General features: G+C 41.2%; 4 protein-coding genes across 15 annotated transcripts; 2 read left to right on the top strand and 2 right to left on the bottom strand.

Annotated features, from left to right (window-relative positions):
* Positions 1–347: 347 nt before the first annotated feature.
* duoxa (dual oxidase maturation factor) lies at positions 348–3,460 on the bottom strand. Its single transcript, XM_085281109.1, has 9 exons — positions 3,424–3,460; positions 2,852–2,981; positions 2,267–2,445; positions 1,998–2,055; positions 1,773–1,907; positions 1,404–1,608; positions 1,085–1,299; positions 802–992; positions 348–529 (listed from the first exon to the last, which is right to left on the bottom strand). Exons 3-9 carry the CDS (start codon positions 2,411–2,413, stop codon positions 518–520), a joined length of 963 nt encoding a protein of 320 aa, XP_085137235.1. The 5' UTR covers positions 2,414–2,445; positions 2,852–2,981; positions 3,424–3,460; the 3' UTR covers positions 348–517.
* On the top strand, positions 3,446–19,373 carry duox (dual oxidase). Its single transcript, XM_085281108.1, has 33 exons — positions 3,446–3,568; positions 3,658–3,741; positions 3,825–3,989; positions 4,700–4,887; positions 5,029–5,224; positions 7,278–7,444; positions 7,795–7,858; positions 8,229–8,325; positions 8,541–8,631; positions 9,743–9,845; positions 9,922–10,094; positions 10,176–10,351; positions 10,475–10,593; positions 10,687–10,824; positions 10,910–11,023; positions 11,362–11,564; positions 11,789–11,974; positions 12,212–12,437; positions 13,617–13,710; positions 13,796–13,971; positions 14,051–14,120; positions 14,255–14,296; positions 15,301–15,479; positions 15,577–15,807; positions 15,897–15,996; positions 16,077–16,126; positions 16,217–16,344; positions 16,428–16,581; positions 16,733–16,965; positions 17,047–17,205; positions 17,281–17,436; positions 18,749–18,877; positions 18,962–19,373. Exons 1-33 carry the CDS (start codon positions 3,502–3,504, stop codon positions 19,082–19,084), a joined length of 4,581 nt encoding a protein of 1,526 aa, XP_085137234.1. The 5' UTR covers positions 3,446–3,501; the 3' UTR covers positions 19,085–19,373.
* An 8,323-nt stretch (positions 19,374–27,696) lies between these two features.
* On the top strand, positions 27,697–104,296 carry tjp1b (tight junction protein 1b). 12 transcript variants are annotated; one of them, XM_085282445.1, is made up of 30 exons: positions 27,697–28,243; positions 28,775–28,886; positions 50,132–50,273; positions 79,660–79,716; positions 80,199–80,323; positions 80,444–80,546; positions 80,766–81,081; positions 81,435–81,541; positions 81,919–82,087; positions 82,196–82,340; positions 87,617–87,747; positions 88,304–88,409; positions 89,127–89,277; positions 89,884–89,992; positions 90,077–90,296; positions 90,445–90,629; positions 90,711–90,806; positions 90,888–90,970; positions 91,069–91,279; positions 91,392–91,492; positions 91,572–91,922; positions 92,257–92,487; positions 93,523–94,389; positions 94,837–94,928; positions 95,226–95,441; positions 95,550–95,686; positions 96,427–96,898; positions 97,082–97,299; positions 98,588–98,692; positions 102,458–104,296. In XM_085282445.1, exons 1-30 carry the CDS (start codon positions 27,805–27,807, stop codon positions 102,550–102,552), a joined length of 5,892 nt encoding a protein of 1,963 aa, XP_085138571.1. In that variant the 5' UTR covers positions 27,697–27,804; the 3' UTR covers positions 102,553–104,296. The 12 variants fall into 12 exon arrangements, with proteins under 12 accessions (XP_085138571.1, XP_085138572.1, XP_085138569.1 ...); XM_085282446.1 differs by having other exon boundaries at positions 98,588–98,671; XM_085282443.1 differs by having other exon boundaries at positions 27,698–28,243; positions 98,588–98,731.
* On the bottom strand, positions 104,290–114,884 carry slc27a2 (solute carrier family 27 member 2). Its single transcript, XM_085282466.1, has 10 exons — positions 114,354–114,884; positions 112,220–112,429; positions 110,250–110,408; positions 110,010–110,134; positions 109,726–109,920; positions 108,861–108,951; positions 108,555–108,753; positions 108,196–108,293; positions 107,980–108,110; positions 104,290–106,583 (listed from the first exon to the last, which is right to left on the bottom strand). The coding sequence occupies exons 1-10, from the start codon at positions 114,829–114,831 to the stop codon at positions 106,407–106,409; spliced, it is 1,863 nt and encodes a 620-aa protein (XP_085138592.1). The 5' UTR covers positions 114,832–114,884; the 3' UTR covers positions 104,290–106,406.
* Positions 114,885–119,805: the final 4,921 nt, after the last annotated feature.

Consider the following 119,805-nt stretch of genomic DNA (forward strand, 5'->3'; position numbering starts at 1 on the left):
AGTAGGCTTAATTTTATTAACCTCTTAAGCCCCAAGCCTAACTGATCCCCTGCCTTTTGCCCCCGTATCAGGGGGCGTTGGGGCTTAAGAGGTTAATAATGTCTTTGACCAAGTTTCTGATCAGTTTAATGTAAATAAAACCAAATGTGCATTTCATTTAAAAAAGCGGATTCTTAAAGTGTATACTCTGTGTACAATCAATATGTATCTGTGTTGTCTCATGTTTCATTACCAAACAAGCAAAACAACGAGAGCTCTACCATCCACACCCATCACACTATATTCACATTGTATGGATCCCATACGAAGTTATGTTTATTTACAGCTACTACAACATGAGAGTGACCTTTACAAATGTGACTATTTACAGTGGACTCAATTTTAAGACATTATTATTTACAGGCTCACACAGATAACTAACACATGTGAAAGTCGAGACTTTAACTGTAACACATTCAACAAAAATTATTTTCAAGTATGAACAAAGAAATCTCCCTGAGAGGGAATCTGCACAGCTTCATAAATGTTCCTGTAACACAGAAAGAAAACGATCAAAGTTAGCTGAACGACGTCTTTATCATGGATATAAAGGTGACTATGGCGGCCGTATAAACTAACTATGGGAATGCCTTATTAATACACTGTTCGGTCTTGTCCCACAGTAGAATTTACTTATATTAAAGATAAGAACTGTTGCTGCTTTAAACAAATGATTGAGATATTAACAGGCAGCAGAAAGATAATTTGTTGATTACTAATATTCTCAAAAACTGTACGAACCACCCTCATGAATGTACTTACTTCTGTAACTTTTAAATTCACTGGTGAAATTGTCACTCCATCGAGGAAAAATGAATTCAGGTAGCCCTCACTGTATGAATCATCCTCGTCTTCACAGCCGTCGACACCGACACTGAAAGCCTCTTTCATCTTCTCAGGGACCAAAAAGTCAAGCAGCACCACAAGAAGCCCAATGAGGGTGCACAGGATGCCTGAAAATCACCTGAGTTAGTAACAGTCGGGCTTGGAATGATAAATTCAAGTGCAAAACATGCAAAATCTATGTGCAAATTCACGTGTTTACCTGTAGCCAGGGCCAGCCAAAACGAATGGCTGTATTCTGTTTCAAAGGAGTCAGTTCCTATGTAGAAAACACACTGAGGCACATTCATGATGGTGGTGAAGGAGATCATGGAGAAGAAGATGAATGCAGCAGTGGCAACCACCATGTACCCAGCGTACCGGATTACTGGCATGGAGAAAAGGATGTTGGCGAGCATCCAGCAGCAAAATGCTGTCCTGTGGAGCAATTATTGCACAGGGATTGGAATTTCTACATCGCCTGAAAATTAGAGCGCACGGTATTATTTGACAAAATCAAGATATGAGTTATTAACAATCACCAGAGTGTTGCAGACGCGTATCGTCCAGAGTATCTGTACTGAAAGATGAGACCGCACGGGCTGCTCGGGGTGAATTTTTCAGCGATATACAGAATGGGGTTGGGTAAACCTTTCTCCAGAGCTTCTTCATATTCTTCAATAGTGTCATGCCAGGTGAACATCTCATTGTAGTCAATGGTCTCATTAAACTGTACGACAGGATTCCCTGAGTGAGATCAAACAGATGTAAATACTACTAAGCAACACAGATAAAAAAGGAACTTTTCTGACGTGTATATGCAGAAGATGTTGTTGTAGCACCGACTCCTTTCACAATAAAAACTGCAGGAATATTTGACGAGACGTCACAGGTTGCTTACTGTCACTCACCTTTCAGCGTAACGTTAATGCCATACAGTCCGACATGCAAGCCAATCTCCGCGTTAACCACCGCGTTGCTGAAAGACTTATAGGTGGCTTTCGTGGTCATTCTGGCCTCGGCCCAGTCGTTAGTGAAGTTGAGTGCTGCAGGGAAAAAATTAACTTGAAAGTCTAGAAAACAAAGGTGGCAGGAAGAATAAAATCTTTGAAAAACAATACGAATGCAAAACTCACCCACTATCACGGCACCAATGAACAAGCTGGTAACTATTCTAAATGTCCAGAAGAGCCGCTGAGAGGAAGAGACAGACAAATTATTTCAGGTGACTAAAATGGAAAAAAAAGGTGAGGAAACTGAAATGACAGCATTACAACTGCTATTATTTTTGCACTTTTCAGCAACCACTGTTGGAGGCGCAGAAAGAGAGAGAACAATAGTGAGGTTTCGTCACTCATTTGCAGTGAGTAATAGTTTTTCTTTTTTTGGACTTGGTTGCACTCACCGACTTCCCTCGTATCCCGGGTAGAATGAGAAGAAGACTGACCGCTAACACAAGGAAGACCAGAATAATGGTGAGCAAGCGGCTGCTGAAGATAAACGGAGTCCTTTGTACAGTGTAGAATGGGTAAATGTCATCGTAGAAAGTCATCTTAGCTTCTGCTCTTACAGACACAACTGAGACTAGACAGCATAACAGAGAAGACAGTGTTAGTGACAGAGTTCTCAGTTTCCCCACCCAGATGCAGAGATAGACACTCTTGTTACTCACAGCTGATAAGGTGCTTTACATTACTACGACTATGTAACATGGCATGATTAAACATAAACATGGCCGCCTTATTAACTCCTCTGGCACTGTGTGCCTTCGCTGCAAAGAAATAAATGCATGTGTTTAACAGACAAACACATGCAATCCTATACATCCATTCAGCCACCTCTGCCACTGTAATGTAAATCATTGCTCTTCTCTTTTCTCCATCCTGATTTTAGTGTGTTCAGTCACACCTTAAATAATCATGATAATAATAATGACAAAAACTCAATGAACCTATTGTATAGAAATATCTTAGAGATAGAGATATCTTACCTTAAAGTTAAGTCAGTGATCACTGAAGGAGAAGGAAGTTAAGTGTGAAGGTTGAAGAAGCATAGGCTTCTTTTATACCAGCAGGGCCCCCCCTCGTTTCACCAGGGAGGAGGATGCATTAACTGGAATACTGTGGAAAAGAGGTGTGATCCAGGAATGATGGCCATTCCCATTTGGGAAATAGGTCACATTGAGTTTGTGATAAGCTGTGCAGAACATTTAAACTTTAGTATTGCACCATCCCTCCGCAGCACCTGTGCTACTGAACTATTCTGCGCAACACTTCAACCTCTGCAGTAGGTGAGAATCAACTACTTCCTCATCTTCAGTCAAATACTAAGAGATAAAAGGCACATGATATTTTCTTTGGACTAGAGTTAAATAGACATAAAATACACGTTAAATGGTACTGTCGCGATGAAGCGGTGCAGTTTAGGTTTTTGTCAAGTTTTGCTGTTTGTTTGAAAAACTAGAGCGCAGTCGAGTTAAACTTGTAGGAATTTTCTTCTTTCTGTTAAAGCAGCCTTGTTTAATTACATGTTAATGAGGATATAAAAGGAAATACAAGTTACCTTCACTCCGTCTTCACTTCTCAGTACTCAACTACTCCTCTTGGCCGAATCCTGCGCTGAGGAGCACCTCTCGCATCAATGGATTTGCGTAAATGGGTTTGGAGTGTGTGTGCTGCGTTTGGCTTGGTGCTCACTGTTAGTGAACGTAAGTAGAAAGGAAAGACCGTGTTTTCAGACTCTTTTAACTTTATTAATGTAAAATAAATTCCAATTTGCTCGACATGTACCGAACAGGTTCGCACTGTGAGATAACCTGGGAGGTTCCTCGCTTTGACGGCTGGTACAACAGTCTGGGATATCCCCGACGCGGAGCTGTCGGTAAGTCGAGGAGTTGCTCAAGTGTGCAGCCGCGGTGAACTCTGCAAACTCTACATCACCGCGCTGTGCTTGTGCTCGCGCAGGTACTCATCTGATGCGCCTCGTGCCCGCGCATTACTCGGACGGAGTCTACCATCCTGTCCAGGAGCCGCTGCTTCCAAACCCCCGCAGACTGAGTAGGCTGCTGGCGGAGGGGCCCTCGGGTCTCCCCTCCACACGCAACCAGACCGTGCTCTCGCTTTTCTTTGGTAAATATAAAGCTATATAAATAATGTAGAATAAAATGGTTCGCTGAGCAAAAGAAGGATACAAAGCACAGATATTACTGACACTGAAACATGGCACGCCTAGAATCCTGACTGGAAATTTACTTGTGCACCTTCAAGGGGGAAACTTTTTAAAAACGTAATTTAGGGCAAATACAGCAAACCTTTCACACATTATGAAGGTCGGATTTGATTGGTGTTTCAGTGTGTGTAGTTTTACGTCTTGTTGACTCTGAAATTAATGTTAATTTAGATCATCCTTCAAAATAAGAGTTCGGAGGCGTTACCAAGATGTCTGCTGAGATAGTGGTGTGCGATACTTCAATTTCGGGTTGGGAAATTGATAACAATTAAATGCATGGCTAGTGTCGCCTATACCAATAACAATACCGATACTTTTAACCGATAAAGGCAACTTATCTAGGGGAGAGGAGTGTGACATGATTCACCGGATGAATCATCATAAATCATCATAAATGTGCACATTCTGGACACATTTTAATGACCACTGAATCACTGTGAACTTTCCACAGTACTTAGTTAACACAACAAAAAACGCTTTCAGCTTTTCCCTTATTGGACACGTTTAATAAGTTTTACTGTCATCTGAGCGCCTGGTTCACTCTGACAACTGCTAATATATGTAGTACAGTATAAAGCAGGTAAAAGGAAGTTATTTTCCATTTTTTCAGGTTATCATGTTACATTTGAAATTTTTGACTCAAGAACTCCTGGTTGCCCACCTGAGTTCATGCACATCCCAGTCCCAAAAGGTGACCCTGTCTTTGACCCGACCGCCTCCGGGAAAGTCCTCCTGCTCTTCCAAAGAGGACCGTGGGACAAAGAGTCAGGACAAAGTCCCAGTAACCCTCGCATACAGGTACCAATTCTTTCTTGACCATTGTGTTAAGATAGAATTGTGTTGCGTCTAAGGTCTTCAGCGTAAATGTGTCTCTGTGCAAACAGCTGTATGGGCAGTTTTTTCCTGATTTATATGTGACATGCACACTATACAATACAGGTGAACTTGGTGACCGCCTGGATAGATGGTAGCTCCATTTATGGCCCCTCCACTTCCTGGTCCGACTCCCGGAGAAGCTTCTCTGGAGGCCTCCTCACTTCAGGCTCTGAGTGGAACATGCCCAAGAAAGGAGGACGCCAGATGTGGAGCGCTGCTGATCCCTCTACAAGAGAAGCTGTAGCAGAAGGCCTTTATGGTGAAAAAACAAAGTTTTGATAGTGTCAAACACTAATTTCCCATTCGACAAGATCACTAAATATAAATAATATAAAAAAGGAACAAAATTAACCCTCATATGTAATTATAATACTTACATGTAGGAGGACATATAGCATGTAGGGAATAGCTTTTTTAAAACATAATTATTTTCTATAAATGGAGTCTGGGAAGCCCACACAAATAGTATTATTTTACATTTTTTAAATCTTAATTTTGTTTGCAAGAGATGACATTTAGTGTGCCAAAACTTAACAATGCAGTTGCCTATTATCTGAATATTTTCTTCTCCTTAAAAAAAAGTAAGAGGAAGTCATTATATATCGAGACTGATACTGAGGTTTTTCCACATACACTATATGGAAAATATTGGGCCACACCTCTTAAATTCAGGTGTTTTTATTCAATTCAATTCAGTTTTATTTATATAGTGCCATATCACAACAGCAGTCATCTCATGGTGCTTTATATTGTGAGGTAAAGACCCTAGAATGATAGAGAGAAAATCCCAATACTCAAATGACCCACTTTAAAAACGCACTTGGTGACAGTGGGAAGGAAAAACTCCCTTTTAACAGGAAGAAACCACCAGCAGAAACAGGCTCAGGGAAGGGTAGTGATCTGCCACAGCCAGTTGGGGTTAGAGCAGGGATGGGCAATCTCAGTCCACGAGTGCCGGTGTCCCTGCAGGTTTTAGATGTGTCCTCGAACCAACACAGCTGATTTAAATGGCTAAATTAGCTCCTCAACATGTCCTGAAGTTCTCCAGAGGCCTGGTAACGAACTAATCATGTGATTCAGGTGTGTTGACCCAGGGTGAGATCTAAAACCTGCAGGGACACTGGCCCTCGTGGACTGAGATTGCCCACCCCTGCGTTAGAGGGAGACAGGATGACACTGTTATCACCACAGGTGTATAAAATCAAGCACCAGTCATGGAGTCAGCCTTTGTAGACAGTTGTGTAAGATTGGGTCGTTCTGAAGAGCTCACTGGATTTGAGTGTGATACTATAGCAGGATGTCACCATTGCAACAAATTAGGTTGTGAAATTTCTTCCCTGTAGATCTAAGTTCAAGCATTTAGGAACCATAGCAACACAAAACAGCAGACCATGTAAAGTTACAGAGTTGCCAAGTGAGGCAGATAGTGTGGAAAAGTTGCCAACACTCTGCTGGCTCAATAACTGCAGAAGTCTAAACCTTCTCTGCATGAACATCAGCACAAGAATGGTGAGCTGGGAACTTCATGTCATTGGTTTCCATGGCCGAGCAGCCCCTCTAAGTTAAAACTGCAGGTGCCTCAGTACATTTGTCCACACAGTGTATATGTTTTTGTTTTGTAAGCATCACTAAATCATTGTGATTGCACATTATATAAGTCCAAATCACATAACTCTCTTTGTACGCCATGTGGTAATATCACTAAATATTACCACATTGTGTTTTTGTTTTGTAAGCATCACTAAATCATTGTGATTGCACATTATATAAGTCCAAATCACATAACTCTCTTTGTACACCATGTGGTAATATCCACCCAATCAAGAAAACAAACACCCAAAAAATGTATGCAAATACTTCTTCACCCTCAGTCTGTGTTACAGTCTGCCAGGGTGAGTCAAGGGAGGCCCAGACTGACGTGGGTTATGACTCTGTAGTTGTTTTGTAAATGGCCTGTCACGGCAACCACAGTAAATCCCTTTCTTTATAGCAGAGAAGATGGCATGCAGGTGTCATGAAACCAGTGTTTTTGTTGGCTGTCTGGGGAGGATCTTCTCCTTTTGTTGTCACGTCCTTAAAAACAAGTAGCTAAATTATTGTTCTATTAGCGGTCAGAGATCTTGAAAAATCAACACAAAATGAAATGGACACTTGGCTAAAGATGCATGAAATATTAATGATCGTTCGGTTGATTTTTATTTTATAATATTAACTGTAAAGGCAATTTCTGTATATTGTGTTGTGATAATAATGCAAAATGAAATGATGGCAGAGGAGAATTTGCTAGATTTTCTATCTTCTTTTCTGCCCAGAGTTGGGAAATGCCTGGGCTAACGAGAACGTGTTCACAGCAGCAGAGGGGATCATCTGGTTTCGGTACCACAATCATATCGCCTCCAAACTCCACAACAATCACCCAGAGTGGTCAGACGAGGAGCTGTTTCAAAACGCCAGGAAGACCGTTGTGGCCACATTCCAGGTAGATGGAAAAGTCTCCACGTAATCCTCTCGCTGCACAGATGCTGATTTAATTTGCACTCTTGAGAGAAGAAGGTTGCATCAATGCTAGGTGGTCGTTAAAGGCAAATGCATCATCCCTCACTCATTTGATTAGCACTTCTGCTCCCTGCGCAAGCTGTCATGAACCGCAGTGACCATGTCTTGATGTTTTTAGTTGTTTTTAGAACAATAGATCATTCACCCGCAATTAATTATTTTTAAAATGTAAGCTACTGGATTCATCATCACATCAATCTACTGCGTTATGCCTGGTTCATACACAGTTTAAATATAAAAAACTGATGTTTTTCCTGCCTTGTTTCCACACAGAATATAGCTCTCTATGAATGGCTGCCTGCGTACCTTAATGGCAAAAAGCTTCCTCCCTACCCAGGTAAGAATCAGCCAGAGTGCATGTGCATGTAGAAGCAGGGAAGAACAGGTCATGCACCGGTGACCACAAGCCGTGGTGAGGTGAGCCATCGGTGGTGGAGTTTGACAAAAAGTGTGTGCCGTCAGCAAAGCATTAACCCGAGTCTTCTTCTTGTGCTGAATAAGCAGCCACGGCTGAAGAAAGTTAGAAGATAATGGTCAGATGATCCCATCACCTCAGTCGCTTTTTCACTGTTTCTTCTATTCACTGCGTTTGTTGGCTCACTGCGGTAGAAGTTTGCATGCTTGAGGAGTAATTCTCACTCTGTTGTTGTTGCTGTCACTCTTTTTTTCACTTTGTTTTTATTATGTTCTGACTTACATGTATGCAGGTTACCAGAAGTTTGTTGATCCAGGGATCTCACCTGAGTTTCAGGCTGCTGCCATACGGTTTGGTATCACTATGGCTCCACCTGGTGTTTACATGAGGTAATGATTCTTTATTTCCTGGGACCACTGGGAACAGGGGGAATGGGGAACACACCTCTGAAGTTTAAAGAAACATACCACTGCTTCCCATATTTCCTTTGGAGAGAAATAATAAAAGCTCAGTATCCTGCTGTTAATATTGTTAGACAGCATGTAAAACCCTACATCTAGATGCTGTGAGAATAACTGTGCGTTGTCGCTTTGTTTTCCTACAGAAACAGAACCTGCCATTTTCGGGAAATTATCAACATCGATGGGAGCACATCGCCAGCAATGCGCCTTTGTAACAGCTTTTGGAAACGTCAGGTATGTTTTGTTTAGACTGCTGCATTTTATTAAGTTTGCTATAGTGCACCACACGCTTCACCACCAGCTTTCATTTTGATGTTCTTATTTGTATAAAAGATTTTTAGTGAGAGCAGGATCAAAGTAGTTGTTTATTTCTTTTTAGTGGAAACACAGAAAGAGACAAATCCCAAGGATGACTGAAAAGATATTTAATCAGTTCAGTTTTATGTAAATGCTGCCAGTTCACTGTAAGAGTTTTATCAAGGTGATTTGAAAAGATAAATAGTGTACAGTATTAGTGATAGAACCCCAGTAATCAAACAGCGTGAGGAAGCACTTGGTGACAGTGTGGAAGAAGAACTCCATTTTGGCTTTTGCCATTGTAACCTGAATGTGACGTGTGTCCCTCTATCTTAATAAAGTGATTTACACTGCTGGCACCAAGTATAACATCTACAATATCTGAATCTAGGGCTTGTATCAAGAATCTTAGACCTAGAGCTTTCCAGTTTAGAATTATCACAGATTTACTCAGATTCACGCTCACTGATCTACTAGGATTGGGAAGGAGACTGGCAGCAGCAAACTCTGCAGGAGTAAATTCAGACCTCCAACCCACACAACACACAGGACCAAAGATTTATGAAACAGAAAATTTGCTTTATCTAAATGTCTTGTTCAGTTCCATTTGGCTTTTTGTTAAAGTAGGAATACTTTCAAGTAAAATAAACAACTCAAATATACCACAAAAATAATTTAGACAACCGAAATGAATGTGAAAACCAGAAAGAAATGAAATAGTTCAACACCCCAAACAAAAAGGAAAAGAAAGGAAAATGTGTTATCAATTAACTATTTATTGGATGTCAACCTTCAGTTTCTTATGATGTCAGTTTAATCAGTTATCAGTTTATCTTGGTCCAAGAACAAAAACCAACCCGAGCCTCTGAGTTTCACCATGACTGGTTAAAGGGTGATGGAAAGAGGGGAGAGAAAAGAAGAGCATAGAGAGGCATTTTTTTCTGTGTACAGTATTGTGCATGTGACAGAATTTAAAGCATGAACTACTATACTATGCACTTCCCATTCCTAGATTTTAAAATGTTTCTATCATTCATTTTTTCCCCAGGAAGTTAATATGAAGAAAAGCCAGGATGTAGATGACCTCCTCATGGGAATGGCCTCCCAGATTGCAGAGAGAGAAGATAATATTGTTGTGGAGGACTTGAGAGGTTTTTAATCTTTCTTAATCACTACCCAATAAACAAATAAATATGCAGCGCTCTGATTTTATTTATACTTTGATAGATTTTATGTACGGACCGTTGAGGTTCACCCGGACAGATCTGGTGGCTATGACCATCCAGCGAGGAAGAGACTTTGGTCTACGGAGTTACACTGAGATTAGAAAGGCTCTGGATTTGCCTCCTGTAAACAAATTTGAGGATATTAATCCTGAGCTCAACCACACCAACCCACAGGTACAAATCTGAAAACCAAACACACAGTAAAGAAAGTTGGGCATTAATTCTGGGAATTAAACGAATGTGTTGTTGCAACAGTTGCTCCGCGACATTGCAGAACTGTATGATGGAGACATCTCAAAGCTGGAGCTCTTCCCTGGAGGACTGCTGGAAACTCTTGATGGGCCGGGTCCTGTTTTCTCCGCTATTGTGCTGGATCAGTTTGAGCGTATAAGAAATGGAGACCGCTTTTGGTTTGAGAACAAGCAGAATGGGTAATTTCAGTTTCCTCATACAGTAGAAAGAGAATATTTTATCCTTTACATTTACAAACTTCTGAACAGAAAACTCACTGCATTTGAGTTAGTCGTCTCAGTGTTTTTTTCTTGGGGTTCCAGTTTGTTTACGGATAAAGAGATCCAAGCGATCCGCAGTGTGACGTATCGTGACGTCCTTATTGCGGTGACAAGTGCAGAGGCCTCACATATACAGAATAACGTGTTCTTCTGGAAGGATGGTACAAATAAATTAAGTCTATGATCAAAAAGTTTCAGTTTTATATATAAATATGTCCTTTAAAAATAAAAAAAGCTCTCTTTGTTGTCATTAGGTGACCCCTGCCCTCAACCCACACAGCTAAATGCATCAATGCTCCATTCTTGCACTAATGCCACAAAACTTGATTACTTTGATGGGAGCAGGGCTGGCTTTGGGATATTTGTTATTGTCATGTTCCTCTTCCCTGTTGGTAAGTATCGTCACGGTCTCGCTGTCTTCTTGCCTGGCAAAAACTCTGATTTGAATGTGAAGCATTTGATTGTTTTCCTTTACAGTGAGTTTTCTGGTGGCCTCTACGGTGGCGTATCTAAGAAAGTATCGCTACAGGAAGTTCCAAAGAAGAAGGAAAGCTGGTGACAGAACAGATGAGCCGGCTGTGGGACTCAGTGGTATGAAATCAAAATAAGATTTAAAAGGAAAAGCTTCAAACGTTATTTATTTGCTGTGTCCATTGTTGGGTTAGATCAATGTCAGTTTATGTCATCAGCTATGATTTATGTCTCATTAAAAAATGAGCCAGTTGTGTGAATATAACTGTAAAAATATGTCATCTAATAATACTAATGAATCTAAGGATATAGTTGACCTTAAACCTACTAGAAACAAGAAAAGCTGGAGATGGTTAAAGAAGTTTTTAGTTTTTCTCTGCTCATGTTCTTTTAGACTCCTCCATATTTTATCCAGAAAGCTATCACAACCTTCATCTCATTCTGCTTATGTTCTCTAGCATACGAGTGGCAGGGTCATAAAAAACAGTTGCAGCCCGTCAGCGTGGAGATCGATGAGAAGCGGAGGCTGCAGGTCTGTGACAGATCTGGAACTGCTCACCGCTGCATCAATCTGCGCAATCAGGACTACCTAGATGTCGTTCTCTCCAACGACTGTCAGCAGAAGGCTCTGCTGCTCAAAGTGCCAAAAGAGTATGACCTGGTGAGTACTGGGATAAGATGGTTTTAACCTATGGATACAGTTGTAATCAGATTACCAAAAACCCAGAAATGCCTCTGCAGCATCTGGTGCAGGCACCAACGTTCTCGCTGACAAAGTGATGCCCCCCCTTTTTTTCCACCTCATCTGGTCCTAGATGCATGCATGCATCACTAAAACCCATTGCTTTTATCACCCTCTTCCTTTTTAAATAATGTTTTACACAGGTGCTGTTTTTTGATGAAGAGAGCAAACGTATGGAATTTGTCAGGCAACTGCGCCCAGAGGTGACAGACGTCAGGCCGGAGGTTAGAGTCAGAGAGATGAGGGAGAAGGGACTGCTGAAGGAGGCTTTGACCAGACAGCAGAGGGCTCAGATTGTTGAAACTTTCATTCGCCACGCTTTCTCCAAGGTACAGTCACCTTCTGGATGTTTATGTCATTCTGTCTCCTGTCACCTGTGGCGGCAGCTTTGTGCTTGGCCGCAAAATGTCGTCAATCCTAGTTGAAGGTCAAATTAGACAGACCACAAACCAACAGAACTAATTGTTGGTCTTGATTGTGATCTCACCTGCCATGACATTATGCTGCTGACGTTTGTGATATTAGTAATGACACTATGGTGACATGTAATAACACTTCCCTCACAGGTCTTGGAAATAGAGAAGTGTGACGCCGGAGACATGAGTGGCATATCCCACAAGAAAGCCAGGGAGGTTCTCCAGTGTGAGCTGACGGCGTTGGAGTTTGCTGATGCACTTGGCCTCAAATCCGATTCCTTATTTGTGGACTCCATGTTTACACTAGCTGATAAAGATGGCAATGGATACCTCTCCTTTCAAGAGTTTCTGGATGTTATTGTTATCTTTATGAAAGGTAAAACTAGTGACTTCAAAGTATGCTCTGCCTTTTAGCCACGGCTCTAAAAGTGCATCTGCAATTTAAATTCTTTCAATAGTAATTAAAAAACAAACAAACTCCAAAACAACAAACAAGAATGGGTTTCCAGAATTTAAAAAAATGCTGGAACAGTATTTAAAGCATCATGAAAAACAGTCCAACTTCAAGTAAAAATGAAGAACATCAGTCACACACATGAAAGCAGTTACACTGTAGGTACACTGCTCCAAAAAATAAAGCAGCACATCTCATTTAGGAATGATAGGATGCCACATTGCATAATGATCAACATACAGAGGGCTGAATTCAAGAGATCCTGGGGGATCTCCTTCCAGATTGACCAAGGCATCACTGAGCTCCTGGACAGTTTGAGGTGCAAACTGGTGTCCCAGAAGTGTTCTACTGGATTTAGCTCAGCCAGTTAATGTGTGCACAGGCCAGCAGAGGTGGACCTGCCACTTCTGGTATTCTATGCTAACTGACAATCGGGCTCCACTGCCAGGAAGTGAACACGGGAGCCTGTGAGGATGTTGGGCCCTCAGACCACCCTCATAAAGTCTATATGTGATTGTTTGGACAGGGATGTTCACACCACTGGCCTGCTGGTTGTCATTTTCTTGCTCTGGCAGCGCTCATCCAGCTCCTTTTTGCACAAAGGAGCAGATACTGATCCCGCTGATGGGTTAAGAAACTTCTACGGCCCTGTCCAGCTTTCTGCCCGTTTCCTGGAATCTCCTTCATTGTCTTGAGACTGTGCTGGGTGAAGTAGTAAACTTTCTAGTAATGGCACATATGTCGTCCTGGAGGAGCTGAACTACCTGTGCAACCTCTGTAGGGTTCAGGTATCGCCTTGTGCTACCAGTAGTTACACTGACTATAGCCAAATGCAAAGGTTGTGAATAAAAAGTCCGAAAACAACCACCTAAATCATTCCTGTTTTGGGGGTTGTTTCATTGCTGCCTCTCTGGTGCACCTGTTAACTCCAAAGAAACTGAAACTGATTAACAAGCCCCTCTGCTACTTAACTGACCAGATCAATATCCCAGAAGTTTAACTGACCTGATGCTGTACTTTGAAAAGACTTCCTTTAAATTTTTTTGTTTTGCTTGATAGACATTTAAATTCTGATGTCTGATGATATGTGTATGTGTTCAGGGTCTCCAGAGGAAAAGTCCAAACTCATGTTTTCTATGAACGACATTGGCGAAACTGGTTTCTTATCAAAAGAAGAATTTGCCAGGATGCTCAGGTTTGGTCTTTCCCTTTTTTTACGAGTGCACCACATTTATTCTGTGTGTTTTATTTGTCATTTTCAACCTTTTGATGAATTGCAGGTCTTTCATAGAAATCTCCAACGGTGCTCTTTCAAAGAGTCAGGCAGAGGACGGCATCAAGGCCATGATGCAGGCCGCGGGCTTTGATGACAAGGAGAAAATCTCGTGGGAGGACTTTCATTTTCTGCTGCGGGATCACGAGAAGGAGCTGCAGTTTGCTCAGCTCAATGTCAAAGGTTGGAGAAAGTTTTGTTTAAGAGCATCCTCATTTTTCTGACCTTGTCTGATGCAGTTGTGTGTCTGGCATGTGCACAGGGATGGAGAAACAGGGGAAGAAGAAGCTGAGTCGAGACCAGAGAGTGTCCTTCATTTGTCCGGCAAACAGGTGAGAAAACTGGATGCCATAACTCATTCACATCAAAAATGTTTGCAATACTTAAGACAAAAATCCAGGATTATTTCTTTCTTTTATCCAGCTTGTATTTCTATGATGTTCAATATTGTTTTGCTTTTTTTCAGCAGTCACAAGACAGACGGACCAGAGATACGCAAACGGAAAAGGTATGGTTTCTTTAAGTTCTTTAAAGAATGAAAATTATGAATACCGAGAAAGACAAAAGTCTACCACAGCTTTAAATAAAACCATACTTGGTGTGTGAAGTGTATTTACAAGACAACCTAAATGCAAAACCAAAGGTGAGCCTTAATTAGGCTGATGAAGTTCAACAATCAAAGTAAACAAGTAGAAAACAAACTAAAGGAAAATGGGGCAAAACTTAAAAAAAGGCGTAAGCCTAAGTTGCAGAAGATGCTGTGAGTGACAAAGACAAGGCCCAATCACATTGAAGGACTGATGGACACACAGAATAAGTACACACAGACAAAGACGGGAAGTGAAAACAAAAGAAGGCACACAAGAAAAGTAGTCTTCAAAGTAAGACGTGAAAAATTTTAAAGAGAGACATCGGCTGCTTGTCACTATGCTAACAAGTCTCCTGGCTTCCTTCACTTGGATCCTTTCCTTGCATTTCAACTCCACTCAGCAAGCATGTGAAAGAAAGAAAGAAAGAAAGAAAGAAAGAAAGAAAGAAAGAAAGAAAGAAAGAAAGAAAGAAAGAAAGAAAGAAAGAAAGAAAGAAAGAAAGAAAGAAAGTGAGGAAGGGACAGCCCGAGCTGCCAGTTGAATCCTTGCTTGTGTAGTGTTAGTCTTATACATCACTGAGGTGTGCCCTGCTGCACACCTGAATCACCTTTCAAATCCACAAGTAAACACAATGCCTGACAATGTAACTGTGTGTTGGTTGTAAAAATATAAAAACAAATTGGTGCTTTTTATGATGCCGCAACACTTTGAAGTTAGATTAACCCACCTACTTAAGTGTGCTAGATTAATGACACACATTCTAGGTGGGGCAGCAGTTAGCAGTGTTGCCTCACAGCAGGAAACGTTCCACCAGCTGGGTGGGACCTTTTTCTGTGGTGTTTGCATGTTTTCTGTTTTCTTTTTGCATCTGTTTTAACACTTAGATTGGGAAACAAAATGTAACAGGTTCAACTGTTTTCAGGTTAAACGTCCATACTCCAAATGTCTATGTGAAGCCAAAGCGCGAGAAGTACATAAAGAACCCGGTCCAGCAGAAAATCCAGCAGTTCAAACGTTTCGTTGAGAATTATCGGCGTCACATTGTGTGCTTCATCATCGTGTACGGCATCACAGCTGGTGTTGCACTTGAAAGATGTTACTGTGAGTGGAAATCTTCCTTGTGTGTCCCCACTGCATCACAGCCCCGTAGCATGTTCATTTCCCCCCCATCTAATCTGAATACAATTACTGTGCGCAGACTATGGCTTGCAGTCTGTATCTACAGGTGTCCCCGAGACATCCATGGTGGGTATCATCGTGTCCCGTGGTTCAGCCGCTGCCATCTCCTTTCTGTTTCCTTACATGCTTCTCACCGTGTGTCGCAACCTCATCACGCTCTGCCGAGAGACCTTCCTGAATCGATACATCCCCTTTGACGCTGCCATTGACTTTCATCGCTTTATGGCCACGAGTGCCATCATCCTCTCAAGTCGGTATTTATGGGAAGGATGGTCACGATTTGATGTTTGGTGATATAAATATTCATGTGGTGCTCACTGTTTTCTGTTTTCATTACAGTTGTTCACAGTTTGGGCCACGTGGTCAACATCTACGTCTTCTCCGTCAGCGACCTTAACATCCTATCTTGTCTCTTCCCAAAAGTCGTATCAAACAACGGGTAAGACTTCAAACGAAACCTTAGATGTTGCAGATTTTGGAATTTTATCCCAGTTTATGTTTGGCGTGTTTTCCTTTTAGGTCTGAACTTCCTCCCAAGTGGTACTGGTGGTTCTTTCAAACTGTTCCAGGTATGCTATGAAATAGTTGATTACAGACATGCTGCAGTATTACTTTTTTAATAATTAATTTGCTTGCTCTGCATTTTTCTTTTCTTATAGGAATGACTGGGGTCTTGCTTCTCTTTGCGTTCGCATTCATGTACGTTTTTGCCTCACACTATTTCCGTCGCATCAGTTTTCGTGCATTTTGGATCACCCATTACCTCTATGTTGCCGTGTACATTCTTGTAAGTACTATTTGGGTTTAAAGCGCACAACTGAGGCAGTTTTGAACAGCGGTGTGATACCAGCTTTGGTTTTGTCCTGACAGACAGTTATTCATGGCAGTTTCGCTCTGCTTCAAGAGCCTCGTTTCCACATCTACCTCATCCCACCTGGCCTGCTCTTCCTCCTGGACAAACTAATCAGCCTCAGTAGGAAGAAGGTGGAGATCCCGGTTATCAGAGCTGAGCTGCTGCCATCAGGTGACCCTTTCGGGAGATTAAACATGGCTTTTCTCTATTAAATGGCTCATTGTTCTGTCTCGACCTGATTTCAATCTCTGCTAATGAAAATGTTGCATTGTCTTCACTGAAATCATGCAATGTGTTTGTGCATGACTTATCCTACCTGCAGGTGTGACACATCTGGAATTCAAGCGGCCACAGGGCTTTGTTTACCGTTCGGGCCAGTGGGTTCGCATAGCATGTCTGATGTTGGGCACGGATGAGTACCACCCATTCACTCTCACATCAGCTCCTCACGAAGAGACGTTGAGCCTGCACATCCGAGCTGTGGGGCCGTGGACCAGCCAGCTCAGAGAGCTCTACACCGAGGAAAACCTGCTGGAGCTTGGAGCTTTTCCAAAGGTAGGTTGTTTTTGCATGTGGTTTCATCTGAATCTCAGTTATTTTCATGGCACTGGTATTCATCTTTCACTTCACCCTAAGCTGTACTTGGATGGACCTTTTGGCGAGGGCCATCAGGAGTGGATTGACTTTGAGGTGTCTGTTCTGGTGGGAGGAGGGATTGGAGTCACCCCGTTCACTTCAATTCTCAAAGACCTGGTGTTCAAGTCCTCTGTCAAGTCCAAGGTTTTGTGCAAAAAAGTGAGTCCTGAATGAAACAACCAGAAACACATTTTATCTTGAAATTCTCCTCCTAACAGTCCTGTACTTTTTCAGGTTTACTTCATCTGGGTGACACGGACACAGCGTCAGTTTGAGTGGGTGTCAGACATCATCAGGGAGGTGGAAGAAATGGACACTCAGGATCTGGTGTCGGTCCACACTTATATCACTCAGGTGGCTGAAAAGTTCGACCTCCGCACGACCATGCTGGTAAGATCTGCAGTCACCATTTCAAAGTATCACATGAAATAGAGAGTGTAGTGAAATGTATTTAAACCTTTATCAAACAATTAAATCAATATTTGTATTAAAGGGATTGTTTAGGACAGTGGTGTTCAAATCCAGGCCTCGAGGGCCGGTGTCCTGCAGGTTTTAGATGTGTCCTTGATCCATCGCAGCTGATTTAAATGGCTAAATGACCTCCTCAACATGTCTTGAAGTTCTCCAGAGGCCTGTTAATGAACTAATCATTTGATTCAGGTGTGTTGACCCAGGGTGAGATCTAAAACCTGCAGGACACCGGCCCTCGAGGCCTGGAGTTGGCCAAACCTGGTTTAGGATACCAAATGCCTTGATGAGAGTTAGATGACAAGATTCATGTCACTCGCCTTCTAACAAGGAAGCTAACCTGTGCAAAACATCTGTAAAGCTGGCTATTAAACACATTACATCTTATTTGTCTAATTTTGATAAAACCTTTACTGATTTCTTAGCAGAATCGCTTTCATGGGCACGATTAGAATTTGCTTTGTTCCTATTGAACAGTCAGAGCAAGTGCTCCTTTGAAACCACTTTTTACAGGTCGAACAAATAGAATAGAGCACATGACTGAGTTTCACGGGCTGTTTTCCCTGGTTTCCAGACTTTTAGCTGAAGTTTTGAGTCATCCATTAATTAGAAAGCTCCTCCATTTAGCATGTCAAAAAGTGTCCTTAGGCAATATACCGGTGCCCTCGGATGCATCTCTTAGAGTGTGAAAAATGATATTATGCATAGAGTATAGATCTGTTTGAATCCCACTCGTAGTACAAAAGTATGCAAATTTATTGTAATTACCCATGTAATTACCCATGTGAGGAAAAGTTAATAAGTGGGCTAACATTAAACAACCAGAGACTTGGTGTTTTAATGGTCACGGGTCACAAAACTAGAGAACCAAAGAAAACAAGATTAACAGCCAAACAGAAACATAAAGGGAGTAGTATCCCTGAACCTGGTGTGTGTTTCTGTAAACATGTAAGACTGACATCTTGCTTAGTTTTCAGAGTTTGGTGAGTGTCTTAAACAGCAGGATACTACAGGACCGCTGCAATCAGTGTAGAAAACAAAAACAACAAGCTACAATGAACCTGTAATTGAAAGCTCCACTAGAATGAGACACAGGAAGGCTGCTGAGACTGAATCCCAGCTGCCCTGAAATGCAGTCTAACGACACTTTTGAAGCAAATGAAGTGATAACTCTTGTCAGGATTCACATGAGTACTGTACTCACTAATGAATTTCCCCATCTTTGTGTGTGCAGTACGTGTGTGAGCGCCATTTTCAAAAAGTGTGGAACCGCAGCCTCTTCACCGGCCTCAGGTCCGTCACCCACTTTGGCCGCCCGCCCTTCGTCTCCTTTTTTAGCTCCCTGCAGGAGGTTCATCCAGAGGTCAGGCCTTCATCCGTCCTTATTTACCCGACGGAGGACATGAGTGGATTATTCTAACGTCTGAATTTGTATCATTTTCTTTAGGTGGGTAAAATTGGAGTGTTCAGCTGTGGTCCTCCAGGACTGACCAAAAATGTGGAGAAAGCTTGCCAGCAGATGAACAAGAGGGATCAGGCCCATTTCATACATCACTATGAAAACTTCTAACTTATTTACAGAAAGAACAAAACTAGCCATGTTTATGTGTTAAGAATAGAGAGTGGTAGAGCCATTTTGGTAGACTCTAGTTTTTATTTTAATTACTTGAATTACTTGAAGGATACAACCTGATACATTTTAATCCAATCATAAACATCATTGTAGAATCAATAAGGGTATATCTTGTGAGAAATAATGTACCTATAATTTGTCAAATCATTTTTATTCATTGTGAATCTTGTGAGTGTTTTTATCTGAAGTGTACGGCCGGTTTATATTGTTGATTTCTTGCTTTATTGTATCTGTATAACTTTGAGAAATAAACAAACATTTTACATTAAAAATCTGGAGGGTTTTGTGCTGCTTTTGGCTCCTTCTGCAAGCTTTTGGACTAAACATTCATTTCAATAACCAAAACTCCTAAAATGGATTTGCTGGTTGAGCGGTAAGCCAAACAAGCCTCACTGCACTAAACAGTGGATTGCATTTATTTATTGCTTATAAAACACACTTAAGATCAGATGGGTGGATGCACGGGTATCATAAAGTTCTAGTTTAACTTTAAGCACGAGATACAAGCTGACGTGACCACAGAAACACTTAAATGCATTTTGCACTGGTAAATGTTTTACTTGGCTGGCACAGGTGGTAGGAAAACACAGAGGATTTACTGTAACTGTGTGTGTTGTTTAGCTAAACCTCTCTGCTGGTGCATAACAGTCAAGAATATTTCACCAAGGCTCTGAAGCATGACTGGGTCTAATGATTGCTGTTCTTCACCTTGCACACAGTTTCACAAATTGAAACTATTGTCCAGCTTGATGCATCTGATCTGACAGACACTGAGAAGCTTCACTGGAGCAGCTGAGGTGAAAGGCCTTAAGAGTTTCTGAGCAGCACTAATGAGGAAGACATGGTCTTTGAAGTAATATGGATTTTGTGCCTCTGGGTCAATTTTATTTCAAAGCAGTTCATAACAACAGTTGTCCTGAGGTGCTTTTTGTTTTAAGGTAAAGACTGTAATTTTAGGGGGACAACCCCAACTGTCAGACCATTTACCATTTGGCAGAGCTGAGAAGGAAGAACTCATTTTTTAAATGTTTATTTATAACATTTAGAAAGAACTCCTTTTTAACAGGAGAAAACTTCCAGGAGAAGCAGGCTCAGGGTTATTCAAATACACCAGTTGGTGGGTTAGTCTCAAGAAAGAAAAGGAGAGCAGAGAGACAAAAGTTAGTGACACACAAAAGTGGCACATAACCACACAGGGAGTCAAGAGAGGGCATCAGAGAGAAAATGCTCAGTGCATTGTTGGGAAATTAGTGCAACAGCCTGAGACTACTGCAGCACGCCTAAGGCAAGGTTCAGGGTCACTGGATCCTGGAACTGTAAGGTTTAACAAAAAAAAAGAAAATTTAAACTCTAATCCTTAAAATAGAGATAGTGTTCGTGTCCTGAGCCCAGAGTGGAAGCTGATTGCATAGTAGAGTCAACTAAAAAATCATCCTCCCAGTCTCTAAGAAGCACAAGTAAGCCACAGTGAAGGTAATCTAAGAGCAAAGATTAGGATTATATGGCCCTTCACAGGCCTGACAAGGATTTCATAAACATCTTTACGGAGACTGTGGATGACTACAACACTGTAGGTCAACTGATTTCAAAAGGTTCAGAGTTTTATTGTGACACTTACTAATCTTATGTTGCCATATTTAGAGTACTGTGTGGAAGTCTGGGGTAATACATACGAAACTTTACTTCAACTCTCACGTAAACTTTAGGGAAAAAAAGCAATCGGGATCATGTATCAAGCCAGAATTTAGAAACCACACTAACATTTTGTTTTCAAAGTCAAAAACCTTGAAGTTCATGAAACTCATGAAATAAATTAAAAATGAAATTAAAGAAAGAAGAAAAGAAAATTAAATTTAATGCTGATATAATTGACCATTTTATATGTGAGTATATTGGTTTATTTCATTTTATATGTCCGAAATAGTTGTCATCATCATTCTCATCGTCTCGTCTCTGACATCTGCTCTCTGTCCTATAACACTTAAAAAGACTAAAATTAGCAAATGAATAGAATCTAAACTAAAACTAAACATTTTCAAACCCTGAAACCTGCACTGGAGACTAATGGAAATGAAACTGAGATTGAAACTAAACGTCAAAATAAAATAAAATAAAAGTTCACACTGATTTGAAAATGCAAAAGCTACAATAACTCGGTCACTGGCTTCCTTGGGAGATAAAAGGTTATCTAAAGAAATCATTTGGAAGTTTATTGCGCCAATCAGGAGACAAGGAAGCAAAGTTACATTGCTGGGAAACTGTTTGCAAGACGCAGTATATAAATTCTTACTTGGAAACACCTGTAGAGACTATATGAGAAGCAAGAGGTGAACATTTCCTTGTTTTTATAATGTGTAAAGATCACATGAGTCATTACTCATTGTCACAAAGAGCGTCTCACGCTATTAGAATTATTCTGTAGAACAAAGGTGACACAGGAGGTCATTCTGCTGTTTACTCCTTCATATCAGCACCTATCAGCATCTTTAATGCAGTGGCTCAATTTTCCTACTGCTGACTATAATGTAATTTATTTGAGTTACTCTGATACGTTTCCCTGTTCTCTGAAATACTTACAGTAATAAATACAGTAAGCATGGTTACAACTGTTGTACTCTAAGACCGCTGGCTTACAGTACAACTTCCACAAACGTCCCAAGGATGTGCCATACCCTTAATTTATCATCATGCCTTTGTCACCTACATTCACTCATTTTAAAATTTCAAAATTTAGTGTTACGGCGGGGTGCGCCGGAGTGTTTAGATTTCAGGACCCAGATGCAGAGAGAGAGGTGTTACAGGAGACGTGACGGGGCTTTAACAAAAGGCGAGCTTTATTTAGCTGGTTGCAGGCAAAACGTGAAACTAAGAAAGCAAAGAAGACTGAACACTGTGCAACTAAAGACTATGAAACTCAGTGAAAAAACTATGAAGAAACCATGAACACTGAGTAACTATGAACACAGTGAAAACAAAACCCATGACTGAGAGATAACAGACGACTTGAACGTGAACACAGGAAGCCTGAGGACATAAATACACACATGAGGTGATCAGGGGAAGTGGAGACACAAGAGGACATGGCTGACTAGAATTAAACATAATGACAGCACAGGGGAGATTTAATCTAACCACATGAACACAGAACACACACAACCTTTTTCAAAATAAAACAGGAAACATAACGAGACACAGACATGACTGGAACTTGACAAACAAAGAAAACTTGGACATGAAACATGACAGATAAACACACGTAGACTTAACATGACAGGCTGATACGGAAGACTTAACACAGGGATGAGACAAATGGGGAGCTTGATAAATCATGAACTAGAACTGTAACCTAGGCATGACAGAATGTAAGTAGGTAAACTGAAATGAAACTAAACTCAAACGAATAACAAAAACATCAACAACCTCATAAAACTGGGTCACACGACCCAGGACCATGACATTTAGGACTGGGGAGAGTATCAAAATGACATGTCTCAGCAGCAATGTAACTTTTAAAACCTTTCAAACATATACTTCTCCCAGTATAGTCAGTATTCGTTCGGTTCAACACACCAACACAAACAAAGCGCCTGCACTAATATAGTGTACTTAGATTTGTTACATTACAACTGGAAAATATGTTTTCGGTGGCCAAAATTTTGATAACTAGTCGTTACAAAAATTTGCATTATGATTTTGTCCTCTTTTCCTCAGAAATTCTCAATTGTTTTATTTTGCTTATCTTTAAGTGCATTTTCTCTGTCTGGTGCGATAATGTCAAACAGAGGTTGAGTCATGCAGTAAGTAGGGTTTTTTGGCTTGACTTTATGATAAAGATTCAGGAACAAAATATATAACAAATGAATACATGTCAGTGTGGGTCAGTACTGAGAGAGTTGATAAAGGCACAACTATAATCCAGAATTAGATAAAAAAAAATTTCATTGTTAAATGTGTAATGGGAGCGCAAACAGAGAGCTGCGATTAAAGATTAAGTATGCAGCCTTACCCTCAGGTTACGATCTCAGGCAGTAGAACATAATGTCACTGATAACGGATAAGCCTTTCATTTGTAAATATGTAATAACAATGGGATGGCACAGTTGACACTGCTAGTTATTGCAAATGCTTTAAAATGTATTTCTTTAAAAGAAAGACTCAGATCTGCAGAATTGGAACTGGAACTGATCCGACCTGCATGGCACATTCACATTTACAAATGTATTTAAACTTTAAAACAGTGCCACTCTGGTAAATTCATTAAATTTGAAAGCAGAACTAATAGCTGGTCTTACTTTTTTCTTCATTATCAGTTAATAATTAACTGCTGCCTTACTTACACTATGCAAAAAAAACCATTTGGTTCGAAAAGATATTTTTAAAGAACAAACCTCAGTTGTTCTCTTTGTGCGTGACGTCGATCGGTAAAACCCCACTATGATCAGGTTGCTTCATTTCATTTCAAGTTTTTATTTTATTATGTGTATTAATGTTTGGTAATGCATTTGGTCTGATGCTGAGGTTTCTTGAGCTGTCTTACCAATGTGAGGATATAAAGTAGCCTTGAGTGTAAAAGCAAGAATTTAAGGGTGGACTTAAAAAATGTAAATAAAAAGATCATATTCTGGATTAAAAAAAATTCTGAGCTTTAAAAGTCTGGCAAAAACTCTGGAATTGAGGTTTAAAATTTATGACAAAGCAGTCAGTAAGCATGCGTTTGCCTATAAGTCTTTCCTGCATGTCCTTTATTGATAAACATGCAAGTCTAAATAACTGCAAAACCCTTTTTTACCGGTTTATTTATTATTAGTATTATTGCAGATGTGGTGAAGTTGTGGTTGTGGAAAAACTGAGATCCTGCTGCTCTACAATGGTCCTATTTTCTTTTTGCTAAAACAGCTGTGGTCTCGGTCACCTTGACATAGAAAATGCTGCTGTCAGAGAAACAAGCGAGACGAGCCATCTTTTAGAAAATAGGATCCAGGGCTGAAAGTACACTTAATGTCTTGAAGAGGTGTCATTTTATGTCTGAGGGAACATGCTCACCACTCTTTGAGTGTGTTTTTCTTCTATTTATGCATTGTGCAGGAATTATTTGAATACAGCAAGCACTCAGTAAAAAACCAAAGTTGTTGAACATGGTCTGTGACCTTTGATGCACTGATGCAGATGTGTACACAGCCGTCTGACACCTTTCATCAATTCCGGACATACAGTCATGCTTTTAGAAACAATAATAAACAGTTGTTAGGCAAGGAGATAAGGAGCTTTGTGAATATAGGCGCAGAAAGACTTTGTCTACATGTGCATTGTCACGTTTACTGGAAGGAGTGGACTCAGTAAACTCGGAAAGGTGAAAGTTCAGTGTGTCTATGTGCAGTCATCACCAGTTCTGCTATATACAGTGTACAAGGGGAAATGGGGCTCCAGGGATACAGGGGAAAAGGCATCAAAACATCGGACACTCCTCAACTCATTTCTCTCTCAGGCAGGCTCAGCACACCCCAGGGCAGTAATCAAGGGAAGATGTGTACGGAGGGAAACACACACGAATTCAATTCAAGGCAAAACACAAACAGAAGCAGCCAGCACTTCACTAACTAGATTGTTCAACAATCCAGCAAAGAATGACAGCCAGCAACTATCTGGATTGTGGCTGCTGATGAGATAATTGGAGATAGGTGGGGGATTTCCATAGGTGTGTAGAGTCTAGAGCGGGAACCCAGAATGAGTCCCACCCAGTAGCATAGACAACAACATAGAAAGAGAAAGAGAAGTGGAGAAGAGAGAAGCAATAGAAGCAATAGAAACTGAAGCAGAGAGATAGAGAGAAAATAAAACCTGATCAGCCGGAAAGGACTGAGGGACCACGACATATATAGTTTGTTTGTGTATGACAAAAATAAAGTGACAACAAATGAGACAGGAATGACTTTATCCACCACAGGAATCCTCTTAAGAGACACAATAAATCAGTCAAATCAAAGTGATTCAGTATGCAATAAATGCACCTGACACTGAACTTTGACCTGCATCAAAATACAGGTCATGTTTAAACTCAGCAGCTACTCTGTGAACCAGACCCATTCAGCTACTCATTAACTCAAATATCAGCTCAACCAGATGACCCACTATAGCTCACACTGAGCATCAAAATAGGGATTGCAAAAACGTTGTCTAGTCTAATGAGCATCAATAAATGCCGCCGCCTCTACCTGAGTGTTGTCCATGTCTTTATGACCGCAGTGTATCCATCTTCTGATGGATGCTTCCAGCAGGATAACAAGCCACATGACAAAGCTCAAAGCGGTTTCTTAAACACTGTACTGAAATGACCTCCACTGTCAACAGCTCTCAGTCCAACATTTGGGATTTGGTTCAACAAGAAATTCACGTCATGGATATGCAGCCGACAAATCTGCAGCAACTGTGTGATGCTATCATTTCAATATGGAGCAAAATCTCAGAAGAATGCTTTCAGCAGCTTGTTGAATCTATGTTATGAAGAATTCAGGCAGTTCTGGAGGCAAATGAGTATTCAACCTGGTAATAGCAAGGAGTACCTAATATAGAATGACAGCACGGTGTGGTTCTCTGGCTTAGCTGTAGGTTTAGGGTGCTGCAAAGAATGGTAAACCTGGCTTGCATCTGCTACTTAACCTCTCTCCCATTATAGTAGATGTAGGGCCGGAGCAGAGTGCTCTATAAGTGCAAAGCACAGTAGGTGGCTGTGCAGTTAGACAGAGGAAGAGAAAGACTCAGCGTTCCACAGACAGGCGACACCGTGGAGCAAACATGTCCTCCTTTGCTTAATACAAGGGAAAAACTGCATGTACAACTGGCCTTATGCCTCTCTGTTGTTACTGATGACAACTACAGTAGCTGAGTGAGTGTGAATGATTTGTAAAACTCAGAACACAAAACTACCACACCACTGCAGGAGGTCCCAGTCAAATCATATCAAGTGGGTAAATAACAAAAATAAATCTTTCACTACATTTCCTTCAATCGAGGCAGTTGTTTAAATGAACTGTTTAAAGTACAGTTTAAATGAACATTTGTGTCTGAAATGTGGGTGTGTTAGCATGTATTTTTGCTTTCCTGCTGGAAAAACTTGAAATATTTCTTGGTTAATTTTAGCCCTTTAAAGACAAATAATAAACAAATTATAATGCACATATTTTTAAAAAAAATAAGAATATAAAAATTATATCAGCAAATCATAATTTACACTAACTACAGTGCTGTCTTCCCTGGTGCAATCTGAGGCCATGACCAAGTCCCATCTAGTGATGATGAGACATGTTAAAGTGCTATGCACATACTCACAGAATACTCTTTTTTTCTAACTTCCAGTAGAGATACAGTTTAACAGAGCAGCCATTCAGTTACACTGTAATTATTTTATGAGCTTTTTCGATAAGAATAAAGAAAAAACAAAGCTTTTACCAAATGGTCCTTTTTTTTAATCACTAAGGCTTAAATTTTTTTTAAAAGTTTCTAAGTTCTCTTGGTGTCTGTTCAGATATAAGTCATGCCTGCTTAGGCTAATGACAACGGTAACTGACGTAAAAGTGATTATTTAGCCTGCAGCAATTCTCAACATAGAAGAAAAACTCATTTTCTATTCCACCCCGACGCGAGTAACGATCTGAGCCTGACCACTGTAAAAATGATCTCTGCCACAGCCCCTGTTTTGTATCATCTTTTATAACGAGCTGTTTCTGTATTCATACTTCTCAAATTCGGTGATGTATTACTTTTGGCTCAGTTTTTGGTCCTGGTGAATATTTAATGAAAGCCTATTATGGCCACATGTGCAGGAGTCACTGATCAAATAGCACCATCTTCTGGTAAAGGCGTTTATTTTTTTCCACAGCACTTTGATAAAATCCACTTCAAGGTCATATTGGTTTGTGCTGCATTAGTCTTTTCTTTTTAATAGATTTTCATTGAAATACATTAAGCTCCCCTTGAAACACCCTTTTTCCTCCTCATGTGTTAATGCTTCTCCTTAAGCAGGAGTAACGCTGGATTTAATGGGTCAGTGCCCGTGACGAAATGTTCTAATCTTGTTTTAATCAGGTGTCACATTCTCACAGCAATATCCAGGAAGGTGAGTTGTTACGAGAGTTGCTGAGCTGCGGATTGCTGAGTTCCTCCCATCTTACTCAGCCTAACAGTATGTCTCATTCACTTTACACAGTTTTCCTCGATGGGTAGAGGATTTGACTCTCGCACTCCTTGTTTTGTAAGTCCCTGGTGATTTCGAGGCCAGTCAGCACAACCCAAAATAGCTGTGGAGCCTTCTGACATGGTTGTTCTAAATTATCTTCTGGGCTGTAACAGAACAGAAAAACTAGTTAGACACATTTTTAATTAAATGGGCCATACGGATATGAAATGAAGACTTTAGTGAATGTTTGATCTTCCAACAAGACAGGAAAATAATGCAAAATATGTTGAGGGTGTCTAAGCGCTGGTGAGCAATGTGCATTGGTGTACTTAAGAGTCTGTTAATCTTCTTAGTGTCGCTAAGTACCCGGCTAGAAATCAGCTACTGTCCAGATTGTCTCTTCCTGGCCCAGATAAACGACTCAGACAACAACAAAGGGAGGCTTGAAGAAATATGTGGCAAGGTCTCTTCACTGGCATGAAATATGCACCTCCCCTCCTTTGGGAACTATTTTGACAGAGCTGTGGAAGAAGTTTTGGTGGATTTCCTCAACTCGAAGATGTTTGGCAGTGGCACCAAGAGGTGGTTCGTGAAGAGGCAAAGAAGACAGCAGCAGCAGAGGTCTGGCAGGAAGCCATGTGCCAGGAAGAAGCAGAGATGGGCAGCTAAGATTCTCCAGCAGCACAGAGAAAAGATCCTGAGCGAGCTGGATGTCAACAGTGTACTTCCTTACCTGGTGTATGACAAGGTTTTTTCACTGGGAGAGTACAAGGAAATACTGGGACAGGATTCGGACAAGAAGCGGACCGAGATATTCCTGGACCACCTGTCCTCGAAGGGGCCTGCTGCATTCAGCTCATTCTGCTCTGTTTTGGAGGAAGTTTGTCCTCACCTGCTAACCTGTTTTCTGTTGGATGGAGAAGGTAAAAACATTAATAAGCCTCTAATTACACCATTAAGCAGTAAAGCACAAAAACAAGAGGTCATAGAGGGTCTTTCTAATAAAAATGTTTCAGCTCATTAATCTGTGGCAGCTTTGCACTTACATGTTCAAAAGTTTTAATTATGTACACATATAAAAAGTACAATACAAAGGAAATTAAACTACTTTGCAGTAATCCAGCACAACAGACTAATAGCAAGCAAAAATAGCTTCTTAAATCTGGGTGGCCGAGGGGATTACTGAGCCGCCAGCGTTCCTAACTAGCCTCTGACAACATATGGCCTCAACGTGGGTGCAAATGCAGGGCCTTGTCTGTGCCGCACTACTCCAGGTTAATGTGTTTTTACATAAAACACACTCTCACAAAGAGAAGTGAGTGTCTTCCTTACATGTGGCAATTTCCCACAATTACCAGCTCATGAATTCTTCTGCTTGTTCACCCGGTCAGAGAGAAAGAGGTGTAAATCAGCCAAGTTGTAAAAAGGGCTAAAATATTAATCTGCTCCTACAGATGGTGTCTCAGGACAGGGCGAGAAAGGGGGCATCACTGCGCCCCCAAACACTCCAGGAGAGCAACCTCTGTGCTCGCCTCCCATGTACACCGACCCCATATTTGACTCCAGGTGAGAACTGCTTTACATACCCTATCAATGATGTCATGTTGAGTTTTATTTCTGCTGAATCACATGATGCTCTACGAGAAGATAAAATCATCCTTCCATGTTTTAAACATTCAGATCGATGACAAATTAACAGCTGTGACTAAAAGAGTGACGAAACAATGCAAAATGCAGAAGATCGTTTTCAGTTGTGATACAAAGTTAATATCCGCTCATTATGGGCATGAATGTTTGAATAGTTTTAGCCTTTTAAAGATTTCTTTTTCCACGGCTGGGATGATTTTAGAGCACCCATCTTTCATGTGATTAAAAAATAACTTTGAATTTAGTTTGGATTTTCTTGAATTCAAAGAGGGTCAATGTCATACATAAAGGCTCAAATATTTACATACACCCTTGCCAAAATATGGTAAGTGTCCTCTAGCAAGTTGGAACTTTACTAGACCCATGGTAGCCACCAACGAGGCATAATTATTGTTGGATATTTGACAACTCATCTGGGCAGAATTGGTCAAGTTCATTTGAATTGGTTGGTTTATCCACACGTTCCACAAATTTTCAGTAGACTTGAGGTCGGGGTTTTGGTAAGGGTGACAGTTTGGTCTTCTTTCAGTCCTTGGTAAAGGTCTAAATAACTTGTACTTACATAAATGATTTTTAACTGATGATCTTTGAATCTGCAGTGGTTTAGAAATGACTACAAGAGACCTTAAACAGTTCAGAGAAATCATTAAAAGCCCCAAATTAACATGAAATTAATGTCCATGATGAGTGAATGTAAACTTGTGAACTGCATGAGGTGTAATAGAATTTTATTCTAATACTTATTTAAAAAAATCAAAAAGACCAAATGAGTTAATATTGTTAGGAATAATCTAAGCAATGCAGCACTGAAACAGTCCCAGCACCGCTAAAAATAAAACTGCAGAAAAGAGGCGCATAAAATGACCTCTGGTGAGTTTGTTGATTTTTTTTTGTATGTAAGAGAGCGAGCCTGGTAGACAAAGTCCTGCGAGGGTGTTTTTTGTCACAGAGTGTGTCAGCCCTTCTGAATGCGTCGTGACTGAGTGACGGTGTCTTTCTGGATGTGTGTGTGTGTGTGTGGACCTCTGGAGACCTCCATTGGCCCAGCTTGCACGGTGGCGGGGGTTGGGCAGAAAATATTTCATAGTGTGAGTGTCGTGTGTGTGTGTATGAGAGGTAGCATGGATGGGTGGTTGGGGGGCGTTTGTGATGCTTCAAGTGAAGGGACAGGCAAGCTGATATGCTCCCTGGGCCGTTCCTTTTTAATGTATGACAGCTAAGTCAGCATGGGGACAGCCATCCTAGTGGTTTGGCCCTGGGCACTAACACACACGCATAGACACACACATACACACACAGACAGGCTGACAGAAACAAACCAACACACTAAACAGCATAACAGCACAGAGAATGGTCACAGAGCCTCCACAGGAGATGCAGTACGCTAACAAGCCAATGTAAGTCCTCTTAAAATTTCATTTCAGGATTGATGCTTTGTTTGTGCGTTCACCTGTTCGTGTTCAGCCGTATACACGAAGACGCTCCTTGGAAACTGACGTCTCTGACATGCATCTGCAGGTTTTGTGAATGGCTTGTTTTCAGTGCACTTGTCTTTGTTAATGCGAATGTCACTACATCTGGCGAATCAAGCGTCGGGCAGTGTTGTCTGCATGTATATCAGGATAAAAAAGCGTAATCTTTTGTTTGTTCACTTCTAGAAGAAGTAGGACAGAAACTGCCTCAAGTGATGGATGCTTGGCTTCAAAAATTGTGCGCCAGCATGTGTCCCAGTGTGACAGCGTGAAGCACGACTGCTTGCCTGCCTTGTTATAAATGTGAAGGCAACCTGGGAATGTCTTCCTCTTGTTTGAACTATGTGAAGTCATGTGAGTTTTTTCCCCCCTTTTATTCTCTGAACACTTTCTCTGATCCACAGCAGAGGAGCAGATTGATTGTCAGCTGTGTGGGTTCAAAGAGGCACTGTGTTTATTAGTTTGGCTTTTTGTTGCCTCTGGTCAGTATCCTGCTGACTGAGAGTGAACACGCAGCATTTAATCACATCTCCAGGCTTCTGCCTTAAAGGGCACTGAGAACCTGTGTGTACCCACAGGGAAGGTATTCCCTGCACCTTCCCTGTGTGTACCCACAGGGAAGGTGCAGGGAATGATGGGAAGCTTGCTGAATCCAGTTTAAAGGCCGCTGGTTGCCAGATTGTTTACAATATGCAGCTATTCTTGGTTTTAAAATCAACACTCAAGACCTCTTGAGCACTCATCTGTGAATGTGCAAAGGTTTCTTAGCCTGTACTGAAGTGAAAATTCAAAGGCATGTAAGCCATGATTGCACAGATATATTTAATGAGTAACTGGCTATTTTTCAAAACCTGCATATGTTCCGTTCCCCTATGGAAAATGAGGTGATTACCCAGGATGCGTTGGCTGTGTGTTTGGCTCTGAGGCCTTATATCTATACGTGAGCCAGCAGCCATGATGTAAGGCACCATGCTTTCATCCATAAGTGGAGAAAATGAGATGCTGGCGGGTTGAAGAGGAGGTGGAGGAGGAGAGGAGAGATTAGCTGGAGCTATGAGGTTATGCTTCTCCGTGCTGATGACTCACCTCACGGTACACAGAGAGAAAGCACTGCGACAGCGCTGAGGTGTGACTGTGTGTGTGTGTGTGCGTGCGTGTGCGAGTGCTTCATTACTCTTGGTCTTCTTGGTGCAGTGCATTCATGTGAAGAGGACTTTCTCTGTGAACTCCTCTTTGTTTGGTGCACGAGTAATAAATCACAGTGTTACAGCGGTTGTGGTTCTCGGGGCTTTCGTCCAGGTTTGGCTCCTCTGGGAGCAGCTTCCGAGTCCTACAAACCAGCTTTGATTCTGCTGTGCAGAAAGAAGTGGACAAGCAAATGGAAGGACACAAGAAAGAAGGGCAGCCCTGTGTGTCCTATTTACTTGCTTGGAAAAAAAAGAAAAGAAAGAAAGACGAGGACTTTAGTGTGTTAATTGTGCACACGTGTACCTGTGTGTGTCTGTGTGAGCACGCTGGTTTTGGCGTGCGTGAGCGTGTGAGTGCGCGGCGCACAATAAGAGATGTCAGCAGTGGGTTCTCATGTGAGAAGGGTAATGATGGGGATGGCTCCTCAGTGGAGATGCAGAGGAGGGGGATGCCAGTGTGCAATCAAAGTGCTGCAGTGGAGTGTGCATGGAAATGCAGTGGGCTTCAGACTGCAGCACAGCCACTGACCCACTGTTGTGTTAGTGCTTCCCCACTGACACACTACCACTGGTTTCCATACACACTCCCTGCAGTGTGTATGTGTGCATGTGAAAACAAAAGACAGAGGGAGATAGAGAGAAGCTTCGGTAATGTCTCTGTGTGTGTCCTCAGCAGTTTTCCTATCATTTAATGGCTGCCGTGTCTTACATGACTGATAATGATGATGTGCAGAGTCTGATTAATCAGGGGACTTATCTGAGTGGCATCCTAGTCAATGGGAGGTGACACGGTGCTTTGCTGGTAGGTTTGCTGGAGTGCAACTCTGCACTGATGATTCCATTATCGATGTATTAGCTGACTGTTGACAGGGTTCAAGATGCTACGAACAGGAAGCAAAGAGGCTTTTTTTACATAAGAAACTGAATTATCTAACAAAGTCTACAGGAAGGTACCTCTAATGATCTATCCATAGGTTTTTTTTCTGCATATCCAAGGCTCAGGGTCACATCTGGCCTGAAGTCTATCCCAAGGTGTCATAGGGGAAGAGGTGGGTTACACCTTGGATAATTTAACTATCTATCACAGCCATTCATATCTACATTGACACCAATCACCAATTAAACTAATGTCTTTGGACGTTAGTTTAATTGGTTCACAGGCTCACAAACTCCACACAGAAAGGCCCTGCCAGCTGCACTAACCACCACACCACCGTGCCGCCCTGACACTAATAGAAGATCATTAAATTCTACTTTGTGCTGTTTTCTAATTACACACAATTTAGCCGATGTACTTTCAAAACAAACCAAAATCCTACACCGTTACTCTCACCTCATATCCTCACTGTCATGAGTTAAAAATGAAAGCTACGCTAACATTACTACACATTAGATCATTTTATGTCTATCTTAATGTCATTACTGGGCAATTCTGTGCATCTTTAAGAAATTTTACTTAGTGATTTCTACACAAATGAATGAAGTAAATGAGATCTATGATATGCATCCAAAGATTAATCAAACTGAAATATACTGACTTTGAAAATACTGGAATTTAAAAATATCTGAAATATGAGACCAATGGATGAAAACCTAGTGTTTATATAGTTATAGCAATATGTATTAATTGATATCTTACTTTATAGTCTGTCTGCTCCAGAAACCTGTGTAGGAGCCAAGCTCGTTTCAAGGCTTTGCAGGTGCATTTAATGTCTATGCATATAAATCACTATATGTTTTATTTTGCTTTTAAACTGAATCATATTTACTTTATGCACACTGAAGCCTTTTCATCAGCAGGTACTGGATGAATGAACTTATGGACATATGAGCACTGGGTGAATTTAGGTTCCTTTAAAGCCCCGAAGGCTTTTCTGCTTCCAGTCACCCAGAAGTAACTAGCTGGCAACCACCAAAAGGGCTGTTTTACATTTCAGAATACGCCTGATGTTCATTCTCAGCATATCAGCTCTAGTTATTTCTAAAACATCATATCCTATATGAACATTTACTCTAGAAGCTCACTGTACCGTTACACACGCAGTGTCACCCTGCGTTTGCCAATGAGAGTTTAACACTGTCAGTTGGGTAGATTAGGATACTTTCGCGGATAGAACACACGACATCACGGGTGCAAACATTTTTAGCAGCGTCGGCCACAGAGGGATTTGCTCCCCTGACACTGGCAGCTTTAGTGTCATGCTCTGTCTGTTTAGCTGTATGGTGGAAATCATTTGGATGACGAAACCGTTGCCAAACTTGATTTTTCATTTTGATTTTTTAAAATATAAATGAAATCATTAGCTAATGCCTTCAGCTCACAACAGTTAAATGATCAATTCAGCTGCTCGCAGCAGACGTATGTAGTATAAAACCTCCCCAGTTTCCATTTATCTTTTGTTTATGTCTGAGCTGGTGAGGGTGAGAGGTGCAGTTCAGAAACTCAGGTGTCCTCTAAGACTTCAAAGTCTAGACTAATCGACTTACTCTGAAGCTTACAACGGCACCTCTGTGTCAGTCTATTGACTGGGAAGCAACCCACGCCAGCGTCTGTTTGCTGCTAATGACAGGTGGTGTGGGCACTGAGGCAGAGCTACTACGACCACACTTCACTCCAATTCAGCAATCACAAACATAATCAAAAAGGCAGAAAAAAGCATTAAAATGTTGCTTTTACATTGGATAACTGATATTAGATATTTTTTGTTATAAATGCTACCTCATGAACTGCAATCAAAGGTTTAGTTCATATACCATATTTGCCTTTTTAGTTATTGGGGCTTAAAAATAAAACAATTTAAAAGAAAATGGTTCTTATGCACTCTCGTAAAACAGAAACTAGACGAGACATAAATCTCTTTGAATAGCTGATGGTTGGTTGTGATGTGAATATGTATAAGGCAGTTAAAAAATAATGTGGTTGTAAGAGGTATGAGCTCACAGAATTCATAACCCAGTGATAGAAGAATAAGGGAGCGTAATAATTCCCTGGAAAGAAGTTCAATAAAATAAATACGAGGGTGTCTCCAGTGAAAAAGTCCAATAAAATTACATCATACTGTGTTTGATACTCTGGTGAATATTCATTGTTCACATGCTTTATGTGCGGATGGGGTTAAGCAGACACACAGAACTGATGAATTTGTTGTAATCTTCAGACTTTCTCATTCATATAACTCTGCACTGGTTGTTATGAGCAACTGTGACAGCTACAAATCATTTTACTGAGCATTCAAACTGTATGAGGTTTAAAAGACAAGTCTAAACTGTGAACACATTCCACTTATATTCACCCTGGGTTAGGGTTAGCTCATACTGTCATTGCATGTCTTTCAAAGTGCAGCCTCTCTCTGCTCAGTTAGCCTGCATGCATTGCCCTCTGGGTGCTCAATTTCTTCTTTCTACATCCCAGACAATGAAAACTGGACAGGAGACTCACAATTAAGTATGATTCTCATTGGTGTCTCTGTGGTATTTGCAAGCCTTGTGGAAAACTCTCAAGGTAAAATTACTCACCAGCCGTGTCCTGTTACTGTCTACTAATCTATGTCATACATAAATATGAAAACAAAGCCAAAAAATGCACAGTAACATAAGTAATCCGTTACTTTCTGTTATCCTTTGGAAGTTAAGAGTAATCACCAAGGACCATCAAAATCTCCAAGTTACTGGTTACATTCACTGGACATTCAGAACTGAGTGAGAACTTTCTTTTTCTTTTCTTTTTCTAAACTCAAAATTATATGCTAATCGGCATAAAATGATATTAAAACATACATTATGACCCTCATTACCAGATAAAATATAAGGACTTTTTTTTATATGATCACCAAGCTATATACTGTTTAAGTCTAAGCACATACAGGCTTATGGGTTGAAAATACTTGGGGTCAGTCAGACCTAAAGCATGATAAAAATATGGCATTTCTGTCTGAGTGCGCTCACTGGTCTTTTTTCCCCTGCGAGGGGTGGCTGAGGCTCAGGAGGTAGACCAGATTGTCCAATAAGTGGAGGACTGCTGATTTTTCCCGTCCTCATGCAGAAAACTCCTCGGGTGGGACACAGAGCCCCAAGTTGCATCACCATTGGTGTGTGACAGTGCGGCCATATAGACAATCTGCTGCATTAATCGGCCTCAGTTTTTTCATCTCTTTAGTATAATAGAAGCTTATCTGTATGTCACATGTTTCCCATATGTCATAATTTATTCAGTAAGATGGGGATTATACTTGGTTGTGGAATCGGACACTGGCAGCTGCAGAAAACGTGGATCAGTAGTCATTCCTGTCATACTTTTTTTTGTACAACTGCCTGAAGGGTCCAATCTGGACCCTTATAGATCGATAAACACCTGTTTACACCTGTTTATTTGCATATATACAGTGGGGCAAAAAAGTATTTAGTCAGCCACCGATTGTGCAAGTTCCCCCACCTAAAATGATGACAGAGGTCAGTAATTTGCACCAGAGGTACACTTCAACTGTGAGAGACAGAATGTGAAAAAAAAATCCATGAATCCACATGGTAGGATTTGTAAAGAATTTATTCGTAAATTAGGGTGGAAAATAAGTATTTGGTCAATAACAAAAATACAACTCAATACTTTGTAACATAACCTTTGTTGGCAATAACAGAGGTCAAACGTTTACTATAGGTCTTTACCAGGTTTGCACACACAGTAGCTGGTATTTTGGCCCATTCCTCCATGCAGATCTTCTCGAGAGCAGTGATGTTTTGGGGCTGTCGCCGAGCAACACGGACTTTCAACTCCCGCCACAGATTTTCTATGGGGTTGAGGTCTGGAGACTGGCTAGGCCACTCCAGGACTTTCAAATGCTTCTTACGGAGCCACTCCTTTGTTGCCCGGGCGGTGTGTTTTGGATCATTGTCATGTTGGAAGACCCAGCCTCGTTTCATCTTCAAAGTTCTCACTGATGGAAGGAGGTTTTGGCTCAAAATCTCACGATACATGGCCCCATTCATTCTGTCCTTAACACGGATCAGTCGTCCTGTCCCCTTGGCAGAAAAACAGCCCCATAGCATGATGTTTCCACCCCCATGCTTCACAGTAGGTATGGTGTTCTTGGGATGCAACTCAGTATTCTTCTTCCTCCAAACACGACGAGTTGAGTTTATACCAAAAAGTTCTACTTTGGTTTCATCTGACCACATGACATTCTCCCAATCCTCTGCTGTATCATCCATGTGCTCTCTGGCAAACTTCAGACGGGCCTGGACATGCACTGGCTTCAGCAGCGGAACACGTCTGGCACTGCGGGATTTGATTCCCTGCCGTTGTAGTGTGTTACTGATGGTGACCTTTGTTACTTTGGTCCCAGCTCTCTGCAGGTCATTCACCAGGTCCCCCCGTGTGGTTCTGGGATCTTTGCTCACCGTTCTCATGATCATTTTGACCCCACGGGATGAGATCTTGCGTGGAGCCCCAGATCGAGGGAGATTATCAGTGGTCTTGTATGTCTTCCATTTTCTGATGATTGCTCCCACAGTTGATTTTTTTCACACCAAGCTGCTTGCCTATTGTAGATTCACTCTTCCCAGTCTGGTGCAGGTCTACAATACTTTTCCTGGTGTCCTTCGAAAGCTCTTTGGTCTTGGCCATGGCGGAGTTTGGAGTCTGACTGTTTGAGGCTGTGGACAGGTGTCTTTTATACAGATGATGAGTTCAAACAGGTGCCATTCATACAGGTAACGAGTGGGGGACAGAAAAGCTTCTTACAGAAGACGTTACAGGTCTGTGAGAGCCAGAGATTTTCCTTGTTTGAGGTGACCAAATACTTATTTTCCACCCTAATTTACGAATAAATTCTTTACAAATCCTACCATGTGAATTCATGGATTTTTTTTTCACATTCTGTCTCTCACAGTTGAAGTGTACCTCTGGTGCAAATTACTGACCTCTGTCATCATTTTAAGTGGGGGAACTTGCACAATCGGTGGCTGACTAAATACTTTTTTGCCCCACTGTATATATAGGGGTGCAACAATACTCGATATCGATATTGAACCGTTCGATACAGTGCTTTCGGTTCGGTACGCATATGTATCGAACAATACAAAATGTTTAATTTATTTTATCAACTTTACTTCTAACGATGCAGTCTGTATTGAGCGCTCAGTGGATCTGTGTTCGACTACTCCACCTAGGCTGCACTTTTGAGTGCAGATCCACTGAGTGCAGCGCAAGCTAGCAAGACAGAAGCTAAGCTCGTTGCAACATGGCAACTGCCTCAACGCTACCCGAAACTGAACCTCCCCCACCCTCATTCAGATCTGGCGTTTGGAACTATCTTGGTTTTCATGTGAAGCATGACCCTGAAGGTAAGCGCGTCATGGACAAAAGTAAAACAGTATGTCGGATGTGCCACGCAATGCTCAATTGGCGGGAACTAGTGCGTTAGCTTGTTAGCTTCTTAACATGTTGACGTCGTCCAGCCCCATGCACGGGGCGATCCGCGGTAACTCGTTAACGGAGATTTGCCGCATTATGGCGTTAACGTCATTTTAACGAGATTAACGCTGACAGCACTAGTGGGAACACAACGAATATGACTGCACATTTACGCCGACATCATCCTAGTGCAAAGACAAGTGGAAGCAGACAAAAACAACAAGCACGCATGCTACAAACCTTACCCGAGTCATTTAGACAGCCGTTAGCACATGATTCTCCTTATGGGGACCTGATATGTTTAATATGCTGCTGAGAATATAGCCCAGAAGAAGCGGATAGTATAGCTTTTATTTTGGAAAGAGCCATTTCTCTGTAATAAACTCGATCTGTAATTTCTCTGTGATTTCTCGATCAGATAGATTTTTTTAAATTATTTTGTTGTTTCAGCAACATTAAATTAAAAAACTGCACTTTTGAGTTAAAATATATATTTCTAATTTTAATAAATGACAAATTAAAAAGGCATGAACATTTTTTTGTATCGAAAAAATATCGAACCGTGACACCAAAGTATATGTATATTTATTCATATATATATATATATATATATATATATATATATACACATATTAAAGGTGCAATGATACACAAAATTCACGCTTTGGTTCGATACTTTGGTGTCACGGTTTGATAATTTTTCGATACAAAAAAATGTTCATGCCTCTTTAATATATCTAGTAAATATATATATGAGGCTACAGCAGCACAAATATATATATATATATATATATATATATATATATATACACATATATATATACACACATATATATATATATATATATATATATATATATATATATATATATATACATATATATATATATACACACATATATATATATATATATATATATATATATATATATATATATATATATATATATATATATATATATATATAAAAATGCAATAAAACTGGTGGAGACATGCCTACTTATCCAGCACACCAGGACCCTTTTGAAAAAACAAAACAAAACGGAATTTAGGCATCATTCATCTATCAGGAGAGGCAGGGTGTTCAGGGAGCTCTGAATTCCTAGTTACGCCCCTGCAAGTCATTACCGCTTCCCGGAAGTATTACCTAACAAAGGTAGTCGACTTTAAAAAAAAAAGAACCAACCTTTAAAAAGTAATTAAAGGCAAACTTTCGACTTCCTAAATGGATGCTACAAGCGAGCATCTCTAAATGAATCGGTCCCTTGACCCCCCCCTCCTCCTCCCCTCCCTCCTCCCCTCCCTCCCAGTCGCTCCCCTCTGACTACACTGTACACACACTCTCTCCCCTACCTCACACACACGGACGCCTGGACGCTGCAGCGTTTTTAAGAGAGTGTTTCCAACCCTGGGCAGGAAGGAGGAGGCAGGAGGAAGGAGATAATGTCCAAATCCTGACCGTAGTCATTAAAAAGAATACTAAAAAAAAAATACTTAAAAAATCACAGTTCGGATGGATCGGCGGTGTGTTTGCCAGAGCTAAAAAACAAAGAAAAAAAAAAACACGGTCAGAGTGTCATTGCAGACATGGGTCGCAGCGGTACGGCACCTTTCTCTCAGCTCCTCGGGGAGTGTTTTCACTGTCAGTCCTTCAGCGCTGGAAATGGCGTTGTGATGCTGAGCACGGAAGACGCAGCGGAGGCGGATGCCAGGGACTAAAGAAATATATGATCACCTGTGCTTTTCTTTGGGTTGGATTTTTAGTAGCGGTGGACAGTACCATGGTGAATTACCAGAAATACATTACTGTTATGCAGCTGGCTCTGGGGGTGACCGCCTCCAACAAAGAACATTGTCTTCCACCCAGGAAGCGTATGTGGTGAGTATCACTCGCGGTGCGGATGATGGTGATGATGGTGATGATGATGATGTGATGCAGGTTGAGGAGAGAAGGAAAAGGGGGGACTGCGATGAGCCGAGCCGTCGCCTCCCACATCTCGTCAAACGGATGAGCGGGTTATACGGAGCCAAAATGCGCCCGGCTCACTCTCCGAAATGACATAATATTCCTGTCAGCCACTGCAGCCGGTCTGCACCATGTTGCAATCGTTACAAACCCACTGTGGTCGATACACGGTGGGGCAAAGCAACTACTCCGCATGCTGGGAGTTTGCGTGCGTGCGTGTCAGTGCACCCGTGCGCGTTTGGAGACAAGTGGCTCTTTTAGCCTTGTCCTTCCCATGCATTAGTTTGTAAAGTTGAATGCGTAGGATGATGTCATAGCTCCATCGTGGGTTTTTTTCTTTTTACCCCCCTCATCCTAACTTCATGTGCTTTAATGTACTGTATGGCCTCCACTGCACAGCTGTTGTCACTGGAAATGTCATCATCAAGCTAATCATGTGGTAAACATCACCCCCTCCTCCCCGACCTCACTCCTGTTCCCAATGCTGTGTTGTAACTAGTTAATAAAATGTAAAGCATGAAACATGTTTCGCGCCTGTTTTTTTTTTAATGTCCTGTCCTGCAGCCAGGCCTCTGTACATCTCTCATTAAACATTTTTATCTCCATAATCTGCTCTCAGCATGTCTTTGTGTCTTGTCTACCCACCTATTCAGTGTCCCCATTACTCTGTGTGCCTGAACGCTACAGTATATTTCAGTGACCACCTCTCTTTCTTTCGCGTCCTCATGCGGCCTTGTTCATTTATTTACTCCAAAGGCAGCCTTCCTTTCATTCCCCTTTTTCCCTGACTGTAAGTAAGATTGCTCGTGGAGGCGGCTCCAACGTGTGTGAGACAGTATCCCTAATTACAGCCGGATTACCATCTTGTTTGAAAGCAAAGATGGTTAATTAGGAGTCAATAGACTCAATGGCACTCTGATACGGTCTAACGCAAATTCAAAATGTATCGCACAGTGTGGCACAGGCTAGTGTGGCTCCAGTGTGTGTGAGAGAGGCTTAACTGTTATCATCACCTGTTTTGAGCCAACCTAAACCATTTCCGTGACTGAGAGAAGAACAAAACACAGCCAGAATTTAACAGCACCTAAGTTAAATTACTTTATGTTATGATAACAGTAAGTTAGCAGTCATTGTTTGTTTGTTTTTTTTTACTAATAAGATGTCCCTACACTCTTTTGTTGTGCCTTAATTCAAATATTTACTGCAGACACCATCCTTTATAAACAATAAAGAAGAGTCAAAGTGCTGCTGTAGCCTCAGCAGGGGTCAGGAGCTTATCACATGGAGCTTTTTATCTCTGGGTTTCTTTCAGCTAATCATATTCCTTAGTCATCGTCTTATTAGCCTAATTGCCCCCCATAGGAGAAGATAGGGGACTTATTTCACTGAGACTGAGGATTCATTTCATGTTTCTCCTCTTATTGTTGTTTTCATATCTACGCCTCTGTATTTAGGGAGGTTTTGGAAGAAGCTGCTTATTGTCTCCTCTAAAGCAGTGCACTGACAAAAGAGGCTAAAGTGATTGTGTAACTCTCAAAGTGATATCTGACTTTGTTAAAGCGAATACTTTTCCTTACAGATAAATCCCAGAAATTGAAAGATGAAGTGAAGTTTCTGCAGAGACAACCAGTGTTTGGTTTCTAAACTTTCTTCCACTGTTTGTCACTGAGTGCACCACAACAATCACTTTAACACTCATGCTTTTGGTTACACTTCACAAATTTTTTGAATCATGTTAAAGAGGTTTAAAATCTATCATGGGTTTTTTTTTCTTTTTGTGTGGTCTTTTAAATTTGCTTGAAATTGATGTTCTTTTACTAATGTCTGTATTTTGTCCGTGTCACATTACAGTGCAGCGCTATTCAAATTTCATCCAACATGAACTGATCTTTGACAAAAAGTGTTTTGGTCACTGTAGCAAGTCTTAAACATATTCTAGGTTTTATTTGTGCTGTGGTGTTCACTAATCTGCCAAATCATATGAAAACAAAATCATACAAATCATATGGAAAGAAAAAGGTTTGCAAGGAGGTGGGAATATATATATGTCAAGAGATTAAAAAAAAACTCTTCAAAGTGCATTTTCACATGAATGTATAATAACTTTAGGGAAAAATCAGTCAAAGCACTGTAGTGATGAGACATCAGCAGCTACAGTTAATATTATATTATAATTTTATCACGTAAAAAGCATGGTGCCATTTAAAAAGACACACATTTAATCCAATTCAGTTTTATTTATATAGCACGAAATCACAACAACAGTTGCCTCGAGGTATTTTATATTGTAAGGCAAAGACGTCAAAATAATACAGAGAAAACCCCAGCAATCAGATGACCCCCATTAACACTTAGCACTTGGCGACAGAGGGAAGGAAAAACTCCCTTTTTATCAGGAAGAAACCTCAGGCATAACCAGGCTCAGGGAGGGACAGCAATCTGTGGTTGGGCGTGATGGGAGGGACAGAGGACAAAAGACACATCAGATCAAAATCCCTGTATAGGAATTTCTTTTATTTATGCATTATTCAGATTATTTTATTGTATAATGCCTTGGTGCCACTGGATTTTAACATGTCTCACACTCATGCAGTTAGACAGAGGGTGGGGGTCTGGTAAGGAAGTTGGGGGAAGCAGACAACTCCACAGGAAGAATCTTTTGTCTCTTCGATGACTCTGGGAGGTAGCAAGGGAGTGTGAGCCTTAGGGTGTGAAACAGCTGTGTACTGCCTTTTGTTTTTGAAGAAGGTATTTAAGTGAGAGCCACTTAAGAGACTCTGCTGACAGTCTGTCCCACGATCATGCAGGCTCTCCACCAAGCTTGGTTTTCTGTTCTTTGTTTGTGATTAAAGAATGTTAGCTACCGCTCACCGCTTGTCTGCAGGCTTTATTTAATGGAAAACTTCCACAACATCCCCAAGCATCAACCTTATCTCTTTTATTGTGTTTAACATGACCTGGCAGCACAGCGGTGCAGTGGTTAGCACTGCTGCTCCACACCAAGAAGGTCCAGGGTTTGACTCCACCAGCTGTCTGCAGTCTCTCTGCACAGAGCTCCCATGTTCTTCCACAACACTCTGGCTTCCTCCCACTGTCCAATGACTGTTAGGTTAGGTTAACTGGTGATTCTAAATTGTGTAAAAGCAAGCGTGAATGGTTGTGCAATTCTGTGTATTAGCCCTGCACCAGATTGGCGACTTCTTGCCCGATGGCAGCTGGAAAACCCTTCAATTTCATAAGTAGTAATACTAGTTGTTCAACACATGCATTAATAGCAGTGATACTACTGAACTGCATTCCTCGTGGCCCAAGATGTCATTTGTCATTCATATAAGAGTAAATAGTTTTTCCACTACTTTCTCCTACTTCATAAGGTTTATAGTACAAAACCAAAGGGGAAAAATACACAAGGAGTGTGTACAGATCCTTTTCTATGTCACCTTAAGCGCCTGGTCAAACCAGCGTGCTGCAGTGTCCTCATTTGATTGGTCTGGATTAGAAACATAGCCTATAGTGAGTTTGTCAAGTAAATATGTACACACAGAGAAATGACTGTAGACTGAATTGCCTTACTGTCTTGGGAATTTTAAACCCTAACAATGCAAGTGAAAAAACATTATTGTTGAAATTAATATAAATATTTTTATTGCAATTTGTAGGCTTAAACAAAACATAGCACTGTTATGTGGAGAACTGGCTCTCAGCTTCTCTCTGCGAGGGAGAAAGTTGTCCTGATGTTTTAATCTTTTAACAGTTTCGTCCGACCAAACTGCAAGAAAACTGTTTGGTTAAAGCTGAAGATATAATGTGTGGACTCACTGCTTTTCTCTTAGATAAATCTGTAAATGTTGTTGAAGTTGAACAAATTTCTGTGAGATATTTATGATTAGTTTTTACATCTTACAAGAAACAATTCATTTAAATGTGAATACGCATAGTGGAAATGAAGAGTAATTAGTTAATTCCTTAAATAAAACAATTGTGCCGCCAGCTCTGTATGTCTCCCTGCTACGGATTTGAAAAGTTCTTCCATTCACAAATGTAATTTTTGTGCAGATGTACGACAGGATGTGACACCAGTTTAAATGGAGGGGGGGGGGGGAAAGGCATTTGCATTTGTATGAAGAAGCAGCTCGCTGTATCGTTCAAGTATCCTGCTTCCAGCTCTTTTCATAATTGCAGCGTTAATTCTGTCCCATTTCTGGTCAAATGGTCAGAACTGCTTTCTGTTCTGCTGCTGATCTCACAGCATGTGGCAGTGAGATTACACACCGCCCTGCCTGAACACTTACACCATCCGCCGACCAGCGACCGTGTGTTCCGTGTAAGAGGAGGCACGGCTTTGCTTGCCTTTAATAAAGACTGAATAGCGGCAGCATCTATCTAAATTAGGATTAGACTTTGCAAACAGATGTTCCTCTTGCCTGGAGTCTTTAAAAAAATGTACTTGCACACAGCCAAAGATTAGCATTAACCTGACTTAATGAACTTTACACTCTGTTGCAAGCCTGTAGGGATAATACAACAAGTCTACTGTGTTTATGTAATGCTTCATCTTATTTATACCTGTGCCTTTTCTCCAAATAACACACCAAAAGCAGGAAGATACTGGGATAAAAGTGATGAGAGATGCCTAATTTAACAGACTCTTTATTTGGATTGGCCAACTATAAGTATTTCTCTTGAAGTGTGTGTCTCTTTATGTGCATTGGTGTGTGTGGCAGACAATGGCCAGGATTGCTCTCCCTGTTAAGTGTTATATTAGCGCTGGCCAAGATGGGAGGAATGGAGCGAAACATTGCCTATTGACCTGCTGATTAAGCACTAGCCATTATTGCTTGAACTAATCGTACCTGATGGCTCCTCCAGGCAGACTGAGAGAAAGAGAGATTGGGAACCAGGCACGGCAGAAAGTCCTGCAACTGATTAATGTGTGTATTTGTGTGTGCGCGTGCGTGCGTATGTGTGTGTTCTCCGTCCTTTCTTCGTAATAGCATCAGGCATCTGCTTGACCTTATCTGTGCACTACATTATTATACTCCATTGTGGTCATCGGGCCATCTGGGGTCTTGGCATTGATCTTATTCTATTATCTTCTGAAGTGGATTTTCTTTGTTGTAAGAAACTACAAATGGGGCAAGACTCCAATACTCCCATTATACCAGGGCCAAGATGACCCACACTGTTTTGTTAACTTGCCATGCATCAAGCGCTTGAACTGTTTGTTAAACAAAGCAGCAAAGAAATGATTATGAATACCTTTTAGGCTCTTAATGGTTAAAAAAAATCCTGCATTCGCAGCATCTATGCAGCTATTTGACATCAGCAGAAAATACATGAAAGTAATAAAAGCTGACAAAATGTCCTTTCAGTAACATATGTAGTCTCTCGGAACATTTGCCCCTTTGCTTTCTTGCTGCCCATTAGCTGAGAACATTGATAGCACTTTCATGTCTCTTCTCTTAATATGCAGCCTGCAGCAGCTGCTGCAAAGATTACCTTAGCTGGGTTTTTCCTGGCTTGCAATGGGTCTTTGGGGGGTTTCTGCTTACATAAAAATGATCGGTCCACTTAATTCTGTATAACTACAATAAAAGTAATGAGTCTGTTTTACCTTACCTGATAGAAGTCTGAGCATGTTCCCTTTAAGAAAGGAAGCATACAACACTTGAGAAAATAGTACCAAATTACCAAAAAACCCAATTAAAATTGCTTTCTGTTTATTATACAGTGATTTTTCTTTAACTCTGGCTAAAACTATAGCCAATTTATCAAGACTATTTTAACTACCTATTAAGCCTACAGCGGGAAAATGTGTTGCAATATACTGTAAAAAACACTGATCTCTATCCATCGGAGTGACTTGAGCTGCAGGCGTGAAATAATTATTAATACCAATACTATTGTGTTCAACAGAAGGATGGGTGTGGCCCACAGAAACCCTAGCATTCTGCTAATGCACGCTGATAAAGGATTTCCGACAGGGTGTACTCGCTTGATGGGACCAGTTTTGAAATGTTAGCCACAACAGATGTCAGGAAAATTGTCATTTTCAATCACAAAATAAATATGAATATTAAACAGCTGCTGTTGGATGCGTGATGTCAAAACTGTGGTGCTGTGATTTAGGCCTACAATCTCTTGAATGATTTAAAATGTTATTGTTTTGACCCCCCTCTGTTACATAGATAAAGACTTTATTTAATCCCACACTGGGGAAATTCACTTGTTACAGCAGCACAAGGGTCAAAAAGAAAAAGTGAATTAGAGATATATTAGAAAAATAAAAATAAAAAAAATAAATAAGAAAATACAGTGTACAAAAAACCCTGATAAAAATATAGATCCAATTAAATACAGCAGCAATTTGTACTGTGTATAAGTGGTTGCTATATATTGTAAAATATACTAGAAGACATCTCTTATTTTTGTATGTATAGAAACAGCAGTGGGAATGATAGTATATACATGTATTTTTTAATACATCACTCCAGGAATTTACAGCAAGTTATAATAACGTCAAGAACAGCTTTCTTTTCTTTTCTGGTACATATGAAACAGACAAGATATAGCATCTTAATTAGTGATGCTAGGTTTAGGATGCTTAATACTTTTCTCTCTGCTTGCAGTAAGCAAGGCCAAGCTACACTTCTCCTAGCTGTTTCATATTAAAGAGGGCCAACTATGATATTTTTATTTGTAAACTCTAACTACAGTAGAGTAGATAAAGTAGATTATTTGTCTTGTACTGGGTCTTGATGGATTCCCCTCAGTTCATCCGCAGTCTAATACAATATATTTTGCGCTCTCTTTCTACTTTAACCCAACTTTCTTCTGACTAACAGTACCTCATAAATGCAACGTTTGAACAGTAGGTGGGAGGGGCTTCTGAGTGTCTTATTAAGGCTTTCTGTGCTCCTTGACATCATGAAAATCCAAAACTAGAAAAAAATACTTACCATCTGTAGTACATTCACATCCACAACATAACAGCATATGATAGGGAAAAAAGGGAAAGAAATACATGAACAGATATGAACTGACTGAATTAATCTTCATATTTTTCAAGGAAGCAAAATAACATTGGGCCATAGGGCCTTACAGCAAGAAGGTCCTGTGTTTGAGTCCATCATCTGGCTGTGCCTCTGTGGACTTGTATTTTTCTTTGGATTATTGGGTTCCTCTCATAGTCCAAAGACTTACATTGAAGTTAGGCTAATTGGTCTCTGGGCAGGGTATACGCTGCCTCTTGGCCTATGGCAGCTGGGATAAGTACCAGCTTCCCTGCACAACCCTGAATTGGATAAAGTGGATAGATGATGGGAAAATAACATTATAATGGCACACAACTGGTTAAATTATTTAAGTATGGGGTTTTAAGTAACACTGGCTACCAGCTAACCTGTCCGATTTCTCCACAAGTGAATGGTTTATGTCTTTAATAGTGAGGTTCACATTAGGTAGTAGCCTTTCTCTTAAGGAGAAAAGATGAAAAGATCGGACAATATTTCCCACATGTCAAACTATTCCTGTAAAGTTTCAAATCTGTGACTATGTGTCTTTAAATTATAAAGAGTTCTTTTGACCTTCAATCACTTTGGCAATATTTCTGGGCTGCCAAACGCCATCCATCCATCCATGTAGTTTAAACTGTGCCCATAAATGTCACAAGTGAAAGGGAGAGGCTATTATTAAATCTCACAGTGTTATACATTGTCTCAGCTCACAAGTGAAACATTACACCTGCATATTTGTTAGAGAATAAGAAATAATTCACTGCACATTATATCTGAGTCGGCACAGTTGCTGGCACTATTTTACTCCTTGCCTTTGTGGCTTGAAGTGTTTTGGCTGAAATCCATTTCAGAATCAACATCCAAGAAATGAGGCTCTGAATGCGCAAGGCTGCACCAGGGCTGTGATACAATCCAAGCAGCTTTTCTCATTAGTCATGTTTGCTGTATTGTTTATGAGAACAACCTGAGGTCGGCAGTAATTGACCGCACGTACTCGTACTGTTGAATGGTTCACAGTAGCGTTTCCAGTAAGCCCCTTAGTATGCTTCAGGCAATAATTGAATGAATGCAGGTAGAAAGTGGTTGGTGATGTTCTCTTCCCTCCCATTTTTGTCCGCGCCTCTCTCCCGTAACGTCTCTGCTGAGCCTCCAAACCTCGGGAGCTCCTCAGGCTTGCTGTTGAGCTCGCTAATGGATATCTGTTTTCTCTGAGCTGCACTGTATAGAGGGGATTTTACCTCATTGAATATTGTGTTATCTAAATCCTCATTAGGAGTGACTCAGAGAAGAGAAGAGGCAGTAACAATAGCGCCAATTTGAGCTACACTATGCTTCATGAGCTTTTTATATTCATGAGAAACTTTTTCTACACTGAATTAATTCAGTACGGACAAAATTATGTAGCAACATCCACTGCTGATTTTTAAAAAGTTCTAAAGAGTAAACCAGTCATGTATGGATTGCCCTAGTATATCGTTTTGACTTTTTTAACATTTTCATTGTATTTTAAACAGAAGAGCGAAACAACGCATGTGACAATAATGATCACAGCACCTTTGAAACTGCGTTGATATAGAAATACATTACTGAAAGGCATAAATATACAAATTTGAGAAATTTAAAACACATTTAAAACATTTTTTTGTCGTTAAGAAACATCAGTCATATTTTTGAACTCTTGCTAAAAAATATATATGAAGTCACAAATTAATGTTTGAACTGGTTTATGAACGCTTAATAACCTATTTACTAATCATTTATAGATGAGATTTGTAGAGGATTAACTTTACAGTTAACAATAGGAAAATGTAATAAATACAGCTAGGTTACTGACGGTTAAAACTCCAGTTGCTGCATGATTTGGCAAACTGACATCGCAAAGCAACCTCTATTACACTTCGATCTGGTGACTATGGAGGCCATTTGATTTCAGTGAACTCACTGTCACGAGTAACCAGGTATTTCCAGGCTGTAGTGTTTAAACAAAGCTCATTTGGTAATGAGGGAACCAAAATGTGCCAAGAAAATATCCCCCACACCATTACACCACCGCCAGCAGCCTGAACCACTGATACAAGGTGGGATGAATCCATGCTTTCATGTTATTTATGTCAAAATCTTCCCCTGCCATCTGAATGTCACAGAGAAAATCAAGACTCATCTGACCAGGCAACAGTTTTTCCAGCCTTCCATTGTCCGCTTTTCCTGTTCTTGGCCTGACAGAAGTGGCATCTGGTGTGGTATTCTGCTGCTTTAACCTATCTGCTTCAAGGTTTGACATGTTGGGAATTCAGAGATGCTCTTCTGCATACCTTGGTTGTAACAAGTGGTTATTTGAGTTAATAGTGGCTTCCTGTGAGTTTAAAGCTCCCCTCTGAACCCTTTGACAACAAGACATTTTCACCCTGAGAACTTCCGCTCACTGGATATTTAAACATTAGTAATTTGTTACAAACCACTAATCAATAATCTTTATTTTTTTAAGGCTTGTATGTATAATGTATAAGCACAACTATTGTGCCCTATTAGAAAGTTCAGCTAAAGTAACATACAGTAAGGCTTAAAGGAGGTAGATGTGACTGCTTTATTCACCCCCCATTGGGGCTGATTAATTTTTTGGTGATTATAGTGATTTACACAGCAATTAAGAAACAAAAGGAAGGAGAGGCAGAGGGTTTTAATGTGGTCAGCAGGGCTCCAGCGACGCTGCTTAAGTATGTCATTTGCGATGGGTACAACATTTCATGAGAGTATTGGTGACAGGTCAGCCCAGTGTGTCTCCTCCCCACATCTCACCACAACCCAGCTGTAGTTTGGCTGCCATGGCCTGCGGAGCAGCACTGGCCTTCTGTGTTCGAAGCTGCGGTGCTTCCCTACAGTGCCTCTGTAAAATTAAATCCAATTATATATTTCTTTAAATGCCATTTTATCCTGTAGGGGGGCTGTGGCATTTTGAAAGGCAGAAACATCACTAAAGCCTGCTTCCTCGTCTTCTTTAGTCTCACTCGTGGCACTTTCTCCTGCTGTATTAAAAATATGCATGAGCTTATTTGCCCTGATGTGGTGTTGTTGTTTTCCTCCCTACTCCTCCTGCTCCCTCTCTGCTCACCTCAGGATACACCCCAGTCCTACCGCGGGCTCCGGCACAGCAGCCTCCTCCGTGAGCACCAGTCAGGGCAAGCCATCACTCCGCCGCATCAAGGGCCGCATTCATAGGAGCAAGAGCTTGGACAGCATTGACCTCCTTGATTCTAATGTAAGTAAATGCACTGGATGCCAAAGTGATGATTTTTTTTATCATAAATACACATTTCCAAGAAGCCAGAAAAAACAGAAACACAGAAAAATTGCAATTCCAATAACGTGCCAACTAAAGAAAGAAGTTATTTAAATCTCTAAACATTTGCCCCTGTAAGGCAGGCCAATCAGGACCTGTTTGTCCCTGGTAAAGACACACGACCTGTAAAATTCACATCAGTTCTGCGGTTCTCCAACATTCCCACATACAAAGCTTGACAATAACATAAATAAATAGTTACATTAGATCATTTCAAAGCAGCAAGAAGAAAGGTAATAATAGAAAAAGAGAAATCCTTCAGCTGAGATTTGTATTCCATGAATATCAAATAGCTGATTTATAACCGGATTACAGGAGCTTTACAATGCAACCCTTTAATTAAAGTTGAATATTTCTTATATTCTTGGGTGCTGATGAGAGTTAGATTAGCGGAAACTACACTGTGCACTGACAGATGACTATAATATTCTTGAAATTGTTCCGTGATGGGATGAGTAAGCAGTGTATTTGTCATCATACCATTATTCCAGGGTTTCTACAGTTATCTTGAAAGACTGCTGAAATTGAAAAGCTGAACAGTTTCTCAGTATTCGTGTCATCATCCATGTACAGATGGAGTGGAGGCAGCTTGAGATTCAAGTTTGGCTTCAAAAGAAAAAGTACTGCATCATATTAGATTGTATAGTAGTAGCTGTCAGTATTATCAAGATATTAAATAAATGGTATAACACTGTTGAGGAAAAACGCTATTTTTTATAGCTTATTAAAGCGTACTCATAAATATGAAAATATCACTGCAAGCTAGTTAGACTGCAAAGAGAGGTGAAACAAATGCCTGACATTTATTTAATCCTCAGCATAACTGACGTGTAAAAATGCTGCGATTCTGTGGGGTAATTTCATACTTGAGGTGTATTAGTGGTTATATAACGAGATAAAACATGTTGATGTTTGCCGGACACAGTCAGGCTCCATGTCGTTCCGTTTCCAGTCTTTATGCTTAACTAAGCCGACCGACCTGCATAAAAGACACATTTTCTCACAGTGACATTTAAAATCTGCTCTAAAGTTTAAAATAAAGTTCAGGATGCTGATGAATATTTGAGGTTTATATGATCCAAAATATATAAAAACGGTTAGATTATGTTTTAGGATCAAGCCACACACAGAGACACACATACACAAAACACTCTTTTTATATTCAGAGCGCAGGTGTCTCAATTGTTGAATCCACCAAACTGTTCCTAAATGCTCAAAGTAAAACCTGTCACATTTTTCCTTTCAAATCCGTAAAGTCGCTTTAAGTTATCATGACGTGCTCTTTGCAAAGCGCTTTCTGATACATGAGGCATAACAAGGAGGAGAGCGGCTCTAATGTGCGCAAATCAAAGCAAACACAGTTGTAACGCACGCATTCACAGACACAGCAGTAGACTGCTGGAGGGCCTCAGCCTCAGGGGAGCAGTATCGCGTTGACAGCTCGGCGATGACCTGACTAGGAATTCTGCACAATTGTTCCATCTCATTAAAGGAAAACCTCTCAGCAGGTTTAATTATTAATACAAGGATTGGTAGAAAAAAATAATACCAGCCCTTGAGAACATGAGTTTTTATTGCCTCTGGGGTATATATGTAGTTTCTTTTGAAGTGCTGTAATTTATTTTAAACAAGTTATAATCACATAAAATGCTTTTAAATACTATTAAGTGTATTTTGAGAGCTTATTTTTAGCTTCAGTAAGCAAATAGCAGCATATAGCACAGTTCGGGTTCATGGATTTGTTATCAGTTTTGCAGGTATTTGTGATAAACCACATACTGGGAGCTGTTTGACTTGAGGATGGCGTTATATGAAAGAGGATCCCCGGTGTTGCTGCAATCCATCTGAACTGAATTTCACAGCAATCAATCCTGTAATTGCTGAAGTATTTTGCCCAAAACCATAAATCACGACCTCATGGTGGCATGAGAGTAAAAGTCGGAGCATTATGAGAAAAAAAAAAAGGATTTATCCTTATTTATCCCCTGGTGATCATGGGATATCTGCATTAAATTTGCCTTTGTATAAATCCATAAAGTAGTAGCAAAGATACTTTTATTTCAATAAAAGGAGAAACTGTTGGCCTGAAGTCACTATTGTAGGATTCAGCATAAGCGCAATCCATCCAATACTTGAAATGCTTCAGTGTAAGTGGCGGATCAATTGAGTGACAGGCTGATATTTTTTTTTTTATCCCTAAAGCCATTTAATTAACGTGGCTAAAAGCAGCGAAAACCCTCCTGCACAGTGAGTTTAGCGGCGCATATCAGTCATTGTCTGCACTGACAAAAAAAAGGAAAGAATTGTCATGATTGACTAAACAAAAGACCTACATTTGAAAAGTAATTACAAAATCAACATTCAGTTCCCATCCAGCAAACCTGGCGGTGATATGGTGGAGGCTTTTAGGCTGTAATTGACAGATTAGTGGTGGCCTTGATTTTGAGCCATGCATAACCAACCTAAGCTTTCATTGGAATAAAAAAAGCAGTGTGGCGTTTCTGCATTCTCGTTTCCTATCACGCTCTGTAAGTCATACACCGTGCTGTCATTTGTCTTTATGACCTACCGCTCAGAGAGGATACTTGAAACAGCCTGAGTGGCCACTACCTCACCAGAGACTGAGAGCTCAGCTAAGGGATCCTGGGCCTTTCCAGGGTATATTTCTTTAGCATGGGCTGCGTGTGCAATAGAGGAAAACTTGCTGACTTGCCCAAACTCAAATGCAGCTGATGGAAGTAACGGTCCGCCTTACAGTGAGTGATGACACCGCAGGATGCTGAGCTGAGGAACAGTTTCCATTACATCCCGCTGGCATGTCACACCAGACACAACACTGCCACTGAGCCTCTGGATGATGTGCATTCATTTTATACAATCCCACCCCCCAAAAATTAAAAAATAATGTAAAAACTTTTGCCTGTTTGGCTGATTCAACACATGGGTAAAGATATTAATCAACTGAGTGTATGAATTCAGGTCCATAACTATCATTGCCCATCAGTGTGGAGCTAAATAATCAATAGTAGTTAAGACTTTGTTTATATTGATTGCTTCTTTTGATTGCTTTTCTCTCTTGATAGTCAGGGGAGGACTTTGGCGCGTGGCCCACTCCCGCTGTCATTTGTATTGGCAAACAGTGCACTTGTTCACAGAAAGCTTGAATCAGATTTTAGTGCCAAGGCTGCAGAAAGCACAACAGAGATGGAGAAGGGGGGTTAACTACAGTCTTTTTATGCACCCAGTGCCTTTGTGTATGGCAGGAGTTATTTTTCCATGTTCACGAGTGACACTAACTTTGCAAAGCAGTGTTGCACACAGTGGAGCACAAAATCCCATTTTCGTTATCATTTACACTTCTAATATCTTTGACTCCGGTGCTCTAAAAAAATACATTGCTTGATGTATTTTGTTCCTGAATGTGTGGCTCTTTGCGTGCGCTATGTTACATCAAACGTCTTTTACAGACGAGCAGAAAAAGGCCGTGTAGCCTTGGTGCAACTGGGCTTGCTGTTTTCGTGTGTGCGTTGATTTTGGGAGAAGATGTGTTTTTAATGCAGTGTTTTTCCTGCTCTCTCAGCTGTTTTGGAAAATGTTAAAGGAATGTTTGCTGCAAAGGCTATAACCAGGTGAGCTGCAGAGAGAAGCTATAACTGCATCAGCAGGGAGGAGATGCAGCTAAGCCATGATAAAGAGCACAATTAAATTAATTACTCCTTAACTGATCAGGATCAGTCACTACCTGTGCCCGAGGTTTGCACCGGTCAAAGCCTAATCTCTTATTAGTTCTGCTTGCCTTATTCCACTCTCAAAATCCCATCCTTGGCTGCAATCTGCCATGGACACAGGCACTCCCCCCCCCCCCCACCCCCCCAACTACCACCTAAAAAGCCCCAGCGTAAGCATTTATTCACTGCTCAGTCTTAGGAAAGTGCTGCAGATGCATTTACAGAGAGAGCAACTGCAGCTGAATTAACCAATCTGCATATTCAGGGCCTGTTACCAGGAGATTGTTCCCATGCGATGAAGGAATGGAAGAGCGGGAGCGGAGGGCCGCACCTGAGCGGGACGCACAACAAGAGCTGTGGAAAGGAGGGATGAACAGTGCATAGGGGGTGGGTGCAGGAGATTTATCACGACTAACACAATGGAAGGAGGAGCAGGGATGAGTAAGGGGGGTCATGGGGGAAGAACTGGGATTGGAGCAACTGATTCCTCTACATGAGGCAGGTCTGTTATGTAAGAACAGTCAAATGGATGATTTTTATGTCCTGTTGGTGATAAGCACTTGAGGGGTGGTTGGAGGTGATTCAGGGGGCTTATATGTGACACTGAGCTTGAGCGGACCATGTGTGATGCTGCTGATGTGTGTGATCCCAAATGCTGTGCGGTGGGAATGGCAGATGTTGAGGACGTGTCTTGGGGGTGTGACCCGAGAACAAGGACTATCTATGTGTCCTCGGTTAGGACATCTGGTGGGGTCAGTTAAGGCTCTATGATGACACTGCACGGTGCTTTGTAGCATTTGCTAATTCACAAAAAATTGTGCATTTTGACCCCTAATTAACTAGTTATTGCATGTTTATGTAACGCTTCTGTTTCTGTCAGCATTTGCGATTTCCTCTTGTCCAGAGTCCTTGCTTGTCAGTGGACAATTTGAGGAAAATAAATTGTGCCTCTGAATTGTTGTACTCTAGTCCCTCATCTACAACAAATCATCTCAAAAGAGAAGACTCAAACTCACATAAATTCCAACAACTCTATTGACTTTTCCACTTGATTTATGATAGGGGGTGCGAGACCTGGGCAGCGGGTCCTGTGTGCAGCTGAGGTTTACTGAAAATGTTGCACTACACCAACATCTCACACACATGCACATTTCCTGTTGTAAAAATACAGCCCCAATCTATTACCGCCACAATAAAAGACCCTCATTACGATGTTGGCTGATTTTCAAGGAGGACTCAAAGTTCATGTTGAGGACCTGAGGGTATGGTCAAGTGAAGGACGCCCAGCAGGATGATGTAATGTTGGTATGAATCAAAATGGTGGCCATGGTGGGCAAGTCAGGCATGAAGAATGGAAGAGTGAGGAGGCTGCGCCAAGACAACTTAATCAATCACGAGGGTTGTGGATGCGCCGTAGATTACAATGTCCGCTGATTGATTATCATGACATGAGCGCATGCTGGTTTTCTGGAAGCAAATACATTTTACAGGCAGCAAAAATATATGTTGCATTTCCCAGCAAACACCTCAGAGGAAAATGTGATACTAATCATATCCACAGATGAGTCATTGCATTGCTTATTGAAAAGGGTTCAGAATGATTTATTATGATAAGTAAATAATTATTGAAAAGGATGACAGTTTTTTCAACATCTGATGGTTTTATTTAGTCCAAATACACCGAGTCTCTCTCCTGAGAGAAACAGAGGTTTTAAACTTTTAAGAAACTAGTTCCAGCAACGGTGTGATTATTTTCTAAAATGAAATGGACATCAGTAAGTGATTATCACAAATAGCTGCTGTTTTATTGTCTAAATAATAACCTTCCATTGTGATAATGCTATATTGTGAGCTTTTCCCTTTACTCATTAGGTGTTTACATCAAGCAACATACTCGGTGATAGTATCAGATCATACAAATTCAGGTGAATGACGATCCAGTCCAGATGGACATTATTGACATTTAATTCTGTCTTTGAAGGAAGTCGATATGTTGATGTCAGGCAACAAGGACAACATCAGCCAATAACAACGCCAATATATCAGTGCACCCCTAGCTTCAAGTACTGTAAGGTTTAACATGTCACATCATGTTAAATGTAAGGTTTTACTTTACTGATTTATATTTCTACATGACAGCAGTGTGTGTTTGTATTTTTTGTGTAGTTAGATGTGTGCGCACTCGCTGTGTAAGCGGTGCGTCTGTGTGCTTCTTGCAGCCTGCCATGTTTCTGTACATGTAGGATGTGTGTTGATGCCCAGGGAGGCACCATATGCTGTTTAGGCTCAGGAGCATCCCATCACGGCAAACCCGAACAGCCGCAGCTCCTTCATGCATCTCCCTCCATTAGATCGCGCGTGCATCACCCGCCAACATGGGCCTGCAATCACGCAGATCCACTCTCCTCCTGCTTGTGTTCACTCCATCATGAATAATTCTTCATATAGATTTCTTCTTGCGAGGCTTGACATAGCCAGGTTCAAGACAGATAAAGTGTTCTGCTGAAAGCCTGCAGAGGGCAGAGTTTTACTACTTAAATGCACAGGAATAGAGTGACACATGCTCTCTCTCTTTTTTTTTTTTTTGCACAGCTGACACAATAGAGAAAAAAAGGGGGGTTGGATGTTGGGTTTAGCTTTTACATAGGCACTAATGTTACGATACAAATGATCGCGACAATAAATGAACTGTGCAGCCACAGGAAGTGGTAGAGTTGATTGCTGAAGCCGATGATACAGAATTGTTTAACTCCATGCTTTTTTTAATTTATTGCATTAGGGGGGACACCTTCAACCATGCACTCTATGCCCTGATTTATCTTTTTCTCATGGGATCTGCCAGTGACTTAACCTGCACTTTAGTAAAAATTATTTTCTAGTAGAAATGAGAAGTGGAGATTTATAGCATGGTCTGGCTTATTTCCGCAGTGCGGTAAATTACACCTGGGTGATTTTTCTCCCTTTTTCTTCCTGTCTCTGTTACCCCTATCAACTGCCCTCCAAAATACCCCTTCGGTCTGGTCCAAAGGGACCATCTGATTACAGTCCACCTAGGCCTCTAATTGCTTTACTATCATCCCGAGCAAGGTTTTTCTCTTTGGAGCAAGCCAAGGATAGACAGCCGCTTATGAATCCAAAATAATTTAAAGTTCTTGATGATGGGGAATAAGAAGCAGCCACCTCATAAATTTAAGCCTTAAGTGATATTTCACATCCTGGGTCACACGGTGTGTAGGTGGTTAGGCCTTAGATCACAGGATTTCAGCAGTTCCTCTTAATGCACGCTGAAAATCAACACATTGGTGCCATTCAGCACTCTGCGGAACCAAAACTGGTCATCTAAAATCTTTAATTCCCCCTCGAGGAATTCAGCTTCATGGTTAACTTTTGCATTTGCTCAAAGGCAAAACAATTTAGCCCCCCCACCTTACTAGTGAAAAACCTCTCTATCATAACGCGCATCCACATTAACTGATTGGAATTGTTCGTCTTTATTAGCATTCATGCTCCCTCCTGGGATAAACATACTTAGGTGATTGCTTCTTTGCCGGTGTACATGATGTCGTTTGATCCAGAGGATTTGGATGCTGTGGTAGACTGTTGTCACATGATCCGCAGGCCGGGGATGTGAGGCCGTTTCATGTCACCTGATATGTCTGAGCTCTCAGCCGTTGGTGGGAAAATGAGACACAGATTATAGGTTCATTTGGGGAATCTTGGAAAATATGTGTTTCCTCCCTCCTGAACATGATTTTAGCTTTTAAAAAGCACGAATCAGTAAATCCAGATTTGTCCTTTCTCAATCACATCCTGAACATCCATGGTGTCAGATGGTGTTTGTGTCATTCCTTATTTTCCACTAACTCTAGATCAGAATGCTTGCACCAGTTTATTAAACAGGCTACCTGTGTTTAAAGTGGAAATTTAAAAAAGACACTTATGTAATAGAGTATTTTCTGGGATAGCATTTTTGATCCGGTGCAATAATACGGATGGTGCAAAAGTCAAATTCTCCACAGATATACGGTGACAATTTAGCTGCTCCTTTGCAGCAAAAGCACATTTCAAAGCAGCCATTTGGCAATTCATGTGATAATAAAAATAAATAAATTATTAATTGCATTCAAAGGAAGCAAACCACAAAGACAAAAGTGAATCATTAGCTGTGCCTTACATAAAAGCGCAGTACTCAAAAGGTTAAACAGCAAACAGCTGCATGATTATCATCATAAATGCTATCTATATTTGGATGCAGGAACTGAATATTACACTCCAGGTTAAATATATATATTATAACTGATGATGCAATCACAAACTGTAAAATGAGCTTCTAATCCAGGTACCAGCAGCAACATCGTGTCTCCTAGAGCCTTCAGCTGGATTTTACCGCTCTACATGCTTTACAGAGGTCACACTTCATTCATCTATAAAACGCTGTTTGATGGGTGCTTTTCTTACCTGTTGACTTTACAAGATGCCTCCTACTCGTGAGATCACGAATGATGGCGTCTATGTGCCGCGCTTCATAACGTCACGGCCCTCTGAAAACCTTTCTGTCCTGAATTAATGGCTTGGCTGTCACGTCAGTGGGATGCTTTCTCATGCTAGAGGTCAGTGATGCTGACAGAGGACAACACAGAAATCGCAGAAACACAAGCCACTGTACAGTAGCCAGCTCACTCCGTTATGGGATTACACTGATGTACTCCAATTTGTAAAACCAGCCACTGGGTAACAAGATAAGAAACCAAGTTTTGCGTATCATCTTGCAGCTTTGGCAACATGGAGTCATGGAATATCATATATTATTCCACGTAGCTATTGGACAAATGCATTTATTTTCCTCTGCTGCAGTGCTATGTTTAACTTCTGTCATGTCATTTGATAGCTGTGGTCATTAAAGCACATAGATGGCCACGCCAGCCTTTGCTTAGTCGGCTGTTTTCCTGACCTGTACAACCGAGAGGTGACTCACGTGCCGTCAGGGGCAGTGCACTCTAAAAGCCAGCCTGCTGTGAATTTCTAATTTGCTTTTCCACTCGTGTGATTCGTTCCTACTCTGGTCATACTTGATTTGGATCCTGTCTGTGTTTTTAGATGCACTGATGGGGGGGGGGGGGGAGAAGACGCTGCATTATTCTGTTGCACGGCGTGTGAAACTCCCTCTGTGCTGTTGAAGTCAGTGATGCAAACACTCTTGTAGCAATAACAGAGGGTACGTCAAGGGCTTCTGCAGAAATACATTAAGAGGCATGAGCTCACATCAAAGCTACTTCAATTCACAGACGCAGATGGCAAAACAGGACATGCATTACAAGTATGGTTTGATTTTTTCTTACAAACTTTGAACATTGTAATGTGTGACAAGAACTTACAATGATGAGTCTCATCCTCCAGATACACATCACACTCTCAATTACTGCAAAAGTTTTTGCTGTTATCACAATATAAGCACAGAAAAGTTGTAAGTTACAACTGCTGCTCATTACACTTTGCTTTTCCACACGACATCTGTGCCTGCCTTTGTTTATCTAATTCTTATGACCTTGGCCAACACACATTCTTCCATTCAAGATGCCCCTCACCTCCCCCTTCTCCTTCTGATCCTCCAATGAAATCTGCAGCGATCTCCTTACGTCAGCTACATTGCAGGACCTCTGTTCTCCTCCAGCATTATATTCAGGCCCTATCTTCTCCTGCGTTCATTAGTGCCAGAGGTAGAGGTGACAAGAACGGTCACACATTCTCAAAGTGATAAAATACACAACGGACGGCGCTGCAGGGAATTAGTTACTTGTGGAAACGCTAACAAACTAAAGTGCATGCGATAGAGTCTTAAGAGTGGAGTTTGGTGCAGTGCACAATTTACATTCAGCTGTATATTGATTAAATCTGTATGCCCCCATGGGAAGGAGTATTGAGCATCGTGACTGTAGGCTGGATTTTAATTCTATCCTCTGCATTTTAAATGGCTTTCTGCACCATGTAGTTACAACTTAAGTAACCTACCTCAGCTTTTCCTATAAAAAAGTTTACGTTTGAGGTTGTTAAAAGTAATAGCTAAATACATTTCTTGGTGACACAGTTTGCATTCAGAGCAACATAAGGAAGGCATCTATTCACACATGTGGAGAAAGGCATGTGGGATAAAGCGTCCTGTCCTTGTCCAGCACTGATGCCTTTAAAGGACACTTAGTGAACCCTACAGATTTGTTAAAGTCAATCTTTTGAATTACTGTTAAGTTCTGCTATTTTTTTAGTGAGATTATATAGAGCTTGAGGTTCTGTGTCTGTAACTAATGAATATGTGTTCTAGCTTTGTGTTAAATGTTTACAAATGTTGTTTGCTTTAAAAAAAAAATCTTGGAGTGTCTTAGTTTTGACACTAGCGAGTACTGCAGCATTTGAATGAGCTGTGTTTTAAAAATACTTTCATTATGTTGGCAAAAAAGCAAAAAATACTATTTTAAAACTACACTTTTAAAAGTATGAATGCAAACACTGCCAATAGCCCTGTCATCCTCACACAAAAATACCTCTCTGTACTTTACCTTTTTGCACAATATGAGGAAAAGAGGGCAGACAATTTGGTTTAGTGCAAAGCATATTACCTGGAAAAAGGGGGGAAAAGGGCAGTTTGGTGGTCAAGACAAATATTAACTTCAAAGTTAATAAGTTTTTAGCGAATTGCCGTTCTGGGGGTTATTTATGACTGACTACACACTCACAAGCTTTTTATTGACAACAGAAAATTTGTTAACCTAAATAAAATGAAAATTTACCTGCTTTTTCTAATTTATTTGACCATGCGCTGATCTGCTGCCTAAACTTGTGTTATTATTTAGATTAAAATAATGATAATTTAAAACAACCCAAGCAATAAGTGTCCGCTGTTAGTCAATAAACATGTTCACCTAATGTGAAATTTAAAAGGCTTCTCGCAACCAATGCATTAATTTAAACCAGATTTAGTTTATCTAACGTATAGGCTAATAATAAATTTAAAAAGTGTAATTATAACAAGTTACATGAAAAAACATTAACAATCGTCGACGGTCCACTTCAGGAATATCTAATTACATTGATATTTATTAATCGATGACAAAATAACAGTCGCCTTAATTACTCGGGTCCTAAAACTGGATAATGATATGTTCACCGCAATCTGATAAAGCGTCTTCGGCGTGTTTTCTCCATCTTCAACGACGCGCTGGAATGGCGCTTCGTGTTGCTGGATATCACTGCTGCTGCTCCTGCTGTGGGCAGCCTCTCTGCTCTGCATCCCTGCTCTCCTCCTCCTCCTCTCCCCCCGCGGATAAACCGGAATGGTTTCTTCCAGGCGAACCTGTCACTGTCGCCGCGGCGGAGCAGGGAGCCGAAGTGTGAGCGCAGGGGGGGGCAGGCTTCATCCACTGCCTGCCATTGCAGTGCGGCGGCTGCTGCTGCTCTGGAGCCACACCAGAGAGACCCCTTTCCTTTTATGTGAGATTTTAACAAGCACGCCGAGAGGACCATTGCTTTCACGAAGGTGAATGGTTATCTTGATTTTTTTCCTCAAGTGCGTTGTTGGGGAGCGTGTTTTTCTTTGCAGCCGTAGGAGTTGACTAGATGTGTCCCCCTGCGGGTACAGGCGAACGATAACGGTGCAAGCCGAGGTAACTTAGCTACCTCACTACTACCAACTGCATCTGCGCGCTATGCTAAGGGGTTAGCAAGTTGCCACGCTAACGTACCTCCTATTTGAAATGGCCAATAACGAGGTTCATTAACGTATTTTATGTGGGGCATGCATAAACGGTCAGAATAAGCTACAGAATGCCTTGCGTTAGAGCTGTCATCGAGCGGACGGGTTATTAAGTGCGTCCAGGTAAGATTAGCTGGGAGTAGCTAGCCTAGCTGCTGGAACAAAATGTCGGCCAGCTAGGGGGCTGATTTGACCAAGAGGGTATAAAAGGGGCACAAGATTTAGTGTCAGGGTGCAGGACGCAAGGAGGGAGTGGTAATATGAAGTCAGCTGCTAGAAATATGACATGGTTTTTTTTCTTCCTCTTTGTAAATTAAAGGGGGAGGTGGTGCGCTGTCTCACCTTGTACTGATGTTCCGTTAGTAAAAAAAAAACAAAAAACGAAGTGGGATTTTTGGGAAAGTAGTTAGGTCCCTAGCTGGGATTAGGTTAGTGGCACTGGACTACCTGCTCGCCTGCCCCGCTGTCGTTACATTTTAAACATGTCATAATAATACCAGCTATGTGTGTGCTTGTGTGTGTGGGGTCTTTGATGGGGATAAACGACTGTTTGGTATGGCGCATGCAGGCTAACTTTCATTGTTAGTTTCCATACTAACCAATGGACAGCTGCTAACATGAACTGAAGGCACCAGTGTTCACCTGTTTAGTATTGATTGATGTAAGTTTTTTTTTTGCATGTTATTATCACTTATCTCGTTTTCACATGTGCTGTAACCTATTTAATTTATGTACAGAAGACACTAGCATGTTAGGACGTGTAGAAATAAGAGATAACAATGAAGATGTGAGCTTCAGATTCTGACTTGATGTTATCCGGGATTTTAGTAATCGAAATATCCTGTATTGACTCTAATTTCTTTACCTTATCCTTCCAAAAGCTTCTTAAGGGATTCCTAAGTCAGTTTAGCTGCAGAGGAAAACAATCAACCACCTCTTTCTGGTGGTTCCTTATATCTCACAATCTTGTTTTGAATACAAAAGAAGATTGTGAGATGTCTAAGCGTCACTTCCGGCCAAGATGCCAGGTATTAAATGTGTATGAAGTTCTGTTATGTTTTTTGGAAAAATATAGCAGTGGTCCTGTCATGCATTTCACTTGTGTTGTTTTTGTTAATACAGTCTATGACTTTAGCACTGAATGCTATTTAACAATTACAGTGATTTTTTTTTACCCTATCACATATATAATTACTGCATATTTTACTGGAAGTTTTTTGTGATTCATTGACGCACATCTTCATCTTGAACTCCCTTGTGCGTGCGACTAAAATGTGTAAATGCTGGCGACTGGCATTGTGATAGTAACACTAGATGAATCTGCAGCTGGGAAGGAAAATAGATTTGTCAAATGAAGTGGGAGAGTCGTACTACAGATGTTGTTTGTGGTTACCCTTCAGATGTTTCATTGCACAATCCAGTTTGCGTCTTTCTTTCCCTGCTGAAAAACAGATCAGAACACAGAGCTGTACAGGCAGCAACTCTGGCAAACATGTTACTGTGAAGAAGAAAATATCAACCCAAGGGCAGACATACATGTTGGTTTGTAAATCATGTTGCCCTGAGCTGTCATGAGAGCAACCATCATCTGAGTCATTGCGGTTTTGGAAGGAAGGACAAGCGCATCTGATATTTTGCCTACTTAAGTTAAATTTGACTGACTGCAGCTTTGTAATCCTGTGTATTTATAGAAACTGGCTGGAATTAGGGGCTTATCTGTTTGGTGGTGACAACAGACATACTAATGAGACTGAATTACTGTATTTATGCCATGTGTTTATACATGCTGCACCTATAAACCTTGGTTTTGCAGATAGGACTATGCACACAGATTGCTTTCTTATAAAGGATATCAAAGTGGATGGCCTCCGTGTAGATGATAAAGAATGTGTTTAAATTAAGGATGCTGGAAAACAATGGCTGAAAATGTTTGATTAGAGCCCAGTCCTGATTGTTGGGTGCTGATACCAATTTACATTTTTAGGCTTATGTATATGCAGACACAAGTCAAAGCTACATTAACAAGGAGAAAACAGAGCCATTGTTTATTAATTTACTGGAAATGTATTGTACAAACTAGATACCTGAAAATGAAGGTAGATGTCTTATCGTAAATTAAGTGTGACTTTTCCAATATTTAAAATGAAAATATGTTTTTAGGCTGTGGCTGAATATACTGGCTTTTACCCCATCCAATTTGGACTGTAGGTAACTGGATTCAGTGCCAACCTCCAAATCTGCTGGTGCTGCCGCTGCTAATGTTAGCCACATTTAGCAAATAATATGACAATGCATGTGCAATTTTGTGCACACTGCAATATGCCACACATTTTAATGGCTTTTAAAAGAAACTGAGAAATGTGATTAGGGCTGCAGCTAGCGATTATTTCAGTAATGATATAATAATAAAATAATAAGAATAAAAAATTCAATTAATCTTTACTCTGTGTTCTTGGAAGGCTTTGTGAGTTCCTGTACATGGGTTTCTGTCTGTGGAAGTGAATCAGTGAGTTTGTGTCTGTTAGCCTTTAAAGGAGAATGGGGTGGGTGCAATGAATAGACGCCAGCGTATCAGCACTCTGAAGTTTGCCCTGTGCTTTGATGCAATGTTTCTGCGCTGCTTAAAACAAGATGTTATGATGGTGTAGACGTTAATTAATATTAACGTCTCAGTGTCCAACCTAAAATCCCGCACGTCAGTGGCTCAGTTTTACTGGCCCATATACATTTTTATTGGTTTGTGGAAAAAAAAAGTTTTCATTTTTGAATATATCAATGCAATTTAATTGAGACAGTATTTTATATTATTTCACTTTGAATCCGAAAAATGTTTCTGAAAAAATCTTGAAATAAATATGGTCTAGTATTGCCATGCCCGTTTTCGACTCGCCCATTTTCGTTTCCATGTACAATAGGATGGCTGCCGTCAGCCTTCAGTAAGCTGTATAATTTAAAGGTGCCATCAGACTAAGTTAACAGTTAATCTGCAGATTTTAATAACTTCTGGAGGCTTACTGCAGACTTTTCGCTGTGTAAAACAAACTGCGGTGGATGGAGCAGCTACAAAGTCTGTTTTTCTTCACGTCTGAGTTTGTTGATCACGTGCTTTGATGAAGGACTCCCGCTCGTTTATCCCAGTAAAGGTTTTAATAATGATTACGGGAACAGCGCTGCTGTTTGGACGCTAGAAACACGCCGCTTTCTTTCACGTCTCAGTAACGGCTCCGCCTCTTTGCTCTTCGCGGTGTGTAAACAGACTCTGTTTCCATGTTAAAGTCATCATCACTGCTGCTGTTGTCAGTGTTTCTGTTTAAAGCTGGAAGCTGTGTGGACTTAATGTGGTCAGACTTTTTATTCACACGCTAATCCTAAATACGTTTGTATTGCTGGTCTGTTTTCAGTCGCAAACATGGGAGAGATGCTCGCTTTCGCGTTTCCATGGTGACATGGTGCTTCAGAGACAAAGCATCGAGAACTTTTTTTTTATATATAATTTTTTTATAATCGAATTATTCGAAATACTCGTTGCAACTCCAAATGTGATTGATACTCATAAATGGTTCTTCAATAAAAATGCAGTATTTTTGGACTATGCCTAGCTTAAAATCACCTCAGCTTTGACTGTTTTGCCAACTTTAGATGAGTCAAGGGTATTTTTTCCCACCACATTTTTAGTCAGCCAGGAAATGAATCACTGGGAAGGTCCCTAGTAATTATCAAGTTACTGCAAAGATGATACATAAATATGCACCATAGTCTCATAAGCTGTGATGCTGACTGTGCTAATAAGGCATTGCAAACAATGAGTTTCATATCTCGATATACGTTCTGTGTAAGTGCAAGTGCGTGAGAAGTGTTCCCGCTGATTTACCCAATGTGTTACACTGTAAATAGTTTGCATTTCAGTGCTAGTGATAGCCTCAGGGGCCACTAGAATAACAAAGAGGGGAATTAATGAGTTAGCCTGTGCTATTTTGAAGAACTGTAACATAGGGCTGGGCCATATTATACCGTTCACGGTAATACCGGTATAATGTTAGGCAACGATAGGAAAATGAAATATCGCGATAGAATGGGAGTAAAACGCGCATGCGCAGTGCCTTTGTTTTCATACGCACATGGCCGATTGTTGAGTGAAACAGATGAACCAGAATTGGTTTGTAAAAATGGTGCAACTTCCATGATGTGGAACTGGTTTGGTGTTTGTCCGTCAGATACACAACAAAGCACATTTTTTTGCAGAACATGCAAGCGGCCGTTGTTATTGTCATATTTGTCGGACTAAGATGCTCTTAAATCTGGGAGTAATCTGGGTCCTAAACTCCGTATGCTTCAGGTCAAACGAACACTGCAGCATCACTGAGCGTTAAAAACTGTCTAAATTCTTTCATCTTTAATAAAACGATCAGCATTGCTGCTTTACCAGGTGTAACTATAAAGTTTAACTTCCAGGCATCCATGAAAACAAAAGTTATTACATTTAACGGAGTTAGAAGTTAGCAGGAAGCTAGCGGAAGTTAGCTCGCTAGTTTCGCTAGTTACCTAAGCATGATATTGCATGTTCTGACTGAGAGATTTCTGAAAAAAAATCAAACGTACAGCTCTGCTATCACTTCCAACATAAATGAAGACAGGAAACTAAACAGCAGTGACGTTTGTAGGGTTACTGAAGTTGGGCTAGCTGGTATATAATGATGTGCTACGTGATCGCTAGCGACACAGCTATGTTAGCATAACATAAACAGTGAAGCTGGAGGACGAACACTAACACTTTTCCACTTATAAAAGTTAACGTGAAGGTTCTTCATGGTTAGAGACAAATGCAATCGCATGGCAGGATGCTGTAAACGGACCAAACTTCAGTCAGGAGAACAACTGAGATAATCCATCCACAATACGAGGTTAGTCATCAATATACTGCAGCAACATGGGAATAGAGCAGCTGCCAGAGAATTCAACATTAATGAATCAATGGTACAGAAGTGGAGGAAGCAAGAAGAATGAGTTTAATAAAGTTTGATTTATCTGACTGCTTTGTTTCACTTAATGTGCCTTATAATCCCGTGCACCTTATGGTCCGAAAAATGCGTACTGCACACTGCAGTTTAATGTTGCAAAGCACCTCTTTTTAACTTCAGTGGATATTATACATGGTTATGCTCAGGATATGTCAGCCCATTTCTACTGGAAATGCCTTTTGGTTAAACTTTCAGCAAGGAATTTGCATTTGCACTGTTACATTTTTATAAAGCTTTAATGTACATAAAAACCAGCTTCTTGTTTAAGTGAAAATAAATGGAAGGTTGTCTTTTTGCGCTAGTAATGTTGTGGAGTTGTATTTTGTCTCGCATCAATTATATCGTCAGTTATATCGTTATCGCAAATTTTCAAATATATATCGTGATAAATATTTTTGGCCATATCGCCCTGCTCTACTGTAACATCTGTGCTTACATCTGTCCCAACATGTTAGTGTATCGTACTATAAGGATTACAGTGTATGTACGTGTCTGTTTCCTAACTCCTAGACACGTTAAGCAATGTGGATGAAACTTTCTATCTAGGATTATCAACATCTATATAGCTTTTGGGAATTATTTTATAACAATTAAGTCTATACATATTATAAATACTATTTGCGGTAGCTTATTTCAGAACGAACAGCTGCATTAACTGTTCGTAAGTTGTTGTTTGCAAATACATGATGATAAACAATTTTTAATGCAATGGCACTTTTGGATCATTTAACTGTGTCGTCATGCATATCTGTAAATAAGTGTACATCAAACAGTGACACCAATAGTTACTGTAATTCTTACACAATGAAAATGTTGCTTGCAAAGAACAAAAATAAATTAATATATTTATCATGCATTTGTTTGGCATTTACTATTTGACTGTGTAGAGTGATATAATGAAGACAAAAAGAGTAACATGTTGACTTAACATACGTGTTTGTGCCTTAATACATGAACAAACTGAACAAGCACCACAGGCCTGGCAGGAACTTGCCACGGGGCAGGTTTTTGCTAATTTACTATAATTCACTCGTGGTTTTTGTCCATTTTTAAAAAAAAAATATCATTATTTATTTGAACGACTGTTTTCACAACAAAGCATAGTTTGGAAGTATCTAATATTGCATGTGTTTAAGGCTTTTGAGTTAGCATTCTGTAGATCAAGCTATAAATGATGGTATTTTGTTTCTTATGTACTACCTCACCCTTGGACTACATTTTGGAGACAGTGTTAGTAGATCAATGGGTGTGTTGGACATGAAAAGGTCATTGCTTTGATCTGTGGCCAAATTTAGACTTCCTAGCAAACATGTTTTAACAATATGTCATTGAAATCTATGTTCTCATAATACATTTGCCCTCTGTCTGGTCATATGGCATGTTTACGTTGTGGTTGTAGTTTCAGTTACACAGAGGCTAGCTTGTGTAAATCAAGGCTGTCATAAATCCCGGTGTGAAGGGGATGTGGAATTATCAGGACGAATAGGCTTGGAAACTCTTTCATCAGTTTCATTTTGGCGTGAACCTCCTTTTTCTTATACTGTAGAAACCTCCCTTATCATTGCTGTTTCTCTTTGGCTCTGCTGTCCTCATTTCAATCACTGTGATGAAGAGGAGGTGGGGGCAGGTCAGTGGCTCAGCTTATCAGCACATTCCTGCCTTCTTGTGTGCTCTGTGTGGGGCACTGATAACTTCCACTGGGATGATTGAGTTCAGGACCAGATTTCCTGCTCTTATGTGCTCAGGACACTCTCGGGCTCTGGTTAGCATCACTAACTGGTGCTGTGGGGCCTGCAAATGGTCTTAGCTCACATTAAGCCTCCATCCACGTGAGTGAGTATCAAAACTTTTAAATTATGTTGTTATAGTTAATGGGACATAGCCAATAGGAATATACGTATTCAAATTCTTTCTTCAGAAAAAAAAAAATTGTTATTTTTACTAAAAACGGCTATATCTGATTTTAGCAGAAATCGTCTAAAAACGCACCTGATCAGCATCTATGGCAATAGCATCCATGGTACTAACTCTAAAGAGGTAAATATTTGCCCAGGGGTTCATGGGAAAACTTGGGGGAAAAAAGAAAACTGATTAAACATTAGATCTTGGAGTCATCCCAGTAAATGCTAATGTCTCCCATAACTGCATGACTTTCAATTAAATGTTTGCTATCTTAATTTAAAAAGTGATGGACATATCAGTAATTTATAAAGGAAAATATTTTGGAAAGGTTAGGGTTAGACATCACTTAATGCAGATTGGCATTTAACTTACAAAACGATTATTACATATACTGAGGCAAGTCATCCAGTCAACTCACTCTGTTGTCCATTATTTACTACACCACATGTGCTGGGTTTTTGCCATGTGTTGTGCGAGAGGGTGCAGAAAACAGATAAAGTGAAGAAGTACAAAATCTCCCTGTGATGAAGCAACACATGTCTTGTCTCATCTGATGAATGTGTACAAGAAGAGGAGTGTTGGGCACTTATGACAGCAGCAATGTGGCAGCCAAGGCTCTAATAACAGCTAATTATCATACTGTCTAAACACTAATCTGGAAACATGTTAATTGCAGTGTTGACTGCTAGTCTTGACGCTTAGCACATTAAATAAGATTTGCCTGCAGACTGCATTCATTTCAGGCTGAGAAACCCAAAAGAACTTTGGCCTTTCGTGTAGTTTCACATTCAGTCTTTATGCCCAAACATCACCTCTTCAAGGTAGGATCGTGTACTATTTTGAATTTGAAATGTGTTGTTACTAAGGGAACCTAAAGAGTAGAAAGCTAAAGATATAGTTGTAATCTGAGGCCAGGATGCACTTTAATAGAAATCCAAGCACAGACTAAAAGCAATTAAATGATCTGTATTCTTTTATGGTTTGCAATGTTTTCCAGCACCAGTTTTAGTAAAAGCAATAACTGTGGTATTTAATGTGAACTGTGAACGTACAGCTCAAGTTTCTAACGTTCAAACAGAAGCTGCTGCAGAAGTTAATATGCTGTAAATATGAGTTCAAGTTACTGGAAATAGAGCTGTAGTTCATTTAAATAAGGGAACTGGCGGTTCTGTAGCTCAGTATCTCACTCAGGTTATGCCAAATATTTAAACATTTTAAAAGAAATTTTTTAAAATCTTTACATGATAAATATGCACACAGAGTGACATTTAAAGCATTTCTGGACCCCATTTTTTTGACCTTGTAGATGTGTGTTTTGCTGTATGTAGCTACACATTGTTTAAAGAAGATGATTGCTGCTCAGGTTCTTTACATTCCTTTTTAGTTTGATGTGGAAATAATTAATTTGGAGGCAGGAGCTAGTGGAGAGAGCAAACTATGTGTGGAATCTGTCACCACTCTCAGGTTCAGCTGAGAGGGATGTAAATTTAACTCTTCCCCCCTTCCCCGCCGGTGACTGGGTGTCTGTCAGGCTTGTCCAGCTTTATCATTATCCTGACTGATGAGTGGGATTTCATGTCCCACATGGCCTTAGTAAGCTGTGAGCTCATGTCCTTGCATACTTGTGAAAATCTGCTGCTTTTTTTGTTTATTAGTCTATTTAAATTTGAATTTCAAATTTAAATTTGAATGCTTGGTCAATGCTGTTTTACAATATGAGAGGCTGAAAAACTCTTGTTGTAATAGTTGGTGTGTTTGTTCATATATTTTTTTTTATTGTGGTGCATATTATGCTCCACTTCCTCTACCAAATGTGTAAAAACACAATGGTAAGCCATTCTCAGATGAGTCATCCATTTACTTTGTCTGGATGCACAGTGCATCTGTGTCAGTGGTCACTGCTGCCGAACATGCTCAAAGGGGCCAGTGTAAAGATTGGGTATGCAAATGATGCCCTTATAGCAGTCTGTAGTGACTGTCTCAATAAATGTCAGAAATTTTAGAAGTAATGAGCACTCTGTGACAGGCAGTAAAGGAGGTTTAAGTGCATGAGGTTGAGTGGATGGTTTATAGTTTAATGTCCAAAAAGGTACCCAGAGCTTTATGTGGGTAGCTGATGTCGTTGTGAAGGATGAAGTGCAGAATAAAATGCTGCTACTTCAGCCTGTAATACAGTAGAAGTACAGTAGTTTTTGATGCTGCTGTAAAGTGAAGGGTAACGCCATTCCATTCCTTGATGACCGCTCTTTTCTTATTGGTGGCGAAGGAGACAGCAGCTCTCCACAGACTTGGTGTGTGTGTAGGTGGCTGGGCGGTTGGCATATAGTGCAGATGACTGAAGTTGCCTTGGGATGAATTCATATGTTTCTGCAACCATGCAGATTGTCCTTGCGACAGGAAGCATTCAAATCAAAATAGTGTAAAATGACTTGACTACTGAAATAAACGCAAGCACCCTTATGGTGTCTTACAGTGTCCTCTAAAGTAGGGCTGCTCAATTAATCGAATTTTAATCACGATTACGATCTGCGTTTTCAACGATCATTAAAAATGACTGAGCCGATTATTAGCCCCTCCTTCATTTATCCGCGACACCTTAAAGGCCGTCTGTGAAAATATTGTCGGGCCTAAACCGGTCCGTGGCGCAAAAAAGGTTGGAGACCGCTGATTAAGAGGACCCGAGGGAAGCTCGGAAAGCTAAGCAGAAGTTATTTGGAGAGGAGAGTGACTGCCGTTGGTTGAAAAGAGAGGTTAAAAACAAAAAACTTCAGTGGTGTTGCACACTATTTTATATTATTTTTTAAAGTCATTGTTAACCCTTTAAATCCGGTCAGAGCAGCACGCTCCGTTTTGTGTAACTATTTTTAAATCCCTGTAGAACCTGAACCGTGTAAGCTAGCGCAATAATTTGTTTGCATATGAAACCAGAGGAGTTGTACTTACAACTTATGCCATCAGCTTGTCCTTGGTCACGGTTTCCTTCCACATAAAGCTTTGCAAAAATTGCATAAAAAGCGCTTGCAGGAACAAAAACATAATATTCCAGAAACATGCTTCGCCGATCTGATCAGCTGTTCGTAACACTTCCCACATTGAAAAAGTCGTCAGCGCGAACTATCACATGTCCGCCATTTCCTGGCCGAAACCGGAAGTGATGTCATTTTTGCGGAAATGTAGTTTTTTTTACTTGTAGGCCTTAAAAACCTATACTGGTCATGTTTGACTTTTCTGAATAGTTTCTGGGATGCTTAGAACTCGAATTGCACTGCTGGAAATAGTTTATTTTGATGCACCTGCTGTTTTCTTTGCAAATTTGCATCATAGGATTGTTTTTTTGTTTTTCCTGCAGTGTATATAAAAATTGGTGTATCTCCAAAATAAAACTATGAAGACACTCACAATAAGTTTCCTGTTATTGTAAACTATTTTTTGCAACTTTTTTGTATTTAAAGTTTTGAGGGATAAGCCTCTTAAATTTCTCCAAGTAGAAATATATGTAAAAAAACAAAAACGATTTTCAATTTTTTTGTAGTTTATTGCACTTTTTTGCAATTAATGTAGTTACTATGGACTTAATGTATACATATTATTAAAATATGGGCTATAACAGTTATATATCAACTTGAAATGCTCCCACAAATGGCACTACAGCATGTAAAAATATAATATAAGCTCTGGCGGACTTGGTGCTATAGTAGGTCTTAAAGGGTTAAATAAATATCGTCAAATAATCGAGATCTCAATTTCAGTGAAAATAATCGTGATTATCATTTTTGCCATAATCGAGCAGCCCTACTCTAAAGGCTGCTTGATTATATGCGGACCACAAACACTGGATTGTGCTTCAAAGAGGCACATAAATGTCTCCACAGGGGGCGATCCAGTGGTTGGATGGTGAAAACGCAAACTGCAGCTCCACACAATTCCCTTTTTCTCTTTAATAGATTTTTTTTACTGTCTCTACAGCAAAGAGCACGAAGTACCTTCACAGATTTGTACATAGTTAGATGTCATGGGTAAGATAATAGTTCAGTTAATTATAACAATAATAGGTATGTGAAACCAAACAAAAAAAAGAAACAAACACATTAGTTTGTGTTTCTTATTCCCAGATGTCTTATTTTTAATCTTAAAGATGCTTGGGCTTAGTAAAAAATGCCCTATAGTATACGGCTGACTGAAAGCAGCTGGTAGCTGATTGAATGCACTGATTTTGTACATTGTTACTGTTAGACATTAAAATGTCAGTCATTTAATATTGTTCACATTTGCACTCATCTGAAATGCGCTCATATGCAAGTTAAATGCCAACAGTGGAGATACCTGCACTGCAGAGGTTGCATTCTTGGAAGTTCAGTTTCAGCACGCTCGTTGATATTCATTTCCCAGTCATATCGCTAGGGAGTAGCTGTGACCATACACAGCACATGCTCCCTTGCCTAAACAGACTAACTGGTGATGTTTTTATGATAAGCATGGGGAGTATGTTTTCATGTTTGAAATTATAGCTAAAGCGCAATATAGTTGGTTATATAATGTCCCTGACTGAAGCTACAGTTGCAGTTAGAGTAGTCTGAACCAGTGCTACAAAAGTGACAACAAACAAAACACAATGATATTTTAGCTGTTAGATGTTCCTGATTGAACATTTTACTTAACATGTTAGGTTTTTGTTGCTTTGCCTGCCTCTTGTATTTCCCTGTGTGGGTCTTTTCATTTCATGTGCAGTGTCATCAATCTGTTAATTTTACCCAAAGATTATATGAGTGTCAGATTTAAAGGTGGTTGTGTTTTTGCTGTAATCATGGAATCTGTGAATACTGACCATGAAGCTAACAGAACAGCCAATCTTCTGTGGGATTTCATTAACACGTTTAGCATAATTTATGCATGTAATGCAGCACACCTGAGAAAAGCAGGAGGTGGTTTGTAATATCCCACATGCTGAGCGAATTGGTGGATTCTGCTCCGATTTAACGGCAGCTCAAGGGTTAAGTCCGATACAGCAGTTTACACTGCGGATGGATGTTCACTAGTACAGAGGAGTCCCATGCTGTAGCGGAACTGCAGATCCCACACAGATCGCTGCCAAGCTGGAGGGGATTTGTTTCGATCCCCTGAGTGTGTAAGGATAGAGTTAGAGGGAAGGATACATTCAGAAGGAAGATGTTGGTAGAGGACACAGACCCTCACGGGCCAGAGGAAACGTTAGGGTGTAGCTGCGGAGTGTGTTTTATAACCCCTCACCTGTGGTCGTAATTTCTGTGGTTTCAAATCTAACAGAAGGAAAGAGGAAGGTGGGGGCAGTGTTCCTCGTAGCACTGATTGGTGCAGTCATGCACTGAGGCTGCTGATGTGCGTCTGCAGGAATCTCCTGCTGGATTTACTGGGGAGTAGTTGGAGTTGGAGACGCTTTTCTCTGTGTCCTCTGTAGTGAGCAGGATGAATTCATGTAAGTACCTCTAATCTTCTACGCATCAGTGTTATCTGAATACTTATGCAGCAAATAGATGAAAGGAGTAAAATTGAAGGAAAGGGAGTTTCACAGTTTCCTTTAGATAATACATGTGCTTCATGGCTGCGGATTAACTTTTCTATCAGTCTTCTGGGTTTCTTCTCTTGACCTTCGTATCGCTCTCCTGCATCTCTGCCACTGTGTTCCCTCAGGTAGAGATCCGCAGTACGGTGTCTTTCCATGTTGTATGTGTAAAGTGTCACTTGTCTCTCAGGGGAACCCTTGACTGGCACTAAGGCATGGGCTCTCATTAGCATTGGGCTATGCTCTCCCCGGCAGGAGAGTTTTAGCAGTTGTCAGCACTCCCCAGTACATCGATTTCAATTGCTGAAGTGATCAATCATCTTATTCTACTTTGTTGATTCATTGCCAGCAGCCACAGTGTTGTGTATTCATGTTGTTGTTTTCTTGTCTTTGGCTGCAGTGTAATTTGAAAACTGTCTTGGAGAGAAGCAAAAGGGAAAGAATTGTTTTAACTCAGCAGTATGTTTATTGCTAGGATTGAATATTTAAGCTTGCAGCAGACTTGGCTTCATTTGGCTTTATTGCTGCTAATCATGTGCTGATGCATGTGAACAAAAATAATTGTGAATTATTGCTTTCAGCCACCTGTAAACCTTTAATTATCATATTTTATTTGTTTCGACTCATTACTACTCTTGAAATATGAATAGTCACATTTTCATCACACTGGCACTGAAACAGATTTGTGAGAACGATCAAAGTCTCTTTTTTTCCCTCAGACCTTACAAAGAAATACAATAAATAGGCAGTACAAAGAGAGAGTGGATGTATTTTCTTTGCAGTATTTTATCATTTGTTTTGGTCGATTTGTGGCATTTACTACAACAAGAACCTATTAAATGTTCCTCAGTGTTCATGCTGCAAGGTTCCCCCCCTAAATCACTCTGTTGCAGCACCACAACAGTAGAATTAATGAGAGCTATTTTTAGCTACTCTGGTCCCAGAGCGGTCAGAATTGAATAAGTCTCTGCCTCACCCCTAAACCATACTTCAGCACAAAATCGCACAATGTTGCCTCAGTTATAACAAAATATCATTTGCTTTTTTTACGCAGAGAGTTGCGTTTTTTTAAGCAGGGCTGTTTGATTATGGTAAAATAAATATTATCATCCTGATTGTTTGAAACAATTTAGAGAACATAGTTAGGCTTATCGTGTGTTTTGCTAAACTCTTTAAAACAAAAAGTGTATCCATTTGGTTTACCTCTTTAGTTTTCCTTCAGGCTCTCTCTTTGTTATCTTGGCTCAAGCTTAACCAAACCTGCTACAGCCTGGCAGGGAGGGAGGTTTTTGCTTTTAGGGGAGGGTTGAAGGTCACCGCTGTAAAAGGAGAGGGGTCTGCTCGATTCAGTGACGCAAAACAAAACTAGAGCACTATTTTTATTTTTATGTTAATTATATTGTTTTCATAATCATTGCAAGTCAGGTTTGTAGCTGCACATTTGATTAGTTGCAGGCCCTTTATTTGAAAGTGACAAGAATTGTCACAGCTCCCTGCCAAACTGTCTGCTAGTATTTGCCAAGTAGACAAAATTTACTGTTTCGCTGACTTCAGAGAGGACCTCCGGGGCACACAAGTATATGTAAGTTTGTTATTGCTCAGTTTTATTGCCACTGGCATACAGATAGTACCTGTAACAAGAAGCCATTTGCCCCTCAACTTGCAAAATACACATGTGCCTTTTTAAAAATATCTTTTGAGCAAGAAAGCTAGATTTAGCTTCTTAAATCTGAACGTCATCTGTTTGTTTGGAAACTAGGTTGGTCACGGTTTTTGGTTTATAGAGCAGCTGAAGGAGTAATCAGGAAGATGAGCTATGATCAGTAATGACAATAATTGTTAGTAGCATTCTGTAATTGATTTACAAGTGGAAATTAAAAGCTTGAAAGACTGCTGGCAGAGCAGTATTTTATGGACATGCTATAATAGTTTGTTCTGCAGAGGAATAAAAAGCCCAGTGGGCTCATTGATGATTGCGTTGTTTTACCATTTGTGCATTGATTTGACACAGTCCTCTTTGAGCAGAGCTTTCCTCTCCGTTCTCCATCTGCATTAAAGTCCATCTGTGTTGTAGTGCTGGCTCCCATGTTGCCTAGTTGTAATCCCCCAAGCATGACCCAACCAACATGGTGTGTCTCACTGTGGAGCGGCTGCCAGGCCTGGCTTTAGCTTGAGGCATGAAGCCTCTCTTGGCACCAAATTGTGGCTGTAAAGGGTGTACACATTATGGCACTGAAAGTCATCAGTCACGGGATGTTGGTGCAACTTTACAGCAACCTATGCTCATTTCACTGAAAACAACATACCTTACTTTGTGTTTACTTAAAAGAAATGTTTTGGACATTTTTGGAACAGGAAATGAACATATTTGTTTTTGACAAATATAAAGTCACTAGTTCACTGTTTAGATCTTATGGCAAAAAATAGTAGTGCTCATTTGAGCCACAAAACTTTATGAATTGATTTGGCCCTGTCTTTATTTCCTTTTTTTTTTAAATTTACCTCCTACAGTTTAGAGGAACCTTCAGACCTGTCCTGAAAGGCCACTAGAAAGCCACACAGTCCCCCCTCTGTTACCAGAGCAACAAGCTCTGCAGGAGCAGGAGGTAGCAAAATTATATCCCTTCACAGTGAAAGGTGTGTGCATGTGATAGAGAGAGAGAGAGAGATTGTTTTTCGTCTTTTTCCCTTGGTATTCGGTCCTTTTGTTTTGCCCCATTGCAATTTTTCAGTGATTTATTTGTATTCAGTGGAGCTTTAGAAGCATCCTCTAAACATGTTTTCCAGACAACTAAATTGACATCTCTTGCTACCCACTCTAAAACATTATACGTTTGTGGGCGTACATGTTTGTGTTATGCTGCACAAATGCTTATAAAGAAGTTTTGAAAGTCTGACTATCAACTGGAACCCCCCCCCAATTTATCAGTTAGAAGCAAGTCTCTATAAATTTAGGCAAAATGTTTAAGCTCTTGGCGTCAGCATTTGCACAGTGCTGATCAAGAAGACTGGGGCATAAATCCTCCTCCCTGAAAGAGCAAACTTTCTAGCGGGAGATCATTCCTCTGCTTTCACCAGACTTGTTTATATTCAGATGCCCCCCACCCCACCCTTTCTCAAGAGCAGATAATTCAGTGTGAAAGGCCAGGGGGAGTTCCCCTGTTCAAACTTTGGTTCACCCTCCTTGTGTGAGCCCCACTATAAGCTGCTTGAGGAGTTTGTGACTGTTGCTGCCAAGCTGAGCACGTCTGGGGCCACTTGTGGCATTTTATTTAGCTGCCTGTATTCCCAGACGCCAGCTAATCTTTGGCATTTGGCCGACAGGTCGCAGCAGACATAAGGATGATGTGTTGAAGGAGGCCAGGGTGCTAAAACAATAAACGGCACAGCAGCAGTTGGTCAGCTAAGCTGCTGCCTCTGAATATGATTTCTGCTGTACAAAAAAAAGTTGGACATTGTTTTCTTCACATCTGAGTTACTTTTTTTGTTCAGACATTTGCTTCTGCAGCAGCATGGCTGTTGTTATTTTCAACTTCAGAATCTCTGGGTGTGTTTTTAGTGTTTCTCATCACACACATTTTGGTGATGACTTAAAACTGTGCAATATTGCAAAATACATTTTGATAGTTTAAAAAAGGGTGTCCCTGAATCTTAACTACTGTGTAAGGTTGATTAAATTGTGCGTCCTTGGGCTCACAATCCCTTAGTACCTTATATTTTTGTTGCCACACTCTGACGGGGGATGAATTTGGGGGTAAAAGTAATGGGATGGGTTATCTTGTTTTCATAATTGATGGATGCCATTAAGGACAGGTAGCTTTACTGATTAAAAATGATTAACTGAATATCCCTATTCCCTATATGAGATTTCATAGTGGTCTGTAGTTCAGTATTTGGCCTGCAGACCATCGAAGGTTTTTAGCTGTTTATCGCTCTTTGTGGCTTAATAGCACTTCCATTATCAAGTTGTCATACTGATGTGCTGCAAAATGGCTTTCAGTGTGAAACTGGACTGACTCTTGCTAGATGTTTTGCGTTTGAAGCTGCCAACCCGTCGACAGCAGTCTCAGTGGCAGGTCTAAGCACTGGAACCGATGCTCCTTTTCAGCGTGAAGAGTAATCTCCCTTTGCTCATTTTTCATCACATTTTAATGTACCGCAACATGAGATTTCTGCATAGGTGGTTAATACTGTAAGCGTTCGAGGTGTCAAAGAAATAACCAGCAAAGCAGAAGGGGATATGTGTGGCAGTCTCACCTATTAAGATCACAAGGCTAGGATCATTTTGCATGACAGATGGGGGTTATTGCATTAAGTGCTGTGATGGTGGTTGTAATTTGCCCCAATGGGAATGACCTCGTAGTATTTTATATGCAGTCCTTGAATGTCTAATGTGTTGTGAGATTGCAGTGGAGGTAAAATGATACAGAGCCAGAGATAAGAAGCGGGCTGTAGGTCGCAGAGGATGGCGTTAACCCAGCAGCTGACTGAGGTGACCTTAATCTTATCCTCTGTGGTTGTTAATGGGGCTGAGGTTGTCCTTCAATTTTAGAGACTTACTGCCAGTGTGGCCCTATTTAATGAAGGAGGATCTTTGTCTGTTGTGCTATTGTACTCAGTTCACTGTAAACTTGGGACCTCATACTGTGGACCCACTACAAAGAAGACTGTCTAGTCTAAAAACCAACATGTTTATGGTGTGTGCCTGGGCTATTTGCTGTGCTCTGTTGTGTCATCTGTATCACTGTGAATCAGCAACAGTGTGAAACAAACAAGCGTCCTGATGTGTACCCTGTCTTACTTTTTAGTGGTGAAACACTTCCCCTTCCACTAGGAACCTTGGTAGAGGACAAAAAATAATCAGTGCTATTATTGTGTATTCAAATATTCTGTTTATCTTTTTAATTTTTTTTACTAAAGTCTCTCAGTGTGCTTTCACAGTCGATTTGCTGTTTATAATCTTTACATCCTTTATTTGCAGTATGAATAATACAATATGAATAATGAAATGTAGCCTAGATTGCCCAAGTGGCTGATGTTCATAAAGCAGCAGTAGTCCAAACCCTTACCCTCTATTTTTTTCAGTATCTCAGTATAAGTAGCTTTTGCTGCAAAAGTGGTAAATGCTACTCTACACATTATGCAGACATTTAGCTTGGACAGATAACGCCTACTCTGTTCATTAAAAAACAGCACATTGGACCTTTTATGCAGACTTTGTTAAAGGTTAAACACTGAAGGAGACACTGTCAGATGTATTTTGGGAGCCACTCTTCCACCTTTTTATCAGTTGGAATAATGAATTATTTTAACTCTTCTTGTCTGAACTCTGGAGCTTATGTGTTAAGCACTGCGCAATTTCTTTGCCTTTCAGAGTGCAGCAATGGAGGAGACAGTCATTTGGGAACAGCACACAGTAACACTACACAGGGTGGGTATCTGTTATCCTTCCTTTACTCTCTATAATTGTCTATGTTGAAATTATGCCCTATCCTAAACGCTCTCTGCCCTACCTGGTTTACGTTATTTTCCCTCTATCTCCCATCTCAGCATTTTTCTTCCCTGCTATTTTCAGGATCACAGCATGTAGGGAGTTAGCTCACTGTGTAATTAATTGCACGTGGAACAGACAAAAAGCTTTTCTTCTACACGATTCCATGTTTTTGGCTGTGGAGCATAAATTGCACAAATGCTGATCTGGCATCTTTGTGCACATTGTTTGCACGCAAACTGCATCGCTTCAAAGTGTTCGACTGCTGTATTCTGTAGAGGTGGTTTAACAAACAATTATTTTGTTGGATTCGTACCAGGAGGTGGTCATTTAAATACATCTGTCTCTACTCATCAGTTAGTGTCTTGGTCCATCCACACATCCTTATCTTTTTTGTGTTTTGTTTTTATTTCTGTGTGCAGGCACCAGGGTTTGGCTTTGGGATAGCCATTTCAGGTGGACGGGATAACCCTCATTTTCAGAGTGGTGAGACCTCCATTGTCATCTCAGATGTGCTGAAAGGAGGCCCCGCAGAAGGCCTACTGCAGTAAGATTTAGTTGTATTATCGGGAACCCAGTCATGCAGCTCATTTTTTAGTATTAAATTACACTGCCTGCTCCATAAAGACTCCACTGTCTGTCTGTTCTTGGTATCTCATTTCTTTAGGGAAAATGACAGAGTCGTTATGGTCAACGCTGTCTCCATGGATAATGTGGAGCACGCGTATGCTGTTCAGCAGCTTCGTAAAAGTGGGAAGCTCGCCAAAATTGTGAGTGTCACATCCCATTATGAAGTCTTCTTGGAAAGCTCATTTTGTAGTCAGACTTAAAAAGTGTTTGTAGCAGAGATATGCATATTGCTAATAATGTTATTTGGGCTCTCTCATATGTTTTCGTAGTTCACTAGCAGAAGAAATGTGCATGATAAGGGGAGTGCCTGGCTCATGTTGGTTGTCAAGCTCATTTCATGTCTTGTTCCCTTTGTTTAGACAATCAGGCGCAAGAGGAAGGTGCACGTCCCCATGGGCCGCCCGGGAGAGAGGGAGACTATGTCAGAGCATGACGAGGAGGAGGATAGCTACGACGAAGAGATATATGAAACGAGAAGTGGACGCAGTGGCGTGTACAGCGGTGTGGGCGGCACTATGGGCAGGCGCAGTGGGCGGAGCGGCGGTCGCAGGGACAGGGAACGTGAACGCAGCGGCTCACGGGAAAGAAGTCTCTCCCCACGCTCAGACCGCCGCTCGCACAACCTGCCCCCACGGCCCGCCAAGGTCACTCTCGTGAAATCCCGCAAAAATGAAGGTGAGGCTCACAAAGTCGGGGATAAAAAGGGAGTCAGAACAGTGGATAGTGAAGCAGGGAATCTCCTGCCATTTGCTTTACATGACTATTAACAGACAACCATATTCTCTTTTAGAAGAGAATAAAGCCTCCAAATCAGCATTGGTTAACTGCCAGAGCAAACAAAACTTGCCAGCCACAGCAAAATCCAAGTAAACTCAAGTAAATCTAAGTAAAAGAGCAATTAATCTTCTTTAATCAGTACTGTTAATCCCAGTGGGAGAAGCAGATGTCAGCAGAATCGCAGTCAGCGTGGTGTTGTCACGTGAACTCTGTGCTAACGTTGTCTTTGTTGCTGTCGTTCACTTTGTAAGCAGAATATGGCCTGCGCCTGGCCAGCCACATCTTTGTCAAGGACATTTCCCCTGAGAGCCTGGCAGCCAGGGATGGCAACATCCAGGAGGGGGATGTTGTACTGAAGGTGAGAGGGGAAAGGCAGAGAATCACTGGAAACATAGAAGATAAACTGAAAATGTTTGATCATGTTCTTTATATAATCTAACCTGATTCAGATAGAAGGATGTGCAGTATGTACTACTTTGTCTCATTGTATTAATGTTTTGGGAACATGCTGTGTAGAAGGACACCGTCACATTTAGCAACATGCACATCTTGATCCTTTCCTTTAATGCATAGACTGGTTATGGGGAGGAACATTAATGTGGTCTCATACCATTAAGATAATAACCCCAGACATGTCACCTTTTGTAATGTTTCTCTTTTCATTCAAGTTCTGTGGCTGTGTACGAATGTTTACTTCATGTCATTTCTGATGGCTTGTTTTGCTGATTCTTTCAGATTAATGGCACCGTGACAGAGAACCTCTCTTTGATTGATGCCAAGAAGCTGATAGAAAGGTCAAAGGGCAAGCTAAAAATGGTGGTTCAGAGGGATGAGAGAGCGACCCTGCTGAACATCCCTGACCTCGATGACAGTATTCCCTCAGCCAACGCTTCTGACAGAGATGGTGAGAGTGATGTGAATTCAACTCAAATGAGTGGATACGAAGAAAGTCAGACTTGTCAGGGCAACTTTGAGGCTGCGGCCGTTTCACAGTATCTTTATGTTTAACCAGACATTTCAGATATCCATTCTCTGGCATCCGACCATTCCAATCGATCACATGACAGACATCGTAGCAGCCGCTCCCGCTCTCCAGATAGACGATCTGAACCCTCAGACCACTCCCGACATTCACCTCCACAAATCAGCAATGGCAGGTAAAGAACATCAACCCGGCTTTCAGGAAATGAATAAAATCGTGGGATATAGTTGCAAGAAACATTGTTATTTTTGTATGTATATATTCTGGTTTTCTTCTCTTCACAACTTTCTGTGTTTGATGGAATGAAGTTTAGAACAATACCAATTTAAACTTGAACAGCACCATTGATCACCAAAATGTGGGTGGAGTACAAAACCACTTTGATACTGGGTTGTCCTAAGCATAATTTCTCTACTGGTTTTTAGACTGTTGTTGATTAATTAAGACAGTAATTTGCTATTGAGTGAAATTAAAATAAATTATATGCAACCATTTAGTAAGACTTTAACATCTTTTAAGTAACCACAACTGATGATATTTGATTCCATGCTTTAAAACAAGCTTTTTTCCCTTCCTCTTTTCTGTTTTTCTCATGAAAGGTAGTGTGTGTTAGCACCAACCATTACTCCATTCACCACTTCTTTTGACTCTAACGTTGTTTGAAAGTACCTCATTAATTCTTCATTTAAACTCAATAGAGCACCACAGTTGTTTCCCTTTCACTCTGCTCACTGACCTGACAAAAAATAAAAGTCAGCTGTTAAGCCGCAAAAGAGTCGGTCTTGGTCAAAATTACGGTTGAAAGCAGATCAAGAGTCTGCTCTGCTTAGCGTAGAAGCTCACTGCTCTTAACTCTTAAACATGGTGCCATAATTCAAAGCTGTTGCTGAATGGGATTTTTCTGCACTTGGTTATTCCTGTTATACTTCAGCAGCTGGAGAAATCCAAATTCAAAATTCAAATTTTTATTTGTCACGTACACAGTCATACACAGTACGATATGTAGTGAAATGCTTGGACAACTGCTCGTGACCTAAAGAAAACAAAAAAGGAAAAGGCTATGAATAAGATAGGAAATAAATATGAAAATTTAAAAAGGGTAAATTTAACTAGGAAGGAATAAAATATAAATTAAGGTTAAAAATGAAATAACTGTACAACACAAATTAGAATGAAGGGTAAATTTAACTGGGAAGAATAAGATAAAGATAAATATATAAATTAAAGTTGAAAATAAAATAACTGTACAACAAAATACACAATATAGAACTATATAAGAATGTATGAAGAAATCTAAATATAAATAAATATATACACAATAACAGCAGCTGTACAAGTATTAACCGGAAATGAAGAATATAGTGACCAGTGTTGTGCAAAACCAAAGTCCAGAAAGTCCAGTGTGTGTGTGTGTGTGTGTAAGAACTGTATGTGTGGGTCAGTACTGTGTGGTGGTGTGATTGAGAGACCGTATCGCCTGCGGGAAGAAGCTCCCCCTCAGTCTCTCTGTGTTGGTCTTCAGGGAGCGGAATCGCTTTCCTGGCCTCAGCAGAGAGAACAGTCTGTTGTTGGGATGGCTGAGGTCCTTCACGATCTTCCTGGCCTTGGTCCAGCACCGCCTGCTGTAGATTGAGTGCAGGTCAGGGAGCTCGGAGCGGATGGTGCGCTCAGCTGACCGCACAACCCTCTGTAGAGCTCGTCTGTCCTGCATGGTGCTGTTCCCGAACCAGGTTAAGATGTTTCCCGCCAGGATGCTCTCTATGGTGCACGAGTAAAAGTTCCTGAGCACCTTGGAGGGCAGTTGGAAGTCTCTCAAGCGTCTGAGGTGGTAGAGACGCTGTCGGGCCTTTTTCACCACGGTGTTGATGTGACAGGACCATGACAGGTCCTGCGTGATGTGAACTCCGAGGTATTTGAAGCTGTCCACTCTCTCCACTGGGCACTCGTTGATGACGGGGGTCTGGTAGTTCCTCTCCTGCTTAGTGCTGAAGTCCACTATCAGCTCCTTTGTCTTACTGACGTTTAGAAGGAGGTTGTTCCTCTGGCACCAGTTCTCCAGATTCCTAATCTCCTTCAGGTAGGCCGTCTCGTTGTTATCAGAGATCAGGCCCACCACGACGGTGTCGTCAGCAAACTTGATGATGGTGGTGGAGCTGGTAGTGGCCACACAGTCATATGTGTACAAAGAGTACAGCAGGGGGCTCAGAACACACCCCTGGGGGGCTCCAGTGCTGAGAGTGGTGGAGGCTGAGACATGTCCGCCCATCCTTACTGCCTGTGGTCTGCCAGTTAGGAAGTTGGAGATCCACTGACACATAGATGAGCTGAGTCCCAGATGCTCCAGCTTGGTGGTGAGTGTGGAGGGAATTATGATGTTAAATGCAGAGCTGTAGTCTATGAAGAGCATTTTAACATAATTCCCCCTTCTAGTGTCCAAGTGAGTGAGTGATGTGTGGAGGAGATGAGAGATGGCATCGTCTGTGGAACGATTTGGACGGTAAGCGAACTGTAGTGGGTCCAGTGTGTCTGGTAGTGAAGAAATGATGAAGTCTCTGACCAGGCGTTCAAAGCACTTCATCACTACTGAGGTGAGGGCTACAGGGCGATAGTCATTGAGAGAAGCAGGGTGGGGTTTCTTCGGGACAGGAACAATGATGGACTCTTTGAAGCATGTGGGGATCACCGACTGAGATAAAGAGATGTTGAATATCTCAGTGAACACAGGAGCTAGCTGGTATGCGCAGTCTCTTAGGATACGACCTGGGATGCCGTCTGGTCCTGCTGCTTTCCTGGTGTTCACTCTCTTGAAGGCTCTCCTTACTTCATGCTCGGAGATGACGAGCACGTTTCCGGTGCTGGCAGTATCTTCCTGTCTGCAGCCGTTAGCGCCGCTAACACTAGCATTGTTGGAGACCTTAGCTGCAGCCTCGAAGCGAGCATAGAAAGTGTTCAGCTCGTCTGCCAGAGTCACGGCCGCGTTCGTCATACCGGTTGTTGGTGCTTTATAGTCCGTTATTGTCCTTAGTCCCCGCCACAGGCTCCTAGAGTCACTCTGTTGGAGTTGTGACTCTAGTTTCCTCCCGTAGCGCTGCTTCGCCTCTTTCACCGCCCTCCGCACGTTATATGACGCGGCTTTGTACGGGTCCATGTCCCCCGTCATGAGTCCCGTGTTGTAGGCAGCGGTGCGGGATCTCAGAGCGTTGCGGATGGTTTTATCCACCCACGGCTTCTGGTTGGGAAACGTTGTGATAGTCTTTGTCTCCACGGTATCATCCGCTAGTTTCCCGATGAATCCCACAACCGCTTCCGTAAACACGTTGACGTCATCGTCGGAGCTGTTTCTGAACATGCCCCAGTCTGCGTCATCGAGTGCGTCCTGTAACGCGGCCACCGATTGATCCGTCCAGCGCGCGACCTTCCTCTGAACCGGAACTTCCTGTTTCAGCCTTTGTTTGTATTTTGGCATGAGGAAGATGGCGGCGTGATCAGATTTGCCAAACGGGGGGCGGGATTGTGCCTTGTAGCCGTCCTTGACCGTAGTGTAGCAGTGGTCCAGTGTCCTTTCACCCCTGGTGGGGCAGGTGATATGTTGATAAAAGTTCGGCGCTGCGCGTTTGAGGTTGGCGCTATTAAAGTCCCCCGTCACAATAAGCGCAGCGTCCCGGTGTTGTGTCTGGTGCTGTGTGAGTGCCTCATGCAGCTCGCATAAGGCGGTGACCGTGTCCGCTTGTGGTGGAATATAAACGGCACTTACAATGACCGATGTAAATTCCCGAGGTAGATAAAAAGGACGACACATGATGGACAGTAGTTCCAGATTTGGTGTGCAGGAGCGTGTGAGAGGAACAACGTTCGCACTGTTGCACCAGTTGTTGTTCACCATTAAACACACGCCGCCTCCCCTTGACTTCCCCGAGTCCCGTGTCCTGTCCATGCGGTGAACCGAGAAGAACTCGGCCGGCTGGATGGCGTGGTCCGGCACCGCTGGGTTCAGCCATGTCTCGGTGAAGCAGAGGAGATTGCAGTCCCGAATGTCTCTCTGGAACTTTATCCTGGCCCTGAGGTCGTCAAGCTTGTTCTCCAGTGACTGGACGTTGGCGAGCAGGATGCTAGGCAGAGGTGTGCGGTGTGCACGAGCTCTCAGCCTGTTCCTGACGCCGGCTCGCTTCCCTCTAGGCCGCCGCCGCTTCCCTTTGTTCTCCCTCGAGATCTCACTCGGCCAGCTCGGATCCGATCAAATCCATACGTTTGGTGCCATTCCCCTATTTGAATATTGAGGATTTGATAAACGAATTATTCGATTTAATGTAGTTCAGTAGAGTTGTTGGGACTTTGACAAACGACTGTATATTCACAGCCCTCAGTCTAAAAGAAGTGATGAATTTGTGTGTTGAAGATCGGTCTTTTGTGTAACAGCAAATTATTAACTGATGGATGTTGCTGTTGATATCAGACATCAATTATTTAGAGACATTTCTTCTCAAGATGAGAGAATCATTTGAATGTGTCACTGGATCTTCTTCTTTTCAATGTTTTGGTGGACAAAACTGCATGTTCACCACAAAGGAAATCGTGACACACAGTAATAAAAGGCCATCTCCAGTTGCCTGTTTTAAGTCGCTCTCTATTTTTTCCTATTAGGCTCATCCTTCCTTGTCATTTTTAATATACAAAAAGCGAAAATCTCTATAATGTTCTAAACAGTGGCACGGGCACACTACCTTGTGTATTTTAGTTAACAGGAAGGAGTTCTTGTGACAGGATGTTATTTGATTTGTTTGTTTGAACCTGATCAGTGATCTGGAACCCTTTCTCTCAGCTCGTGAAGTTGGCAGTTAAGTGCAGCCTGGGATGAAAAGAAGTTTGTTCCTGTCCAGCCAGTTCAAGCAGGATCCTTTGTAGTTACTTTGTCACACAGTCTGTGAACAAAGCAGCTCTCTTCCCAAAAAGTTAGCCATGTGACCAGGAGAGCCACAGATCTATGCCACTGGGAAGCCTGTCTTTATCCCTCCTGTTCCTATCACTTGCTAAGAAATCACAATCAGCATCTGAAGTTTCTGTTTGTCAAAATGCATGGAAATTTGGACATCATATGTCACTGTATATTAGTTTATACAGTAGTTTATGCAATTTTTCTTTTTAAAGGAAGTCAAAGTAAGCTGGTCTAAAGCCAGAGCCTCACAGTGAAATTCACCTGGAGGACAGAACCCACTCTGACACCTTGGATAAGCTGCTCTAAAAATAGAGCACGAAAGACTGGAAAGACAAAGTGATGACCTTCAACACTAAGATGCAGGCGTAGAAAGAAGCTATTCATAGCAAATGCATGTTCTGTTTAAGAGACAGTTTCATGTTGCCTTGCAGCACTACATCTGCAGAATGCATTATTCATGATCTCGTGCCTCATGTTCTAAAGAGAGGTTATACAAAAACATCTTTTTGCATCTTTAGTCACAGAAGTCGTGACGACGAACGGGCCTCAAAGCCGGCTTCAACACCAGCGAAGCTAGCGGAGGAGGTACCTCTGCCCAAACCGAAGGAGTCAGGAGGCAGAGAGGAGAAACAGCTCCCACCCCTCCCAGGTCAGATGTAAATCAGTCAGCCAGAAAATTACATGTTGGTTTGTATGTCTAAGAATAGTCATTTGTAAATCAGTGTGAATCTTGAGAAACGGTGTGTAATGGCCCTGTCTGTCGTTTGCAGCAGAAAATTTACATGAATTAATGAACTCTTATTCGAAACAGTTATTTTTGCCCTTTTTTGGTTGTTGCGCTTTTAAAAAGTTAGATCCAGACGCCTGCCGAGCCTGGCTGAGTCAGCCTGGAGCCAAGTGAAAATAAACCATATGAGCTGATCGAGCCTGACGTTCCTCCCCAGCCTCCAGCAGTCTGCTGCCTCTCTCTTTGACTTCCTAGCTCAGGACACTGTGTGCCTTGAGTGTGCGTGTGTGCACACAAGAATGTGTGTGATAATATTTTGCTTATATGTATATGCACACTGTTGTTGTTTTTGTTCTTATTCTCACTCATTTTCTGTCTGTGTGAGGGTATTCCTTTGTTTATGATGATGTACAGCCAGTGTTACGTGTTCATCATCTGTCTGCCATAATAACATGAATCCCTGCACATTTGTATTTAGAACCCAAGCCAGTCTATGCTCAGCCCGGACAGCCAGATGTAGACCTGCCTGTCAGTCCTTCTGATGCTCCTGTGCCAACTACTGCCCATGATGATAGCATCCTACGGTAAAGTTTACAATATAGTAATATCCTACACACTCTCTCTCTCTCTCTCACACACACACACACACACACACACACACACACACACACACACACACACACACACACACACACACACACACACACACACAGCGGGGAAAAAAGTACTTTTGACTACATCAGGAGAGCTGTTATTCAGAAAAATGTTTTAAAATGCTTCCATGCACAGTCTTATCTGTAAAGCGCAGTATCTGCAGGCTTCAGACTGCTCTAAACACTCAGTGGCAGGTTTTTTTTTTCTACTCTTGGGTCTCATTAGCCTCAGATAAAAAGGATACCCTAAATGTGGTCATCTCAGAAGTGTAGGTCTGACTGTGAGCACAGCAGCCCCTCCCACCTGCTGTTCACATGTTTTGTTTTCAAGGTGCAGCCAGTCGGGAGAAAATACAACAGGGAGGGTGGTCTTGAAGGGAACAGTTAAAAGGGCTTGTGGATTATTTTGAGCTGTGAAGTGTGCTGTAATGAAGATTTGTAGCTGAAAACGAGGGCAACGGGACCCCCATTAATGGTTAGCTGCCAAGTTGAATGAGCAGGACGCGGAGTGATCAGTGGTTGTGTCTGAGAATGTTTACTGTTGTTATTTTTGTTATTAGCAAAAATACTGAAATCTCTTTAGAGAAATCTGGCTGACATTTAAGTCATATCAAAAGAAATGAACTTGGCAATTGTTTTTATTCTCAGGCCAAGCATGAAGTTGGTGAAGTTCAAAAAGGGGGAGAGTGTGGGTCTGCGGCTCGCTGGGGGGAACGACGTGGGCATCTTCGTAGCTGGAGTGCTGGAAGATAGTCCAGCCGCTAAGGAGGGCCTAGAGGAGGGCGACCAAATTCTCAGGGTAAGATTATTTTTAACGTAAGCTGATTGTGAAGTGAGACAAACTGCAACACATATGATGAACAAGAAAGGGGAGCTGTTTAAGTTTGGAGAGAAAAGTGGAAAAAAGGGATAAGCCATTTTGTTTTAACAGTGGGCACATCATAGTGCGTGTAAACAGTAGTGTTTTATGGGAAATGTTTCTGAAACATTCCCTTAAATATTCATGGTGTTATACTCTGGCTGCTCCAAAATTCCTCTATCTTCAAGCTGGTCTCTTAGCAATAGCCCTGAGGGAGCGTACACAAAAACACCGTTTCCTCTCGCTGTGTTTGTCCCATTCCCTCACAGTCGTATATCTCACTGTTTGTTCCTCCTCCTCTATTCTCTGAGTATATTGAGGAATGACTTGACTTCTTGTAGTGCAATAAAACCTGCAGTTACCCAGGCATTTCAGAGAAGAGGAAAAGCTATGCGAACCTCTGTTTAAATGGAGATTTACATTTTCTGAGATGTGCTCCTTGAACAATAAAAGCTTCTGCTTAAACTTGAAAATCCAAAATAAAACATTTTTGTATGAAAACCATAAAAAACATAAACCAGAAACATGCTTTTTTCCAAATTCCAGGTAAATAATGTTGACTTTGCAAACATAATCCGAGAGGAGGCGGTGCTCTTCCTCCTGGACCTTCCTAAGGGTGAAGAGGTCACCATTCTAGCCCAAAAGAAGAAAGATGGTAAAGGAAGTGAAAAGAGAACTAAGAATTATCTAATAAGCTGATTGGTTTGCTGATACTGACTTAACGCTCTGTACTGTTCAGTATATCGGCGGATTGTGGAATCAGATGTTGGTGACTCTTTCTACATCCGGACACACTTTGAGTATGAGAAGGAATCGCCGTATGGTTTGAGCTTTAACAAGGGCGAGGTGTTCCGTGTGGTGGACACTCTCTACAACGGCAAATTAGGCTCCTGGCTGGCTATTCGCATTGGCAAGAACCATCAGGAGGTGGAGAGGGGCATCATCCCCAACAAAAACAGGTGAAAGCATCCCTTCTCATCTCCTTTCGAGTTGTAGTTAATGTGTGTGTGTGTGTGTGTGTGTGTGTGTGTGTGTGTGTGTGAGATGTCTTTGTACTGGCAGTGTTGATATTAGTCCTAATGACAGTATCTCTGCTTTTGTCTACAGAGCAGAGCAGCTCTCCAGTGTGCAATACACTCTCCCCAAAACAGCAGGTGGAGACAGGGCTGACTTCTGGAGGTTCCGTGGTCTTCGCAGTTCAAAGAGGAACCTGAGGAAGAGCCGAGAGGATCTTTCTTCACAGCCAGTCCAAACAAAGTTCCCAGCTTATGAAAGAGTTGTGCTGAGAGAGGGTGAGGTGTCTGTTAGCCCTTTTAAGAGTAACAGCACAGTTTTTTTTAAGTCTGTTAATGGTTTCTTTTCTCGTTGTGCAGCTGGCTTCCTAAGACCGGTTGTAATATTTGGACCTATTGCTGATGTTGCTCGTGAAAAGCTTTCCAGAGAAGAGCCAGATCTTTTTGAGCTTGCAAGTATGTCAGTAAACTGCATAAAACACATTTAGTACTCAAGAAAATGTATTTGTCTTAAAATTGTCTCACCTCATTTCCTAGAGAGTGAACCGAGAGATGCAGGAACAGACCAGCGTAGTTCAGGAATAATTCGTCTTCACACTATCAAGCAGATCATCGACAGAGTGAGCTCTTTATGATACATGCATAGATTTTAAAAATAATATATAATTGTTTGTGTGCGTGCATTTGTTAAAAATAACTCTTTCTTTTCTTAATGAAGGACAAACATGCTGTACTGGACATCACTCCAAATGCTGTGGACAGGCTGAACTATGCTCAGTGGTACCCGATTGTAGTCTTCCTAAATCCCGATAACAAACAGGGTGTGAAGAACATGAGGACCAGGTTGTGTCCAGAGTCCAGGAAGAGTGCCAGGAAGCTCTATGAGCGAGCCATTAAACTGAGGAAGAATAATCACCACCTGTTCACCAGTAAGTGGGAGAGAGTTATAAAAATACCAGTAAATGAAAAAATGTAAATTGTCTTTTTTTTTAACATGCTTTGTTCTTAATGAGCTGCCTGTAATGTAAACTATTCTCTTAGCGACCATCAACTTGAACAATATGAACGATGGTTGGTATGGAGCGCTAAAGGAAACCATCCAGCAACAGCAGAACCAGCTGGTGTGGGTGTCAGAGGGCAAGGTGAGTCTATTCTGCTGCGCTGAACACCATTACTGTGAATAAATGAGCCATCAGGTGACGGTTTCTCTGCTCTATTCAGGCGGATGGTACTACAGAGGATGACTTGGATATCCATGATGACCGCTTGTCCTACCTTTCAGCACCAGGTAGTGAATACTCAATGTATAGCACAGACAGCCGCCACACTTCTGACTATGAGGACACAGACACAGAAGGTGGAGCATACACAGACCAGGAATTAGATGAGACTTTGAATGATGAGGTGGGTCTGCCCACGGAGCCTGCCATCACCCGCTCCTCAGAGCCTGTGCGAGAAGATCCTCCTGTAATTCAGGACACCCCTGGTTACCCTGGATACCAGCACCCCGTGCAGCCTGACCCAGCCAATCGCATAGACCCTGCTGGGTTCAAGATGGCTGCTCCGCAGCAGGTAAAGTTCATATCTGGCATTGCAGACAGGCTTTGCCTTTCAAAGATGGATGCATGGGTGAAATTATATGACTGAAGAGCAGAGGAATTACTCCTTTGTATTTAGTGATGTGTCCTGACCTTTTTGTTAAGATTAAAAGTTTCTTGACTAAGTAATGAATATTTTTAGAAGCTACTGGTATGTTATCGATTCTAATCACATTTCTGCAAGCGATTTCTCTGGATGGTGTAAAACTGATTCAGTGTAAGGAAGAAGATCACGGTGTTGGGGTAAGCTGTACTTTCTGTGCCCTTGGCAGGCTGTATTATAAATGTCTCTTAACAATACTTCACAGCAAGGTGAGGCTGCTGTGCCCATGCCCTCGTTGCCTCCGACGTCGGTAGCAACCCCTGCTGCTGAGCAGTCTGTACAGCTAGAGGGTGTGCACCTAGAGGAGCCGCCTGCTGCAGCCGCAGCTCCTCAGGCTGACTCACTTAGCAGCCCCAGCCCTGCCCCTGAGCTTATTCAGCCCCCACCACCACCACATGAACCCCACCCGTCTGGACTGCCTGGTCCAGAACCAAAGGTACCCGCTGTTTCACCAGCCACTCGGACCGGGCCTGGGCCCCAGCCTGCTGTTTTAACTGCCTGTCTTCTCACACATGCTTTCCACTTGCTCTCTGCATGACACGCCCACACTGTGTGACTCACTGAGCCCACTGTGTGCCTCTGGCTTCCAGAGAAAATGTGTGACAGACTAGTCCACATGCACCACAGTGGGCTGGGAGACCAGAAGGACTGGTACATCTGAGTCTTTGACCAGGGTGAAGACATCCACAACCAGCCCTAACTGTTGCCTTACTTCCTTTGCATGGCTCCTAATGTTTTTTGGGTTCCTTTCAGCTTCAACTTTTCTTCTGTAGATGAAAAATAGTGTCACAGTAGCATCGTAGTGGGTAGATGTGTCGTCTGTCGTAGTGCCAGTAGTTTGACATTGCATTATATGCAAACTGAATGTTTTTTGCATGATGAAAGCTAACCTGCAGACAGTACTCTTGGTAATAAATTCCTTTCAATGAGCAATTCTCCCTATGGAAAAACAAACTTGCATCTGCACACTGCATTATGTCTCTCTTGTGTAGTTACGCCCTCTGTATATGCCAACAGATCAACCTTCCATAGGAAGTACTGTAACTAGATTTGCTGTCTACAGGCTACACATCATTTGTTTGAAACGAGGCCTTTCAGAAATGTACAAATTACTTGCTAGTGTGCCATTTATCAAACTTTAAAGATGTAAAATTCACTTGTGTTTATATGGATAACCACCATTCTTGAAAGGCATCTTGTCAAACAGGCATTCAGAACTGTTTTTAATAATGGGAAAAGGTTTGCCTGAGTAAATGCACTTTGACTTAATCTTGGTTTAATTCATCGGTTGAGAGATTTTCTTTGGTTAATGTTATTGTTAAACTTTTCAAGGTTTTAGTTTATTTCCTGTTAATTAATTTAATCTTAATCTGGTGTTGGGAGAATACTGGCTGCCTTCTGTCCTGCAGCACTGGTTTGTTAAAAGTTTGCAATGGGATGGATCCATTCATTTAATTCTTTTTCTTCACAGATGTACAAGAAAGATCTTTACAATATGGAGGACCCTGTGCGAATCAACCATAGCCTAAAGCAGTCTATGAGCTATAGTCACCAGCCGCCGTACCAGGACAAACAGCCATACCGCGAATACGACCACCCGCCTTACGGATATGATGGAGGCGGCTACACGGAACCAAAGCCTCACAACACTGATTCTCACCTGCACTACGACAACCGTGTGCCTCATTACAACGAACAGTGGCCCCCCTATGACCAGCAGACCTCGTCCTCCCAGCCCGCAGGGTACCAGCCGGGCCACCAGCAACCCATGGGCTACAATCCCCGGTCCCCCTATGAGGATGGACCGGGAAGGGACTACAGCCCCCCTCAGCCACGCTATGATGAGGCCCCACCAGTGGGCTATGATGGCAGACCTCGCCACAGTAAACCTGGACCGATTCGTTACGATGAGCCCCCTCCACCACCTCTCCCTCCGGCAGGCTACGATGCACGTTCCCCATATGAAGCAGAGACCCACAGCTTCCCCATTAACTCCCCTCGATCACCAGAGCCTTCGAAGCAGTATTATGGTGACTCTGGTCTGAGGTCGACCTACATGCCTGGGCCTCCAAACCGGGGTTTTAAGCCAGGGATGCATGATGCTATGAGAAACTCTGAACCCACCATTCCTCCACCTAAACCAGAGGCCCTGCCCTCCCCAGGCGATCCAGCAATCACCCCAGGGTCCAAACCTCCTCCACCTCCACCCCAGGAAGACCTGGATGAGGACCCAGCCATGAAACCACAGTCAGTGCTCAACAGGGTCAAGATGTTTGAGAATAAACGGTCGGTTTCTATGGACAGGGCTAAAGAGGGAGGTGATTCATCAGTACTCCGGGTATGTTTATCTCACCTTAGTTACAATAAGGATTCTGGCTCAGTAACGCAACAACGTTAAAAACTTGATGTTAGAACTCTGTATTAACTTCATCACATTTCAAATATTTGCATTTGTATTGCTAACAGCAAACTGGTTAGAGTCCTAGTTTAAATACAGATAGCTATAATCTTGAATAAAAATCCTATTTAAAAAAACATTTATGTATGATAATAAAATATACAAGGTAGGGTGTAAATGGAGTCCAACAGGATATGGTATGTTATGTTTCATTGATATGTAGTTATCTTGAAAACGCAAGCTTGTTTATATGAGATTTTTCTTCCTTTTTTTTTTTTTTTTTGTCTGAACAATTTTACATCTTTCAGGCACAATGATAGATATGTGTGCAAAATCTAAATCTAATGCAAGAATCACTAAAGCAGAGGCCCATGTTTGTTTTTTCAGCCTGCAGATATTCCTAAGCCTGTGATAGCACCTGGACCAGTCCTTAAAGCCAATTCCCTCAGCAACCTAGAGCAGGAGAAGTCCTCCTATAGGTATGTAACCCTCGCTGCAAAACCCCAGACTACAGGGTAGGTGAGTGAAGGACAGTCGCTCATAAGATCCTTGAAAAGGAGTCTTAGAATTCATTTGTTGTAGTTTGAGCTCCATCTAGTGGATGCCGCAAGCCCTGTAGGTTAGCCTCAGTGTCATTGGCTGCCTGAGCTGCCCAGCTGTAAAGATTCATATTGATTTCAAAGATATCTGATAAATTAATCTCATAGACTCTACTTTAAGTTAGTGTACAGTTTCTGATTTGCCTCAATCATTCTGCTGTTTGTCTTTTTCTGCAGGGCTCCTGAACCACAGAAGCCCCACACCAAGCCCCTGGATGATGTAGTCCGTTCCAACCACTATGACCCAGATGAGGATGAGGAATACTACAGAAAGCAATTGTCCTACTTTGATCGTCGCAGCTTTGACAGCAAGGCCATGGGCCAGCCCGCTCCTGGCATTAACCGCTTCCATGATCTGCCCAAACCACCTCAGCTATCCTACCCATACAACAGGTATAACAGCTCAGCCTGTGCCAAAAGTGCTGCCTGTTGTACAACATTTCTCAGGTTTTAAGTCATCACAGCTGTTGAATAATAATTGTTTGTGCCATCTAACTGCAGAGTTGAGTCTGTGGAGAAAGTGAGTCCAGTGGAAAAAAGATACGATCCTCTGCCACAAATCAGTCCCTCTTCACAGTATGGGCCCCCGGCCTCCGCCATTCCACCCGCCACACTCCCCAAACTCAGTCCTGGCGATGGTAAGCTTCCTAAACTTTCTGCTGGCCTTCAAACCTTCGTCTGTACGTTATTACATGAATAACATACACATGACATGAATTATATCTGTGCCATGACATGCTTTCTCCAATAAGCTTTGCCTTTTTTGGCCACTTTTTTTCTTCTGTTCTCATATACAGTCATATACATATCTTCATATTTCTTTTCCTACTGTTTCCAGTTGCTTCCTCTCACATCTTTTTGTTTGTTCTTAAATTGATTTCTTAAACAAGACCGTGGTTTCCAAACTAGCATTGGTTGTCTAGAATGTTTTGGGGTTTGTTTGTTTTTTTTAGCCTTTTTTTTTCTTTTGTGCACACATGCATTATAAAGTAAACATAGTGCCTCCTGCTACTGCTACCTCTTTGTGTTAATGTAATTTTGTAGGACTGTCCCTGAAGTGATAATGGCTTTAAAAAAAAGACTTTTCTCTCTCTCCCTGTGAGATCAGACTGGCTGCATGGTAGTCAGACCAGAACTGTAAGCAAAACTATCTGTGGCAGGACCTTTTTTTGCTTGTTGCTGATGAAAGATCTCTACTGAGTGTCAAAGCTCGGCACAGTTCTGTAAATCTAGCAAAAAAATCTTGATTTTGCTCATTTGTTGGTAGTAGCTAAACTCTTCAGTACATATAGAAAGTACATAACTGTATATATAATCTCTTGTGTATGTTTAATCAAGACTGTATTTAAATTACTTGATTTATTATATCCTCTTTCAGCTAACTCCGTACCTGAACCATTGACCTCACCCAATCCTAAACCTGAGCTGACAACTCTTAGGCCGACCAGTAGGGATGAACCCACACCTGGCAGTTACCTGCCCCCGAGGGGCCTTCCCGACAAATCCCCGGTCAATGGCACTGATGCAGCACCCCCAAAAACCCTGAGCACTCCTGCACCAACTAGCTATAACCGCTACGTCCCGAAGCCTTACACCAGTGCAGCCCGACCCTTTGAGCGCAAGTTTGAGAGTCCCAAGTTCAACCACAATCTGCTGCCCAATGACACACAGGTGAAGACGGACCTCCTCAGCAAGCCCAGTGTGGTGAGCAACAGTAGTGGGAAACCTCAGTTGTCACCGCAGCCCCTTGATCACGACAGTGGCCTAGACACTTTCACACGCACTATAGACAACAGGCCCAAATACCAGCACAATAACATCAACGCCATTCCCAAGGCCATCCCTGTAAGGTAAGACATGTTCTCACCCCTAGTAGCATTGAATTCTCAGAGAAAGTAATTACTGAGCTGCTGAGAAAGGGAGAGAAACTTGTTTGTGCACAGGGGGTTTGCTCTCATGCCCTCTGCTGTACATTATTCTCTGCCTACACTGATTTGACTGATGATGTTCTCCTCTCTGCTTCTGTCCCTCAGCCCCAGTGCACTGGATGATGACGATGAAGATGAAGGGCACACAGTGGTGGCCACTGCCCGTGGAATATTCAACTGTAACGGAGGGGTCCTGAGTTCTATTGAGACGGGCGTCAGCATCATCATCCCCCAGGGTGCGATCCCGGAGAGTGTCGAGCAGGAGATTTACTTCAAGGTGTGCCGGGACAACAGTATCCTGCCCCCCCTCGACAAGGAGAAAGGTCAGTTCCTCAGTGCTGGATAGAGATCCTCCCTAACCTAGATTTATCAACTTGTGAGATGGTACAGAATCTGAGGAAACTGGTGAAGGTTGTGAAATGTTGACTGTAGTAGTGCAGGGGCTTTGTCTTCCTAGATGAGAATAAAGTTTTTCAAGCTATGCATTTTAAGTGATGTAAGGCTTGGTGATGTGTTTGCCCATGGAAGCAAACACACACTTCTTACCACCTTATGCATCACTAAGAAAACTAGTCTCATGAATTGAAAATTGAAAAATGATTTCTGTATTACTGAATATAGATGTTTTCCTCTAGATCACGGTAGGCAACTCCAGGCCTCGAGTGCCGGTGTCCTGCAGGTTTTAGATCCCACCCTGGGTTAACACACCTGAATCAAATTACCAGACCTCTGGAGAACTTCAAGAAATGCTGAGGAGTCATTTAGCCCTTTAAATCAGCTGTGTTGGATCATGGACACATCTAAAACCTCCAGGACACCGGCACTCGAGGCCTGGAGTTGCCTACCCTTGCTCTAGATCACATTAGTCTGGAGAGAATGCCTGCCACCTCTGAAAAACTCTCTGGTCCCCAGTGATCAATTACATTACTTAGTGGGTTTGTGTGGAGAGCTGTTTTGGGGTATGTATTTGTTTGTTCTGGTGCCCTGGTGGTGGTGGTGGTGGGGCCTGCCTTGTGGTGTGGGGCCTGGCCCGGATGGCTGGCCTTTTTTTTTGGGGGGGGGGTCCTGGTATGAGATCTAGGGCCCTGGTGCCCGGGGTTGCCCCACATGGGGATGTCCTGCCTGTGCTTTGTGATTTCTGGGGTACCTGCAGACAGTTTGAAGGTTGTTCAGTTGAGAGAACACTTGTCACTTGGCTGTGGTCTGGATTGGGAATTGCTTGTCTGGGACTCAGGCAGACTGAGTGGGTGACTGAGACTTCTCTGTGAGGTGCAAACAGTGGGTGCTTCTGCTTGCTTTGAGTACCCGTTTGTATTTTATATGTTTTTTTGTATTTATGTGAGCTGTCAGACATGAAAAGCTTAAAAAACAAAGTTTAAGTTTTGCTTTTCTTGGATAGTTGTAGAAATTCTCTTTGAGTTTCAAAACCAATATAGAAACTACTACAGAAAAAAGACCCTGAACTAGATAGGGAAATAAACAGTGGTTATACTGGTGGTTACACACTTTTAAACAAGCATATATTTCTTATTTACTACGATGGCCTAATAACAGACTATTAAATCGGGTGTTTGGTTTGTGAAGTTTAACTCTGGTTGTATATCTGTGCAGGAGAAACGCTGCTTAGTCCGCTGGTGATGTGTGGCCCACATGGACTCAAGTTCCTGAAGCCGGTGGAGCTGCGCTTACCTCACTGTGCGTCAATGACCCCTGATGGTTGGTCTTTTGCTCTAAAATCCTCCGACTCCTCGTCGGGTATGCTGTCCTCTCTCTGTCCTTTTGGGGTCTGTGTGCAGACTTTGGTGTTCAGCAAAGCGAGTTCATTGCTTTCTGAATCAGTTTAACACTCACATCTGTTTTCTGTTTCCCCCCCCTCACCTTTTTATCATGCATGTGCTGTTTGTCGGTGGTGTTATTTATTTTGGGCTCTCTGTTAGTTCCAATTAGTTATATGAACTATAAACAGACATAAAGAGCTAGTATTTTTAATCTTGAAAATCTTACCAGCTGACTCTGAATCAGTTTTCCGACAGAAGCGGTTCCACATCCAGTTTAGTGTGGATGAAGGTGCTGCTGTAGACAAACACAAAGTCTGTGGGTTGGATGACATTATAAAACTATCATTAGACTAGGGCTGCCACGATTAGTCGACTAGTCACGATTACGTCGACTATCAAAATCGTTGACGACCAATTTAATAGCCGACGTGTCGTTTGAAGCTTTGTAAGATCACAAAAGATGCAGGAATAAGTAGCAGGATTTAAGAGTGTAATAACGGACTGAAACAGAAGATGGCAGCACTGCATGTACAAGGATGCCAGCTGCCGTTAAACCCTGAAGAAGAAGCTGCGTCCCAGAATTCATAGCGCAGCCCAGTGCGGCCCTGCTCAGTTTCCAACAATGGCGGCAGCTAGTTAGTTTTAATATTACTCTTATTATTCTTTCTGGGTCACAAAATAAACGTTTAACATGTTTTCAGAATGTAGCTGTGTAAACCTCAAATATCTGCTCAGTTTATCAAGACACCACATATTTTCAAAAGCGCTCCGACGTTTTCGGAGACGTCTGTTACCCACCAGCTCGATAGCGAGCCGGGGTTCAAGGCTCACTAGAGCTGGAGAGAACACTGGACTCCCGGCAAATCGTTTTCAAACCCACCACCGTCTTTCACTACTCAGGTTAAATATGATATACAAGTCACTTGGATAACTTAAAAATGTTATTGTTTGGATTTTTTTTTTTAAGTATTTTAGTTGTTCCTGAGTAAATCGGTTTGGCTGAGATTAAAGTTATAGTTTTTACACAGCTGAATAAACGTCAAGCAGACAGCTGATTATCAGAAGTGTGAGATGCTCGAGAATTTACTCCGGTGTCCTGTTATATTTTAGATAGCAAGGAGCAGACGGCTGAGTTTATTAAACTCCACTGAAACAATCTGCAAATTTGATTAAAATTTAATAAACTATCATCTTATCTTTATTTTTAGTTAGCACATGCCTTAAACACTTCAAGCTGTAAGCTAATGATAGTTATATAAGAGCAGATGCATGCTGGTGCAATAAGCTGTACGTTTTACATCCAATGGATGCATGATCTGATTAGTCGACTAATCGCAAAAATAATCGTTTGTGGCAGCCCTACATTAGACCAAACGTTAACATCGCTGGCCACAAACAATTCACTTTGATCTTAAGTGGGCCATACCAATAAAACTTACCTCTGTTTAACTACACATTTAATGTCTGTGATGTCCTATTATAATTTTTAAAAATGGTAATTTCAGCAGTATTTCTCAGTTTTTCTACAACATCATAAAAAGCTGCTGCAATAAATGAAAGTAATCTGTTAGCACAACTTTTGCAAATAATAAATATGTAAAATAACAGTAGCATAAATGTCGATTGGAGAGGTCTTTATCAGTAGGAAGAGCTGTGAAATGTGTGAAAAGTTAAAAGTAAAAAATTCATGCTGTCTTTCACATTTTCCAAAGCCATCCAGTGCACCTCATTGGAGTCTTTGATTCGAGCCCTTATGTTTGAGGCCCCTGGTCTAAACTGTTAGATAAGAAGTGATACCAGTGATACTGGATTTCTATTCGTTTGGAGCCAACACCCAATATACATTAATTAAAAGGAATTATTAAAGGAGCTGGCATCATTATGTTTGGATGTCTCCATAATTGTGAAAACTGAGAGTTGTGTACTATAGAAAACGAGTGCTTTTCTCCTGATGCTTTTCTCGAAAGTATAATGAGCACGTGTCCGACCATATCAAGCAGATACATACCAAATATGAGCTCACGACCACACATTGAACTTTTCTTTGAGGAAAATTCCAAACAGGACCTCATTCCAGCTGCTTATTTTGGATGGATTTGCTGCTTTTCCTATGGAATATTAAACAGGATTTCTCAGAAATGTTTAAATTTTACAGTTACAGAACAAATGCCCACTTGTTTGATTCTTGGTCTTCATTTGCTGAATTTTTATGTTTAATGTCACAGTTTGTGATGTTTTGCATGCCAGATAAGTGTTGTGACCAGTAAAAAGATGTTTTATGAAATGAAAGAAATTTATAGGCATGTTAACTGATCTAGTTTCAGAAACCTTTACATGAGTATCCTATCATCTATACTGTGACTGTACTTAAATTCAGATGTGAGTCAAGATGTAGGAAATAGGGTAATGTTTTATAATCAAGGTATAAGGTAAGTGCTTGGGAGATCTTGTGTTTAAGTATAATCTATTGAGAAGTAGGGCTGTTCGATATATTGAAATATATCGGATGACGATATAAAAACGTCTATCGTTTCATTTTACGCTATCGTTTGTTTCGTGGTGTCGCAAAATAAACTCTACGGCAATATTTTTTCATTATTTTGATGGTCACTGTAGTGGTTATATTAATTTCTTAAAGTTCTCTCTTTCTCTTATATGTAATATAACCACACTACTGATGGACAAGCGCCTGTTTTTATGCGTTGTCGTTAGCAACAGCGACGGTAACACCTTCGTGTGTCCGCTTGTTTATGTTCCACATAAACCTTTCACAATAAAGCTCAAGATCCTGTTGAGACTTTTCAAAATAAACTGAATCACGTGAAAGAGCAGATTATTTACGAATGAGAAGTAAAAAAGAGCCGCCAAGTGCTAAAAAATAAACCTTAGACTCAAACATTAGAAAAGGCTTTTCCCCGCAGCACGCCGTGTAATAAATACTCACAAAGAAAACGGCGGCCGTTACAACTTATGTCTAAAAATGTATAGTTTCATGCATCTGTTAAAACACTCGACTCCATGACGCGCAGCTGGAAACATTTCATGCAAGTCGAGCTGCCCGAGATTCACAGAATTTACAGAAAATGTTACATTTTTGTGATTTATATCGTTATCGGGACGATAGAAGTCTTATATCGGGATATGAGATTTTGGTCAGCGATTTTGCAAAATGCCCAGACCAGCCCCTCACTGAGCAGTTGAACAGGTGCACCTAATGAAGTGGCCAGTCGGTGTATATTTAGACACACACTCAGGGTTCTTGCTTTTAGTAAACTTTTCTTATTACTAAAGTAATTATTTTTTGATTTAAAAATGACAGTAAGGACTTCAAATCAAATCACTTTTCAAATCAAATCAGATCACGAGGCAGCACGTAGACACTAACTTGGCGCTGAATGCTTTTACAAAGGCCAGCCAGGTGTACATGACCTTTCAACTGAAGTCCTGCTAGTTTGGTTGCTTCTAAATTCATGTGTGGAATAAGTATGTTGAAATTCATTAAATTAAGTACTACTTAATTACATGCACTCATCTGAGGAACATAAATTCATGAAACACCCTTCATTAATTTGTGCACTATCATTTGAAATCACCAGCCTTTGCATTTTTATTAAATCGCGTGTTTCGAGTACCTTCAGTTTCAGTTTTCTGTATTTTAAAGCTGCTCTCCATCAGCTGACGTCACGTCTCTTGTTCCCCGCAGGTGATCCCAAAACTTGGCAGAACAAATCTCTCCCTGGAGACCCAAACTACCTGGTGGGTGCAAACTGTGTGTCTGTGCTCATTGACCACTTCTGAAGAGGGCAACAGCTGGCCTGTTACTGAATGTGATAAAGCAGGGGACCCGAGTCTCCCCTGCCGTGCCCACTCCACGGTGCAAAATGCTTGATGAAGTATGAACTCAAACTCACGTTGTTTACTGTGCCCAAAATTTAAAAAAACTTAAAAAAACACACACAAGGAGAGTCAGAGTCCAGCATCCCCAAGGCTGTACTCCTCCTTTCTTTTCTTTCTTTCTTTTTTTTTGGTTTGGTGCTTACAAGGCTTGCAAAAAATAAAGATGAAAACGTTATTTAAACAAAAGGAACTGGAGTTGGAATGCATGACCAGTGCCACAGACTGAATAATCACATTTTGACATTTTTAGCTAATTTTGTAAAGGTTCAGAGCGGTGGAGGAGGTAAAAACAAAACAAAAGAGGATAATTTTGAAAACTTGTTTAATATTGCAGTTTGATTTTTGCATACTGTAAAAATAAAAACAAAAATAAAACAACAACTCACAAACAGCAAAGTTTGTATATGCAAAACTTTTGTTTGTGAGTTCTGTGGTCATGCGTTTCACTCATGATGGATCTCTGAGGACTTGAGAAATTGCTCAGCGTGACTCATGAAGACGTAGGCATCATCGAGATTTAAACAAAAAAAAAACTAATGAAGAATGAAGGTTAAGTATTAGTATCAGACACCCGCTCGTCCAGCGGGGTTCTCTCTGTTTCAAACGTGTTTTTTGTAGAAATGTTTTACCGTAGATAAATATACTGACTTGATTTTACAAACTCCTGCTGTCTAGAGATCTATGCATGTGCTATGACTCAGGTTCAGAAGCCTGCTACTACTAAGTTCAACACATGAGAAATCCCATCGTACACTGCAAGCAGTGATGCCTTATCTGCATATTAACTTTTCAGTGAAACTTTAAAACATCGGTTCCTTCAGTTGTAGCGATCACTACGGAAGAAGCAGAAGAAGAAGAAAAAGAAGTTGTCGTCGTTGTCTCTGCATTTTCTCCTAAAAACGGTGAACTTGGATTTAGCACACGAGAATAATTGAGACTGGTGAAAAAGGTATGCTTTCTTTTACTGCTATGCATATGAAGTCTGAGGAAATACAAAAAAACAAAACAACAAGCTAGAAGATGTTTAAGTTGTGGCTGTACATAATGCTAGCATATGGCCTTGGTTCTCTGTAAATGAACTTTTGTACATCTTTGTTATTTTGTATAAAAGAGAAAACGTTTGTTTAAAAAAGAGAAAGCGGTTACATTGGTTATGTTTGTATTCTGGTTATACCCCTGAGCCTTGGAACTGACATAAGCAGTAATAAGTCCGACTTTTCTACCAACGTATACAAACACGTACACACATTACAAACATACACACTACTTAAGGCATTTTTAACTGTCAGAAAACTTTTTATTCTTATTTACAAAATAGAGAAGTGCTCGGTTTAAATGATTTTAAAAGACGTATTTGAGGGGGGCTGCTGTGAAGAGTGGTCCCTTCCTTTCTTTGTGATACTGGATGCTGTATTGTGTGCCCTGAAATGTATTTTTGTACTAAGACAATTTATTATGGCACATCAGTACTATTTTTCTTTTGATATGACAACACTGCTTCAACCCGACACTAGTTTTTTGGTTTTTTTCCCCGTGTGGCTGACATTCTTTTTATTTATTTTGATTTTACTTTCATTTGTTTTCCTTTGCAACACATTTCTAAGTATACCACTGTATTACTAAATAAATTCATTTATAAAGTAAACGCTGCCCAGATTCCACTGTTGTGTTGTTTCCCACGTCTTTTTAGATAGCGACACAGCAACACCAGTTTATTTTCTGCCAAATGGATCCGAGATGATTCCCGCGAGGGTTCAGGAGTTGGCGGCTGTTTTTTGAAATAATTTATTGCTCAGTTTTGAGTTTTCTGCGCCTGCCTGCTAAAATGTTCCATCTGTAAATGTAGTGAGACGTTGGGGTGGGTTACTGTTCACACAGCGAGCTTAACTCCCTGTACTGGATTTTCTGGATTTTTGCATATCAGGAAAAAAATCAATAAGAAGGCAAGTCAAAACGTGTTTCTAGAAATGTTTGCATGTTTACTAAATGATTTGTAGAAACCCTTTAAGCAGCATTTAACACTGAGCACATCTGCAGCCTTTGGACTGCTGGATTTGAGGAACTTCTCGTCTCCTATTTGACAGGAAGCATCTGTTTACCATCTTCCCCAGCCTAGGTTTTCTTCAAGGACACTTTGGCTATATTTATCCTTTTCTAGATTATGTACACTCATAGCACCATCCCACCACTGCCTTATTGCATTATGAGGGTTTTATCAGGAATCCAGTGACAAGTGCTGTTGATCAGAGTATTTTTGGAATTCGACTCATAAGATCGAGAATCTGTGTGCTGTGAGTTTGAATGCTGTTTAGTAAACTCAAAGTAGGTTGTCAAACTGAATTCATAATCCATTCCCTTCACATACAAGGTCTTTAATAATCAGGCGCCATTTTATCTTAAAGACCCCATAATACCATACCCACCACTCTACAGCAGTTCACTCAGACTGCGGCCTCAGTTGTTGTTCTTATCATATTTAAAAGTAGAAAAGCAGCCCCTTCAGCTTCCAGGCTCCTCTTCTGTGGAACCAGCTCCAAGTTTGGATTCATCAGACAGACACAATCTCTCCTTTTAACATTTGATTAAACTTTACTTTGTGATAATGTAGATCGTTGGCGCTGGATCAGGTGACCCAGAATCCTGTCTACACTGCAATAGGCCCAGGCTGCTCGAGGCTATCCATGATGCAATGAGTGTTCATTCACCTTCTTTTCCCCTCACTGTGTTTTATACACCTCTCTGCATTTAATCATTAGTTGTTAATAATCTCTTCCACAGCGTGTCTTTACCTTACAAAAATGGAGCGCTTTGACTCAACTGTTGTGATTTGGCTCTATATAAATTCAACTTGAACTGAATATTACTCTGAAGGCCTGAGTGATGGAGCTGTGGAGATGGCAGGTTTTTTTTTCCTGCAGCAGTTTAGCTGCAGTCAGGATGGAGTGAACGTTTGGTCTCCTCATTCAGTCAGCTTTCTGGATCCATCATAAACAGCAAATGTGGTGCTTTCACATCGTCAGACAAAGTTCAGTGTCAGACAACATTTAGAAATATCTTATCAGAGTTCACTGATCTCTGCCTGTTTGTCAAGTTTCTTTTTATGTTTTTTTTTCTTTCTTTTTTTTTTTAAACAACAGGGTGTGACAGAGTTCGTCTGATTTATGTCAAAGGTTGCGCAGGTTAGTCACCCCGCAAGCCTGCCTGGAGGTTCCTCTTATTGTGCACATATGTGGTTATAAGGGCACAACGGCAGCTGCTACATTAACACTTCAGCACTTCAGGGCAGTGTTATGCAATAAAACTGTTAATTTACAGTGTGTGTCATCAGTACACAAACAGATAACGCAGTGTCTGCTTTTACCTCTGTACAAAAGTCCAGTTAGGTAACAACAAATCCCTACATAAGAGATACAGTAGATGTTGAAAAGTCAATATCCAGACTCTGATATCGGAATGGATTAAAAGAGCTTCAGTCCAATGTAAAAACAAAGGCGATTACAGTAAAATGTGCATGTTATGGTTAACTGTCCAAAGAATTAATTAACGAATTAAGAACACAGTGAGTAGCACATACTCTCTGTATCACATAGTGTCACTGTAAGAGGTGAAGGTAGCTGTGCTAAAGATGAAAACCATCTCTCCAAACGTGACTTGACGTTTCCGAGTCCGTCCCTGAGATTAGTATCTGTTAAGATCCATTATTGTTATTTCTTTGCAAACAAAGTGGCTCAGCAGTGACTACTTTAGCTTCTGTGTTAGAGTTTGACTTCCTTCGAGACGACTGCTCTGTAGATTTCTTCGGTCAAGGGCACATAAGTCTTTTTTTCAGGATCCAGGAAGTATAGAGGATCTTTGATGTGAGCTGGGTTGAATCCTTCCTCCACCAACTTCACTTTCTTCATCTTGAAGGTTCCCGTCATCTCCAGGCAGGGCTGCAAAACACAGTTTGAAAGATGTTTTTGTGTCAAGCTTTAGTGTAGAACAAAAAGCAAAGAAAACCAAAACATAATTAAGATAAACCGCCAATAACAATGCTGTCAATCAGATCAGATATCAGCTACAAACTGCAAAGCAATATTACACAGTTATTATTAGAGGACGGCAACATTAACTCAAGAGATAAGAGATAAGAACATGCCGGTGCTTCTATCAGTCAAAAACGGGAAACTGAAGCTATAATTCACACTGACAGATCAAAGTTCACTTAGAAGATTGGGAAAAACATCTTCTGGTCTAACGAGCGTCTTATTCTGCTGCAACAGTCAGATGGTAGGGTCACAATTTTGGTGGAAAGAGCATGTAATCATTGCTCCTTCATGCGTTGGCTCAACAGTTAAGGATAGTTTTGGTGTAATAGAGTGGGGGATATTTTCTTGGCTCACTTTGGGACCCTTAGTATCAACTGAGCATCGTTTAAACACCACAGCCTATGTGAGCATTGTTTCTAATGTCCATCCCTGTATGACCGCAGTGTATGCATCTTCTGATGGCTTCTTCCAGCAGGATAACGCACCATGCCATGAAGCTCATATGATCTCAATCGGTTTCCTGAACGTGACAGTGAGTTCACTGTACTCAGATGGCCTCCACAGTCACCAGATCTCAATTGAGTAGTGTGTTTGAGATGTGGTGGAACGGGAGCAGCAGCTGTGTGATGCTGTCAGGTCAACATGGAGCAAAGTTCCTGACAAATGTTTCACCTTGTTGAATCTATGCCACAATAAATTAAGGCAGTTTTGGGGGTAAAAGGTATATTAGAGTAATTTCCTTGGTACATAAATCCAAATATTTCATAGTTAAAGTAGCTGTAGAACGGTCCTGTACTGCACTTTCTTGGGAACTTTCTTTTTAATCATCTCCAATAATTTTATCTGGAGGGCACATCCTCTACGGTTTTACCAAGTCATGAAAATATGTTGCCAGAGTCAGCATTTCTTGCAGCTGTCCCTAACCCTGAAGGAAGTGTTAGGGTTACATCACTGCACTGCCTTCCTGTTTGGTTCAAAGGAAAAATCTGAAATCCTTAATATTTGTCTAGAAAAAACAACATTGGGACCCAATGACACATCTGATTTCTGATCTGCATTATTGGTAATCTTACACAGTAAAAACTCGGGCTCAGACTCTGATCCACACACCGCTTCAGCCATCTGGATTTCAGACACCAAGCGTTTAGCACGTTTAGCCTTTGAGCATGCACTAATTAAAGGTGGAAAGGATGAACTCCGTGAGTACAGCAGAATCAGACCACAAATTAAAACAATATCTTTAAGCCATAGCGGCCCGTCTGGTCTGGATGTGCATGTATTATTTATTTATATTTATTACCTGAATCCTGATGAATCTGGGTCTCGCGTAAGCTGGGAGGTAGTTGACGACCTGCGTGTACGTGGCCGAGCAGTCGAACTTTTGTCCTTCTTCCAAAGTGAGAGCTGCCATGCCGACTCGCCCTTCATGACCTTGATTGAAAAATGAGAGAAATATGAAATGCAAAGTGCAGACAGCTCTGTAAGGTTTTAATATTTATGACCCGAGTGCGTTTACCTTCAACTTTCACACCGTAAACATTCGCCTCTAATATGCAGTGAACCATTGTGAGAATGTCTGCAACCTCCGATGTGGCGACATTCTCTCCTTTCCACCTGAAACAAAAAACACGAAAAGACTCCAATGAACAATTTCTGCAGCACAGTTTGAACCTGATCTGCAAGTAAACACCTGCACAAAAGAAAAAAAGCCATTTTCACACACACTATTCTAACCAGCTGTTAATTGCATATTTTTATACTTTTAATAGCTGAGAACTAAACCAGACCAAACGGTGACTCAGTCTAGACTCGATCATCTGGGCAGAACCACAAAAACAAAGCGACAGGTCAACACAAAAATGAGTCACAACTTGCCTGAAAGTGTCGCCGACTCGATCTTGAAAGTACACAAAGTTCTCTTTGTCGAACCGAAGCAAATCGCCGGTGTTGAAGTACAGGTCGCCCTTTTTCAGGACGTCTCGAAGCCGCTTCTTCTCCGTCTGCTCCTTGTTACCAGCGTAGCCAACAAAGGGGGACCTCTTTGTTACCCTTCCCACTAAAAGTCCCGTTTCACCTGGTAGAGACATCAGGAAACAAAATAAATCAAAACTCCTTTTTAATTTCACTTCTATCAAACTAAAACTCCTTTAAATTGAACCCGATTTCTCTTTACAGACTCACCTACGGCTGCTTGGATGCACAGACCCTGCGAGTCCCTGACAGGTTCCTCCTTCTCAATGTCAAACTTGATCAAAGTGTAGGGGAAGAAAAACTGGAAAAGGAAGAAGGAAAGAAAACCCACCAGTTAAAATTTTTAAAAGTAGTGGAACAGCCAGCATGGCAGCAACTCTGTGAGGACGCACAAACATCAACATGCTTGTTTCAGGATTTGATAAAAAAAATAGGATTTAGGCTTATCCATGTAACTTTTCTAAGTATTGCAAAGTTGGTTCACTTATTACAGGGTTACATCACCACTCTGACTTACACTATAAACCAAATCTGCTCTGGAACAGGTTATGAGATAAAGTCAGATATGTCCTGTGTATGCTGATCTTGCTTCATAGTACAAGGCCTATCTCTATCTGAGGTCCAGGTAAGTGATTGCGCCAAGAAATGAGGGTGATTTTTAACAGATAAAGTTTTAGAATGTAAAGTGCTTAGCCAAGAGAAGTGATTTGAATGATCTGATCATTTAAAAACACTGTACACATAATGGCCTTCATCATTTGTGTGTACAGAGAGTCTGAGACTCTTCTTCATGGGGGACAAACACAGTCAAGTTTTGCTTAAAATATCTGTATGCACTGTTTGTCCAATCAAACGGCCACCACAACTTTAAATGTAGTCGCCCTTTGCCCGTTTATCATTTTGTATCCAAGAATGCATGTGTGGGTGTTTATTTTCAAATTCAACTCACTCCTGTAGCTGTTGATGACATTTTGCTCCAATTTAATTTAAATGTGATCGACCAATGTAAGCTCCAGATATTAACACAGACATTGCACCACACTGTGAAAACATGCGACTTGCTTCCTTTTCCTACCCGGTGCACAAAGTTGACTCGTCCGACTGCGCCGATCTTGGACGTGTAGTTGATGAAGCCGATGTTTCCCTCTGTGGCAGCGTACAGCTCTCTAACTTTAATGTCTCCAAAGCGATGAAGAAACTCGGACCAAACGTCCGTTCGGACACCGTTGCCGATTGCAATTCTCACTTTGTGGTTCTTCTCATCGTCTTTCTGCCAAGAGCGGGATGGACACGGAGATATTCCACCATTAGGACGGCGGCTGACTGACGTAGCTGCAGACTGATTAGGTTTCCTCTTACCTTGGGCGTGTTGCAGAGATAGCGCAACGTTTCACCGATGTGCTGCATCACCGTGATGTCATACTTCTTGCAATCATCCCAGAACTGAGAGGCAGAAAACTTTCTCTTCAGGACTATGGTAATACCTGCAAGTCAAATCATATTACACAACCTTTATCTTCCTTAACCGCTTAAGCTCCTGACCCAGGCGTGCAGATGCTTTTGCTCTTGTACTCTTGAGAGGATTAAGAGGATCATTACCTCTCTCGATGGCTCCAGTCATTCCGATCAAGAAGCCGGCGCTGTGATAGAGAGGCAGATTGATGTAGAAGATGTCCTCTGCTGTGACTCCACATATCGACTGGAGGAAGGAGGCGGCCCACACCCTCTCATGTGTGACAATGGCTGCTTTAGGCAAACCTTCCCAGGGAAAAGAATAACAGATTGTGCTTTTGAATTAAAGAGGAACAAAGTAGTATGATGCACTTCACTGTGGTTCATTCATTGATCCTGAATCTTCTAATGACTGCACAAAGCAACATTTAATCTTCTCAGCAACAAACAGTCCCAAGTAGATGGTGAATATAATGGACTCTCAGCAGCTATAGATGCTGAATTTTTCATAATGAACTGGTGCAGATAACTCTAAATGGTGAAAACTAAATAATCGATCAGGTGAATGATTCTTCTGTTTTTATCCATGCTGTGCCGAAGCCACATTTTGTTTAAATGGAAACACTGAAAAAAAGGTGTATTGAAGTCGAGGAGAAAATGACTCTACTTCTTCTTAAAGTTATGGTAAATGGACTTGTACCACGCCTTTCGGCATATCTGCATAGGTTATCAGTCTAAGGAGCTACACGTAAAGGATAAAGGTCACTCTGGACTGAGAAAACAGCGCGAGCGAGGAGTGAAGGAGGACATCTATGTCCACTGTGAATGACCATCACGGAACAGCAGGTTTGGCTTGTGAAGCCAACTATTAGCAGCTTACAATTCAGCTTAAAAAAAAAACAACAACAACAAAAAACATACAAAAAACTTAAAGACGTCCAGTTGCCTTCTTTTTTTCAAACTCCTGAGACCACGCCTTTTAACTCAAGTTTAGCACTCAGAGTGCTTCCTGCCACAGATCTCATTCACCCAATCACACACACATTAATACAGTGCTTTTTTCTAACATGCATACTCCACTGAATGCATCAGGAGAAACTTGGGTTCAGACCACCAGCTCCTGGTTGGTAGATGACCCACTCTACTACCTGAGGCACAGCAGGTTTATAGAGTCTATAGAGTGGTGTTCACCTTTACGATAATTGTATCTTTTAAAAGAATGAATATAAGGCAATAAAGGTAACAGAAGTTGCTAAAGAGTGGACTTATACATCCATCAGGTTTTCTGCAGATCCAAGCTTGTTCAGCACATCGTTGTAAAAGACCGTCTTAAGGACTCAACTGGGACTAAATTTTGATTTAAGCCTATTTTCCACCAGCTAAAACTAGTATACCATTTAAAATGACGGTGAATAACAGATGTTCCAGCTTGCATCATGTGCTACTCTTATCTGAAAAAGCTCTGTGGGACATACAGCATTTAATTTAGGCACATCCCTGTAATGCGCCTTGATGGAGCGAAGATCAGCAAGCCTGCATCAGAAAGAACAATTGTGCAGATTTTTTCCCCCTCACCCATTAGTCTGATCAAATTTAATTACCACAATTAAACATGTGTGCAGGCTTCACACAACCAGGACTTAAAGGTTCAGTGTTTATGTTTTCACTTGTGTTAGTGCTATGAAGTAGTGAGAGCATTCACAGTTTGTCTAAATCAGGCATGTGTAAGATGTGTAAGACACACAATCTGTCACTAACACTGGTACTGTGCCAAGACATTCTGCAGTGTGCCAATAAAGGCAGGAAAGAATAAAACTACTGGCTAGTAAACTGTGAAAACAATGCAGAGTGAGGGAAAAAAAATCCTGTAACAAGAAAACCCCAGGGTTCACTTTTTATCAGTTAGGAAGCTGTGAGTGTGTTTGCTTTTTGCCTTTCAGCAAATGTTATTGCCCACAGATGACCACGTTCAATTAACACCCCTCTCCAAGAACAGAAGGTGTGGCTGAGCACAGATCTAGTGTTTGAAGCTTGATGCACCTCATAAGCTTGACTGTTATCATTGCAATCTTATTTTGCGTGCCAGCGTTTGTTTCAGAGCAGTTTGCTGTTGTTACCTGTGGTCCCAGATGTGTAGATGTAGAGAGCGGTGCTCCTGATATGGATGTTGGCCCTGAGGTCCCGGGACAGTGGCTGATCTGAGGCCTTGGAGATCTTGTCAGACAAAGCGGTGATGCCCTGCACACTGCAGCTGTCCGACATGAGGTACACGCTGATACCCCGCTCCCTCAGCGTCGGCAGGACCTCCTCCACAGCATCCTGCAGCTCTACAATTAGACAGTAGCTTTCAGCTCAACACAGCCCGTCATAGCGCTGTGTTGCCAAATGTGGCACATGTGCACCTACACATGTGGGCCTGTATCATGTATCCCTGATCCCACTGGGGTGGGAAGTTCAGCTCTCATGCATGCATTTCTTAGTAAAGGCCTTTTAAGTTCTATAATGAGAACGCAAAGAAACACGTTTGCAAGCTGAGATTGTTCTTCCGATGAAGTTGCTCTTCAGTGTGGAGCATAAAGAGCCCCCTTGTTCTTTAATCATTTCTGCTCATATGTGAAGTATTCGTTTTCCTTTTTGCAAATGTTCATCCGTTCAAAACTGCACTGCCACAGTTGGAACCACCAAAATAGCTTAAACACTGCTTCTCTTCTATGTCTAACCATTATAACCAAACACTGGCGTTCATGTAATTTGTATGAAACGTGCCGGCTCTCTCTTACCCTTTACCCGCCCCTGTTGCTTGTCTCGTGTTTCTATGGTGTATTGATAGTCATGTGCTTTTGTGCTGAGGTGTTTTTTCTTTTATCAAACTGTTCTCCCACTAGGAGCTCAGTCTGAGTGGAGTTTTTTTTTCTCCTCCTCTTACCTCATGTAGTGTATTTTCGTTGTTTTTTTCCTATCAGCCTACCTTCTGACATGTCTGCCCAATGTGATGTTTGTGTAAAGTTGGTCAGAAGGTTCCTTTGTGAGTGCGCATGCGCCATTAGCGTGCTGCCTGCTGTAACCCCTAATTTCCCTCGGGATGAATAAAGTATTCTGATTCTGATTCTGATTCATCAAGATCGTATCCCCTCCATATATGCAGATATAGAATAGCAATTAATCGATCCAGCAAAAATGCACTTCCTGCACTTTTTTTTTAATCTATTTAAGTTTATCCTAACGTCTAACTTTTGGCCGCGACTAAAGCTGATCAATAATAACCTTTAAGCAGAGGTTATTGATTGGGACTGATCTCAAACAAACGTTTAGGTTTATGTCGCAATTTACTCAAAGACCGACTAGCTCAGTTTTTCCTTTGTGGAAGCACTGAGTTTCTAGCTGGAGGTTTTTATAATTAAGCTGGAAGTACAGCATTCGTGTGGCAGGTGGTGCAAAGCAATTTATTTTTATTATTATCATCCATGCCTTCTAGTTTAATTTACAGACAAAAAAACAAAACAGGGAGAGAGTCCCTGACGCAGGTTCACCGTGCCAATAAAACTGCGATCATCTGAATAAGTGCACTTTTGTTTTGCATTATCGTTCATCACTAACAGATGATGGAAAAGGGCCAACACTGCACTGTATCTAATCTTAAGAGTGTGAGTCAGAATCTAGTCAGTCTAGTCCTTCCAGCATTTATAGACCACGTTATGATCTGATCTCATTATTGCATTATTCAACAATCATTACCTGCAAACTAAATACAGCTGTCAGAACAATCAGTGCATTTATCCATCTGCGATGCAGTGCGGAATAAAGCTTACTATAAATATAAGACACGAGGAAAGTGGCAGGACAGATGTGACGGGGTGAATTATATTGTCAAGTAGCCTGCAAAATCTGCACTGAGCAGTATCTGTTTGCATTCATTTATAGAATTAATATAAACTGTTGTTTATAAACTCTTTATTTTAACATCTTTGATGCGTAAAAGGGTTTAATTTAGGATTTTTATTCCCTGTTGGGTAAAACGCTGGAGACCCACGTTTCTCTTCTGCAATGAATTGCGTGGTCAAAATCATTTTACAAGAAGAATTAATAATATAATATCTGAGGATACTTTCCGTACTTGCACAAAAGCCGAGCATGAAGAGTTATCTCTCACTTGCTGTCGAACTTTGAACTTCGCAGTCCTGTGGGAGACGCGTCAAATAACGAGAGCCTCCTCTGGTCCGACGCAATAATTTATTTCTCGCTGTATCTCACCTGAGGAGGCGATGATCACTTTGGCCCCGCAGCAGGAGAAGCAGTGCAACAGGGACTTGGATCTGATGTTGAAGTTGAGCAGGGCAGCCGGGCAGCCCAGCTTCGCCAAACCGAGCCAAGTCCAAATGAAGCTGGGCTCGTTCGCAAGGAACAGGGCCACCGTGTCCCCCTCCTTCAGCCGGGCTTCAGCCTGCAGGGCTCGGGCCACCTTGTTGCTCTGTTTGTCCACTTCGCCATAAGTGTACGAGCGACCTTCGAAGTGTACAAAGATCCTTTTGGGGTGCCTCTTCGCTGCATCCAAGAAGCAGTCCAATATGCTGTAAAAGGGCTTGATTTTCTTGTATTTGGTTAGTCTGATGCCACATTTAATGCTCTTTAGGATGTACGCGAAATCTTCGCCAAAGTAGGGACAAAACGCGCTGATGTAAAAGAAACAGAGAAGTGCCAGTCCGGCCAAGACGCTGAAGCAGATGTACATTTTGCAGAGCGCTGAAAGAATAAGTGGGGAGAGGCAGAGGAGGCGCACACTGTGCTGCTAAGTCAAATTTGTGACAAAGTTCACCGTCTCGACCCGGGGCGGTGCTCGGATCTGCCCCGCTGACCCCTCCTTCATTTCGGGGAATATTTTTCAGTTGCTAAATCGAGAATTTCCACTTCCACTTACAACCTAACTGTTGATGTTATGTTGCATTTTCCCCCGATGTCATGAAAACGCCTTCTGGCGTGGTAAATAGTGGGAAAAGCGAGCAAACAAATCAGTTTGGCACTTTATTTTGAAGGGAGACTGAATGGATTGTGTTTCAGTACATCGGAATGATTTATGCGAATAATTTCCTCGTAATTATTTCTAAACACAAACAAGTGGGAGAAGACTGAAATCCACCCACGCATATTAACAAAAACAGTCATAAACGACGGACAGCGAGTCCGTAAATGGCAACCTTTATCATAAATCCGCAATCTGAGCGGTGGTGGGCGTGCGCCAGTGCGCCTTCTGTATTCGTCTGCTGATTTATGGGGAGGAGCTCCTCTGCGAGTTGCACAAACGCTCGCTTTTTACTCTCTGGGGGAGAAATAACACAAACATCTCGCCGCACCCTGCTACCAAGTCTGCGCTTTCGGGAAAGATTTGTGATTTTAGTGTCAGATATTACCACTGTCCTGCAGATTTGAGCGGTGTGTGAAATTGCTAAGGTAGTAAACAATGCTTGTTTCCAGTAACAGGCTTGTTTTTCCCAGTAAATCTCTATAATCTGTAATCTGTACTTAAAAAATAGAGAAAAGCAGCAACTCATTCAGTGAAAATAGGTCAGGCTTAAAGGGAACAAAATCTAACTTCACTTGATGTCTTTATAGTGTTTGAAACTAGAGACCGACACCAGAAATCAGAGGTGTGGACTCGAGTCACGTGACTTGGACTCGAGTCATTAATGTTATGACTTTAGATTTGACTTGAAAAAATGTTCTAAGACTTGTGACTTGACTTGGACTTTTACACCAATGACCGGGGACTTGAATTGGACTTGAACCGGTTTGAAAAGACTTGATATTTCTCCCCAAATCTAAAATTTAACACGCATATTATATAGAAAGTGTGCACCATTAATTCAATTCATTCATTCGTTTATTCAAACCACACTCCGTACGTATGTGTGCGGGAGCTGTAGCAAGCCAATCAAATTAACCAGATTTTTTTTAAGAAAAAAAAAAACGCTCAAAAATGCTGCAAGGAGTTATTTTTTTCAAGTACATAAACTATGAAGTAGTCAACAAAAAATGAAATGCAATATGCAAAACATGTAATCACAGACAGAGATGGAACAACTTCCAACTTTGTCCGACAGTTGAAGCTACGTTGATGATACTGTTTGGTTTGAATGTGTATAATATTTTTGTCATGCTATTTTAAAGCCGGTCCTACAAGCGCATCCAAGAATAACATGCAGCTTATCTCAGAATTGTTGGTGAAAATTATTCTTGGAGCCAAGTGTAATTGAGCTGCATTTTATAGAGGTGCAATTTCACAATTTGTGTATATTTTCTAAGATCACTATTCCGTCATGTGTTGAGAAAAACAGAGATTTAAAAATCACATGGTCTAATATTTACATTTAGCATAACTGCAACATTTTATTTATTTATTTATTTTTTTAAAGACTCGAAAGGACTTGAAATTCAAAGTTTCAGACTTGTGACTTTACTCGGAGTTTTACACCAGTGACTTGAGACTTGACTCTGACTTGCCTGACATTACTTGAGACTTAACTTGTGACTTGAGGGTAAAGACTTGAGACTTACTTGAGATTTGCAAGACAATGACTTGGTCCCACCTCTGCCAGAAATCCACCAGGAAAGCTTAATTTACTCATAAAATCAGACTTCTGTTAGCAACCAGAGGAGCCACCCCCTGTTGGCTATTATAAAGAATGCAGCTTTAAGGCCTTAACTTTTCAGATCTGAAGCTTCTCCATAACCAGCAATACTAGTTTGCCTGTTTGAACAGTAGTCATGGCTACTATTCATTGTGGTCAGCTTAGGTGATGTGTTTGGAAACAACAGGCATTACCAGCTGGTCTATTCAGTTACTTTCTATTTAATTCGTTTAATGTCATGTGTTGTGAAGACCCATATTTTAGCACATCCTAGCACACTCACTCACTTCACCAGATGCACCTTGTTTAGTTCTCTCACCTTTGATTGGGTGTAGTGCTTGTCCTTAATTGCACTCACCTGTCACATGTTATATAAGGACGGCATTTACTTTTGGCTCACTCTTTCTTCACTCCCACACGGGGTGGCAGCAGCGGTGAGGTTCTGTTTGGGTTTTTGATTTTATATATTGTTTAAGGTAATGAGTAACTTAAATCTCTATTTTCTTTCAGCATTGGCAGTCAATGCGTAGCTTTCCTTCTTTCCTTTATTGATTTGAGAATAAAAGGAGAACTCTGTGAATGATTAGATGACTGCTTATTCTCATTCTAATCAGATGAGCCCATGATGCTGATTACTTAAACCCTGAGCCTTCCTTCATAACATCATGCAAAACAAAAATAAATAAATAACTAGTGACGTGGCCCATGTCATCCTGTCAGAAGTCACACAGATCCACACAACATTCTGCTCAGTGACGTCGCAAACTGTGCGCCAGTGCTGCTGACTACAAATGTTGATGTAGAAATAAAACACGTTTGCAAGATTATTCAGCCCCACACCCCCAGTCAGCCAGATCATCACATCAAATAAATATTGTTTGAAGTGACAACGAAAAAAATCCAGAAAATAAAATTGATATGATTGTTTTCTGAGGTTCAGGCCAGTAATGATGAAAGTGTATTATCAAATCCCAAGAAGGACCCCAAACTCACAAAAGAAACCAACTTTTCTGATCCTCCAGCTCCAGCTGTTCCTGCTGAACTTGTGATTATTATTTCAGCACAGGGTGGCAGTCACACCACAGAGTGTGACTGCCACCCTAACAGTGCAAACTTTGCACCAGTGCCGCTCATTAGAATTGTTGATGTGACAGTGAAACACGTTTGCCTCATGTTTCAGCCTGTAAGTAAATAACTTTGACACAGTACAGCTTCTGCATCACCCCCTGCTGAAAGCTCATGCTTCACTGAGGTTCAGACCAGAGAAAATGTGATTATAATACCTAATCTGGAGAAGGACCCCTGACCCACAAAGGAAGCACTCTCTGTTATGGTTTCAGCTCCTTGTCCTCCTGTTGAACTCACAGAGCAGCCAACAACCATCTTACGCTTACTTATCCCCAGCTTAGATGAGTTCACCAAGGCCACCACAGTACAAGGCATTGCTGTGGTTTGATCTTTACTCCTCTTGAACCAGTTATCATTAATACAGATGAGAGTAGAACGAAGAAGAAAGCAAAGGGAAACTCCTCAAAACTCTGTCTATAAGAAAAAAAAATTTGATTCTTAAGATCAGTTAAATTTGTACCATAACAAAGATTTTAAAACAAAATAGTCAATTACAAATAAAGATTAGTAAGTAACTGTCACGGTCGGGATGGTCGGTGTGTTTGCGGAGTGGACCCAGAGCAGACAAGGGAGAGAGAAAACTAAGGTATAACAAAAAGGGAGCCATTTATTTGGCTGATAGGGAAAAAAACACAAAACAAAGGCAAGGTGAACTGGGGCAAAACTAAACTAGAAACTAAACTGGAAACAGCTAAGACTAACTATGAGAACTATGACATAAGAACATGAGCAGGAACATGAAAAAAACAAGATTTGAGGCAGAGAAGACAAAGGCGTGAACATGAACATGGAGCAATGCAGACAATCTGACACTAAACAGAGGGAGACAGAGGACTTAAATACACAGAAGGGTAATGAGGGAAGTGGAAACACCTCGAGAAACACAGCTGACACAAATGAACGTGACGCCACAGGGGAAGCAAAATTAAACACGGTGAACATAAATAAAATCTAAATAAAAACAGGAAACATGGAGAGACAAGAGACAGAGAGAGGGAACGAGAGAGGCAGAGGGACAGAGGAGAGAGACACAAGGGGAACCTACATAGACGAGGAGATAATACGTGATAAACAGAAAACAAGGAGACATGGACGATAACATAAACCAGACTAAACTTCAACTAAGATGAACTAATAATAACCCCAGGACTCAACATTAACTCATAAGTAATCAAAAAATACAAAATAACTCAAAATGCTGGGTCACAGACTCAGCCCCCTGACAGTGACAGTATAGAAATAGAAAGCTTTCTGAAAGATCACAAGTTGTGCAAGAAGATCAGCATTTTCTTTAGGACAACTCGTCATCTAATAGGATTTTAAATCCTCTCCAACCGGTCATGGCAGATGGCTGCCCCTCCCTGATCCTGGCTCTTCTGGAGGTTTCTTCCTGTTGTAACAGGGTGTTCCCCGTCCTGCTGTTGCCAAGTGCTTGCACATAGGGGATCACCTGACTGCTGGGGTTTTCTCCCCCTCGTTCTAGTGTCCTTACCAAAAAATATAAAGTTGCTTGAGCTAACTGATACTGTGATTTGGCTTTATATTATAAGATAACTGAAATGTAATGGAATTAAACATCCTAACAACTTCTGAAATCATTTCCAGAAAAAAAATGGATAATTTGGCAAAAGTTATAGTTTAAAAAAAGTCCAAATATGAATTCTACAAACAAAAAAACAAACAAACAAATCTTTCTACACGCATTTCAGCTATTGTGTGTTTTTGCAACCTGGACACATTTGTTGTGGAAAGGAGGTCACTAAAGAAACTGTTATCTATCACAGATAATCCTGATTACCTTCTGCACCACTTACTGGACAGTTAGTGCAGGACTTTCTCCAACAGACCGGCTCAGCTTCGCTGTCACACACACAGGTTGAGGAAATCTTTCACAGCTTGTGCATTAACTCTCTACATTGTGACACTTAACAGAGAAATCTGTTCTTTCACAT

The sequence above is a fragment of the Mchenga conophoros genome, linkage group LG7, assembly GCF_057382185.1.
Source record: "Mchenga conophoros isolate Kocher_MC1m ecotype Shallow Benthic linkage group LG7, M_conophoros_male_GT1.1, whole genome shotgun sequence".
In the NCBI taxonomy this organism is placed as follows: domain Eukaryota; kingdom Metazoa; phylum Chordata; class Actinopteri; order Cichliformes; family Cichlidae; genus Mchenga; species Mchenga conophoros.

Excerpts from the sequence above, each read along its gene's own strand:
- tjp1b (XM_085282443.1), top strand. The coding sequence starts at position 27,805 with ATGCACCTCCCCTCCTTTGGGAACTATTTTGACAGAGCTGTGGAAGAA. Across the intron at positions 81,542-81,918 it reads AGGGGGATGTTGTACTGAAG|ATTAATGGCACCGTGACAGA; the intron begins GTGAGAGGGGAA and ends TGATTCTTTCAG. Across the intron at positions 89,993-90,076 it reads AGCCCAAAAGAAGAAAGATG|TATATCGGCGGATTGTGGAA; the intron begins GTAAAGGAAGTG and ends TGTACTGTTCAG.
- duox (XM_085281108.1), top strand. The coding sequence starts at position 3,502 with ATGGATTTGCGTAAATGGGTTTGGAGTGTGTGTGCTGCGTTTGGCTTG. Across the intron at positions 13,972-14,050 it reads TGCTCAGCTCAATGTCAAAG|GGATGGAGAAACAGGGGAAG; the intron begins GTTGGAGAAAGT and ends GCATGTGCACAG. Across the intron at positions 17,206-17,280 it reads CCAAGGTTTTGTGCAAAAAA|GTTTACTTCATCTGGGTGAC; the intron begins GTGAGTCCTGAA and ends GTACTTTTTCAG.
- duoxa (XM_085281109.1), bottom strand. The coding sequence starts at position 2,413 with ATGACTTTCTACGATGACATTTACCCATTCTACACTGTACAAAGGACT. Across the intron at positions 2,056-2,266 it reads CCGGGATACGAGGGAAGTCG|CGGCTCTTCTGGACATTTAG; the intron begins GTGAGTGCAACC and ends TCTTCCTCTCAG. Across the intron at positions 993-1,084 it reads TTGGCTGGCCCTGGCTACAG|GCATCCTGTGCACCCTCATT; the intron begins GTAAACACGTGA and ends GGTGATTTTCAG.
- slc27a2 (XM_085282466.1), bottom strand. The coding sequence starts at position 114,831 with ATGTACATCTGCTTCAGCGTCTTGGCCGGACTGGCACTTCTCTGTTTC. Across the intron at positions 110,135-110,249 it reads GACTGGAGCCATCGAGAGAG|GTATTACCATAGTCCTGAAG; the intron begins GTAATGATCCTC and ends TTTGACTTGCAG. Across the intron at positions 106,584-107,979 it reads CCAGATTCATCAGGATTCAG|CCCTGCCTGGAGATGACGGG; the intron begins GTAATAAATATA and ends TGTGTTTTGCAG.